Source organism: Acomys minous (genome assembly GCF_964271855.1).
Source record: "Acomys minous genome assembly, chromosome: 16".
Classification (NCBI taxonomy): domain Eukaryota; kingdom Metazoa; phylum Chordata; class Mammalia; order Rodentia; family Muridae; genus Acomys; species Acomys minous.
The window spans coordinates 53513710-53657888 of NC_140498.1; positions in this window are offsets into that span (position 1 = coordinate 53513710).

A 144179-nucleotide genomic window follows, 5' to 3' on the forward strand; every position below is an offset into this window, starting at 1 on the left:
GTATTTGCTGGGAGAAAAGTGCATTACTGTGCGCTTTCACCGTTCAGCAAATACATGTGTAGAAGCACAGCGCTAGCAGAAACGACCGTTTCTCGACGTTTTCTAACTCGGGGAACAAGTTGCACACTTCTGAGATGCATTTGGGCAACTTTGTCAGAAATGAGTTTTTTGCCTAAAGAGAAGTGCTGTAGAATGCAGTAGTCTGGCCTATTTGCGCAGTAGTTCAGATTCTGAGTATGTTACTGTGTTCGATGAAATGAGCATTTTTCTTGCTTCCCTCTCCATAGGGAATCTCAGATTTACTCACTGTACCTCTCACTAGTGTCTCCTCAATGTGTTCACATTTGCTTAGAAACAGTGTATTTGCTGGGAGAAACGTGCATTACTGTGTCCTTTCACTGTTCAGCAAATACATGCACAGCGCTAGCAGAAACGACCGTTTCTCCACAGTTTCTAACTCAGGGAACAAGTTGCACACTTCTGAGATGCATTTGGGCAACGTTGTCAGAAATGAGTTTTTTGCCTAAAAGACGTGCTTTAGAAGGCACTAGTTTTGCCTATTTGCGCAGTAGTACAGATTCTGAGTATGTAACTGGGTTTGATGAAATCAGCATTTCTCTTGCTTCCCTGTGCGTAGGGTAGCTCAGTTTTAGTCACAGTAGCTCCCACAAGTGTCTCCTCAGTGTGTTCCCATTTCCTTAGAAACAGTGTATTTGCTGGGAGAAACGTGCATTACTGTGCCCTTTCACCGTTCAGCAAATACATGTGTAGAAGCACAGCGGTAACAGAAACGACTGTTTCTCGACGTTTTCTAACACAGGGAACAAGTTGCACACTTCTGAGATGCATTTGGGCAACTTTGTCAGAAATGAGTTTTTTGCCTAAAGAGAGAAGTGCTTTAGAACTCACTATTTTTGCCTATGTGCGCAGTAGTACAGATCATGTGTTTCTGTACAGGTCCCTTTTCACCAACCACACCTCACCTTTGGAAAGCACAATTCCTGGGGTGGGGGCAGTGGGTCCTATGTTTTTCTTCATGTGTGGTCTGAGGAGCCTGCAAACTCCCATCCTGCCAAAGGGCCTGCTGAGTGGAACCATCTCACTAAGTCCCAAACAAAAGTTAGGAGAGTGAGAGAATTGCCTGGACAGAGGATACCACACTGCCATTAGGACACATTCCATACAGTTAAGAGCAATATAGACTGGATGAAAAATAATACAGAAAGGATCATTCAAATTACATGTAGTATACCATGGATTATCGCAAAAATCCTTAATGCAATTGGATGAAATTTTGTGATGTCCTTTCTTCTGGAAGGCACTCTTAGTGATTTTAATATCATAATGCTTTAATAGTTGGCTTCTTAATGAACTGATGTTTAAAATACTTTCTAAGTTTCACTATTGATTAACATAGCACCCAACGTTCATTTCAAGAGTTTACATATTTTAAAAAAGGCCCCCTGGACTTACTTTTATGTTTTAAACTTTACACAGTCTTGACTTGTATGCAAAAATTATTTTCATGTATTTTCTATGGAAATGGATTCTTGATTAAATAATTTGCATACGATATTACAGTTGTCCTTAGCACAGTCCTTGGATTTAGAGTAAACTGAACCAAATCCAGCTACCTTCTAGTTTGTCACAGTAGTAATAACCACAAGAGTGACAGCTTCTGCCCTAAAAATGAAAACTCACTGTCAAGCTAGTTCCTGTTGTAAAGCATTTTTTTCTTAGTTATAAATGCTGTGGCATAAAATGCTAATGGAATTTTGCACTGGCACACTTTTAAAAATTTGAGACTTGTGAGATGTTTGACACTTCTGGGATTTTTATCTAAATAAAGACAATGAAGGAATTTACCAGTATCACACCATTCTTTCTATGAAGCAAAATCTACTAAGTAGCCAGAATTATCGCTATGAAATGAATTCTGGGACAGAAAGCCCTAAATGGATGCGTACAAATACACTCAACTGAACTCTGACAAACGAATGAACGAAACTGAATGGAAAGGGAAAACTTTCCTATGAGAACAATTGGCTGCCCAAGAAAATAACAGTCTAGAAAGACCCTGTACCATTCATAAAAGTAACTAAGGAAGACTTGTCAATTAAAACAACACAGACCAACAACAGTAACAACAACAACAACAACAACAACAACAACAACAAACAACAAAACCGAACCTACAACTCCTTGTAGGCATAAGGTAACTCAAATGCTGATTTCTGTACCCCACCCCCATACCTGGTTGCAGGCCTTGTTCTGAGAATTTCATGTCTCGATGGTGTGTAAACACGGCTCCCCAATTGGCCCTCTGATATGTCAATAAAACATCTTACAGTCAGTTGCAGGGCAGGCGAGAGAATAGAGCTGGACTTCCTGCCAGCCAAGGAAGGAGGAGTTAGAAGAGGAAGTAGAGGATTCAGGCATAGGCAGAGGTGCAGGAGAGATAAAAAAATTTAACTGGAGCAAAGAAAGAACTAAAAATCAAGTAACTTGGGAATTTTGGCAAAGATGGAGTCAGAATAACACAGAGGGAAAAGAATAGACTTAAGCTGCTCAAGATTGTGCAGTAAAGCTTTATAAACAAGCATAGCACAGTCGAAATTGCTTTTTGTGATAAGAAATAAGGCTAAGAAATAAACTAAGAGAAACAAACAGTTATATAAAAATAAATGAAACAACTGCTAGAAGAAAACTTTAAAAATCTAGGTAACCTTGGTGTGCTGGTTGGCTTTTGTCAATTTGAGACAAACCCAGACATATCTGGGAAGAGGATATCTTAGCTGAGAAAAAAGGCCTCCATCAGATTGGCCTGTAGACAAGTCTTTGGGGGGTCCAGCCTACTGTGGTGGTGCCACCCTTGGGCAGGTAGTATAATTTATGTGTTTGACATAGGACTGGTATTCAAAAATGTATGATGGATGCTTAAAACGTAGCCACAAGAATGAGATCATTAAAATGGCCCAAAAACTCTGAGCAGATACATTTTCAAGGAAGATATAATTTGGGCACTAAGTTAATAGAGTAATGTCCTCTTTCACTATGGAATTGCAAATTGAAACAAAGAGACACTGTTGCTTGCCTGTCAGAATGGCCAAGGTTCAGTTCACAACCCCAAGTGCTGGGAAGAACATGGAACAAGTAGTGGTAGTTGAAGTATGAAATTCCACAGCCATGCAGGATCCTCCTCAGGATTAACGACTTGAAAACGCTAATCGCACATTAATAAAGAAGGAAAAGCAAATGGAAACCCGCTATGGGACTCTCACCTAATGTCCAAGAGGACAGCTGTTAGCCAAGTGAAAGGAAACCAAGCACATGGATGTTAATAAATATGTAAAGGCCCTGGAACTTCGTGCTCTGCTTGTGGGGATGTAAAACAGGGTGGTTCCATGGGAACCCATCAGGGTAGTGGGTCTCAGAAAAGCAAGAACCTGAATCGTCACTTGTTCTAATGCTCAGTTCCAGGGTTGTGGACTTAGGAACTGATGTGAGAGACAGGAGTCCCAGCAGGGAGTGTGTACCCAGGTTCACAGAAGCTTTATTTATACCAGCTAAAAGACGAACGCAACTAATTTCCACTGACAGATGAATGGACAAATGACATAAAAATCCTTAAAATGGACTTATTTATTCAGCCTTAGGAAGGAAAGAAATTCTGTCATGTTATAGCATAAAAGAATCATTAAGGCATTGTGTTAAGTAAGGTAAGCTGTATAAATACATCTTAAAAACAAAACAAAACAAACCCCCACAAAGTGGGGAGCTGGGGAGGCAGCTCGGAAGTTAAAAGCACTGGCTGCCCTTGCAGAGGACCCTTTCGCACTAGCATGGTAGTCCACAGACATCTGTAACTCCAGCTCCAGGGGACCTGGTGCCCTCTTCTGGCACCTATGGAAACTGCATACAGGTGGTGTGTAGACACACATTCAGGCAAAACACATGTAGAGGAATGTTAATTCAGAACATGGCTGCTCTGGCAGAAGATCACATCCAAAGATCTTCTAGGTCTGTGTGCTCTGGCAGGAATACAAACACTCCTTTAATCCAGGAGACACAGGCAAACAGATCTGAGTTCAAGGCCAGCCTGGTCCAGAGCAAGCATCAGGTCTAGGCTTTAATCCCAAACAAAGGTAAAGTTACTTTGTAGAAGAAAGCACTCATGTTTGAAAGTGATGCCTAGTTGAGTGGCAGAAAAGGATACATCCACCCTTATGAGAAGAGAGAGGAAAGGGAGCCACTTAAAAGGCAGTTTTCCAGAGAGAGAAGAGGCAGTTTTACCAGGACAGAGCAGTCGGTTGCAGAGAGAGAGAACACAAGTGAAGGTGGAATGTTCCAGAAAATGAGAAGAAACTAGAAGATTGGAGCAGATTGCTGAGTTACTTTGAGGCCAAGCAGAGCAATTCTGGGCTGAGAGAGAAGCCAGATTAAATCAGTCAGCTGGGAGAGGAGTTTGAGCCAGAGCAGCTGAGCTGAACCAGCCAGCCGAGAGCTCAGAAAGAACAAGTAAGGGTGAGCTTACTACACAGTAAGTCTTTGAGGCTGAAAAAATTCTAGGCCTAGGTTAGATTGTATGGAGGCTAGAAGCTTCCAGGACTAGGCCTAGGTTAGCAGACAGAGGCAGTCAGCCTACTAGACAACAATTGAGCCAGCAGAGTGAAAGTTACTTTTACATTCACATGCATAAAATAAAAATAATTATTTAAATATTAGCCAAGCATAAAAGTAAAATTCTTCATTATGATGTTTTAATTATGTGAAGTACCTAGAGACATTAAATTCATAAGGCAAAGTAGAGTAGCAGTTGACAGGGCCACAGACAACAAACAGTAATGAAGTTTTAGCTTGGGAAGAGGAAAGGTTCGGGGGATGCCAGTAGTGATGGAGACACAACACTGTGAATGTGTTTAGTGCTACAGAACTGTACATTTACAAACGGATAAACACAACATTTTATATTTTAGTCGAGTGAATAATAAAATAAAATAATAAAAACACAACTGGAAATTCCCAGGCAGATTTATATGTTAAAATAAAGCTCCATGTTTCGTAGATGCAGAAACAGTCAGTGCACAGCATTAAGCCTCTGTGTTAAGAAAATAACAACTTGATAAGATGGAACAATACAAACCCAGGGTTTTCTATTACTACACAATCACCTCTTCAGAGCAGCTGTAGACTCGTGGCTTTCTTTAAAAGCTGCAGATGCCCCTGAACCCATGCATCTGTGTAGCCACAGCCCTTCCCTGCACCCATGCATCTGTGCAACCACAGCCCTTCTCTGCACCCATGCATCGTACAGCCACAGCCCTTCCCTGCACTCATGCATCTGTGCAGCCACAGCCCTTCCTTGCACCCATGCATCCGTGCAGCCACAGTCCTCTGCACCCCTGAATCTGTGCAGCCACAGCCCTTCTCTGCACCCATGTGTCTGTGCAGCCACAGCCCCTCCCTGCACCCCTGCATCCGTGCAGCCACAGCCCTTCCCTGCACCCATGCGTCTGTGCAGCCACAGCCCTTCCCTGCACCCATGCAACTATGCAGCCACAGCCCTTCTCTGCTTTCTCCTTTATTCGGCACTCACACTCTCTTTTTGTAATACGTTTCTGCATATGCACTTGCCAGTCCTGCTTAGACCAGGGTCCTCACTTGGTGAGGCAGGTGATGTGCCAAGTTTTACCTTTGACATAATTCCTATTAGTAATGCCTTTAAAAAATATGGAAACAGGTGGTATAACCATGATTTTATGAAAAATATGAGGGAAGACTGACCTGTAACATATGAACTAAGTTTAAAAGATTTCATTCTAAAGCAAGAGTTTTTACCTGAAATGCAAACCTTTTCATTATAAATACCTTTGTTCCTGAATTATCACTCCTGAGCTCAAGGCAGAAATTCTGCCTGCATGGAACAGGGCGTGGGAGTAGGGGGTGAAGCAGAGGGTACAGAGATGGGAATTTTTTTCATCCTTGGGTCACTAATTTTTAAATCCTTGCCAAGAAGGGCTTAAGCTCACATTAAATGATCAATGTTCTTTTTTTTTAATCTGCATTTTTTTTAATCCCTTGAACCAACTGGGGAAATATTCCTGGTTTACCACCATCCAAGTAACTTTCTGCAAATGATATTTATAAAGAAGGATTTCAGCTGCTAGAATGTCAATAAAAACATTTCAAAGTCTCTTGCAACTGTCCTTAGAAGTATTTTCATCCTTAGCTTACATTTTTAGGAGTTTTTTTTTTCAAGCATTTTGACCCAAATGAAGGTTATCTACTTTCTCTAGCAGCTTTGAAAATCAGTAATGAGGACCTATCACACCCCACCATTAAGCCCCTTTCCTTCCTCTGTGAGCTCCCTCCCTACTCACTACACACAAAGCATAGGAACCACCAGGTCCTCTCCCAAGAACTCTCTCTGCCCAGACCAAAGCAAATGATTCTAAGATGCACGCAGGTATGCACGCACACACGCACACAAAACTTTTATTCTTTGCTTCTTTTACTGACATATCTCTAATTTTTGGTTCTACTTGGTACTATGTTCTAATTAATAACTAAAAACTTAATTCCCTGGAGATTAGCTGAGGAAAACTGGCTCTTCCTTTCTTTTGAAACTTTGGTAGGCACCAAACAACTGTGCCCTGCCAAGCACACACACGTTTCACTAGCAGGCCATTTGCACTGGCAACGCACTTGTCTAGCATGTTGGAGAACCAGGCTGGGGTTTGATCTGCAGATCCTCAAGAACTTAAAGCAAAGCAGCAGTCAATTAACAACAGCACTGATTGTTATTCAATGCTTTAACAGGCATGGGTCACTAGTCTTTTTACAAGTTTGACTTGGGCTCAGTGGACATGTTCGATGGAAGTGGGAGACCCGAATACAAATTCCCAGAACCCTTGTAAAGCTGCAGATGATGGCACGGGAGTGTGTAATCCTAGCAGTCCATGGCATGATGGCAAGCTGAGGCAGGAGTCCTCAGAAGCCTGACACATACAGAAGGAAACGCAGTCCCTGTGTCAAACACAGTGGAAGCTCAGATCCAAGGCTCTGCTACACATGTCATAGCATGTGTGTGCTGCATACACACACAACACACACACACACACACACACATGAGATAAATTTAAAAAACAAAAAAGAAAAGGAAAGGTCTGATTTTCCTGCATTGACTCTACCATTTAATACTATTTGGCTTTAGTCACTTAACTTCTGAATACATTTTTCTAATCTACAGGTGGGTAATGTTCATTAAAAATGGATATGGAAAACGAAGCTGTTCTAAGCTTGAATCCTGGAACTATACAGAGCTTGACTCTAAACACTTCCTGTGTCCTGTAGGATAAAAGCGGGGAGTGCCTACATGACCACCTCTGTTGTACTTTTCCTGTCTCAAGAAAAATTTTGTTTGAGAACGGACAATGTTGCTAGCTCCTTTCATTTTTTAGCCAATTTGGAATGTATTGCTCTTGTTTTTGAGTGAATGATCAACCTGTGCAATTCAAATGACAGGGGTGGGGGCGGGGACTGGGGGCGGAGGGGGGCAGGCTGCGAGGTGGAGAGACATGGAAAAATTCTTCCCCGTCTATGGTCACTTCTTTTGTTCCACCAGACTGGAGGATGGCTATTAAATTCAATTAACCACTTTTTCTTTTCTTCATGTTCCAAAGACTTTCTTTTTCCTGCTGTGCTAGGAGACCTTGATTCTGTTGCTAGGAGACCTAGAAGGCACTTTTGGTCTTCATGGAAACGGTGTGGTGTTTAATGCAATCATTTTCACTGATAGTTTACTGGCTGTTTGGCTTCACAACTCAAAAGCCGCTCACTTCCAGTCCATACAAGGCAAACCTAAAAGTGGGGAAAGTACTGGCCTCTAGGGCGCCCCGCAGAGGTGCAGCATGGGTTTCAGGGGGGTGGGAGAAGGGAAAAGTGGAGGGTAAGATCCTTCCCCAGTCCCACATCGCTTTGACCTGCTTTACCACTGGGATCCCTTTGAAGAAAGTGTTCCGTGGAGTCAGGAGGCAGCTGAGTGGGTTGAAAAAAAGCTTGAAAAGCCGTGTCCTAACCTAGCATGAAAGAAAGTTGAGTCTCTTGAGAAATCACTTGCCAAGAAGCAGGCAACTCATAAATTCTCAGCCTGGAGATTCAACAGGATCTTCTTCTGACTGGACGTCTATTCGCATCATCCAAGACGCCCAGTTGTTCCTTGGCAGCCTCCGAGGCACCCTGCTGCTCCTCAGCACACTTTAGCAGGTCCTTCCTCTGAGTGTTCTGGGACTCCCCGGTCTGATTCTGCCCAAGAATCTTGAAGTTCAGCAACTCTGGACAGAAAAGGTCATGGTTAGTGGCACCACCAGGCTTCTTCTAAAGATGTTGAGATTTAACACTTGGCAGTCATTTCCACAAACTCTGTCCAGAGGGTATGAATTTCTGGAGGGGGTGTGGAGGAATATTTAGTTTCTTCCCGCAGCCATGATCTTGGGAAGAACTTTTTGCAGAGAAAGGGAAGATTTGACTTAGGAATACTATGGCTGGATGAAGTGAGCATCCACCTAGAAGAATATAAAACGTCTTTTGAGTGCCTGGCACGGCTCAGAAGATTGAAAGAGAAAGCTTGCAAGAAAGGAAAATCAGAGCGTTTAGATATGACCTGATGTCGTTACTTAGGCAGATGGGGCTAACCAGTAGTTTGGAGTTAGTATCAATTTCAGAAGTTGAGACCTGGGGTTGTTCAAGATGGAGGGGTGCAACTGAAGCCTCTAATAATCTCATAATTCTTGGACTTTTAAGGGTCTGTAAAGAGGTGTAAAGGACAAACCAGGGACTATAGCCACTGAAGATGGTGGTGACAAGGAAACTTCTCTCTTTGTGTTGAGTCTTTACGTACAGGCATGCAGTTTCAATTTTGAACATTTGCTTCATGGGTCGAGGCTGTAGATGCTCCCCAAATAGCAAGAGCCCATTGATATAATCTATTAATTAATCTATTAATTAAACACCAGTTTGGTGACACATCTGAAAAAGTGCTTTGCAAAGGGACTAATGCACATCTTAAACTTCTAAAAATTTACTGTATTCCAACAGGTAACTCAACGAAGTTCTGCTCTTCTCTGCCCAGACCTGTATGTTCTGTTTGATTTCACAACCCAGATTTACAAAGTTCGGAAGAAAGTTACCATTAGAAAGAGTTAGAACACAAAGCGATGGTGTATCTGGAGTTGGTGGATCTCTAGGTAGCCTGACTGTGATCCATAAAAACACAAAAACTTTTAAAAGGACTAAAGATCTTAAAATTAGATGGGTTAAAATAGGTCGATTAAAAATGTCAAGTCCAATTTTGAGGAAAAATAAAACTGAATTAAAAACTAAGTTGGGAGCAAGGGAGATACCTTGGCAGCTGAGTACTTGGCACTAAAGAATGAGGACCAGAATTCAGGTTCCTAGAAACCATGCAAATATTGGGAGTGTGTGTTGGGCCTCCCTATAAGCTCTATGCTTTGTTGGCAGAGACAGGATACCCCAGGCTACCAAGATTACCAGTTCTGAGTTTATCAAGAGACCCTGTCTCAACATATAATGTGGAGATTGATAGAGGTGGGACATGAGGAGTGAAGGATGCATGCACATCAGATGTCAATCTCTGGCTTCTACATGCATATGCACACACACGCAAGTGCCCTTATGCACATACACCCACATACATGCACCACATACATCTATGCAAGCAAAATAAAGATACATATACGTTATATTGCATTCAGGCTGAAAAGAGGATTCCCAACTAGAAGAACATATCTGCAGACATTGTATTATACAGAGGGACTACTGGGAGCCAGAGCTAAGACACATAGGGGCTGTAACAGAATCAGTGTGATGTGTCTACCAGAATTCTAGAAAGCAATCATTGTGGCCCTGACAGGAGTGAAGCATTCTAAGTTTTGAAAATATAGGATACCTACTTAATTGTTTTGTAGGTCTTTTCTCTTTTTAAAAAAATTTATTTAATTAATTTATTCAGATTATAACTCAATTGTTATCCCCTCACCTGTATCCTCGCATTCCTCCCTCCCTCCCTCTTTCACCCTATTCCCCTCCCTTAGGTCTGTGACAGAAGGGGACCTCCTCCCCCACCGTATGGTCACAATCTATCAAGTCTCATCTTGGTAGCCTGCTTATGCTTTCTCTAAGTGCCACCAGGCCTCCCCACCAAGGAGAAGTGGTTACCAGAGTTCATGTCAGGGTCAGTCCCTGCTCTCCACACAACTGTAGAGAATGTTCTGTCTATTGGCTAGATATGAGTAGGGGTTCAATGTTTACTGCATGTATTGTCCTTGGTTGGTGCAGTAGTTTGAGCAGACCCCTGGGTCCAGATCCACCCATCATGATGTTCTTCTTGTAGGTTTCTAGGACCCTCTGGATCCTTCTATTTCCCCATTCTCCCATACTTCTCTTACCTAGAGTCCCAGTGGGAAGTCCTCACATTTATCCCAATCTCTTGCTAAGTGAAGACTTTCATGGGATATCCCTTTTGGGCTAATGTCCAATTATAAGTGAGTATATACCATGTGAGTCTTTCTGCTTCTGGGTTAACTCACTCAGTATAATCGTTTATATGTCCATCCATTTGCCCTCAAATTTCAAGATTTCCTTATTTTTAATGGCTGAGTAGTATTCCATAGAGTAAATGTACCATAGTTTCTTTATCCATTCTTTGACTGAGGGACATTTAGGTTGTTTCCAGGTTCTGGCTATTATGAATAAGGCTGCTGTGAACATGGTTGAGCAAATTTCCTTGTTGTATGATGGAGCATTTTTTGGGTATATTCCAAGGAGCAGAATAGCTGGGTCTTGAGGTAGCTCTATTTCCAGTTTCCTGAGAAAGTGCCAGATTCATTTCCAAAGTAGTTGTACAAGTCTGCATTTCTACCAACAATGAAGGAGTGTTTCCCTTTCTCCACATCCTTACCAGCATGTGCTGTGACTTGAGTTTTTTATCTTAGCCATTCTGATGGGTGTAAGGTAGAATCTCAGAGTCATTTTGATTTGCGTTTCTCTGATGACTAAGGATATTGAACGTTTCTTTAAGTGTTTCTCAGCCATTCGATATTTCTCTGTTGAGAATTCTCTGTTTAATTCTGAGCCCCATTTCTTAATTGGGTTATTGGTTTGGTGGTGTTTAATTTCTTGAGCTCTTTATATATTTTGGATATTAGACCTTTGTCAGATGTAGGGTTGATGAAGATCTTTTCCCAGTCTGTAGGCTGTCGCTTTGTTCTGTTGACAGTGTCTTCTGTAGAGTCCTTTTCTCACTCAAAGTTTCTCTGTCCAGGTGAGCTTGGCTTGTGTCAAGTTGCCAACATAAAAGCGAACTAAAACCTAACCAACACATGGGCCACGGCTATTGTTCCTCAGGAACTTTTCCAACGTGCCTTCGAGGCATAGTCTGACACTGCGCTCTGGGGTCACTCGTTAGGTGGGGCTGGCCAGCCAGGGAGCTCGAGGGACCCATTTGTCTCTGGCTCCTGAGGCAGGGCCACCAAGAGCGTGCCCCTGTGCCTGGATCTTTTTGTGAGCTCTGCAGATCAACTTTGGTTCCTCATGTCTGAACAGCAAACGTGTTACTACTGAGCTACCTCTTCCAGGCTCATAAATTCTCCCATAATGCAATGCCTGCCAACTGTGAGGAAAGATATCTAGATGTGTGATGGTGAAGTTAAAGAAAAACCAAAGTCAAGGACTTTTATGCAAATCCAGAAAGGAAAACAGCGAACACATTCAATAACAGAGAACAAGAGAGAGAGAGAGAGAGAGAGAGAGAGAGAGAGAGAAACACTGAAACCAAAACCAAAACCAAAATCAAAACAAAGAAACCAACAACAACCTAAATTGAGAATATAGAAGACTAATGAAAAATAGCAAGGAAAGGTTAATAATCAAAGTGTTAAGGAAGGCTTGGGTCACTTGAACACTAGCATAAGCAGATGGCACTTTCGTTTTTTCGAGACAGGGTTTCTCTGTGTAGCTTTGCCTGTCCTGGACTCACTTTGTAAACCAGACCAGCCTTGAAAGATCTGCCTGCTTCTGCCTTCTGAGGTCTAGGATTAAAGGTGTGGCAGCCCAGCTCAGATGGCACTGTTAGTAATGACTGCGTGCTATAAAACTAAAAGACGTGAGCATGAAAATCTCACTGCAGTAATACAACGATGTGTGGAAACAAAGTTGAGGATAAAAACATCCAATGTTAGCCAGGCATGGTGACATACACCATAATCCCAACACTCTGGGAGGCAGAGGCAGGGGGATCACTTTAAGTTCAAGGCCAGCCTGGTCTACAAAGACAGTCAAGGCTACACAGAGAAACCTTGTCTTCAAAAAAAAAACCAAAACAGAACAAAACACCAAAAACAAAATCACCAAAACACCTAAACAACAACAACAACAACACAAAGACAAAACAAAAAAGAAAGGCATCCAAGATTCTTCCTTGGTGTATTGGTAGATGCACATAAGAGCCCAGTTCTAGGAAGACTGAACCAGGAGGATTGAAAGTTGAAGGTGATCTTGGCCTATGTCATGACACTCTTCCTCAAAACAAATAGTAATAGCAACAACAACAACAACAACAACAACAGAATTGAGCAAGATAAAAGTTCTGTCAACCACAAGTTATTTTTACATGAAAAAGATGTTATTAGATGTATACAGCATTAGTAAATTAGTAAATGAGGTAATTCAGGAGAAGCCTACAGTAATTTACAAATTCTAAGACCCTATGTAAAACTTCCTAATACAGAGAACAGAAATGGACAGTTAGAGGGAGGAATTGAAGGTACATAATCATAATGAAATGCACATAATTTATACAGATCAAGGAGATGAAAAGATTCAGAGATATAAAATAGTATGATGAACTCATACTATGTTCAAATATGAACAGTTCACTGGTAAAAATAGTCCATGTAGTGAGCTATAAAAAATTCAGTACCTACAAAAGTGACAATTGAAAACTTAAAAACTTATCTCAAATTTTATGAATACTTGGACATTTAAAGAGTCCATGAAACTGGAGAGGTGCCTCAGCAGTTAAGATAACTGGCTGCTCTTCCTTAGGACCCGAGTTCAATTCCCAACACCACATTGTGGCTCACAGCCACCTCTAACTCCAGTTCCAGGGACCCAATGATCTCTAGTGACCTCCATGAGAACTGTACACACAAGGCGCACATACACACATGTAGGCAAAACACCCTTGCATATAAAATAAAAATAAATGGATCCTAAAAGCTAAAAGGAAAAGTGATTCTGTCACCTGTTCTGTACTGCAATTTGTGATTTCTCTGAACTGCTACCCACCCTGAGCCTGTGCTGACTGCTTATGTGCTGCCAGGGCGCTTAGCCAGGCTTAAAAGTGACAGTCCCTAGGACCTGTGTCCTCGGGAAGAGCTAACAAGAGTACAGTCACATAAGAGTTTTGATGGCTGCTGGTAAAATCCATCTAGTATTTTATTTTTAACTTTTTATTGATTCTTTGTGAATTTCACATCATGCACTCCAACCCTCTCATCTCCCCATTCCTTTGTACTCACCCTCTTCCGTTCCAATCTCCCCCCCAAGAAAGTTAAAAAAAAAAAGCAAAAATTAAAATAAACAAACCAAAATATAAAAAAAAAATCTCGCTGTGGAAGCCATAGTGTTTCCCATAGTGTAGCTTTCTTCACACATCTTCACTTGCAAATGTTCAAGTTTTCTTGCTTCTGCTATATTATCAATACTGTATTCTCACCAGGACTCCTGTTGTTGCCCTGTGTCATGGAGATCCTGTAGCTTTGGATCTTCAGAACCAGTCCTTTCAGGCTCCCCAACAGCTCATAGATGGGGCAGATGTTGGGGTGGGCCAACTCAAAGCTTTGGATCTGGGCCCGGTGGTAGCTAAGTTGTTGGTCAGCCCACCAGCTCTTCTGTTTCTATACCACTAGGATAGGCTCTCTAGCATTGTCCTGGCTAGCTCATCCAACGCTGCAGGCAGCAAGGGGCTGGGCCAGGGCCAGCTCTCCCACTCTCATGCCTCGGCAGGCTCACGTGCACCCACGCTACCAGAGTCAGCTCTACTGTGCTGACCAGTCCAGCTGTGGGACCTGCTATCCCAACTGCTGCAGCCGGCAAGGGATGGGACTGTTCTCCCCATCTCAGGACCTCTAGGCCAGCAGTCCCACCAGCAGCAGGTGGTGAGTGTGGGGGTGGGAGTGGGAGTTGGGCATCCCAGGAGCCCTTGCCTGTACCTCTGACACCAGGGCCAGCTCTACTGTGCTGCCCAGGCAAGGTGTGGAGCCCGCTCTCTCAAGTGCAGCTGCTATTTTTTGTTTGTTTACTTTTTACATTTTGTTCTTCCCTGCCCCCCCAACCCCCCACCTCCCACCCCTCACCCCCGTGCAGATCAAGACACAAGCTGGGTCAAAGGCAGTCAGTTTGTCCATCCTGGGCTGTTACATAAGAGTTCCAGGCAGAGGGCTGCCAGCTAGACCCTTTGTTGGCTCAGCAGCCATGGGTGGGAGTGATTTAGGCTAGTGTCGCTGAAAGGACACCATGGTAGCTAAGTAAGACTTGTCTAGTTCCAGAGACAGGCAGGCAGGAAGCTCTAAGAAAATGCATGCAGTTTCCAGTTCACCCACTGCCCTTCTGTGGGTGAGGTTCGGGTGAAACCACAAAGTCGCTAGAGCGCTAGTGGGAGGGATGGCATTGTGACCGGGGGGAGAGTCTCTGGTTCCGAGGCTTTCCTGCCGTGCTCCGTGCTCCGGGGATCCACTTTCCCTCACATAATCTTCCATTGTACTCCCTGGTTCCTGTTTGATTTGGCAGGGCTGGCTCCTCGTTCCACTAGGCTGGCCTCAGATGAAATCCCTGCCTCCCCCCACAGGAGCCGAAGGCATCAGGAACATTTTTGCTCACCAGGGAAACATAAAGAAATCCCAACAAAAGAAGAAAGCAGACAAAATTCTTTCAAGCACTTGAACAAAAGGGTGTTTTTTGCATCTTAGTTTTATGGAAGTTAATTCTGTAACTCCCTGCATGACTTTCAAACCTCCTTTTCTCTGTCCTGCATGATTTAAACACACTATAAATGCCCTTAGTTCCTCTGAGGGTGGGTCCATGTTTGCAAGGCAACCGCGGTGGTCTGAGGCTATCGCTGAATTTGAAAGGCGGCACTTCCTTGTCAGTGAAGATTATGACTGTGCCAGGGAGGGCCACATTCGACAGCTAAACAAACAGGCCATTTATTCCAAAGACTTTGAGTCCATGCCCTGAGTCAAATGTAGTCTTTTATAAAACCCAGCAGGCTTGAAATAAAAAGTTAGCCGACTCACAGTGGCCTGCTTGTTAGGAGTAGGAATGCTTGGGAGTGGAGAGAAAGCTGAGGTGTTTGAGCAGGAGGATGACTTCCTTGTGGGGCTTGCCTGTGATATTTTCCAACTTGTGTAAAGCTTTATATTGTTTGTTGAAAGCTGAAAATACTACCTCTTTATGAAAATCCCCAATCCCAGGAAGAAAGTAGAAAGGAGAATGAAAAAATAAAATGGGACATCCTAAGGAAGCCCCTAGGATAGGATTTTTTGAACCCATGTGGGTCACTGAATCAATGAAAAAGCTAACAAGTGAGTTTTACTGCCAGCAAGCAGTTTCTTCCATGCTTTCTACCCCAGGTTCCTCCTTGGGTTTCCCTTAATGATAGACTGTAATTTGTAAGTTGAAGCAAAACCTTGATCCCAAGTTGTGGTGGTGTTTATAACAGGAACAGAAAGCAAACTGGTGCATGACAGATAAAACACTTGTGCTAGTATCTATAGGATAGCGCTGTTCTTGCCCTGCAGCAGGGTGGCTTATTGCAATAGGCAGTAGTTAGTGCAGAGACTCACACCTGGTCAAAGTGTCCAGCCTAGGGAACAGTGAAGGGCTCCTCATCCCTAAGTAGGCTGGCTGTATTGCCCATCCTTCAAGGCTCAGCCGACAACATTACAGAAGAGCAGCAAGAAGAACCTAATAGGCAGTGTTTAAAAAGATGTCTTCTGGACTCGTGGAAGATGGAGGGGTGACAGTTAATGACCGCTGTGGGTAGCGTCTCTGTTCTTAAGTAGTGTAGCCACTAATGCATTGCTCTTGTTCTGGTAAATACCCTGCCAGCGTGCTTGTGTAAATTCAATGGGTCACGTAAAAAAGATATGACATAGGAGGAGACTTACTGAGAAGAGCAGTTCCAGCAGGAGGAGGAGAGGGACCAAGAGGACCACAGGGAGTGGAAGGACCACACTTTGTTGTACATGTATATGAAACTGTTCAAGAATTAAAAAATGAGTTTTGCCAGTTGCAAAGGCCCATGCCTGTTATCTTAGCACTCTGGGAGGCAGAGGCAGGCCGATCACTGTGAGTTAGAGGCCAGCCTGGTCTACAAAGTGAGACCAGGACAGCCAAGGCTATACAGGAAAACCCTGTCTTGAAAAACCAAACCAAACAAACAAAAACAAAAAAACAATCCTTCACCTCCACCATCACCACCAGCAAAAAAAATTTTTTAATAATATATCAGCAACACCTTTGAACATTTTCTACTGCTTGGTTCAAAAGGTAGAAACAGATTTTGTTATCAGAAAAATGTCTCTGTCCTGAATACTGATTGCCAGAATAGTGCAGAATATTGAGGCCAGGCTGTGTTTCCAGGCTGGATAGTGAGGGAAACATCCAGAAGAACCTTACTATGGGAGCCGTCTGACATCCTCGGAGGAGGAGCCAACCTTTGGCACAAACATGCCTTTAAGACGGCAACACCCTTGAGCTTCTGTGAGGCATGGCACTGTGTGAGTCCGTAGCATCCTCACATCCCTGCGCTCTTGCAGTAGGGTCACCCTGTGCTCACACAAAAAAGGTCTTCTGGTGTGGTCTGTATTTAACCTTCTCTGGAAATAGCTATCTGGGAAAGTGAATTACTTATTATAAGTTTTAAGTACCACTTAAACCAAGTCATACTATATATCTCTATATCATCTTCAGGTCTTTGGTTTCTCTCAGACAAGTATTAATGCCGTCAGCCATGGTTATTTGTATATTTGTATTACTTATGATGTGTTGTGTAGCTTAACATTTGCTAGCTCCGTAGAAGAAGCCACATCAAGAAGCTTATTAAACACACATTTCTTGCCTGGATTAGATTTGATTTTAAAAGGCAGTAGAAGGAAGGAAGAAAGGGAGGGAAGGAAGGAAGGAAGGAAGGAAGGAAGGAAGGAAGGAAGAAGGAAAGGAGGGAAGGATGGAGGGAGGAAAGAGGGGAGCCAACAGGGGAGGATGGAAGACCTTCCTTATCAGATAGGTGAAGGCTGGTGTATAACTGCTTTTTCTTTCTTTTCTTTTTCTTTTCCTTTTATGCAGCTTAGGCTCAAACCCATACAGAGGAACGGGGAAATAATGAACCAAAGGCTTAGGAATTGAAGGCTAGTCTCACACCCGGAACTATGCAGATCTCACCTATCTTCAGCCGTGGGTTCCTGTCAAGCACTCTGTTCGCTACAGCTGACATTCGGCTACACAGGAACCTTTTTATAGAGGGGACAATAAGCACAGATGATCAATGAATGAAGTTCATCTTCTGGTACTTGAGAACAACTGCCTGGGCATCGAGCTGCAGAAATGTTCCTCATGCCATAAGGAAGAGCTGCAATCGTAAGGTGCACTACCAATCTAGGGCAAGTAGTTTTCGATCAGAAAGACCATGCAGTCAGAGCCACCTCAAGAAACATGTCGCCAGCTCCCCACCCTGTCTCCTCAGGTATTGCTAAACTCCATTAGACTGTCACCACTACTCAAGAAAGACTGTGGGTTACTCATCATGTTCGTGTGTGTGTCTGTCATCATCCATGTCGCCCCTGCCCCAGCCCCCACTGGCTGCACACACATCTTTCTCCTGCGCTTTGTTCTAGAAATCGAACTAGCTTCTATTGTTCTGTACTCTGTGCATGGTAATTAATTTATTCAGTAAGAACCTGCCGAGCCGCTTTTCTCCTAAGTCATTTTTCTTTCTAGATCAGAGCAGATGCAGCTGAGCACTTTCAGACTTCTGGATGAGTTCTCAGGCATGAGTTCGGGTGGGTCCCTTCTCACTCCCTCAGGACTGTGTTGCAGTGAACCGTCCCAACCAGCATTATGACGATCGACTTGCCTTCATTCAGGGTATTCAGCTTCATGAATCTCAGGATCACATCTGATTTTTGACAAACACAGTCTAGTCTATAATTAAGCTTCATTGTAAAACTAAGCTACCTCGTCTTCACCTCCATCAGAGACTTGAGAAGGAGTAAACTTGATTATTTGAGTATGCCGGGAGAGTAGGTTAGCAGTTTTCCAAATGAAAAGTTGAAAGAGACAGTTTTCTATCTGAATTGTCACTCAAAACTGTCTATAACATTGGAGCATCTTCTTCAGCCTTCTGGCCCAATATATCTGTCAGACATATTTGTGAGGCAGGAACTATTTAGGACTTGCTTACCCTGTCTTGGCAGAGTTTCGCTGTCAACTCTGGCTGCATCCAAGTTTTACCCCCCCCACCCCCTGTTTTTAGGCAGAATTGTGTTTGTGGTAGAAACGAGGACCTTTTGCCTAGTGGCTTGTTTGCCATATTTGAAGCATAAGGAGGTTCTTTGATGCTCGTCATCTTCTTTGAGGTAGGCTGTGTGTTGCCAGGAATTAGCCTGTCTCATTGTTGATGAATCTTTAAAGTAATATAAAAATTTTAAATGCCATATTCTGCATGTCTCTGAGGTTTTTGAAGACCTTGTCTTTCTATAGAGTCATATCTATCTGCTGTACCTAAGATGTATATTCTTGTGACAAAAGTAGACTAGTAATTGATATGACCATGATTTAGTCTACTAACATTTAATTTGTATAACTTGTTTCTCCTAAACAGCTTGATAGCACTTTCAAAGCATTGAAAGTGATATATATATATGTATGATATATATATATATGTATATATGTATATATATATATATCATGAAGAGTAGTCTTACATGATATATATATATATGTATGATATATATATATATATGTATATATGTATGTATATATATATATATATATATATATATATATATATATATATATATATATCATGAAGAGTAGTCTTACATTTTAATTCTATACCACTGTATCTGGAACTTATTTTGCATCTATATACAAAATTCTATATCAGTGAATTAAAAATATCTTGTGAGTGACAGTTGAAGCATTAAGTTGAAGAGTAGATTCACTAGTCTATTTTTTGTTCTATCTTCCATGTCCATTTCTATATCCCCCCCCCTTTTCTTTTCAACCACTTTCTCCAAACAGGATGCCAATGTCCAGTATGCTGTGAGGAATGCATCTTGTCAGATCTGAGCCAATGTCAGTGTCTGGTTCTTTTGTTCTGAAAGCATATAATTTCTCACAAGCATAATACAGTCCTAAAATTATGAGTGTATAAAAGGTGTGATGCATAGAACAATTAAGGCTGGATTTCTGCTTTTTGTATGAGCAGGAAAAGAAGACATCTGTAAATCTTCATTCATGCCATATGAAGAATGGCATCTAATAGTAATTCATAGGGCATTCTTTAAGTAAACAGGAATCATTGTCCAAGCCTAGACATTCAACATTTCATCCATTCTCAGAGCTAGTCCCATATGGTAGAATTAGCAATATAAGTTACCTGCTTGTTCTGTAATTTAAATTCTTCACATCCCAATTGTAGCCCCCTCCATCATTCCATCCTGATCCTTGCTCCTTCCCAGCATGCGATGTCACCTGAGTTTTTGATCCTAGCCATTAGGATAGGTGTAAGATGGAATCTCAGAGTTGTTTTGAGTTGCATTTCCCTGATAATTAGAGATGTTGAGTATTTCTTTAAGTGTTTCTTGGCCATTTGATATTCCTCTATAGAGAATTCTCTGTTTAGTTCTGTACCCCATTTTTTAATTGGATTATTTTGTTTGGTGGTGTTTAATTTCTTCTGTTCTTTATATATTTTGGATATTAGTTCTTTGTCTGATGCTGAGTTGGTGAAGATCTCTTCCCAGTCTGTAGGCTGTCATTTTGTTCTGTTGACAGTGTCCTTTGCCTTACAGAAGGTTTTCAGTTTCATAAGGTCCCATTAATTGATGGTTGATCTTAGGACCTGAGCTGTTAGTTCAGGAAGTTGTATCCTGTGCCAATGAGTCCCAAGTTTCTCCCTACCTTTTCTTCTAACAGATTTGGTGTCTCTGTTTTTATGTTGAGGTCTTTAATCCTTTTGGACTTCAGGGTAATAGATATGGATCTATTTTAATGTTTTTACATGTAGCCATTCAGTTAGACCAGCACCATTTGTTGAAGATACTATCATTTTTCCATTATATGGATTTTGCTTCTTTGTCAAAAATCAAGTGTCCATAGGTATGTGGATTTATTTCTGGGTCTTTGATTCAATTCCATTGATCAACCAGCCTATTTTTATGGCAGTATCATGCTGTTTTTTAAAAATTACTATTGCTCTATAGTATAGCTTGAGATTCGGCATGGAGATTCCTCCAGAAGATCTTTTATTGTACAGGACCATTTTGAGCTATTCTGGGTTTTCTGTTTTTCCATATGAAGTTGAAAACTGATCTTTCAGGATCGGTAAAGAATTGTGTGGGTATTTTGATGAGAATTGCATTGAATCTGTAGGTTGCTTTTGGTAAGATGTCCATTTTTACCATGTTGATTCTCCTGATCCATGAGCATGGAATATCTTTCCATCTTCTGAAATCTTCAAATTCTTTCTTCAGAGATTTGAAGTTTTTTTAAAAAATAAAAATCTTTCACTTTCTTGTTTAGAGTTATACCAAGATACATTATATTATTTGTGGCTATTGTGAAGGGTGTTGTTTCCCTAACTTCTTTCTCAGCCTCTTTGTCACTTGTATACAGGATGGCTATTGATTTTTTAAAATTGATTTTGTATCTAGCCACTTTGCTGAAGATGTTTATCAGCTGTAGGAGTTCCTTGGTAGAATTTTTGGGGTCACTTATGTAAACTATCATATCATCTGCAAATAGTGATAATTTAACTCCTTCTTTTTTGATTTATGTCCTCTTTATCTCCTTTACTTGTCTTATTGCTCTAGCTAGGACTTCAAGTATTATATTGAAGAGATACAAGGAGAGAGTGGACAGCCATGTCTTGTCCATGATTTCAGTGGAATTGTTTTAAGTTTCTCTCCGTTTAGCTTGATGTTGGCTATTGACTTGTTGTATGTTGCCTTTATTATGTTTAGGTATGTACCTTGTATCCCTGCTCTCTCCAGGACTTTTAACATGAATGGGTGTTGGATTTTGTCCAATGCTTTTTCAGCATCTAAGGAGATGATCATGTGGTTTTTTCCTTTCATTTTGTTGATATGATGAGTTCCATTGATGGATTTCCATATATTAAACCACCCTTGCATGTCTGGGAAGAAGCCTACTTGGTCATGGTGAATGATAGTTTTGATGTGTTCTTGAATTTGGTTTGCGAGTATTTTATTGAGGATTTTTGCATCAATGTCCATAAGAGAAATTGGTCTGAAATTCTCTTTCTTTGTTGAGTCCTTCTGTGGTTTAGGTATCAAGTTGACTGTGGCTTCATAAAATGAATTTGGTAATGTCCCTTCTGTTTCTATTTTACCGAATAGTTTGAAGAGAATTGATGTTAGCTCTTCTCTGAAGGTTTGGTAAAATTCAGTGCTGAATCCATCTAGTCCTGGGCATTTTTGTGTTGGGAGACTTTTGATGACTGCCTCTATTTCCTCAGGTGTGATAGGACTATCCAATTTGTTTATTTGATCTTGATTAAATTTTTGTAGTTGGTAGCTATCAAGAAAAATTTCCATTTGTTTTAGGTTTTTGAATTTTGTGGCATATAGGCTTTTGAAGTAAGACTTGATGATTCTTTGGATTTCTTAAGTGTCTGTTGTTATCTCACCCTTTTCATTTCTGATTTTTTTATTTGAATACCCTCCCTCTGCCTTTTAGTTAGTTTGGCTAAAGGTTTGTCAATCTTGTTGATTTTCTTAAAGAACCAGTTCTTGGTTTCATTGATTCTTTGAAGTGTTTTCTTTGTTTCCAATTTATTGATTTTTAACCCTGAGTTTGATGATTTTCAGCCATCTACTCCTCTTGGGTGTATCTGCTTTCCTTTGTTCTAGAAATTTCAGGTGTGCTGTTAAGTTGCTAGTATGGGATCTCTCCAGTTTCTTTATAAAGGCACTTAGTGCTATGAACTTTCCTCTTATCACTGCTTTCATTGTATCTCATAGGTTTGGGTATGTTATGCCTTCTGTTTTATTGAGTTCTAGCAAGTTTTTAATTTTTCTTTTTATTTAGTCCCTTACCCAGATGTCATAGAGTAGGGAGTTGTTCAGTTTCCATGAGTTTGTAGGCTTTTGGTTGTTTCTTTGGTTGTTGAGCTCCATTTTAATCCATGGTGGTCTGAAAAGATGCAAGAGATTATTTTGATTTTCTTGTATTTGTTGAGGTTTGCTTTGTGGCCAAGTATGTGGTCAATTTTGGAGAAGGTACTATGAGGTGCTAAAAAGAAGGTGTAATCTTTTGTGTTTGTGTGAAATGTTCTGAAGATATCAATTAAGTTCATTTGTTTCATGATGTCTATTAGTTTCCTTGTCTCTCCATTTAGTTTCTGTCTTGATGACCTGTCTATTGGTGAGAGTGGGGTATTGAAGTTTCCCACTATTAATGTGTAGTGTTCAATGTGTGGCTTAAGTTTTAGTAATGTTTCTTTTACAAATGTGAGTGCTCCTGCATTTGGGGTATAGATACTCAGAATTTAGAAATCATCTTGGTGTGTTTTTCCTTTGATGAGGATGTAGTGACCTTCTCCATCTCTTTTGATTAGTTTTGGTTGAAAGTCTATTTTGTCAGATACTAGAATGTCTACTCCAGCTTGTTTCTTAGGTCTGTTTACTTGGAATACAGTTTTCCAACCTTTTACTCTGAGGTAATGTTTATCTTTATTGTCGAAGTGTGTTTCTTGTATGCAGCAGAATGATGGAGCCTGTTTTCGCATCCATTATGTCAGCCTGTGTCTTTTTACTGGGAAGTTGAGGCCATTGATGTTAAGAGATATTAATCACCAGTGTTTGTTAGTTCCTTTTGTTTTGATGTTGGTGGTGGTAGACTGTGTGTGTTTCTGTGTTTTGGATTTGTGGATGTGGAATTATTTACCTTCTTTTGTCTTCCTGGGTGCAGTTAGCCTTCTTTGATTGGTGTTTTCCTTCTAGTACCTTCTGTAAGGCTAGATTTGTGGTTATGTACTGATTAAACTTGGATTTGTCATGGAATATCTTATTTTCTCCAATCTATGGTGATTGAAAGTTTTGTTGGGTATAGTAGTCTGGGTCCAGGCCAGCTTTCATAGTTTCTGCTGAGAAGTCACGTGTAATTCTGATGAGTTTCCCTTTATATGTGACTTGACCTTTTTCTCTTGCAGCTTTTAATATTATTTCTTTGTTCTGTACATTTAATGTTTTGATTATTATATGGCAGGAGGATTTTCTTTTCTAGTCGAATCTATTTAGAGTTCTGTAGGCTTCTTGTATGCTAATGGGCATTTCTTTCTTTAGGTTGGGAAAGTTTTCTTCTATGATTTTGTTGAAAAATTTTTCTGGGCCCTGGAGCTTGGAGTCTTCACCTTCTTCTACTCCTATTATTCTTAGATTTGGCCTTTTTATAGTGTCCCAGATTTCTTGGGTGTTTTGTGTCAGGAACTTTTTAGTTTTAACATTTTCTTTAACTGATGTATTGATAACTTCAACCGTATCATCCACACTTGAGATTCTCACTTCCATTTCTTGTATTCAGTTGGTGTGGCTTGTGTCCATAGCTCCTGTTCTCTTCCCTATGTTTTCCAACTCTAAGACTGCCTCAGCTTGTGCTTTCTTTGTTGCTTCTAATTCCCTCTTTTGGTCTTGAATAGTCTTCTTTCTTTCTTTCTCCCATTTGATTGAATTTTTCTGTAATTCTTTATAGGATTTATTCAATTCCTTCATCTCTTTGATCTCTTTGGATGTATTTTCCTGTAGTTTTTTTATAGGACTTATTCAGTTCCTGCATCTGATTGAGTGTATTTTCCTGTGTTTCTTTGAGTGATTTATTTTCCTATTTCAAAGCTTCTATCACTTTCATCACCTCAGATTTAAAGTCTTCTTTTTGCATTTTGTGGGTGTTCATATCTCCAGGGCTTGCTGTGTTAGGATCATTAGTTTCTTGTGTTGTTATATGGTTTTCAGTTTTGTTGCTTGTCTTCTTGCACTGTCCTCTAGTCATCTGGTTGTCTCTGGTATTATCAGGCATGAGGTTCCTCCAATGAGGTCGCTATCTGTGTCCCAGGTTGGCCAGGAAGTTTGAGAGCAAGTAAAGAGAACTCCAAGCCAAAGGTTGTTTGCTAGGGCTCCCCAGAGGCCTCCTTAGGATGTTGGACAGTGGGTATTAGAGCCTGTACCCAGCTCAGCTCAGCTCAGCTCAGCTGGGTTTCCTGACTGTATTCCAGTTGGGTTGGGCAGGGGAGGATTGAGCTGATATACTTCTAAGCCCAAAGTTACTGAGGAACCCTATAGTCCTTTTCAAGATGGCAGAGCTCTGTCTATCTGCTATGTTACAGATGGTTCTCTGTGCCCTGTTTGAGTAAGGCCAACAGAGAGAGATTAGAGCTCCAAGCTTCTCAGGAAACAGCAGAGAATGTGGGCTGCAGCCTGCACAAATCTCTGGTCTGTGAACCAGGTGGATCTGGCCAATAGGCTGTAGATGGCGGGGTGAGATCAGGGCCCAGACACTGCTAGCAGGATTGCAGTTATTGAATACTGTGGCCCAAGCTGGTTTCTGTTCAGTGGGCTTGCCTTGTGTCTTAGCTATATCTCAGTGGCATGCTTCAGGTGGGTCTGCATATACAGACTGAGACTTGAAGTTGCTCATATGATGGCGGTTAATGCGGACTGTGGCTGGAGCCTGGATTCAGCTCTGCCAGCCACAAGGTTTGTTCCCAGCTAGTAGGCAGTTGGGAGTGTTGCAAGAGATCAGATCTCCAAGCTGCTCATAAGTTCCACAGGCCCTCTTGGGATGGCAGGGGTGTATTTGTCTGTTCTGAGACCTAGCTAGTCTAGGCTAGCAAGCAGCTGGGAGTCTGAGATAGCTCAGGGCTCAGAGGTATTTGGGTGCCCCGTCCTCTTTCCTAGGAGGCAGCTAATGTGGAGCTAATGTGGATTGTGTCCTGTGCCAGGACTAAGCTCTGCCTGTTCGCTCCCTATCCTGAATCCAGAAACAGAGGACGGGAGCTGGATGGGGGGGCGGTGGAGGAGGACTGGGGTTGGGGGCCTGGGGACCTGGGGGGTGGGAGTGAGAGTCTGGAGCTGCAACTATATCCCACGGTTTTCCTGTCCGGGGCCCCACAAACAGTAGCTTGTGCTGCAGGGATTTCCCACAGTTCTTCCTAAGATGGCTGCTAATGTGGGCTGTCCCCAGGGATTTTTCCGTGGGTTAGCTGAGTGGCCAGGGGTCAGACCCACCCGTGCCCCACACAATTTGGATCCCTCTCACCTGAGAATCAGAAGCACTGGTGTTTTGTAGTTCTCAGTTTGGTCTTTAGGTTACTGTGCAGTCCTGTATTTCCTGCTAATCAGTGTGCAATCGGTGCCACCATCTTGGAAAATCATAAAATCATGTTTTAAAAAGTCCTTTAATAATCCAACCCTGTGGGGCTGGAGAGATGGCTCAGCAGTTAAGAGCACTGGCTGTTCTTCCAGAGGAGCTGGATTCAATTCCCAGCACCCACGTGGCAGCTCACATCTGTCTGTAGCTCCAATTCTAGGGGATATGGCATCGTCAGACATACATGCAGGCAAAACACAGAACTAAAATAAAAAAAAAATAATCCAACTCTGTTTCATACTAAATGATCCTGAACTTCCTGTCTGAAGCAAAGTAGAAAATCTTTGCTTTACTGAGTCTTAGAATAAAGCTCCTTAGACTGCTGCAGGAAACAGCATGGGTCTCAGTCCTCGGGCTACAGCTCATTGCTCCTGACAATATGGGTGCCTTCAGACATGTAGACCCAGATACCAAAGGAAAATGAGTTTATGGGCAATCAAGCAGAAGTACAATAGGAGGAAAAGGATATAATCTAACGATAGCCAACAGGGTGCAGCGGTGGTGTTTGACAATGCCTGTTTGTTTAGGTTCCCCTCGGTCTGTCTGAGTGGCATTTAAGGAAGGGAAATTGTCACAGGAAGACAGTCAAAGGAAGAAGCAAGAGCTGGGATAAGCCTCTGAGATTTTATGGTTTGCTTCAAGGATAGACAGATGTAGTTCCTGCCTCCAGTTCCTGCCCTGTCTTCCCATGATGATGAATTGTGATGTGGAGGTGTGAGCCAGATAAGCACTTTCTTTCTCAAGTTGATTTTGGCCAGTGTTTATCACAGCAAAAGAAAGAAAATAACTAGAACAGTATCAGTATGACATTCTCAAAGGTAGAATAGCAACACTATTACAAATGGATTATTTCATATTTTGTTACCCTTAAATTAAATAGGTAAACAAACAAAAACAAACAAACAAACAAAGAACTGCGTACTAAATATTGAATTCCCACAAAACTCCAGAACAAATGCTTGGAATACTCCACTTAGTGCTTTAGATTTCAAAAGAATGTTTGAAACAAAAATCCTTCCACTGTGCAGTGTGTGCCCAGCTATTCACTGTCTATGTTGGCAAGGCTGTCAACTAAAAACCCTGAATTTATGTTTGTTGTTTGGATTCTCTATATATTCTGATTTGCAAAAAAGGACATTCAGAACTTTTGCCCCTGTTCCAAGTGAGTGTCTTGGGACTTAGCAGCTGTGTAAACACACACAGTCCAAGGAACTGACACCAGGGATTAATGACAATTAATACTGAACACACATTTCTAATCTTATTAAAAGAAAGGCATGTGAGCCCACAGAGAGAGTTAGGATGACAGAATACCTGCTGGGAACACTGGGACTCTACTTGACAAAACGAGGAGCATGAGCTCCACTGCATAAGCACACATCTTCAGGCAGTATGTGGTTGGGAAAAAGCCCACATTACCAGTCCACAGGAAGGAAAGAAAAATTATGGCTCCATTGTTGCCTTATGTAGAAACGAACAATTCATAGCCCATTTAGCCAGTCCCACTGCCAGATGTCTTTCAGTATTGCCAAGAAATACTGAAGAGCTACAGTAGCCAAGGGCATTCATTTGAATACATTCAATCTAGCTGCTGTCCTGGGAAAACTTTCTCACCACACATTTTACACTCTTTGAAACAGCTTGTGAAGATGTTTGGACAGAGGAGTATACTGTGAGACACACTACAGCTTTCATGACGATATATTTTCTATATGTTGTTCTGTTTTGTTAATTTTTTTGTTTACATATATATATATATTTTGTTTTTGGCGGGGAGGGAGGTTGCAAGGGTGGAGGGCAGATACAAGGAAACTGAGCGATGAGTGGGACTGGTGTACATGATGTGAAGCTCACAAAAAAAATCAATAAAAAGTAACAAGTAAACAAATCACCACCACCCCACTCCCCCTACCCCCCACCAACACCAACAACACCAACAAAACACTTTTGCTTAAGCCCCCACTTTACCCTTAGAAGCTTATTGCTTTTAGCTGTCATCTCTTAGTGTAAATGTCTTGATGCAGAGCTGTATCCTACCCTCCTTTCTGTGCAATCTGTAAAAACCTTGCAACAATCTTGTTGTACTATTGGTGCTTCTTCTGACAAATGACCACCCTCTACATGCTCCATTTAACAGGAGGACCTGTCATATAATAATACTCTCTGCCGAGATCATCAATCAGCAAATTGCCAAGAACTGAACAAAATGATAATGAGCCACATTGGCATGATGGGAAGAAGTGATAAACCTGTTTTGGAGAAAGATAGTTATATAGGAAATTCAGAATTTCATGGCGCTGGAATTTTACTTAGCATTGCCTGTCTGTAAGATAGGCAGAAATGATGGTAAATTAGGCTTGGGAGATAGCTCAGTGCTTAAGAGCAGTTACCATTGTGTACAGGGCCCAGGTTTGGTTCCTAGCACTGACATAGCCTCTGAAAGAACAGTCAGTATTCTTGACTGCTCAATCATTTAGTGTGTGTCTTCTACCTGCGCCCCTACCCCTCACCCCTACCCCCATGATGGGATATGCCTGTTAATCCTGAAATTTGCTGGAAAAAACCCTTTCCAGCATTTGTGGCTAAATTTAAAGCAAGCTTTATTAAATACTAAATACCGACCAGGAATTTCCCAGCTAAGAATGGCCTTAAGCCACATGCTACAGGGGTTTATAAGGACAAACCTATAGGCCACTGTATCTTCCATGAGGTGTTGCTTTTTTCCAAGAACTACAATTCCTAGCATTCCAGGAAGTTACCTGATCCCCTGTCAGGTGGGGGCTTACAGGTTAATTTTGGGCATTACAAAGCCAATTACTAAATTCTCTTTGATCACAACCATGGCATCAATCTCAGTGCTAGTGAGCCTGACAGGGAAGAATTCATACTACGGCACAGGCAGTGTGCAAGCAATCAAAGTTTTATTAGCAAGTGAGGAGAGAAAGCAGAAAGTATGCCTTCCAGAGTAGACAGAGGACCCACATGCCTACCTCTATCACCTGGTCATACAAGGCTTGATCTATCATTTTTTCTGTCTCTTCCCAACCCAATGTAGATCCACGAGCAGGCCAGAACCTGCTGACAACAGTGATTTTCGTTGTCTTCCTTCTTTTCTTCTGAGTTTTTTCCCCACACTCAAGCTGCAAGCTCTCTGTTTTGTTTTCCTCAGTGTTCCTGGCCTTGTGCAACACTGGTTGGAGGGTTCTCAAATCTTCTTACTTTTGGATTTCACTCTTCATTTGTGCCATCTCCATTCTTACAGTATTAAGCATTATGATACAGGTAACTGGCCATTGTCCAATTATTTCATAGATATTTCAGTCCACTACAGGGGAGAAGATGTCTCCTCTTCTCTACAATTTCTTACACATGAGAAGTGCATTTTATTTGGCCATGTGGTTGGTTTTTGGAGGACTTGCATGGATAGTACACAGCTACTTAGCGTCTAGACGCTAGCACTGGTTCAGACAAACATTTATGTGTCCAAAGCTGTCCAGGTAGAGGCTATCTTCTCCCACTCTTCACATGTCACAGCAGCAAGAGTCCCTAAACCTATGTTTCAAATCACTAAACATGAGAAAACAACAACAACAACAACAACAAAAACAAAACAGGTCCTCGAACACAACTGATACCAGAACCTAAGCAAGGTCAGGCCTGGTTAGCACTTGAATGGGAGAAAACAGATGGTTTAGGAAGACTGGAACTCATTGCATCAAGTTCCCACAGTAGTGTACTTAAGTGGAAGTCTATTTATATCAAGGTTTGTTTTTGTAGTTTACAACAACTATACAACAATTGCATTGGAGTGTGCCTTTGTGTTTGTCTGCAGGGAGATTATCTCACTCAAGCCTTTCGAAGTTACTAAACAGCCCAAGAGGCTGGAGCCATTTTACAAAGTTAAAAAAGCCTTCTTTTTCATACCTGAAGGTGCCAACTGGACTGATGATACTCTAAGGAGACACTGTGCCCTCCCTTTACCTATTAGGCTATCGAGGCAATGGTCCCCAACATGATGGGATTTCTCCAGGAACATTGTGCTGGGAGAGGGAAAAGCCTGAAGCCTAGAGCTGGCTACAGGGGGAACCTGGTTCTCAGGAAGCAGTTTCACACGTTTGTTAGATCATTCTGTGGGATAGACTGGAGCCAAGACAGAGATGGGTCAATGATGAGCCAGACCACAGCTCAGCCAGAACTACTGATTGACACTACCTCTCTCTATGTAGACCTAAACCTCACGTGTACAAGCTGACTTAGGAGGAGGAGGAGTCACTAATCTCTTGTTCCTCTTTGCAATTGTGGCCACACAGACATAAACTTTTCTCTGATTTTTCACTATTATTTTTCTCTTTGATTGGCCTATTGAGAACAAATGCCTGGGCTCTAGCTTATTAGAACTTCCAAAGCCTGACTTCTAACCCCAACAACTCTGATTACAGTTTTGACTACTTCATGATCCAGGAGCAAATTCGAGATCAGAGGAGGTGAGAACTACAAATCTATTCTGCTTTCAGGCTCTCCATTATATTATATTAATCTCTAGTTGTACTTGGTGGCACAACTGCTGCAAAATACTCAGGCATAAGTTACTAACACACATTAAGATAGATGTAATATAGATAGAAAATGATATAAATGTGTATTTATATAAAAATGGAGAGTACAGAAAGCCAATATTCCCTGTTAATGGATAGCTTGTGTTGTATACAGAAATACAGCATGAAGGATATTTTTTATTCAAGTAACTATTGTAATTATAACATATTTGTGAGCATTACTTTTTTTCAGCTCCAAGAGTAGTATAAAATCTCATAATAGGAATGAAAAAAATACATATGGCTTACTGTGCATTTCTTGTTGAATCATAAGGAAGTCAATGATAGAATGTGAGATTTTAAAATAGGTCATAAATATTTCAGATGAAGCCAAGATGAAATTGAAATCTTTTTAACTGCTTCTTTTACTGGACCCCTTTCCTGGTTCTTTTAGTGAAAACTGATATTTTTTGGGCAAAGTATTGAATCATTTTACTCCCTGTATATCTAAAAGCAACTTGCATTTTACTTTTTTGGTTTTGCCCCAAGTTTCATTATAAGCAAAAAGTTTAACATACAACTGCTTTGTTGAGTTGCCATTGTTGTCAATTTTAGTTTTTTCAGTCTTAAGTTTTTTTCAGGCTAAAAATTAGACACTAAAGAAAGTGAAGTATATTCACTTATGCAGTCTAGCTGGTGTTGGTATTAAAACACTGGGAAGGGTGGACTGGAGAGATGACCTGGGTCAATACTTAGAGAGTACTTGCTGCTCTCACAGAAGAAAGGGTGCCATTTCCAGCACTTAGACGTAATCTTTCATAGTTGCCTTTAACTCCTGCTCCATAGGTTCCAATGCTCTCCCACACCCTCTGTAGGTACTGTATGCACACACACACACACACACACACACACACACACACACACACACACACACACACTATATATATATATATATATATACACTCATACATATAAGCAAACTAAAAAGAAACAAACAAAACCATATGGAAGGACATCACTTTAAGTCTAAAGTTCTATAATCCAGTCTTGACTTTACCAAGGGCTGGGACTGTGATTCTCACCAAGGCTCATAGCTTTCTGATTCCCTAGGTGCTTATCTATGAAATGAGAAGATAGTGAGAAAAGATTTTGTGTAATTCAAATGCTGGTTTCTGGACATCCTCTCCCCAATTGTCTCCTGATATGCCAACAAGGCAGCTTACAGCCAATTGGTGAGCAGGGGAGAGAATGGGACTGGACTTTCAGCCATGTATTGTTGGGGGAGTTAGAAGAGGAAGTAGGGGACTGAGGAAGGGCAGATGCCCAGGGTGGACCAGGAGAGGTAGAGGGAGACAGACAGACAGAGAGAGAGAGAGAGAGAGAGAGAGAGAGAGAGAGAGAGAGAGAGAGAGACATGGAGTGCTCAGCAAGAAAAACCATGAAGTATAAGTATCTCTGCGATGCATGCCTGGAGGAAACCAAATTAGCTTAGAGGGTTAAAAATAGAGTGATAACTGAATAGCTATTGTGTTGTGAAGCTTAGTATTAAACAAATATAATAGAGTATCAATTATTTGTGTGATATCCAGGTTAAGAGAAACTGAGAAAGAAAAACAATATAAAAATAACCTTAACAATGAAGTCTAACACTCTTTTCAGCTTTAAAAGCCTTTGAAGTAAAACTAGATAAAGTGCTGTTGATAATAACTAAACATCATTTTGCAAAGATATGGTATGGATTAAGGCAAATCACTTGCAGTGACACACTTGCCCCCTCTGCACTTCTGAGATATAGAATTAGGATCTATACAGTTTCCCTTCAGCTTCTGTGGTGACACAAGTGGTTAAATGCACCAGGCAAAGAAAAACCCATAAAGCAAAACATGATCCTGCAGTGGGCATATCCCACAAATCACAATCTATCAACCTTCCTCTGTGGAGTGGTGGGTTTTCTCCCAACAGTCATTCCCCACTGCCTCCTTTCAGCCTGTTCTAAATTCCCAAGGTCCTCACTGATTCAGGAGAAAACAGACATTCTCTTCCAACAGCTCAGATCCATGATGCAATTCTCAGGTGAAAAATTCACAGAAATTACCCAGTAAATCTGGGCTTGACAAACATTTTTTACTTTTCTTTGATCATGCATTAGACATTCTCTACAACATTTGGTTTTTCAAGATGGTAGTGAAGAGGTCACTTTGAACTCAGGTAGCTTGGATGATGATAGTGAAGAGGTATAGAAGATTGTTGATTCAGAACTTGGCTGTTCTGGCAAGATATCACATCCAAATATTTTTCTAGGTATGTGTGATCTGGTTGGAATACAGACATGCTTTTAATGCAGGAGACAGAGGCAAACAGATCTGAGTTCAAGGCTAGCCTGGTATAGAGCAAGTATCAAGTAAAGAAAAGCTTAGGTTAAGGCACGGTGGTACACGCCTTTAATTCTAAACAAAGGTAAAGTTAGTTTGTAGAAGGAAGCACCATGTTTGAAAGTGATGTCTAGTTGAGTGGCAGAAATGGTGATGAATCAGAGAAGATCTGACAGAATAGGACATGCCCAACTCTCAGGAGAAGAGAGAGGAAAGGGAAGCAACTTAAGAGGCAGTTTTACAGAGAGGGGAGGCGGTTTTACCAGGAAAGTAATAGAGAGATGGGTTGCAGAGAGAGAGAACTCAGGTGAAGATGGAATGACCCTGAAAATGATAAGAAACCAGAAGATTAGAGTATATTGCTGAGTTAGTTTGAGGCCAAGCAGAGTAATTCTGGGCCAAGAGGGAAGCCAGATTAAATTAGTCAGTTGTGAGAAGAGTTTGAGCCAGAACAGTTGAGTTGAACCAGCCGCCTTGAGTTCAGAAAGAACAAGTGAGGGTGAGTTCATTAAGCAGTAAGTCTCAGAGGCTGAAAAGATTCTAGGCCTATGTTAGATTATACAGAAGCTAGAAACTTCAAGGACTAGCCTTGGTTAGCAGAAGGAGGCAGTAAGCTTCCCAGAGAACAACTGAGCCAGAAGAATTCATTACCTTTACAAAGAGGTCACTTTGAATTCATGTAGGTTGGATTTGTTGCCTTTATGTGGTGTGATGGTTTGCATGAGAAATGTCCTCCATTGGCTCAGGAATTTGAACACTTGGTAACTGGTTGGTAGCACTTTTTGGGCAAGTGGTGCAGGCTTGTTGGAGAAAGGATGTCACTGGGGATGAGCGCTGAGAGTTCATGGCCTAGTCCCACTTCCAGTTTGCTCTCAGACTCATGTTTGTGCTTAAGGATATGATGTTTCAGTTTCTATGCCTGCTGATTGTCGCTATGTGTCTCTACTATGGTGGACTCTGATTATTTTGGAATTACAAGTCAAAATAATCCCTTTTCCCATAAGTTGCTTTGATTATAGTGTTTCTTTATAGCAACACAAAGGGGATTGATACACATGTATGAGGATGATATGAAGCCAGTGCTTATAGAGTATGGGCATAAATAAGTATGTTTGGGAAAATTCCATTCTCCTTAAATCTCTCTCTCTCTGTGTGTCTCTGTCTCTGTCTCTGTCTTTCTCTCTCTCTCTCTCTCTCTCTCTCTCTCTCTCTCTCTCTCTCTCTCTCTCTCTGTCTCTCTGTCTCTCTCTCTGTCTCTTTCTCTCATCTATCTATCTATCTGTCATATGAGTGTTTTCCTGAATGTATAGATGTGTGCCAAACATATGTCTGCATGTATGTATATGTACAGGGTGTGAAATACCCCAGGAGGACAGAAGAGGACATATAAGTACTTGGAACTGGAGTTAGATAGTTGTAAGCTACCATGTATGTTTTGGGAACCCATCCAGATCTTCTGTAAGAGAAGCAAGCCAACCTGGGCTCTTTTTATCCACAATCTCCTGCCTTCCCTACACACATTTCAGTAGTTGCCAAATGTAATAAACATGTCAGGGCTTGTTTCAAAGCCCAGTGTAGGAAGCAGCTACATGTCAGGGCTTGTTTCAAAGCCCAGCGTAGAAAATAGCTGACAGCCAAAAAAGCTGACGTCTGACCAGATGTGTGAGTGATAGATAAAACCTTAGTAGTAAATTCTGACCTAGGAGCAGCCACGACTGCAAGTTAGTGATAAGAGTGACACAGAAAGCTAGATGTGTGAACTAGAGAGGAGAAAGGTTAAGTTAGTATAAAAACCCTGAGAAGAAGCAGCCAGCTCTCTCGCTGTCACCATGACTACCTGAAATGCTGCCAGCCGACGGGGCGCTCTCCCCAGACAGAGCAGACAGACATGCTGTCAGATAACAACCCGAGAATTGAATCAAGTCGCAGCAGCGAACCAGTTCGGCATAACATCGCGATATCAGGTCGTATACCCTAATGGCATAAGCTCCTAGAACATTGATATTATAAGATGCTAAATGCTACTCCTATTGGAATTAAGATAGTTTTAAGAGTATAATGGAATGGTATTGGTGGCTTGGCCTTGGAGCCTTAGCTGCTACCTTTTGCTGTAGTTGCCTTTGTATTGCTAATAAACCTCTCTTGCTAAAACGTACTACTTGCTCTTGGCCTGCCTCCTTTGTTCTGGATCCTGAGTGTAAACTCTCTGCTCGTGACAGAGAGTCAATTAGAAAAACAATAGTCCAGGTGGAGCCCCAGGTCTGCTTTCTGAATTTCAGGCTCAGGATGGCTCCACTCAGTCTGTCACAAGGTATTCATGGGGTGCCTAAGGGTAAGCCTGCCAAGACTGCTTCCACCTGTGACAAAGCTTACAGTCTTTCCCACAGTTCACAATCTCCAAGATCACACTGAGAACAGGTATCCAGCAACAGGCATTTGATTATTACATCTCAGCTTTAAACAATACATTAATAAGCCAATCGCAATGAATGTGACAGTTCTCAGTCTAATGGCTGAGATTTCAGCATTTGTGACCAATTATCAGAACCATAGTAAAATAAAAGCTAATAAAAAGGAATTCCATTATAAACACTTCACTCAGTGGTTTTTAAAATGCAAATCAGCCCCAAACCCTCATGCTTTCGTGGATAATGGATTCCTTGTGGCTGCTAAAGAAATGACTGAAGACAGGGTACATCATGTTATATATTTTCAGTGGATGAGGAATGTCTTTCTTACTATGTTTATGGATTACATTGTCTTACACAAATTTAGATAACATATGGTTTTTAAAGAATATGCCCATGCTTGTTGTAAGCAAGAGAAAACTCAGTCATCAGGAAATACTAAATAAGTTAAATTTAAGCTGGAGTGGTAGTGTGCTCAGAAGGCACAGGTGGGCATCTAGACCCATACAATCATCTTGACACCTCCAAAAAGAGCTCAAATTTAACTAGTACCATCTATACAGTGTAAGAAAACAGTTATGATTTTACTCTTCGGTACTAACTTCCCTTTCCCTTCATTACCATGGTTCATCTTACTTTTAGAGACAGGACTTTGTTTTACCACTACCACTACCACTTCCAATTTCATACTGGTGCGGTCAGATCTTGAAACCCCCAAAAGACCACCAAGACTTGAAACTGCTGTAATTGCAAGAGGAATCTTTAATGTTTCAACTCAAGCTGGAATGTACATGGCACCAATTTAATAGTATTGAGAAGTGACCCCTGGGCGTTGATCTGAGAACCTTTTATAAGTCCCTTTCCTTCCAACACACCTAAAGCAGCGGGGTCTTAGCTTGGCAATTATTTATTGGTTGAGTAACATAAGGGGATCTAATGTCCAAAGGTGAGAGACTACTGAAAAAGGCTCTAACACTGCCCATGGCTTAGCTTTCTCTGTTCTCTTTGTTCACCACTTTGCCCAGGGAAGTGTCTGGTCTCTTATTAACTCTATCTCTCGTGGACAGGAAGGAATGTGGCCATAAAACTGGGTCTCTTAGCAACTCTATCTCTGGTGGGCCCTTCAGGTCAGTTGCTAGGTAATACTATCTCTGGTGGGGCTGCTCTTTGCAGCTGTGAGCTCAAATCTCCTTGCAGCTGTTTTCCTACCTTTTAAGTCTGTTTCTTCAAAGAACTTTATGACCCTAAGATAGGCACCAAGGTCATATGTGGTTCTGGTGGCCCATCTGGTTATGTGGCTTTTGGCCGTAGTTTCAGTGGCCATTGGGTGGGTTGCTTGGGAACTGTATCATGATAGCTCAGGAGGGAATGCAGCCCCAGTCATTCCCTGCTTGTCTCTTATATTGGGGGTTTAGCCAAATTTTAACATCTTTTAAGTCTTTCAAAGCCTTCTTTTTCAGTGCTGAACATTACACGCGCGCGCGCACGTGCACACACACACACACACACACACACACACACACACACACACAGTTACTTTTCTGTTGTGATAAACACTCCAAACACAAGCAGAATAAGTTTTATTTTGACTTATACTACTAGACATTAGGAACCATAATGGTAGGGGAGGCATGGCTGCAAGTTACTGGAAGAAAAAGTTGGTTGTCCACTGTAAGAGAAATCTAGAAGTGGATAAGGCCACAAATTCTCAATGTTCTCACTAGATACATGTTACCTCCAGCAAATCTTCACCTCCTAAAAGTTCCAGGGCCTCTTAGATATGACCACCAGCTAGGGACCAAGTGTTTAAAACATATGAAGTTAAGCATTTAGGGGAATTTCTTATTCCAACCACCATATCCTATTTCTTAGGAATGCCTAGAGCCCTTTAGGGCCAGACCCCTATGCTAGGTTCCCAGTCTCACCATGGGAGGTGGAAAACGAGTTTTCCATTGAGTTTTACAATTAGCTCTTTCAGAATGAGATTCCTGGTATCAGATGGCAGTGGAGACTCAGGAGCTCCACGAGCCCATGATGATTACAAAGTGTTAGAGCCCTTTGTGTCACGCTAAGCATGGCAGAGGAAGGAGATTGAATCTTGAGACAAGTCAGAAAGCAGGTCTGGTGGGATATAGGCCTGACATGCTATGTACATTGGTCAGTACTAAACTAGTGGTGGCAATGGAGAGGGCTTCAGTAGCTGCCAAGGCAGCCATCACTGCCTGATCACTGGCATCTAGCCCTGGGCATCCAGATTTTCCCCCCAAATAAATGATAAGGCTCATACAGTCATGGTGGAGGAATGGCATGAGCATGAGAGAGCAAGCCAGCTAACCTTTATTTATAAACCTTAGGCAGTGGGGAGTGGTTTGTGGGTTTAATGCTTCTAATTTGAAGGGGCTAGAGGTGCCAGGATACTTAATCTACAGGCAGTGATACAGTACCTCATATAAATGAAGTAGCAGAGGGTCCTATCACAAGAAAGAAATATAGAATTTAACTATCCTATGGGTGGGGGAAGAACTAAGTATGATTAAAGGTCATTTGCTGAAGGCTTGGATCTCTTTATCATAGGGTGAGATACTCCCAAAAATCCCCAGGTGTTTGTTGAACAGGTTCACTCAGGAAACGGCTGGGCCTGTAATCTTGCCTGAGGGCTATGTGACACTCCATACAAGATCTTGTGTTCCTCAGATCAGGTAAAGTGAGAACCCTGCTGAGAAAAGGACTCCACCATAATAGATTGAGCTCAGTTGGCTATTCAGATACCCCAGAATTTGACCTTTCCAGAAGAGGCCCAGATAGAACATTCCAAGTAGAAAAAATTATGAGTGTGTGTGTGTGTGTGTGTGTGTGTGTGTGTGTGTGTGTGTGTGTGTGTGTGTTTGTACATATGCAAACCATGTAACCAAAGGGACTGGCCTGGAGCAAGAGTGAGGTCCAGATGTGTTCAAATGCTGAACTATCTCAAATGAGAGCAGCAGTGTTAAGAATTGCTCACTCTCTGTTCTGGGCCTGCATGTCCTGGTGCATGTAGTCTTGTGACCCCACCTGCATTCCCCTGGAGGTCACATAGTTTGGTGACCAGGTTTTAGATTTTCTCATAAGGACATGTACAGCTAGCACTTGGAAATTCTTTTCCATTCAAATAAAGCATTCCCAGCACAGAAGCCACAGACAATAACATACACTCACTCTGAAAACCCCTACCTACTTCCCCAAGGTTTATGTAGCCCTTATTCCCATCCCCCCCAAAAGAGAGCTGTATCACTGGAAGAGCTGTGACATTGAAAAGGCTTTATCACTGAAAGAGCTATATCAAAGAAGGCTTTTACCCCACTCTAGGCATTCACTGCCAGACAGAGATCCTGCTCCCAGCCTGCTCTGTTAAGCTTCATTGCTTTGAGCCAAGCATCTGCATGAATTGATGCCTGGACACCCCTGTTACAGGATATTTAATCCCATTTTGACCCCTGAGATTGTGAACTATAAGACATGTCTTTTGTTTGGTGCAGTTGAGCCCTAGTACAAACTTTTAGTCCAAGAGCTCTCTGTACACAGGATTTAATAAAGTTAACCCTAAGTCAAGAGGCAAAGCAAGAAACCATTTGACAGGTATTAAAGAGTAGGAGGGGCTTTCAGTTGAGTGGTATTTAAGATAATGTGGAGAAGTAAAAGGGATTTTTAGCTCTTTAGCTCTTGAGCTCCTCAACTTGCTAGCCTTTGGCTTTTTGGTCTTTGAGCTAGCAAGCCTTTAGCCTTGGGTTAGGTGTTTTGGCCATTTTCTCTTGGGATGTCAGTTGAACTAGTGAGCCTTTTGGGCCTTTTCCATCAGGATGTGAGCTGAGTAAGAAGGTCAGCTGGGTGCTTTTTCTGCTTCTCTGAGCTAGTCGGTTTTTACTCCAGCATCTGACTCCAAAGTCTTTATTGGTAAAACAGAACATTTGGGATTTTTTTTTTTTGAGACAGGGTTTCTCTGTGTAGCCTTGGCTGTCCTGGACTCCCTTTGTAGACCAGGCTGGCTTCGAACTCACAGCGATCCGCCTACCTCTGCCCTCCGAGTGCTGGGATTAAAGGTGTGTGCCACCATGCCCGGCTGAACATTTGGGATTTTAAAAAATAAAACAACACACCCCAAAGAGAAGAAGCAGGACCTGGGCTATGGAATGATGTGTGTGTGTGTGTGTGTGTGTGTGTGTGTGTGTGTGTGTGTGTGTGTGTATGTGTGTGTGCATGTGTGTAGTATATATTCTTTTCACATGGTTTTCTTGGCACTCTTATAAAAGTGGATTAAATTAGCTCCTTTAATCAAAAGCTCTGAAAATAAGATATAATTTCATTGCCATTGTTCTAAAGTAACAATAGCAAGTAGGACATGGTATTCTTATAGATAAACTACAAAGTACTTTTCCTAGTTTTATATTACAGATATTTGGTGACTAGTATAGGCTCACTATTATTGACTGTGAATCTAAAGTACCCAAGTATTTATAATCTGTAATATATAATTTTGATGACAAGAAGAATTTAGATTTTAGACACCTCACTCTTCTCTATGTGTTTTCTATCTGTTTTCTATGCTCTGTTCTTTTTTTTTTTTGTCTTCAGTATTCCCATTCCTTAGTCCATTGATGTCAGGTGCTGATCTGAAAGTTGTTTGCTTTGAGAGAATTAGCATCTTAGTGTTGAATTTATAAAATAATACTCAAAGGATGCTTTGGTGGGAAAGCAGACATGTCACTGAGCACATTGTCTTACAAAATTTATCTTTCTGTTTGATTAAACTATAAAAATCAAGCATTTGTCTTCACATTTTCCAATCTTGCTTCATATAGTTACATGGAAAGACATTGTCTTCTTGTCTGAAAACCAAACAAGACTTTTACTGCAATTCAAATTTACATGTGTGATGGATTTTAAGGAGAGCAGCCAAGTGAGGAACAAAACTATAGTATGAAGTAACGAAATATTCTTATTCATTCTCTAAAGCTTCTCTGTTGACCAATTCACCATCATAGAACTCAAAATGAATTAATTATTTTAATCTCACTTAACGTTTATGCTGGAGGAAAACAAGCCCCAAACAGAGTTTGGTTTTAGAGAAAAAAAAACAGTAAGATACAAGATTGGTCTTTAGATTAAATGAATTTTAGCCTTTTTCAGGCACCATAGTCCCAGCTTGTCTTCCTCAGGAGATCTTTATGTGACAGTCTCCTTCAACCAACATCCAGATAAATGATAGATTTAGCTCTGACACCATGAATTACTAATGCTGAACAATTTTCCATTTCTCCACTTATTTAGCTGCTGCCTTGTGTATCTGACCTGTTTAAGAGTGGGCACATGCAGATGATCCAAGGTGGCAGTGTTGAACACAGCACTGTAGGGTGGAGACTAGGGACCTGGCTGGGAGCTACAGACCAAAAGACGGGGAGAGCCTTAGGTGAGAGGGGTCAGCACAGTGGGTCTGGCCTCAGGCCATCCAACTGGCCCATGGAGGATGGGTGCTGAGTCCCCAGTCTGGACCCACACCTGCCTATGAACTGCAGCCGTGCTCTATATCACAGATTCAGTATCTGAGACTGAACTGTGGGTAGTGAAGCATGGGAGTCCACATCTGCTGGCCTAGGGAGAACCCAGGAGAACGGGTGGATCTGACCTCAGATCACCGCCAGTCCACAGAAAGCCCAGGGGCCGTTGACCACATGGGCATGATATCCAAAGCCCAGTGCAGCCTATTGTGCCATACCTGTTCTTGTTGGACCCTAGAGTCTACTCGGGTGGGGGGTCGTCATGAGAGACCACTGGAGGACCACAGTGTTGATGCAAAAGCACAAGGTTTATTGCTGACGCGCGTCAGGGGACCTCAGCACTCACTTGGGAGGGAAGCACCATGAGTCACTGTTACAGGCTAAAACTGCAAAGGTTAGGAGGGGCTGTGTGCCCTATGTTAAGATTGGCTCTGGTGGTCGCTACGGGTGCTTGTCTAAATGTTACTGGCTATTGCAGGGGTCATTGATCTTGGAGGCCATTCTTGGCAGGGAGGGGTGTTGGGGAGTTTCCAGAGAATTTCCAGATGGTATTTTTCTGAGAATTGTTTATCTTAGTTGAAATTGTTTATCTTGGTTGGCCACCTTGATCTCAAAAACTGAAACTGGCCTTCAATTCTTTCTGGGTCACTTTCCCAAGCTTGTCTGGGTCACGTTCCCAGGCTGTAAGACCCCCAGCACGGTGGTCTTAATGTGGAGACCCCCACCAAGAACCAGCGAGACCAAGGTTTCGGTTGCAACACGCAAGAGGCTTTATTGCAGGGGGTCGGGTACCCGGGCGTCTCAGTCTCTGGAGAGGCTGGCGCGCCAAGCGAGTCTTTTGGGGGCTTTTTATAGGGATTTTAGCGGGAAGCGCGGGTACAGAAGCGAGAAGCATAGTTACAGGGCTCTGATTGGTAAATTTAAATGAGGCGAGGTTATGGCCCGGTCATCAGATGGGCTCTAGGAACAGGGGAGTTTACCCGTTCTCTGGGCCAGGTGGCCGACCATAAATATCTTGTTTGACAAGGACAACTGTTTCTGTTATCTCAGCATGCTTTTATCTTTCTCCTCTGGGCCCCAGGCCTCATCTTATCCCGGGAACCTATTATTCTAGTCTTGCCTTGCAAGATAGCATTACTGCTGCTATGCTTGCTATGGCGGGTGCACAGGGGAGGGGGGTCTTACATTCCCCCCTCTTGTTGTAAATTGAATGAAATCTTTCATTCAATGACCTCTGGTTCTACAGAACCAAGGCCTGTACAACCGATAGGCAGTCTCGGATGAATTGTATCAGTCTGTTAAGGATGCAGGGCCCAAAAAGTAGGAGCAGGATAATAATTAATAAAGGGCCCGTTATGGTAGATATTAAAGTGGTGAACCAAGGAGCCTTATTAAACCAGTTTTCATACCAAGTTCGTCCTGGTTCAAATTGCAACAGTCGCTGCTTGAGCCTTTCTCGCAGCTTAGACATACTATTTCTGACTACTCCTGTATGGTCAGCATAAAAACAACATTTTTCCTTGAGGGCTGCACAGAGCCCACCCTCTTTCAGGAACAAGATATCTAACCCTCTATGATTTTGGAGCACTACCTCAGAAAGGGAGGTCAGGGACTGTTTTAATGCACTAATGGATTCTTCTAATGCTTGAAGGTCTGCGTTCATGGCCTGCTGTAACTGCTGAAAATGAGCAACCTGAGTGAGAGCAGTAGTCCCGGTTCCGATCCCTGCCACAACCCCCCACCCCCGACTGTTAATCTTTTTAATAGCAGTGTCAGAGTGATGGATATTGGCCCTTGGCCGCCTTGACGTGAGCAGCGTGGATCTAGGTGGCAATTCCGTCAACCTTGAGAGCCGTTGGGGTGGTCAGGAGTACGGTGTAGGGTCCCTTCCAGCGGGGTTCAAGGTTCTTGGTCCGGTGACGTCGGACCCAGACGTAGTCTCCAACCTGGAATGGGTGAGGGGCCAGGGGCTTGTCAAGCTGGTCTTTATAAGCGCGGGCTAGGGGTTTTCATACCTCATTTTGCACCTCTTGGAGGGCTCTTAGGTGTGCCTGGAGGGAAGGCCTGGTGGCGAAGGAGCCGATATCTGGGTCAAGGAAGTGAACAATAGGAACATGTGAACCGTAGACAATCTCAAAAGGAGTAAGCCCATGTGGGCCGGGGGTGTTCCTAACCCTGTATAGGGCCAGGGGTAGCAGGGCCACCCAGTCCTTAGTGCCAGCTGCAAGCGTCAATTTGGTTAAAGTCTCCTTAATAGACCTGTTCATGCATTTTACCTGTCCTGAACTCTGGGGTCTGTATGAACAATGTAATTTTCAATTAATCCCCAATAGTTTGGCCACCTGCTGGCTTACCTGGGAGACGAAGGCTGGTCCGTTGTCAGACCCGATTACCTGTGGCATCCCGTAGCGAGGGAAAATATCATCTAAAAGCTTCTTGGAAACCACCTTGGCCGTCTCATGTTTGGTGGGGAAGGCTTCAGTCCATCCTGAAAAAGTATCTACGAAGACCAGCAGGTACCGGTACCCGTATATACCTGGTTTGATCTCCGTGAAGTCAATTTCCCAATGGGTCCCTGGCCAGTGTCCTCGGACCCTAGTTCCTGACAGGTTCAAGGACCTGTTATTATTGACCAACGCGCAGGGCCGGCAATTGTCAGCGGCTCTCTGGAGGGCCTCCTTTTTTTCTAAGAGGTAAAAGTCCGTCTCTTCTCTCTCGAGGAGGGTCTTCATTTTTTGAGCACTTAAATGAGTGAGCTTATGGAAGTAGTCAATCAAATAGTTAGTCTCTTTTGAGGGGATGACTACCTTGTCTTGATACCGCCAATGGTTGGGGCCTTCAGGGAGAGCGCCCATCTTGTGAAGTCTCTGTATGTCGTCGTTGGTGAATTCTCAACTCCGGTCCTGCTGTCCTGGCGCTCCGGTGTCCTCTTGTAAGGAGAGTGCCTCGAGAGTGTCGAGGGGTCTTGTAGCGGCTTGGCGGGCTGTCTCGTCAGCCAGCCGATTACCTCGAGCCTCAGGGGAGTCCCCTTTCTGGTGGCCCGGGCAATGGATGATGCTGAGCTGCTGGGGTAAAAAGAGGGCCTTCAGGAGGGCCAGGATTTCAGTCTTATTCTTAATTTCTTTACCTTTTGAGGTGAGGAGTCCTCGGCGCCGATAGATTTTTCCATGTACGTGGGCTGTGGCGAAGGCATACCGGCTGTCTGTATATACTGTTAGCTTTTTTTTTTTTTTTTGCCAGTTCCAGGGCCTTGGTCAGGGCGATCAGTTCAGCACGCTGGGTGGAGGTCCCGGTTGCAAGATGTACTTTTCTCTCGGTGGTCCAGCGGTAAGGCTTCCCGCCAGTCGCTCCTTGCACCCAGGCAGTCTTTGTTGTCAGGGGCCCCGGTGCGGTGGTGAGGACAGAGTGCTGAGCTCCCGTATCCACCAAGAAGGTGACGGGTTGCCCCCCCACATTTAGAGTTAGCCGGGGTTCAGGGGGAGGCTCCTGACCCTGACTTTTTCAGTCTTCTAGGTTGAGGAGAGCCGCGGAGGGGGGGGCCCTACGGGGCCCTTTGGGACGTCTGGGACAGTCGCGTACCCAGTGGCCTCTTTCTTTACAATAGGCACATTGGTCCTTATCCACAGGGGCCTTTCTCCGTTCTCCCTGGCCCTGACTATCCTGGCACCCTGAAACTACGGTGGCCAACAGTCTATTCATTTCCCTATGTCTCTTTTTATCTCTAGCATTCTCCCTTTCTTTCGCTTCTTTTCTCAATCTTTCTTCCTTTTTTTCAGACTCTTTCCTAAGCCTTTTTTCTTTTTCTTCCGGCGTCTCTCTCTTATTATAAACTTTCTCTGCCTCCTTTAAAAGATCCTGAACTGTACTTTCCTTGAGTTCTTCCAATCTCTCTAATTTGCATCTGATATCTGGGGCAGATTGCCAGACAAAGGACATGGCCAGAGTGGTGGCCTAGAGAGGGTCCTCAGGGTCATATGGAGTGTAAACCCTGTAAGCTTTTTTTAGACGCTCAAGAAAAGCTGACGGCATCTCATCTGCTTTCTGAGTAACCATCTTAACCTGGGCCAAATTGGTGGGCCACCTGGCAGCTTTTTGGAGACCCGCTATGAGCAGCTGGCGATAAAGACGTAGGTGGGCCCTACCTTCCTCAGTGTTGAAGTCCCAGTCCGGTCGTTCCAAGGGGAAAGCACTGTTGATTTCATTTGGCAGCTGGGTAGGCCACCCATTAGCTCCTGGGACGCTCTTGCGTGCTTCCAGAAGGACGCACTGCTTTTCTTCGGAGGTGAGGAGAGTCTGTAGGAGCTGTTGGCAGTCGTCCCAGGTGGGTTGATGAGTGACTAAAATAGACTCAATAAGGGAAGTTAACCGGGAGGGATCCTTAGAGAAAGGAGGGTTATTATTTTTTCAGTTATAAAGATCTGAGGCAGAAAACGGCCAATATTGGATCTGGCCGCCCATGCCAGCCCGAAGGGGGAAGGCCTGAGAGGTCTGGGGTGGAACTTCGCGCCAGCTACGGAGTCTGCCGGCCATTGGTGAGGCCTCGGGTGTTGCGGCGGGAGCAATATCCTCAGGTGGCCCCGGCAAGGGAGGAGCCGAGGGAGTCGGGGGTCCGGCCGGTGAGGCTGGGCCTGGGGCCGCTGGGGCCTGATAAGGGGGTGGTTCCTCGGTTAGGAGGTCAAGGAGGGGCCCCTCATCCGGAGGCAAGACCTTAGGGGGGGGCGGACAACGGCGGGATAGAGACCGGCCCCAGAGGGGGCCACCGGAGTGGGGGCCAGGGGAGGGGCTAAGGCGGGCGTGGTAAGAGAGGTGGGGATAAGAGGGGGCTGAGTGAGGAAAGGTTTGACCCATGGAGAGGGGTCACGAACGAGAGATTCCCAAGTTATTATGTAGGGGACCTGGTCCGGATGACCGTGTGGTCCAGGGTTCATAATTTTGGACTTGACCTGTAAAATGAGAGAAAGGTTAAAGGTGCCATCTTGTGGCCACCCGGTGTTAAACGTGGGCCATTCGGCGGAACAGAGTCTCCCATTTGCCCTTGCGGACTTCCACTGACAGATTGTGTGCAATGACACGGACCTCTTTGAAATGCTGTATGGTAAGGATTAATGGGGTGGCAAGAGTCTGACCCATGGTACCAAAAAATATAAAATGAAAGACAACAGAGGAAAACTAGACACAAAAGACCAAAAACAGCCTGCGCGGGACGCTTGCGCCAAAGCGAAAGTAAAACAGAGGTTGGAGACCGCGGCTCGGGCGCCGCAGGGGATCCGGATTCCTCGTCTCCCAGATGAGGCGAATAGCCTCTCAGATGGGCTGGGGCCCCAAATAACCCTGGGGTAGACAGGGTTCTGGTGGGACGGAGAGTCCCTACGGAATCCCGCCGGGACGTCTCCCGGGGTCACAAGGAAGAAGTCCGAGTCCGTCAACTCCTTCTAGTCCTTGCCAGATTCAGAGAGTCTGCGCAGACACCAAGACACGTAACGATTAACAGAGAGATGAAATGACAACAACGACTAAGCCGGCCGGCACAAAGGCTTACCTCCCGAATTTGGGTCGGTGGTCCCTGGGAGGGGGTCTCAAATCTCGGTGGGACCTCCAAATGTAAGACCCCCAGCACGGTGGTCTTAACGTGGAGACCCCCACCAAGAACCAGCGAGACCAAGGTTTCGGTTGCAACACGCAAGAGGCTTTATTGCAGGGGGTCGGGTACCCGGGCGTCTCAGTCTCTGGAGAGGCTGGCGCGCCGAGCGAGTCTTTTGGGGGCTTTTTATAGGGATTTTAGCGGGAAGCGCGGGTACAGAAGCGAGAAGCATAGTTACAGGGCTCTGATTGGTAAATTTAAATGAGGCGAGGTTATGGCCCGGTCATCAGATGGGCTCTAGGAACAGGGGAGTTTACCCGTTCTCTGGGCCAGGTGGCCGACCATAAATATCTTGTTTGACAAGGACAACTGTTTCTGTTATCTCAGCATGCTTTTATCTTTCTCCTCTGGGCCCCAGGCCTCATCTTATCCTGGGAACCTATTATTCTAGTCTTGCCTTGCAAGATAGCGTTACTGCTGCTATGCTTGCTATGGCGGGTGCACAGGGGAGGGGGTCTTACAGGCTTAGACTGAGAGAGAGAGCCTTACAATCCCCCCTTGAGTTTTTTAACTGGCCTTAATCTTAAGGCGTGTCCCCATTTCTGAGGGCTTGGTACTGTTGAGTTAGGATCAGGGCCTGAGTTATATTGAGAAGATCTCGAATAAAGGCAAGAAGCCGGTTAAGGATACAGGGCCCAAAAGTTAAAAGTAAGAAAAGGATCAGACATTGTCCTTTTTGTTTTATTTAACTTTTCCGGTGTTTAATCCTTGGATCCAGCTGTGGTGGGTATTAGCACGTCAAAGCGGATGCTGGTCACTAGGGTCCGGCTGCATCGTTTCTGACGGGGAGACCAATCTGCATCTTGGAATGTAGGTGGAGCATGGCGGCGGAGGCAGCTGGGGGGCAGGTCGGTCTGCCTGAGTGCAGCAGCAGCAGCAGCAACAGCTCAGCACGCCAGCTCAAAACTAGCTCAGCAAATGAATAGGCCCCCTAAAGGACATCTTTCTGAGCCCCCCACCCCCCCCCGCCACAAGACTGGCTGCAGGGAGCAGGGAGGAACAGAGCTGGAATTTAACCAGAAGGAAGGTCACAGGGGGCCTCGTTAAATCGAGCGGAGGGTTAGGAAAGTTAGAGGGTGCAAAACCCAGAGAAGAGCTGGGTTTCTGTGGCTAATGAGCCTGGGACCAAGGGGCCGGTGGCGGGGAGCATCAGTGGGGCCTTTACGGGGTAGCTCTGAGTCACTCCATTTCCCTATTCCCTGGCACCTTGTATTTAAAGCGAGCTGCTCAAATTTACCCATGGGGCAGCTTTGAGAGCCAGAAAATGAAAACAAACTTATACAAATATGTAAAATTATATTTTAAAAATTATATAAATGAGAGACGATGTCAAGGACCGTTGGATATCCTGTGCAAGCCTTATCAGAGTTAGTAACAGGCTTTAATTTGCCTCTGGCACGCATTTTTATCTTTGTTAGACCCATAGACCTAATAATAGCAGGCTTGAATTACATATCTAAAAGATACTGCAAACCTTCTGAGGTTGTTGGCACATTAGAAGGAAATTAGAGATTTACAAGTCCTGATCGTGTTTCTGATACAGCGAAGCCAAGGAAAGAGGCACTGAGGCTGTATTGATTGTTGTGCCCAGCAGGGCTTTGGTTCTTGAGAGTCTAAAAAAAATGGCACTTACACTCATTACTGCTTCTTTTCTGTTTGATCCATATTCTTACCCATCTAAGCTATCAACTTAGAGAATACACGTTTATGCCAAAGAATGCCATACTATGCTACCCACAAACCTCACTAATATGACTTACTTTAAAAGTTGGCTGCCTGAAAACTATGGCGTCTTGTTACAAATACATATGTACTAATTTCTTGACTTTAAAAAAGAAAAGTTCCACTAAAAAAATAATCATGAGCCATTATTTTATATACCTTTTAAAAATTATTTATTTATTTAATATATATGAGTGCTTCTGCTTTCATGCACAACAGAAGAGGGAATCAGATCCCATTACAGATAGTTTGAGCCACCATGTGGTTGTTAGGACTTGAACTCAGGACCTGGGGAAGAGCAACCAGTGCTCTTAACCACTGAGCCTCTTTTTAGTCACCATTTATTTCATATCTACTATGTATTTATTCATTACATGTGTGTGTGGTACACCTGTGTGTGGTGTGGAGTGTGTGTGTGTGTGTGGCATATGTATGTGATGTATGTGTGTGTGATATGTGCCTATAGTGTGGTATGGTACTGTGTGTGTGTGTGTGTGTGTGTGTGTGTGTGTGTGTGTGTGTATTATATGTGGTATGCATGTGTGTGGTATGGTGTGGTGCCTTATGTATGTGGTATATATAAGTGAGTGCGGTGTGTTTGTATGGTATGCATGTTTGTTTGTGTATCTGTGCTGTGTGTGGTGTGGTATGGGTAGTGTTTTGTGTGGTGTGTGTGTGTGTGTGTGTGTGTGTGTGTTGTATGTGTTTATGTCCATGCACATGCATGCAGAGGCCAGGGACTACAATTAGCTATTATTCTCAGTCCTTTTGTGAGACCAGGTCTCTCTCTGAGCCTCCATGGTCAACACGCCCCCAGGATTGTCCCATTTCTATTTTACCAGTCCTAGGATTATAGGTCTGTGCCACCTAGACTGGCCTATTATGTGGAGGCTGGGGATATAAACTCAAATCCTCATGCCTGTGCATTTTACCCACTGAGCCATATCACCAGCCCTACGAACCTCTTTTTTAATGCAAATATGTTTAGAACTAATGAACAAATTTGATGCCATCTCTAAAAGACAAGCTGGAACATCCTTAAAAATTCTGTCTGATTCTCTTGTTTTCATTTCTAAAAAAGACAATATGTAACACGCACTCTTGCTTTTAGTCTCTATGGCTATCCACCATGTCTTCCAGAACGTTTGAAAGAGTAGTTGCTGGTAATTTCCACTAAAAATAGATTCTACCATATAACAGGCGTATTGCAGTTAACTGTCGGCAAATATTTCATGTCATCCTTACCGGCACTGCAGCTACGCTACCGTGTCTTTAGAGATAGGAGAGGGGTTGCAATTAGATGGGGAGCATCACAGGCTTTCATACCCAGTCTTGTGGACTGTGTACAGCTTACCTTTGTTCATTCAAATATTGATTTCTTTACTCTACTCTCTGGATCAATCTGGACATTGCATTGTGTTGTTTATTCTAAGTATTTCTTTTGGGATGAAGGAGCCTCAGTTGAGAAAATGCTTCCACCAGATTGGCCTGTGGGGGTGTCTGTCAATCAACTAATCATTAATCTTGGTTATTGGTTCATGTGGGAGGGTACAGCCTATTGTAGGTGGTTTCACCCATGGGTAGGTGGCTCTGGAGTGTGTAAGAAAGCAGGCTGAATAAGCCACAGGGGAGTAAGCCAGTAGGCAGGGTTCCTCTATGGCCTCTGCTTCAGCTCTTGTCCTGAGTCTCCTTAGTGGTGGACTGCAGCTGTAAGATGAAATAGAATCTCTCCTCAACAAGTTGCTTTTGGTCATTTTAATCACAGCAACAGTGAGCAAACTAGGACTGTGTTGTCTATGATTGAGCTATATAGAAAGTTAACATTCATGTTGTTGCTAAGGTTGGAACTTCTCATTAGCTGTTGGGGAAGGTAGTTGTACACTAGTAAGAACTAGCTTGGGCCCTGCTTTGTGGTAGTTACTACATCAGCACTCACACTGGACGTTCTGTCCAGAGCTGATCATCTGATAGGAAGACAGACAGTAGTGCAGGATGGAGCTGGTGTGGTACACATGGAGAACAGAAGATGCTAATCTTCATGCAAGACATATGGCCTGTCACTCATCACCTACTGAGGGGAAAGTGTGGCTAGAAGGTAGGTGTTGAGAAAGGTAGCAATTTCTGTGCTTATCCACTTTATAGTTCAGTAGACTGAGTAACAACATGCACATGGTTTATAAAAGAACTACCAACTTTATTTTCAACATGTTTTCCTCACTTAGTATCTGAGCAATATTCCACCTGACAGAAGTGAGAAGCAGCCATGGGAAATATGTGGAGAGAAGTGCCCAAGGAAATTTCCCAACTGTTAAAATCTTTGTTTAGCTGCAGCAGGCATCTGACTGGCCCTGATTTATTCCAGGTTTCCAGCATTCATTTGCATTGCTGTCTTACCTCACTTTCCTGAACTAAAATAACTCCAGTGATTTTTGTTACAGAACAGCAGGGAATATGCTCCATTTGTGTAACTATTGCCAGCCGCAGGACAGTGACATGGTGCTAAAAAGTCTCTGTAAATAGTTTATTTAGTAGAATTGAGCAAGGAAAGGAAAACAGCTGGAATAGAATGTGGGCTTTGTGACAGACCATGCTGGATGCGATCCTTTTATGTCTTCTCAGAGACCTCTCATCTCATTCCCACACACTGAAGGGCCAATTTACATAATGTTTTGTGTTGCTTCTTTCTTCCTTCCTTCCTTCCTTCCTTCCTTTCTTTCTTTCTTTCTTTCCTTCTTTCTTTTTTAAGGCATGGCTCACTCACTATGTAGCCCAGCTGGACTCATATTTGTGAACCTCCTATCTGCCTCAGCCTCCCAAATGCTGGGATTGTAGATGTTCACACCAACATCTTAGTGACGCCTTGTGTTGGCAGCCCACAACACAAGGAAGCCAAACATAAGGCATGGGACCTAGTGGGAGGAAGTCCGTACTCTTGAAAGAGATATTTGGACCTTGTCCCCATCTTTTTGCTTCCTGTCTGCCCCATGAAGTGAGAAGTTTCTTTAACTATATTCTCCTTCTTCTTCCAAGACTTTCATTCAGAAGAGATGAGGCCAACCAACCCTGAGCTGTGTCCTCCAAAGCTAGGTGTCAAAACAAACCCCATTTCTTTGTATGTTGTTTAATCCAGGTACTTGTTACAGTGATGGAAAGGTGACTAAAACAATGGCATTGCTTAATGCCCTTAGAGGTCCCAGAACTAAGGCAATCCTGTGATGATTCACCTGAGATCCAAATTCCTGAAGCATGAAATAGAACAGATCAGTCCCACCATATCTTACATTCTTACATTCAAGCATCTCTCCTTTCTCATACTCTCACTTTGCCTGTATTATGTGATGTCTTTGCCTAGATCAAAATTATACTTCTTATTGTCCTTCTCTTCTCTTTCCTTCTATTTCCCTCTTTTCAGTTCCCTGTTAAGCCTTCCCATTGTGTCTTGGAACAGCTGATGTAGGAAGCCAAACCTTTGGCATCCTTACCTAATGTAACACTATTTTTCTGGCTTCTGATCCTTCCAACACAGCTTAAGACATCATTATACAATTTAGAGCATTAAGCTTCTTTCTCAACTCATCCTACAGATTTATGCTTGTCTTGGTGTGGAGCTATGGGGTACTCAAATCTTCCTGAAAGTGTACCAGCCTGTAGGACAAATCAAACAGGGCTCCCTGGAAGAGGGAGTGAGAATTGAAAGTGGAGGACAGAGACACAAGAAAAATTGAGTCAAGTCTGGAGATTTCTGATCCAGACTCACTTTAATGCAGATGAGTAGACTTTATATAGCAAGGTCACCAGAAGCTCTATTGTAATCTGTGTAAGAACTTCCTTAATCCTCTGGGTAGTTTCCTGTAAGAACTTCACTATTTCTTTCAAAGGTAAACAATCCAAAGATAGCCTAAAACAAAAGACCTCCTTCAGTAAAGGTCAACAACTTGAAGGTCATAGCATTTAATCTAAGCACAGGATTTCTAACATATCTGAATTTAGCATGGCTCCCCACAAGAAAAAAAAAAGCCTTGATGCTATAGCTCCTGGGAGTATAGACATGGGAGTGTCTAGCTCAGCTGTAGAGATGGATCTCATTTAAGTTTATACTTATCCAAGGGCAATTATATCTAATGTCAACCGATCACGACAGGGCATCATGATCTGGTCATTTGAGTCAAATATGAAACAGCTTTGAAAATAACTCCATTACATGGGTCCCACTTAGAGTACCTCTTAGTATTTTTCAGGAAGGCATAACAAAATAGTTTAGACTGACTGGGCAATGTATAAACAACAACAATTTGTTCCTAACTACTCTGGAGGCTAAGAAATGCAAGATCACAGAGTCAAGAGATTTGCTCTTTAGTGAAGGTTCATTCCTCTTAGTAGATAATGCAGTCTGTGTATCATTGCAAGGCAAGGGCACAACTAAGGTTCTCTAGAGTATGACTGTAAAAGCACTAATCCATTCAGAAGGCATAGAATCCTCATGGCATCACTGATTGGGTTAAATTTCAACACCATGCACATGAGCATCACTTCCTGCTCTCATGTTGCAGTTTGTCCTGGTTTTGTCCATTTTTTCAGATTCATTCCTACTCTGACAAGTGAATTAAGACTGCCAAGTGACAGTGAATCTTGACTCTCCCTTGGCCCAGCCTAACTTGCCTTCTTTTAAGTCTACCTCTGATTAGGGGTCCTGATGTTAGAGAGTTAACATCTGGTGACACTGTGTTAGAGGCTGCTTTCTGGGAAACACCAACTCCAACAAGGAGCATGTTCTCTGTTCTCATGCTGCAGAAAGGCGCATATGCCTCACTTCCTGTCCTCACACTGCAGTTTCTTTTGTTTTCCTTTTTCATTTTAGCAACACTGACTACTTTTGGCATAGGGATCTCTATCTCCTGTCTAACCTCCCAAAGCCCCACTCTGAAGAGACACCATGACCATGGCAACTCTTAGAAAGGAAAACATTTACTTGGGGCTGGCTCACAGTCTCAGAGGTTTAGTCCATTACTGTCATTTATTTATTTTTATTGTTACTTATTCAAGCCACTACACTTATATTGACAGTATAGATTTTGGACTCAAGGAAAACAGATGACTTACTTTAAGTCACTAAAAATGCCTAACCCAAAGCCAGCTGCTGTCTGTCTTTGGCTATATTAATATTCTAAGAAGCTTATTTATAAATCCTTGCCAATCAGATTGTAGGGAACTGTTTGAGCTTTAGGGACCATTTTTTTTAGTACCAAGAAATTCTGCTTTCTAGTTATGTTTTCCTCTTATAATGGTCACAAAGTACCAGGCAATATTTATTTTGCCCTGCATGAAAAGAAATAGATTTTTTTCAGTCTGCTATTTTTTTCATATGAAATTGGGGAGCTACTAATTATCATCTATATGTTAATGAAATACCTGCTGTGTATTAATACAAATAATTTTCCAGAAGCAAACAAAAAGAATAAGACATGGACTTTGTATAAAATGGGTTTTAATAGGAAGAGCCATTTCTCTTCTTTGCATTTTCATGCTATTTTCTTGGTTGGAGGGGGGTCTGCCTTCTGGGACATAAATTATTCCATATACTGGGTGCAACTGTTTGTTTGTTTTCATGTTCAGATGTCTTGGATATGCTTGGATGTCCTTGAGTAGTAGAGTCTTAGTGCATGCTTGATGATTATGTAATTTCTTCATTACAAGCACATATTGACTAAACATTGTGGGATGGATATTTGATCATTGGAGTTTGGTATACTATGTCATTATCCTAATGTTTTCATGAATGTCATGCCTTTGCTGTCCAAAGATTTATATTCCAGGATGGGTCTCCAGAACAGGACACAGGGGCTTTTTTGGGTCTTGGTATTTGGCTATTCATTGCTCCACTTCAAGAAGTTCATAGAGACTGCTCCAGCATTTTGGGGCTCTGGGTTCTGGCTGCAGTTCCAGATTCTGGCAGCAACTTTGGTGGAATTGCTTGCTGGTCTACTGAAATCCTGCCAACTATACCAGGGGAATCATTTCCAGGAACTGAATCCAGCAAGGTCTACTTCTCATGTTCCCATAAACCTCCTTTCTCTCCTATCTAGGGTAGGTGGGTTGGAAGGGAGGTATAAACATTAAAGAACCCCAAATAAAGTAGGCTTGGAAAAGTTGGATCCTACGCCATCTCCAGTTAAATGTTTCATGGTGTCTCTTCACAGCAATAAAACCCTAACTAAGATTGCCAACATGTGGGTGCTGGAACCAAATCCAGGTCCCCTGCTACAGCAGCCAGTGAAGGTTGAGATCATTTGATTGTCATCAATACAAAAATTTTCTTCCTTTTATGTACCATAGGATTATAGCAGCAGATGAGCAACTGAAAGGCTATAGCTATAGCTTAATGTGGTAACAGAGTTTTTCTGATTTTTAGGTGTGTGTGTGTGTTGTATAAGAAAATGCATTTATCTGTATTTCTACATTTGAAGATTAATCCATTTTAAAATTAATAACAGATGTTCAAAATGATACTCAAAGATAAAACAGAGAGCATCAGGCCAGTTATTCATTTACCTGCTGCCTGGACATCAGTCCTCAAGTGGAAAGAAAGTTCTGGAAATAACAGATCCAGGAATATACTCAACTTGATATATTTTAATAATGAGCAATATTAAAGCTAATAGCTACCATACTATGGAGCATAATCAATTTTATTATACATAATGTGATATATAAGAGTTAGAGAAGGAACCTAATAGGATGTATTGATTTCTCTTCTGTTCCATGTGTCACTTCTTTTATGTTTCTGATCATTTTCTTTCAAGATATTCAACTAAGCTCCTTATCCCTCTATATTCCTATTTTAGAATGACTAGAAATCATTGACCCACAGAAGAAAATTTGAATTGCCATATCTTTTACTATTAAGGTTTTGAATTTATCATCAACAATTTATTTTGAAAGTGAAGTTATGTTAATTTACAAGTTTGAAGATACTTCTATTCTTAAACATTTTATTAACATCAATTAGCATCTCAAATTTTGTTAGTTATCATAAAAAATATTCTCATAACTAGGAAATAGTTTTGATGGTATATTATTAGTCTGCTCCCATGTCTTTTAAATAGATGTATAAGATAAAGAAAGATTACCTACTGGTAACTTGTGTTTCTATTTTGAGCAGGGCTTATTATCACATTATTATCCAAGTACTCAGAGATGGTTAGCTCAAGGCCAACCATCAGCTAATACTAAAGCATGTCTCAAACCAAAACTGAACACAAGCTCAAAATTGAAATAAACAGTTTATTAAAGGAGCATTGAAAACAATAGCCAGCTAAAAGCAATGCTGGCCTGGTACTGATGTCATTACATCTGTCTCTCAAATCCTAGCCATCTTTAAGTAGGATAGGCAATCTGATAGAAAATTGACCCCAAGGTATATAGCATGGTTGGAAAGCACAGGCCTTTTTCTCTTTTATAGTCAAGCTGAGGGACTCTGGCTCACACAAATGGCTTTTCTATACAGATGTGAGTCAGTCATGGGCTCCTTTCCTTCTTTTCAACAGAAGGCTTTCATGGTCACAGTGCTTGTCTCTGATGGGGCTCATTACATGACACTCCCTCTCCCTCCAACATAGCAACCTGAACACATAAGCTGACCTTCATGTGAAGCATATTACAAACCCTCATTGGGGAGATGCCCCTCCCACACCCAAAGGAAGGGAGTATCCTGGCTTCTGAGAGTTTGAACACCAGCTATGGCAATCTTCCTTCAGGCAATGATTCTCACTTCATCCTCTATTATCAAACTATAAAAACGAGCATTAAAATATCTAACCTTAATTTTTTCTTTAGGATTTTATTTCTTTGGGAAACCTCCTGTGACACATAAATTTCTCTCTCTCTCTCTCTCTCTCTCTCTCTCTCTCTCTCTCTCTCTCTCTCTCTCTCTCTCTCTCTGTTTTCCTCTGCCAAGCTGTCTTTCCTGATGTAGTTTATAGGGCTGTAGTTAATGTTCCTATGATGAGCAGAAGTAAAGATTTAATTCCCCCTCTCTTCTTCATCTAATGGAGAAAGAAAACTTACAGAGTATGGCCTATGGCAAGTTTGTATGAGCCTGGATTTGTTGGGGGATGGTCTAATGTATTTTGATGGTAATTACTTCTTGCTGTCTCTGTGATCCACCTTTTGATTAATAAAAGGCCATCCTACTTGGCAGAGAAGAGGAGATAGAGGTGTGGCTAAGGTTCCAGAGGGAGAGAGAGGAATCCTGGGAAAAAAAGAGAAGGAAGCCGAGGAGAGAGACACAGAGAGAGGAAAAAGGAAGCCATGTGTTAGATGGAGGAGAAGCACATGGCTGGCGTGGATAGAGAATCTGGCCCAGATGAAGAACATGAACAAGTATTTGGGATTACGGATGGGAGGTAGCTTGATAGAAATTATTGGAAGCAGATGGCATGGGATTGAGGCAGGGATCCCATGCCAGCCCCCTTATGGGAAGTAGTTTAGAGGGTTAATGTCTGCCCTGCCCCAGGTTAAAGGCTATTTTAAATATTTAAATATTTTAAAATATAACCAGTGTCAGTGTCTTAATTGATTGATAGCCAGGCCTACTGATAATACAGATCATTTAAGAATAATATGGATTGACAGGGGTTTGCTTCATGTCTGGTTGGCTAGACTTAGTGACAGAGTCTTGTCTAAAAATGGAAACTGGTAAAAAACTAACATAGTTTTAGATGTTAGAACAAAAGGAAGTAGGCTTGGAGAACAGAGAGATAGCTTGTGCCACACCTGATATCTGTATAAACTTTGTGATCTTTGCAAAGATGTTAAATGATTTAGTAGTGGTAAGGCACAGATATCAGGTTTATCATCAGAAAATGTAAGTTGGTGTTCATTGTACTTAGTTACTTTAAAAAAAATCCCTTAATGGTCCATGTACAGATGTTCAGTCTGCAGGTGTGGCTGCACATCACATGTGTGCAGTGCCCACAGAGGCCTGAAGAGGGCATCAGATACCCTGGAACTGAAACTGGTCATAAGCTGCCATGTGGGTTCTGAGAATGAACCCAGGTCCTTTGAAAGAGGAGCTGGTCTCTTACCCTCCATTCTTTTATGTATTTATGTATTTATTTATTTAACCAATTTACAGCTGGATCCCAGCCCTCTCCCTCCTCTCCTCCCAGTTCCACGCTCACACTCCCTTCTCCTCCCCCTTTCCTTTCTTCTCAGAGAAGGGGAGGCCCCCAGGGGTATCAACTCACCCTGGCAGCCAGTGCTCTGGACCACAGAGCCATCTTTCCAGTTTCAGATGATGCTTGTTTTAATATACGAAAACTAGAATCCAAGAATAAGAACATAAGAAAAACCTTAGTAGGCCATTAATACACAACACTTACTACTGTAGGGAAGTAAATCTGTCTTCTTCCAAATTCATCATCCACCCGTATCCATCCTAGAGTTGTGTATTTGTTCTTAAACAAATCACATATTTTAACACAACCATCCCAGTGTACCACAAACAGCCCTTTGTTATGAAACCCACCTAATTCTTCATCATTCTGTGTCTCTCTCACCCCTTACTGTGTGCCTATTTGGACAGATGTTAACAGCTGCCTGTTGGATATCTAAGCTCTCATTTTTTTTCTTATTCTTAGAACTCTATTTTTTTTGGTACAACCACCTGCTGAGCCATCTATCTCTCCAGCCCTCATTAAATAGTGTTAAATGAATGGAGGCATTGGGAACTGTTGAATCATCATGACTTCTCATTTTTATTTCCTAAAACAAATACAAAAGCACCCTCAAAATATTGCCCATGTTCCTTGCATATCTCTTATTACCAGGTCTCATAAATTAGAGGATTCTGAGGATGATTGTAAGATAAAACCACAGGACACCCAATTAAAATTTAATTTCATATAAAACAAATTTCAACTGAAAAATATTTTGCCTGGGACGCACTAAAATATTATCTGAAATTAAAATGAATGGGGCACTGTGTTTTGGACTTACGAAATCGAGTAAACCTTGATGAGCTCCCCCGCCTTCGTTCTCTCCATATTCTTTCAACCTTTTAGAACACAGCACTAAAGCACAGACGCTAGGATAGACCACGACCTATCTGTTCTTACTGAAGCTGTCTGTCATGCTACTGGCCACCACTGACAAAGCATAGCTCATTGTGGCATCTATCTCACTCTCCTCATTTCCAAAAGTCTTTCCATGATCACAACCCCAGTGTCTATAAACGTGGCCCTTCAATGCCTTTGTTTCTTTTGCTTTCTCACTTCAGAAGTTGTTTCCTCATTGCAGTCCAACAATAGAGTATGAGGAAGGTTTTCTTGGGCAGCTAGAAACGTGTCCCTGAATACAGGACAGGGCTGTGGGAAGGAGCTGCTTAGAAAGTACATTAGTTTCTCACCATTGTAAATGCAGATGTCCCCAGATTTGTTTCAGAAGTTTCTTGAACTCAGGAACTAGATCTTATAGTTCTGGTGTTATTGATTTCTCTCAGTGATATTTTATCTACCCAATAGCTCGCTGAACATGATGGTTCACAGGTGAAGACAATCAATTCTTGTTTAGCACATTGATAGAAGGCTATTAAATGTATCTGGAAATCAATTCCACTTATGAGAGGATTTCTAATCTTAAGACAGGAGTCTGAGTAAGGACGCAAAACAAAAGCCCACGTTGAATAAGAAATCAGGGGGGCAGGAAAGATGGCTCAGTGGTTAAGAGCCTTTGCTGCTATTAAAGACAGCCTGCATCCACTCCCTAGCAATTCTTAACCAACTGTAATCCCTATTCTAGGGCATCCACTGTCCTCTTCTATCTTCCATGGACCATGCTCGAACATTTATATCTTAAAGCAAATGCAACCAGCATTACAACTAGAAAAGCACATTTTGAGAGGTGCAGCTGAGGGGCATTGTGATGGTGTGGCCTTGAGATGCAGAATATTTTCTCAAGTGTTTCACACGTTTCCTTTTGAGCAAAAGGCTTTCAGATGTTCTCTATAGAAAACAGCATGCTAATCCTGTGTCTTCTCCCCTACTGCTCTTCTGTAGTCTTTCTTGCTTCCTTTTATTTATTTTGTTTTCAATCCATTACGAACTTTGTGTAGTGGAGATAAAAAGTAAAATAAAATGAAGTTTAAAACTGTTCTTCCTTCCACTATTTTTTTCTATAAATTCTACTGAGTGCCTGCAATCGATTTACAGTGAGAAGAACACAGGTCTAGAGGTAGTGGCTCAGTGGTTAAAAGTTTTCGCAGCTCCTCTAGAGGAGTTCAGTTCTCAGCACTGACATGGCAGCTCCCACATGTCTGTAACCCTCATTGCATGGGAATCTGGTATCTTCTGACCTCTGAGGGCACCAAGAACTGACACAAATAATCATTGACATTTATTTATTTACTTATGTACATATTCATTCATTGATTCATTTATTAAAAAAAACAGCTCTACAGCTGGGCGCGGTGGCGCACGCCTTTAATTCCAGTACTCGGGAAGCAGAGGCAGGCGGATCACTGTGAGTTCAAGTTCCTGGTCTACAAAGCGAGTTGCCTAAAGAGACGTGCTTTAGAACGCACTAGTTTTGCCTATTTGCGCAGTAGTACAGATTGTGAGTATGTAACTGGGTTTGATGAAATCAGCATTTCTCTTGCTTCCCTGTGCGTAGAGAAGCTCAGTTTTAGTCACAGTAGCTCCCACAAGTGTCTCCTCAGTGTGTTCTCATTTCCTTAGAAACAGTATATTTGCTGGGAGATAAGTGCATTACTGTGCCCTTACACCGTGCAACAAAGACATGTGTAGAAGCACAGCTCTAGAAGAAACGACCGTTACTCGACGTTTTCTAACTCAGGGAACAAGTTGCACACTTCGGAGATGCATTTGGTCAACTTCGTAAGAAACGGGTTTTTTGCCTAAAGAGACGTGCTTTTCAACGCACTAGTTTTGCCTATTTGCGCAGTAGTACAGATTCTGAGTATGTAACTGGGTTTGATGAAATCAGCATTTCTCTTGCTTCCCTCTGCGTAAGGAAGCTCAGTTTTAGTCACAGTAGCTCCCACAAGTGTCTCCTCAGCGTGTTCCCATTTCCTTAGAAACAGTGTATTTGCGGGGAGAAAAGTGCATTACTGTGCCCTTTCACCGTTCAGAAAAGACATGTGTAGAGGAACAGCGCTAATAGAAACGACTGTTTCTCTATGTTTTCTAACTCAGGGAACAAGTTGCACACTTCGGAGATGCATTTAGGCAACTTCGAAAGAAACGGGGTTTTTTTTTGCCTAAAGAGAGGTGCTTTAGAACGCACTAGTTTTGCCTAGTTGCGCAGTAGTACAGATTCTGAGTATGTAACTTGGTTTGATGAAATCAGCATTTCTCTTGCTTCCCTGTGCGTAGGGGAGCTCAGTTTTAGTCACAGTAGCTGCCACAAGTGTCTCCTCAGTGTGTTCCCATTTCCCTAGAAACAGTGTATTTGCTGGGAGAAAAGTGCATTACTGTGCCCTTTCACCGTTCAGCAAAGACATGTGTAGAAGCACAGCGCTAGCAGAAACGACCGTTTCTCGACGTTTTCTAACTCAGGGAACAAGTTGCACACTTCGGAGATGCATTTGGGCAACTTCGTAGGAAACGGGTTTTTTGCCAAAAGAGACGTGCTTTAGAACGAACTAGTTTTGCCTATTTGCGCAGTAGTACAGATTGTGAGTATGTAACTGGGTTTGATGAAATCAGCATTTCTCTTGCTTCCCTGTGCGTAGGGAAGCTCAGATTTAGTCACAGTAGCTCCCACAAGTGTCTCCTCAGCGTGTTCCCATTTCCTTAGAAACAGTGTATATGCTGGGAGAGAAGTGCAATACTCTGCCCTTTCACCGTTCAGCAAAGACATGTGAAGAAGCACAGCGCTAGCAGAAACGACCGTTTCTCGACTTTTTCTAACTCAGGGAACAAGTTGCACACTTCGGAGATGTCTTAGGGCAACTTCGTAGGAAACGGGTTTTTTGCCTAAAGAGATGCTTTAGAACGCACTAGTTTTGCCTATTTGCGCAGTAGTACAGATTCTGAGTATGTAACTTGGTTTGATGAAATCAGCATTTCTCTTGCTTCCCTGTGTGTAGGGGAGCTCAGTTTTAGTCACAGTAGCTGCCACAAGTGTCTCCTCAGTGTGTTCCCATTTCCCTAGAAACAGTGTATTTGCTGGGAGATACGTGCATTATTCTAAGCTTTCATGGTTCGCTAAATGCATGTGTAGAAGCACAGCGCTAGCAGAAACGACAGTTTCTCGAATTTTCCTATGTTAGGGAACAAGTTGCACTCTTCTGAGATACATTTGGGCAACTTTGTCAGAAATGAGTATTTTGCCTAAAGAGACGTGCTTTAGAACGCATTAGTTTTGCCGTTTAGTTCACTAGTACAGATCCTTAGTATGTAACTGTGTTTGATAAAATCAGCATTTCTCTTGCTTCCCTGTGCATAAGGAAGCTCAGTTTTCGTCGCAGTATCTTCCACATCTGTCTCCTCAGTGTGTTCACATTTCCTTAGAAACAGTGTATTTCCTGGGAGAAACGTGCATTACTCTGCCCTTTCACCGTTCATCAAATACATGTGTAGAAGCACAGCGCTAGCTGAAACCACAGTTTCTCGATGTTTTCTAACTCAGGGAACAAGTTGCACACTTCTGAGATGCATTTGGCCAACTTTGTCAGAAATGAGTGTTTTGCCTAAATAGACATGCTTTAGAATGCACTAATTTTCCCTATTTGCGCAGTAGTACAGATTCTGAGTATGTTACTGTGATTGATGAAATCAGCATTTCCCTTGCTTCCCTGTGCATAGGGAAGCTCGGTTTTAGTCACAGTAGCTCACACAAGTGTCTCTTCAGTGTTTTCACATTTCCTTAGAAACAGTGTATATGCTGGGAGAAACGTGCATTACTGTGCCCTTTCACCGTTCACCAAATACATGTGTAGACGCTCAGCTCTAGCAGCAACAACAGTTTCTCGAAGTTTTCTAACTCAAGGAACAAGTTATACACTTCTGAGATGCATTTGGGCAACTTTTCAGAAATGAGATTTTCGCCTAAAGAGACCTGCTTTAGAATGCACTAGTTTGCCTATTTGCGCAGTGGTACAGATTCTGAGTTTGTAACCGGTTTGATGAAATCAGCATTTCTCTTGCTTCACTGTGCGTAGGGAAGCTCAGTTTTAGTCACAGTGGCTCCCACAAGTGTCTACTCAGTGTGTTCACATTTGCTTAGGAACAGTGTATTTAATGGGAGAAACGTGCATTAATGTGCCATTTCACCGTTCACCAAATATATGTGTAGAAGCACAGCGCTAGCTGAAACGACAGTTTCTCGATGTTTTCTAACTCAGGAAACAAGTTGCACACTTCTGAGATGCATTTGGGCAACTTTGTCAGAATTTAGTTTTCGCCTAAAGAGACGTACTTTAGAACGTACGAGTTTTGACTATTTGCACAGTCGTACAGATTCTGAGTATGTTACTGTGTTTGATGAAATTAGCATTTATCCTGCTTCCCTGTGCGTAGGAAAGCTCAATTTTAGTCACAGTAGCTCCCACAAGTGTCTCCTCAGTGTTTTCCCATTTGCTTAGAAACAGTGTATATGCTGGGATGTACGGGAATTACTGTGCCCTTTCACCATTCCGCAAATACATGCACAGCGCTAACAAAAATGAAAGTTTCTGGATGTTTTCTAACTCAGAGAACAAGTTGCACACTTCTCAGATGCATTTGGGCAACTTTGTCAGAAATGAGTTTTAAAGAGACATGCTTTAGAAAGCACTAGTTTCCCTATTTGAGCAGTAGCACAGATTCTGAGTATGTTTATGTGTTTGATGAAATCAGCATTTCTCTTCCTTCCCTGTGCATAGGGAAGCTCAGTTTTTGTCACAGTAGCTCCCACAAGTGTATCCTCAGTGTGTTCATATTTGCATAGAAACAGTGTATTTGCTGGGAGAAACATGCATTACTGTGCCCTTTCACCGTTCAGCAAATAATTGTATAGAAGCACAGCGCTAGCAAAAATGACAGTTTCTCGAGGTGTTCTAACTCAGGGAAAAAGTTGCACACTTCTGAGATGCATTTGGGCAACTTTGTCAGAAATGAGTTTTTGCCTAAAGAGACGTGCTTTAGAACGCACAAGGTTTGCCTATTTGCGCAGTAGTACAGATTCTGAGTATGTAACTGGGTTTGATGAAATAAAAATTTCTCTTGCTTCCCTGTGCGTGGGGAACCTCAGTTTTAGTCACAGTAGTTCCCACAAGTGTCTCCTCAGTGTGTTCCCTTTTCCTTAGATACCGTATATTTGCTAGGAGAAACGTGCATTACGGAGCTCTTTCACCGTTCAGCAAATACACGTGTAGAAGCACAGCGAAAGCAGAAACCACAGTTTCTCGATATTTTCAAAATCGGGGAACCATTTGCACACTTCTGAGATGCATATGGACAACTTTGTCAGAAATGAGTTTTTTTCCTAAGGAGACGTACTTCAGAACGCACTAGTTTGCCTATTTGCGCAGTAGTACAGATTCTGAGTATGGTACTGTGTTTGATGAAATCAGCATTTCTCTTGCTTCACTGTGCATAGGGAAGCTCAGTTTTAGTCACAGTAGCTCCCACAAGTGTCTCCTCAGTTTGTTCACATTTGCTTAGAAAAAGTGTATTTGCTGGGAGAAACGTGCATTACTGTGTCCTTTCACCGTTCAGCAAATACATGGGTAGAAGCACAGTACTAGTAGAAACGACAGTTTCTCGACGTTTTCTAACTCAGGGAACAAGTTGCACACTTCGGTGATGGATTTGGGCAACTTTGTCAGAAACGAGTTTTTTGCCTAAAGAGACGTGCTTTAGAACGCAGTAGTTTTGCCTATTTGTGCAGTAGTACACATTCTGAGTATGTTACTGTGTTTGATGAAATCACCATTTCTCTTGCTTCCCTTTGTGTAGGGAAGCTGAGTTTTAGTCACAGTTGCTCCCAGAAGTGTCTCCTCAGTTTTTTCCCATTTCCTTAGAAACTGTATTTGCTGGGATAAATGTGCATTAGTTTTCCCTTTCACCGTTAGCTGAAACAACAGTTTAACGTCGTTTTTTAACTAAGGGAACAAGTTGCACACTTCTGAGATGCATTTGGGCAACTTTGTCAGAAATGAGTTTTTTGCCTAAAGAGACGTGCTTTAGAACGCTCGTGATTTGGCTATTTGCGCAGTAGTGCAGAATCTGAGGATGTAACTGTGTTTGATGAAATCAGAATTTCTCTTCCTTCACTGTGCATAGGGGAGCTAAGTTTTAGTCACAGTTGCTCCCAAAAGTGTCTCCTCAGTGTGTTCACATCTCCTTAGAAAGAGTGTATTTGATGGAGGAAACGTGCATTACTGTGCTCTTTCACTGTTCAGCAAACACACGTGTACAAGCACATCGCCAGCAGAAACGACAGTTTCTCGACGTGTTCTATCTCAGGGAACAAGTTGCACACTTCTCAGATGCATTTGGGCAACTTTGTCAGAAATGTGTTTTTTCCCTAAAGAGATGTGCTTCAGAACGTACTAGTTTTCCCTATTTGCACAGTAGTACAGAATTTGAGTATGTTACTGTGTTTGATGAACTCAGCATTTCTCTTGCTTCCCTGTGCGTAGGGAAGCTCAGTTGTAGTGACAGTAGCTCCCACAAGTGTCTCCTCAATGTGTTCACATTTCCTTAGAAACAGTGTATATGTTTGGAGAAACAGGCATTACTGTGCCCTTTCACTGTTGATCAAATACATGTGTAGAAGCACAGCGCTAGCAGAAATGACAGTTTCACGACGTTTTCTAACTCAGGGAAAAAGTTACACACTTCTGAGATGCATTTGGGCAACTTTGTCAGAAACGAGTTTTTTGCCTAAAGAGACGTACTTCAGAACGCACTAGTTTGCCTATTTGCGCTGTAGTACAGATTCTAAGTATGGTATTGTGTTTGATGAAATCAGCATTTCTCTTGCTTCACTGTGCTTAGGGAAGCTCAGTTTTAGTCACAGTAGGTCCGACAAGTGTCTCCTCAGTGTGTTCACATTTGCTTAGAAAAAGTGTATTTGCTGGGAGAAACGTGCATTACTGTGTCCTTTCACAGTTCAGCAAATACATGTGTAGAAACACAGCGCTAGCAGAAACTACAGTTTCTCGACGTTTTCTAACTCAAGGAACAAGTTGGACTCTTCTGAGACGCATTTGGGCAACTTTGTCAGAAAAGTGTTTTTTGCCTAAAGAGAAGTGCTTTAGTATGCACTAGTTTTGCCTATTTGCGCCGTAGTACAGATTCTGAGTATGTAACTGTGTTTGATGAAATCAGCATTCTTCTTGCTTCCCTGTGCGTAGGAAAGCTCAGTTTTAGTCACAGTAGCTCCCACAAGTGTCTCCTCGGTGTGTGTTCACATTTCCTTAGAAACAGTGTATTATCTATGAGAAATGTACATTACTGTGCCCTTTCACCGTTCAGCATACACATGTGTAGAAGCACAGCGCTAGCAGAAACGACACTTTCTCTACGTTTTCTAACTCTGGGAAGAAGTTGTACTCTTCTGAGATGAATTTGGGCAAATTTGTCATAAATGGGTTTTTTGCCTAAAAACACATGCTTTAGAACACACTAGTTTTGCCTATTTGCGCAGTAGTACAGATTCTGAGTATGTAACTGTGTTTGATGAAATCAGCATTCCTCTTGCTTCCCTGTGCGTAGGGAAGCTCAATTTTAGTCACAGTAGCTCCCACAAGTGTCTCCTCGGTGTGTGTTCACATTTCCTTAGAAACAGTGTATTATCTATGAGAAATGTACATTACTGTGCCCTTTCACCGTTTAGCATACACATGTGTAGACGCACAGCGCTAGCAGAAACGACACTTTTTCTACGTTTTCTAACTCAGGGAGGAAGTTGTATACTTCTGAGATGCATTTGGGCAACTTTGTCATAAATGCGTTTTTTGCCTAAAAACACATGCTTTAGAACACACTAGTTTTGCCTATTTGCTCAGTAGTACAGATTCTGAGTATGTAATTGTGTTTGATGAAATCAGCATTTCTCTTGCTTCCCTGTACGTAGGGAAGCTCAGTTTTAGTCACAGTTGCTCCCACAAGTGTTTCCTCAGTGTGTTCACATTTCCTTAGAGACAGTGTATTTGCTGGGAGAAACGTGCATTACTGTGCCCTTTCACCGTTCAGCAAATACATGTGTAGAAGCACAGCGCTAGCAGAAACGACAGTTTCTCGACGTTTTCTATATCATTGAACAAGTTCCACACTTCTCAGAATAATTTGGGGAACTTTGTCAGAAATGTGTTTTTTGCCTAAAGAGACTTGCTTTAGAACACACAAGTTTTGCCTATTTGCGCAGTAGTACAGATTCTGAGTATTTAACTGTGTTTAATGAAATCACCATTTCTCTTGCTTCCCTATGCATAGGGAAACTCAGTTTTAGTCACAGTAGCTCCCACAAGTGTCTCCTCAGTGTGTTCACATTTCCTTAGAAACAGTGTATTTGCTGAGAGAAAAGTGCAATACAGTGCCAATTCACCGTTCAGCAAATAGTTGTGTAGAAGCACAGCGTTAGCAGAAACGACCGTTTCTCGACGTTTTCTAACTCAGGGAACAAGTTGCACACTTCTGAGATGCATTTGGGCAACTTTGTCAGAAATGAGTTTTTTGCCTAAAGAGACGTGCTTTAGAACGTACTTGTTTTGCATATTTGCGCTGTAGTACATATTCTGAGTATTTAACTGGGTTTGATGAAATCAGCATTCCTCTTGCTTCTCTGTGCGTAGGGAAGCTCAATTTTAGTCACAGTAGCTCCCACAAGTGTCTCCTCGGTGTGTGTTCACATTTCCTTAGAAACAGTGTATTATCTATGAGAAATGTACATTACTGTGCCCTTTCACCGTTCAGCATACACATGTGTAGACACACAGCGCTAGCAGAAACGACAGTTTTTCTACGTTTTCTAACTCAGGGAGGAAGTTGTATTCTTCTGAGATGCATTTGGGCAACTTTGTCATAAATGCGTTTTTTGCCTAAAAACACATGCTTTAGAACACACTAGTTTTGCCTATTTGCTCAGTAGTACAGATTCTGAGTATGTAACTGTGTTTGATGAAATCAGCATTTCTCTTGCTTCCCTGTACGTAGGGAAGCTCAGTTTTAGTCACAGTTGCTCCCACAAGTGTTTCCTCAGTGTGTTCACATTTCCTTAGAGACAGTGTATTTGCTGGGAGAAACGTGCATTACTGTGCCCATTCACCGTTCAGCAAAGACATGTGTAGAAGCACAGCGCTAGCAGAAATGACAGTTTTTCGACGTGTTCTATATCATTGAACAAGTTCCACACTTCTCAGAATAATTTGGGCAACTTTGTCAGAAATGTGTTTTTCGCCTAAAGAGACTTGTTTAGAACACACAAGTTTTGCCTATTTGCGCAGTAGTACAGATTCTGAGTATTTAACTGTGTTTAATGAAATCACCATTTCTCTTGCTTCCCTATGCATAGGGAAGCTCAGTTTTAGTCACAGTAGCTCCCACAAGTGCCTCTTCAGTGTGTTCACATTTCCTTAGAAACAGTGTATTTGCTGGGAGAAAAGTGCATTACTGTGCCCTTTCACCGTTCAGCAAATACATGTGTAGAAGCACAGCACTAGAGTAAACGTCAGTTTCTCGACATTTTCTAACTCAGGGAACTGTGGGAAAGATTAAGCTTTGTCGCAGGTGGAAGCAGTCTTGGCGGGCTTTACCCTTGGGGCACACCATGAATACCTTGTGAGAGACTGTTTGGAGCCTTCCTGGGCTTTGAATTCAGGAAGCCTACCTAGGAACCCCACCGTGGCTATTGTTTTCCTAATTGACCCTCAAAGGGAGAAGGGACCGCCCTTTGCATATGACTGGGAAGGTGGGGGAGAGAAAAACAAGAGGTAGAAGGAGAGAAGGGGAAGGCGCGGAGAGAGAGAAAAGGACCGGACCAGCTCGTGGGACTGAAACACCTAAGGACCCATCCTGCCGAATGGATTCCAGGAGGTTTTAATCTTCTGTCCCTTTAACCTTTTTTTCCTTCTTGTATATGCTAGTTGGGTTGTATAATAAAGTTTAATTGTTAATAAACTGAGCCAACATCTGGCACCCAACGTGGGGCCCGATGGGTTCCACAATCCCTAATGATATGAGGGAAGATTCAGTATTCCATGGGATAAAAATGTTGTTTCAGGGTATTGGCAAAATTGCAACTGCTGTTGCAAAACTCTTTCCTACATTATACTTAGAGGGAATTCTTTGTTTTCTCATTGTCCTTTTATTACAATATTTCGTGCTTAAAAGGATTAAAAGACAGGCTAATGGCATAGAAAAGCCGAAAGGGTCAGTAAGTTCTATCCTTTTAAAAAAGATTACAGATTTGACTGGACAGATAGAAAGGCTGAGGTATGAAAATGAAGGGATGGGAAAACGGATAAAATTTTTGACATTTGGTAGTGATGAAGAACAGAAAATAGAGAGACCGGAAAGCCAAAAAAATCAGGAAGAGTCAATAAGCTCTATCCTTTTAGAAAGAATTACTGACTTGACTGAACAAATAGGCAAAATACAGAGAAAAGTGGAAGGGCTGGAAAAGCAGAAGGCACCTTTGGTTAAAAAGGGTGGAGAAGGTCAGAAACCAGAGACATAGGAAGCCAGACCGACCAAAAGGTCTTTGGAAGTAAATGTACCAGTGGAGGATACTTCCACAGTCACCCAGGCACCTTCAGCTTTTCCAGTCACTGTAAGACATGTAATCGAGCCAAATGGTGCTGAGGGTCATGACGAAATAGCCTGGTGTCCTGTAGACATGATGGATTTAAAACATTTTAAGGAATCCGTCGTCAGATATGGTATGCATTCTAACTTCGTTAAACAAATGTTAAACAGCTGGGCCTATCAAAATAGACTTGTTCCCCAAGATTGGAAAAATTTAGTTTCAGCGGTATTGGAAGCAGCACAACAGTTACAGTGGTTATCATGGTGACGAACAGAGGCTATAAAAATAGAACAAAAAAATATCGCACAGGGAATAAATATTAATAGAGATCAGTTACTTGGTGATGGACCATATACTAACATGAGAAAGCAAATTCAAGCTGAGGATAGAGTGATTGAACAATGTCGTAAGACAGCCTTGAGAGCTTGGGAGCTGGTAGAAGAACCTGGGAAAACAACTATTCCTTTTACTAAGGTGTTCCAAGGACCTCTGGAGCCCTTTACAAAATTTTTACAGAGATTAGGATCTGCTATGGATAAGGCGATGCCAGATTCTGATAACAAAAAGGCATTAAAACTTATCATGGCTTATAAAAATACAAATGCTGAATGTAAAAAGGTGCTTAGACCGTTAAAGGAAAGAGGCGCTCCATTAGATGACTGGGTAAAGGAGACAGTTAATATCAATTCTCAGGAATATCAGAATAATATTGTGGGACAAGCTTTAGTCAGAGAGCCCAGATATCATAATACTCAGTGCTTTAATTGTGGTCAAATCGGTCATGTACAAAGAAACTGTAGAAATAGAAGGCGCACTAACCCAGGAAAAAACGTAACTCATAAAAGAGAACAGGGGGGTTCTGGTTATGATGGTAATGAGGTACCAAGACTCCCAGGGTACTGTAATCGCTGTGGAAAAGGGAAACATTGGGTTCGGGATTGTCAATCTAAGCGAGATGTGCAAGACAATATCTTGCCGACGGGAAACGGCAGGAGGGGGCCATCGACTCGGGCCCCCGTAAACAATGCCAGCCAAATTCCTTTGGCCAGTCAGGAAGTGACAAACCCACAGGAAAACGGAAACTGAGTGTTAGCGATCTAATACATGCTACTGAAGGCAGTGCAGCCTTGGATCTGGCTTCAAATATGTCTCTTACCCTAACTCCTCAGGTTGAATGTTACAAATTAAATACTGCTGTTTTTGGACCTTTGCCTTCAGGCACAGTAGGATTGGTTCTAAAAAGAAGCGGGCTAACTTCTCAAGGTTTTATTGTGCATCCTGGTATTATAGATGGAGATTCTAAAGGGGAAATAAAAATCTTGGTATGTGTGAAAAAGGAGATGAAAATTGATGCTGGGGATAGGATTGCTCAACTCCTACTGTTTCCTTACATTAAGGGCAAAGCCGCTCCAGTGGAAAGGACTGGTGCGTTCGGGAGCACAGGGACCCGTGTGTTCTGGCAAACAGTAATTAATGATCAAAGACCTAAGTTAATTATACAATTAAATGGTATTAAAATAGAAGGCTTGGTAGACAGTGGAGCTGACATCTCCATCATTTGCCAAAAGTCTTGGAACCAAACTTGGCCACTTAAGAAGGTTTATACAAAAATTGTAGAAATTGACAAGTTATCTCAAGTAAAACAAAGTGTACAGTGGCTTGAGTGTGTGGGACCAGATGGACAGATAGGGAGGCTGAAACCCTATGTGGCTGACATTCCTATAAATCTATGGGGAAGAGACCTTTTACAACAATGGGGTACTCAGATTACTATTCCTGCAAATACTGAGATAAAGAAGGTTAAAACAATGGGTGAATTGGTATGTGCTTCTAGGAAAGAGATTAATGTAAGTGATCAGAGGCGACCACCAGCTATGCCCATTGTCCAACCTCAGAATTCTTCAAATTTAGAGTGTCAAAATTTATAAGAGGGGCCACTGCTGAGATACCAACCGCCTTGCCCCTAAAATGGATTTCAAACAGACCTGTATGGCAGGAGCAGTGGCCCTTAACAAAAGAAAAGTTACAGGCGCTTCACGGTTTAGTACAAGAACAGCTGGAGGCTCAACACATCGAAGAATCTTCCAGTCCCTGGAATTCCCCTGTGTTTGTGGTAAGAAAGAAATCAGGTGGATGGAGAATGATAACAGATTTGAGGGCCATAAACAAGGTGATTCAACCCATGGGTTCGCTTCAACCCGGAATTCCTTTGCCTTCCTTATTACCTCGGTCTTGGCATATAATTACAATTGATTTAAAAGACTGTTTTTTTACCATACCTCTACACGAAAAGGACAGGGAAAGGTTTGCTTTCTCAGTACCTACTCTGAACAGTAATTCTCCAATGAAGAGATATCATTGGAAGGTACTTCCACAGGAAATGTTAAATAGCCCAACTTTATGCCAGTATTTTATACAACAACCTTTAGAAATACTTCGTAAGCTGTTTCCTCAATCTATCATATACCATTACATGGATGATATTCTGCTAGCTGATTCTGATCCTAGTATTGTAAAAAAAATGTTTCAGGAAGCACAAAAAATTCTGCCATGCTGGGGATTACAGATTGCGGTGAAAAAAATACAAAGAGGAGATTCAATTACCTACTTAGGCTATAAAATAACTGAACAAAAAATTCGACCACAAAAGGTACAGATCCGTAGAGATCAATTACAAACTCTTAATGACTTTCAGAGATTATTGGGCAATATTACCTGGTTAAGGCCTACAATCGGGTTAGCTACCTATGAGTTAAGTAACTTGTTTCAGATTTTACAAGGGGATTCAGATTTAAACAGTCCTAGGTGTTTAACTGCTGAAGCAGAAAAGGAGTTAATTCTGGTGGAACAAAAACTTCAAAAGGCATATGTGGATAAAATTGATCCTGAACTTGGTTGCATTTTGGTTATTTTGCCTTCAAAACATTCTTCTACTGGGCTTCTCATACAAAGGGAAGACCGGATTATAAAATAGATATTCCTGCCAAATAAACAAAGCAAAAAATTAAAAACATATATAGAGAAAATTTCTGAATTAATTACAAAGGAAAAAATAAGGTTGCGTCAACTGTCAGGGATGGACCCGGTGAAAATTGTAGTGCCTCTTACTGATTCTGAGATTATGTCACTATGGATAATTAATGAAGATTGACAAAAAGCTTGTAGTAATTATTTGGAAGACATTAACAATAGATACCCAAAAAAACAAACGTATACAGTTTATAAAAAGAACTAATTGGATCCTTCCAAGTATTGTAAAGAGGTCACCAATCTCAGGGGCACCCACCTTTTTCACTGATGCAAATAAATCAGGTATGGCTGGTTATAAGTCTGAAAAAATGACCAAGGTGATTAAAAGCCCATTTACATCAGTTCAAAAATCAGAATTATATGCTATCCTTATGGTTTTGTTAGATTTTCCTGAACCTCTTAATATAATTACTGACTCTCAATATGCTAAAAAGGTTGTTTTGCATATAAAAACTGCTGAATTTACTCCTGATAACACAGAATTGACTACTTTATTTATAGAGCTGCAACAGGTCATCAGAAACAGAAATTATCCCTTGTATATTACTCATATTCGATCCCATACAGGTTTACCAGGTCCATTGGCACAAGAAAATGAAGAGATCGACAAATTATTGATAGGTAATGTATTCGAAGCCTCCAAATTTCACAAAAAACATCATGTCAATGGTAAGGGGTTAAAGAAAAGATTTTCTATCACTTGACAACAAACTAGAGAAATAATTAATAAATGTCCTACATGTTCCTTATATAGTCAACTACCATTACCTGCTGAAATTAACCCTAGAGGTAACAAAAGGAATGAAATTTGACAGATGGATGTGTTTCATTTTACAGAATTTGAAAAAATGAGATATGTGCATCATACCATTGATACATATTCAGGTTTTCAATGGGCAACTGCCTTAAGTTCTAAAAGTGCTGACTGTGTGATTACTCATTTACTAGAAATAATGGCATTTATGGGAATACCTGCACAAATTAAGACTGACAATGCTCCTGCATATGTGTCCCTTAAGATGAAAAACTTCTTTATGTATTATAATATAAAACATGTTACTGATATACCTCACAATCCCACAGGACAAGCAGTTGTGGAAAGAGCTAATCGTACCTTAAAAGAAATGCTTATTAAACAAAAGGGAAGGGTAAAGACACCCAGGGATCGATTAAATAATGCTTTGTTGACTCTAAATTTTCTTAATGTGAATGATGAAGGGACGTCAGCTGCGGAGAAACATTAGATAATAAAAAAAACTGAGAAATTGGGGCAACCAATATTCTTCAAGGACTTGGAAAGTATGAAATGAAAACCTACAGTAGTTTTGAGATGGGGTCGTGGGTATACATATGTTTCCACAGAGAGTAAAAATATATGGCTACCAACTAAACTTATAAAGATTAGATCTGACCATATAACAAGCAAATCTTAAGAGCTACCTGGTTCTTAACAGCTTGACATTGTTCCTTACAGCTTGGAGAACTAATGCCCTCTTCTGTCCTATTGGTGTATATACAGGTAGAGCCCTGTATTTGCAAAAAGCAGGACAATGCTGAAGACAGCAGACAACATGGGTAATTTAACCCCAAAAACATGCCTCCGACACCTCGAACAAAATGCCTCAAATGATGTTCCCTTAAAAATTATATATGTACTAACATACCTGTACTAATGATTTCTAAAGTCTGCTTACTTTCAGAACAAAAAACAGGACAATTATAAAGATCGAACTTCTGCCTCTGGCACTACTACTTCTTCCAAAAATTACATACATATTAACAATAAATCGGCTAGCCGAAAGGATCGATCCCAAAAGGACTAGACAAAAAACAGCTAGCTTTTCCAGCGCTTGGCCAATATATTATTTTTCTTGGGTACCCGAAAAATATTTTTCTCTTAAACAGCATCAAGTAATTTTAAGAACACGACGCCCCCATTCCCAGTAGGTGGGATGTGTGTTTTTGGTGGGTTACCAATACTCATCTTTGCCTAACGGGGTTATTTACAATTAATAAAAGTTCATTTGGGGATTTCTTTCTTCTATCTTTCTTTCTCTCTTACTTTCTATCCCTTTTAATATTAAAAAAAGGGGGAAAGGAAGAGAAGATACAGAATTGTAAAATAAAAGGTAGATTGTTGAATCTACTAACTTAAAAAATTCTACATTGGTATTGTAGATTGATGAAAATTTAAAACTTTTGATTGACGAAAATTTAAGACTTCAACTTTTGCTTCACATTGATATGAACTTAAATTGTATATTCCATTCATTTTTGCCTTATGTATTGTATGTTATATGTTGACAAAATATTGTATATTGTATGTTAGAAATTTACGTTCTTTTTGTTCAATGTTTATTTGATGTATTATTTGTACCACTAATGTCTTATAAAAAACTGTTTAAAATCATCGGGGATAAAAGTTGGTATTTAGTTACGTAGAAATCCTATTAGATACTCACTTTGTTATAGAACAGGTTTGTTTAATAGCTTGTCTATGTCTTCAAAGGAATAGATTGATAACTGTAAAAATAGATAGATTTGCTCTTCAAACTCTTCAGAGATCCACAGAATATGACATTTAATGATGAGGGCTTTCCTGACAGAGAGAGACATCCGCTCCTGGCCGCCTCTCCATTTGCATCATTGAAGATGGGGGCTTCAAGAGACGCTGGTGACAGAATGGTCACTAGACGAAAAAACTGCTCTGCTACTGCTCTTATCTCTACGGCTGATGACAGGCTGACTGTCTACAACGATCAACAATGATGCTGGAAAGATGACTGTCCAGCTTTAAAGAGAATAGATGGACCAGACCGTCGGATTTCCTGCTTCAAAAAACAGTTCGTTGGATGTTTTGGGCCGATAAGGCTGAAGACTGATTGCCCTAATAAAGGAGAGAATTCAGTGACTATCCAGGCAGTCGGCTCTCTCTGTACCCTACAACTTGGAAGTTGCCTGCCAGCACTTCCTTTATTAGATAGATTTTCCTTCTTGGGTCTCTGATGGGATTAAAGACTAGATAGCCACAGTGTTACTAGAAGCTTTAGTAGATTAATAATTACAATTTCTCATTTAAAAAAAAAAGGACTCTCTTTGATAGGATAGTGGTATACTTTCCCTTAGGTTAACAAGTATAAAAGGACTTTGTTATGTTCTTGATTCCTGATGAGTATGTATATATGTATATATGTATATATGTATATATGTGTATATAGTTCTTAATTTTTTAGAGAGAAGGGTGAGGTGTGGGAAAGATTAAGCTTTGTCACAGGTGGAAGCAGTCTTGGCGGGCTTTACCCTTGGGGCACACCATAAATACCTTGTGAGAGACTGTTTGGAGCCTTCCTGGGCTTGGAATTCAGGAAGCCTACCTAGGAACCCCACCGTGGCTATTGTTTTCCTAATTGACCCTCGAAGGGAGAAGGGACCGCCCTTTGCATATGACTGGGAAGGTGGGGGAGAGAAAAACAAGAGGTAGAAGGAGAGAAGGAGAGGGCGCGGAGAGAGAAAAAAGGACCAGACCAGCTCGTGGGACTGAAACACCTAAGGACCTGTCCTGCCGAACGGATTCCAGGAGATTTTAATCTTCTGTCCCTTTAACCTTTTTTTCCTTCTTGTATACGCTAGTTGGGTTGTATAATAAAGTTTAATTGTTAATAAACTGAGCCAACAGGGAACAAGTTGCAGACTTCTGAGATGCATTTGGGCAACATTGTCAGAAATGAGTTTTTTACCTAAAGAGGCGTGCTTTACAACGCACTAATTTTGCCTATTTGTGCAGTAGTACAGATTCTGAGTATGTAACTGTGTTTGATTAAATCAGCATTTCTCTTGCTTGCTGTGCGTAGGGATACTCAGTTTTAGTAACCGTATCTCCCACAAGTGTCTCCTCAGTGTGTTCCCATTTCCTTAGAAACCGTGTATTTGCTGGGAGAAACGTGCATTACTGGGCCCTTTCACCGTTCAGCAAATACATGTGTAGAATCACAGCGCTAGCAGAAACGACAGTTTCCGACGTTTTCTAACTCAGGGACCAAGTTGCAGACTTCTGAGATGCATTTAAGCAACTTTGTCAGAAATGAGTGTTTTGCCTAAAGAGACGTGCTTTAGAAGGCACTGTTTTTGCCTATTTGCGCAGTAGTACAGGTTCTTTGTATGTAACTCTGTTTGATGTAATCAGCATTTCTCCTGCTTCCCTGTTAGTAGGGAAGCTTAGTTTTAGTCACAGCAGCTCCCACAAGTGTCCTCTCAGTTTGTTCCCATTTCCTTCGAAACCGTGTATTTGCTGGGAGAAACGTGCATTACTGTGCCCATTCACCATTCAGCAAATATATGTTTAGAAGGACAGCGCTAGCAGAAACGACCATTTCTCGACGTTTTCAAACTCAGGGAACAAGATGCACACTTCTGAGATGCATTTGGGCAACTTTGTCAGAAATGAGTTGTTTGCCTAAAGAGACGTGCTTTAGAACGCACTAGTTTTGCCCATTTGCACAGTAGTACAGATTCTGAGTATGTAACTGTGTTTGATGAAATCAGCATTTTTCTTGCTTCCCTGTGCATAGGGCAGCTCTGTGTTAGTCACAATAGCTCCCAAAATGTATCCTCAGTGTGTTCCCATTTCCTTAGGAACAGTGTATTCGCTGGGAGAAATGTGAATTACTGTGCCCATTCACTGTTCAGCAAATACATGTGTAGAAGCACAGCACTAGCAGAAACGACAATTTCTCAACGTTTTCTAACTCAGGGAACAAGGTGTACTCTTCAGAGATGCATTTGGGCAACTTTGTCATAAATGCGTTTTTTGCCTAAAGACTTGCTTTAGAACGTACTAGTTTTGCTTATTTGTGCAGTAGTACAGATTCTGAGTATGTGTGTTTGATGAAATCAGCATTTCTCTTGCTTCCCTGTGCGTAGGGAAGCTCTGTTTTAGTCACTGTTGCTCTCACAAGTGTCTCCTCAGTGTGCTCCCATTTCCTTAGAAACAGTGTATTTCCTGGGAGAAATGTGCATTACTCTGCCATTTCACTGTTCAGCAAATACATGTGTAGAAGTACAGCGCTAGCAGAAACGACACTTTCTCGACGTTTTCAATCTCAGGGAACAAGTTGCACACTTCTGAGATGCAAATGGGCAACTTTGTAAGAAATGAGTTTTCTGCCTATAGAGATGTGCCGTAGAACATACTAGTTTTGCCTATTTGTGCAGTAGTACAGAATCTGAGTATATAACTGTGTTTGATGAATTCATTATTTCTCTTGCTTCTCTGTGCGTAGGGAAGCTCAGTTTTAGTCACACTTGCTCCCACAAGTGTCTCCTCAGTGTGTTCACATTTCCTTAGAAACATTGTATTTGCTGGGAGAAACGTGCATTACTGTGCCCTTTAACCGTTCAGGAAACACATGTGTAGAAGCACGTCGCTAGCAGAAACGACAGTTCCTCGATGTTTTCTAACTCAGGGAACAAGTTGCACACTTCTGAGATGCATTTGGGCAACTTTGTCAGAAATGAGTTTTTTGCCTAAAGAGAGGTGCTTTAGAACGTACTAGTTTTCTCTATTTTTGCAGTAGTACAGATTCTGAGTATGTAACTGTGTTTGATGAAATCAGCATTTCTCTTGCTTCCCAGTGAATAGGGAAGCTCAGTTTTTGTCACAGTGTCACCCACAAGTGTCTCCTCAGTGTGTTCACATTTTATTAGAAACTGTATTTACTGGGAGAAATGTGCACTACTGTGCCCTTTCACCGTTCAGCAAAGACATGTGTAGAAGCACAGCGCTAGCACAAACGACAGTTTCTTGAAATTTTCTAACTCAGGGAACAAGTTGCACTCTTCTGAGATGCATTTGGGCAACTTTGTCAGAAATGAGTTTTTTGCCTAAAGAGACGTGCTTTTGCCTATTTGCGCAGTAGTACAGATTCTGAGTATGTAACTGTGTTTGATGAAATCAACATTTCTCTTGCTTCCTTGTGTGTAGGGAAGCTCAGTTTAAGTCACAGTAGCTCCCACAAGTTTCTTCTCAGTGTGTTCACATTTCCTTAGAAACAGTGTATTTGCTGGGAGAAACGTGCATTACTGTGCCCTTTCACCATTCAGCAAACACATGTGTAGAAGCACAGCTCTAGTAGAAACGACAATTTCTCTACGTTTTCTAACTCAGGGAACAAGTTGCACACTTCTGAGATGCACTTGGGCAACGTTGTCAGAAATGAGTTTTTTGCCTAAAGAGACGTGCTTTAGAACGCACTAGTTTTGCCTATTTGCGCAGTAGTACAGATTTTGAGCATGTAACTGGGTTTGATGAACTCAGCATTTCTCTTGCTTCCCTGTGCGTAGGGAAGCTCAGTTTTAGTCACAGTTGCTCCCACAAGTGTCTCCTCAGTGTGTTCACATTTCCTTAGAAACCGTGTATTTGCTGGGAGAAACGTGCATTACAGTACCCTTTCACCGTTCAGCAAACACATGTGTAGAAGCACAACGTTAGCAGAAATGACCGTTTCTCGAGTTTTCGACCTCAGCGAACAAGTTGCACACTTCTGAGATGCATTTGGGCAACTTTGTCAGAAATGAGTTGTTTGCCTAAAGAGAAATGCTTTAGTATGCACAAGTTTTGCCTATTTGCGCAGTAATACAGATTCTGAGTATGTAACTGTGTTTGATGAAATCAGCATTTCTCTTGCTTCCCTGTGTGTAGGGAATCTCAGTTTTAGTCACAGTTTCTCCCACAAGTGTCTCCTCAGTGTGTTCACATTTCCTTAGAAACAGCGTAATTGCTGGGAGAAACGTGCATTATTGTGCCCTTTCACCGTTCAGCAAATACATGTATTGAAGCACATCGCTAGCAGAAACCACAGTTTCGCGACATTTTCTAACTCAGGGACCAAGTTGCACACTTCTGAGATGCATTCGAGCAACTTTGTCAGAAATGAGTTTTTTGCCTAAAGAGAAGTGCTATCGAACGCACTAGTTTTGCCTATTTGCGCAGTAGTACAGCTTCTGTGTATGTAACTGTGTTTGATGAAATCAACATTTCTCTTGCTTCCCTGTGCGTAGAGAAGCTCAGTTTTAGTCACAGTAGCTCCCACAAGTGTCTCCTCAGTGTGTTCCCATTTCCTTAGAAACAGTGTATTTGCTGGGAGAAAAGTGCATTACTGTGCCCTTTCACCGTTCAGCAAATACATGTGTAGAAGCACAGCGCTAGCAGAAACCACAGTTTCTCGACGTTTTCTAACTCAGGGAACAAGTTGCACACTTCTGAGATGCATTTGGGCAACTTGGTCAGAAATGAGTTTTTTGCCTAAAGAGACGTGCTTTGCAGGGCAGAATTCTGAACATGTGCAGAGAAGCACAGGATGCTGTGCATGGGCAGTGGAAGGCAGCATGCTGAGCATATGCACTTAAGGGCAGGATGCTGAACAAGTGTAGTGCACGACAGGATGCTGAGCATGTGCCATGCAAGGCACCATATGGAACATGTTCATTGCAAGGAAGGATGCTAAGAAAAGGCAGTGAAGGGAATGATGCTGAGCATGTTCTGTATGGCAGAATGCTGAGCCTGTGCATTGCAGGGCAGGATGTTGAGCATTGCAGTGCAGGACAGGAAGCTGAGAATATGCAGTAAAGGGAAGGATGCTGAACATAGGCACATGTTCAGCATCATGCCCTGCAATGCACATGATCAGCATCCTGCTCTGTACTGCATATCCTCAGCATCCTGCCCTACTCTGCATATGCCCTGCAACCTGCCGTAAACTACACATGCTCAGCATCATGCCCTGCCCTGCCTATTCTTAGCATCCTGTCTTGCAATGCACATGTTCAGCATCCTCAATGTTACTGTTTCCGCTCAGCACCCTGTCCTGAATTGAACATTCTCCGAATCTTGTCATGCTCTGCAAATATTCAGAATCCTGCACTACACTGCACTTGCTCAGCATCATGCTGTGTACTGCCAATGCTCATCATCATGTCTTGCACTGCCCATGCTCAGCATTGTGCCATGCACTGCCCATGCTCAGCATCCTGTCCTACACTGCACATTTTCAGCATCCATCTCTGCACTGTACATGCTCAAAATCCTGCCCTATACTGCACATGCCCAGCATTTTCCCCTGCACTGTCCATGCTCAACATCCGTCCCTTCTCAACATCATGTCCTGCACAGCACATGTTCAGCATCCTGTTCTGTACTGCACATGCTCATCATACTGCCCTGACTGCACATGCTCAGCATCATGCGCTGCATAGCCTATGCTTAGTATCCTGTCCTGCACTGCATATATTCACTTTCCTGTCCTGTACTGTATATGTTCAGCATTCTTCCCTGCACTGCATATGCTCAGCATTCTGCCCTGTACTGCCCATGCTCAGGATCCTGTCCTGCACTGCACATGTTCAGCATCCTGTCCTGCACAGCCCATGCACAATATCCTGTCCTTCACTGCACATAGGCAGTATCCTTCTCTGAACTGCACTTGTTCAGCATCTTGCCCTGCACCACCTAAGATCATTTTCCTGCCCTGCACAGCCCTTGCTCAGCATCCTGACCTAAACTGCACATGCTCAGCATCATGCCCTGTATTGCCCATGCTCAGCATCATGCCCTGCAGTGCCTTGCTCAGCATCCTGTCCTTTACTCTATATTCAGCATCCTATCCTGCACTGCACATGTTCAGCATCATTCCATTCACTGTACATGCTCAGCATACTGAACCACACTGAAAATGGTCATCATCCTACCTCGTACTGCCAATGCTCAACATCCTGCCATGCACTGTAGATGATCAGAACCCTGCCCCACACTGCCCATGCTCAGCATCCTGTCCTGCAGTGCACATGCTCATCATCTGCCCTTTACTGCCCATGCTCAGAATCCTGCCATGCCTTGCTTATGCTCAGCATTGTTTTCTGCACTACACATATTTATCATCCTGTCCCGCACTACACATGCTCATCATCCTGCCCTTCACTGCCCATGCTCAGCGTGCTGTATTTCACTGTCCATGCTCAGGATCCTGACCTTCACCACACATATTCATCATCCTGTCCTGCACTGCACATGTTCAGCATCCTTATGTGCACTGCACATACTCAGCATCCTGCCCCACACTGACTATGATCATCACCCTGACTAGTACTGCTCATGCTCAATATCCTGCCAAACACTGCACATGCTCAGCATCCTCCCCTGCCCAGTACTGCCCATGCTCAACACCCTCCCCTGCCCTGCACATGCTCAACACCCTGGTTCCTACTGAACATGGTCAGCATCATGCCCTGCACTGCACATGCTCAGCATCCTGCCTTGCAAGCCTAGGCTCAGCATCCTGTTCTGCATTGCACATGCTCATCATCTTGCCCTTTACAGCCCATGCTCAGCATCCTGCTGTGCGCTGCTTATGCTCAGCTTTGTGTTCTGCACTTCACACATTCATCATCCTGGCCTGGCAATGCACATGCTCAACATCCTGCTCAGCACTTCCTATGCTCAGCATCCTGCCCTGCACTTCCCATGCTCAGCATCATATCCTGCACTGAACATGTTCAGCATCCTGCCCTCCACTCCCAGTGCTCAGCATCCTGTTCTGCACAGCACATGTTCAGCATCCTGTCCTGCACTGCATATGTGTATCTTCCTGTCCTGAGCTGGTTTTGTTTGCATGCTTCCCTACACTGCACATGCTCAGCATTCTGTCCTGCACTGCCCATGCTCAGGACCCCATCCTATACAGCATATGTTCAGTGTCCTGCCCTGCCCTGCCCATGCACAATATCCTGTCCTGAACTGCACAAGTTCAGCATCCTGCCCTGAACTGCCTATGATCAGCATCCTGCCCTGCACTGCCCTTGCTAAGCATCCTGCCCTGCACTGCCCTTGCTAAGCATCCTGCCCTTCACTGCCCATGATCAGCCTCCTACCGTGTGCTGTTTATAATGAGCACTGTGTTCTGCAATGCACATATACATCATCCTGTTCTGCACTGCACATGCTCAACATCCTGCCCAGCACTGCTCATGCTCAGCATCCTGCCATGTCATGCCCCTGCACAGAATCCTGCACTTGATCAGCATCATGTCTTGCACTGCCCATGCTCAGAATCCTGCTCTGCACTGTCCTTTCTCAGCATCATGCCCTCCACTGCCCATGCTCAGCATCCTACCCTGCACTTCCTATGCTCAGCATCATGTCCTGTATGGCACATCTTTAGCATCCAGTACTGCACATGCTCAGCATCTTTTCCTGCACTGCACATGTTCAGCATCCTGCCTCCACTCCCAATGCTCAGCATCCTGTTCTGCACAGCACATGTACCGCTCTTCCCTGCACTGCACAATTTCAGCATCATGCAATGTACATCCTATGCTCAGCATCCTGTCCTGCACTGCATATATTCATCTTCCTGTTCTGTGCTGTATATGTTCAGCATGCTTCCCTGCACTGCACCTGCTCAGCATCTTGCCCTGCACTGCACATTTTCATCATCCTGCCCTGCACTGCACATGCTCAGCATCTTGTCCTGCACTGCACATGTTCAGCAACCTGCCCTCCACTCCCAATACTTAGCATCCTGTTCTGCACAGCAAATGTTCAGCATCATGCCCTCCACTCCCAATACTCAGCATCCTGTTCTGCACTGCACATGTTCAGCATCATGCACTGCACAGCCTAGGATCCACATCCTGTCCTGTGATGCATATATTCATCTTCCTGTCCTGCACTGTATAGGCTCAGCATGCTTCCCTGCACTGCACATGCTCAGCATTCTACCCTGCTCTGCCCATGCTTAGGATCATGTCCTACATTGCACATTTTCAGTGTCCTGCCCTGCACTACCCATGCTCATTTTCCTGTCCTGCACTTCATATGTTCGCATCCAGACCTGAACTTCACTTGTTCAACATCTCGCCCTGCACTGCATATGATCGGCATCCTTCCCTTCATTGCACATGGTTAGCATCTTGCCATGCCCTGTCCATGCTCAGGATCCTGTCCTGCACTGCACATGTTCAGCATCCAGACCTGAACTTCTCCTGCTTAACATCTTGCCCTGCACTGCATATGATCAGCATCCTGCATGCACTGCACATGATCTGCATCATGCCCTGTACTGCACATGCTCAGCATCCTGTCCTGTACTGCACATGCTCAGCATTGTGCCCTTCACTGCCCATGCTCAGCATCCTGCCCTATCCTGCCTATGCTCAGCACCCTGCCCTATCCTGCCCATGCTCAGAATCCTGCCCTGAACTGCTTATACTCAGCATCCTTGCCTGCACTAAACATAATCATCATCCTGTCCTGCACTGAACATGTTCAACATCCTTCCGTGCACTGCACATGCTCAGCATCCTACCCCGCATTGACTATGGTCATCATCCTGCCTTGCACTGCACATCCACAACATCTTGCCCTGCCATGCACATGCTCCACATCCTGTCCTGCACTACACATGTTCAGCATCATGCCCTACACTGCACATGCTCAGCATCCTGCCTTGCAATGCCTAGACTCAGGATCCTGTCCTGCACTGAACATGCTCTTCATCTTGCCCTTTACTGCCCATGCTCAGCATCTTGCCATGCGCTGATCATGCTCAGCATTGTGTACTGCACTGCACATATTCATCATCCTGCCCTGCACAGCACTTGCTCAGCACCCTAGCCTGCACTGCATATGCGCAGCATCCTAGCCTGCACTGCACACCATCAGCATCATGCACTGCACAGCCTATGCCCAGCATCCTGTTCTGCACTGCATATATTCATCTTCCTGTCCTGTGCCACACATGTTCAACATCTTGACCTGCAAAATATATGCATACTTTCCTGCACCCCCCATGACCAGCATCCTGTCCTGCACTGCACATGTTTAACATCATGCCCTGCACTGCTGATGCTCAGCATTCTGCCTTGCAATGCCTAGACTCAGTATCCTGTCCTGCACTGCACATGCTCTTCATCTTGCCCTTCACTGCCCATGCTCAGCATCCTGCTATGCACTGCTTATGCTCTGCATTGTGTTCTGCACTGCACATATTCATCATCCTGCCCTGCACAGTATATGCTCAGCATCCTAGCCTGCTCTGCACACACTCAGCATCATGCACTGCACAGCCTATGCCCAGTATCCTGTTCTGTACTGGATATATTCATCTTCCTGCCCTCTGCTGTATATATTCAGCGTGCTTCCCTGCACTGCCCATGATCAGCATCATGTCCTGCAGTGCCCATGATCATCATTCTGTCTTCCTATACACATGTTCAACATTCTGCCCTGGACTCCCAATGATCAGCATCAGGACACCACATGTTCAGCATCCTGTTCTGCACTGCACATGCTCAGCATCCTACCTTGCACTGCACAGCCTATGCTCAGCATACTGTCTTGTGCTGCATATATTCATCTTCATGTCCTGTGCTGTATATATTCACCATGCTTCCCTGCACTGCACATGCTCAGCATTCTGCCCTGCATTGCCCATGCTCAGGATCCTTTCCTGCACTGCCCATGTTCAGCATCCTGCCCTGCAGAGCCCATGCTCAGTATCCTGTCCTTCAATGCACATGTTCAGCTTCCTGCCCTGCATTGCACTTGCTCAGTATGTTGCCCTGTACTGCCTATGATCAGCATCCTGCCCTGCACAGCAAATGATCAGCATCATGAACTGCACTGCCGATGCTCAGTCAGCATCCTTCCTGCACTGCATATATTCAGATTCCTTTCCTGCATTATGCATGTTCAGCATCCTGTCCTTCATTGCACATGTTCAGCATCCTGCCCTGCTCTACCCATGTTCAGGATCCTGTTCTGCACTGCATAAGTTCATTACACAGACCTGAATTTCCCTTATTGAACATCTTGCCATGCTCTGCATATGATCAGCATCCTGCCCTGCATATGCTCAATGTCCAGCACTGCACTGCCCATTCTCAGTATCCTGCCATGCACTGCACATGCTCAGCATCCTGCCCCACACTGACTATGGTCATCCTGCCTCAGACTGCCCATGCTCAACATCCTGCCCTGCCTTGCACATGCTCAGCATCTTGCCCACACTGCCCATGCTCAATATCCTGCTCTGCCCTGCCCTGCACATGCTCAACACCCTTCCCTGCACAGCAAATGCTCAGCACCATGCACTGCACAGCAAATGCTTAGCATTATGCCCTGCACTTCCCATGCTCAGCATCATGTCTTGCACTACACATGTTCAGCATCCTTTCCTCGACTCCCAATTCTCAGCATCCTGTTCTGCACTGCTCATGCTCAGCATCCCATCCTTCAATGCACATGATCAGCATCCTGTCCAGCACTGCACATATTCAGCATCTTTCCCTACATTGCCTGTGATCAGCATCCAGTACTGCACTACACATATCCAGCATCTTTCTGTACACTACCCATGATCAGCATCAAGTCCTGCACTGCACATGTTCAATATCCTGTTCTGCATTGCACTTGCTCAGCATCATGCCCAGCACTGCCCTTGCTTAGCAGTATTTCCTGAACTGCCAATGCTCAGCACCATACTCTGCACTGCTCATGCTCAACATCATGTCTTGTAATGCCTATCCTCAGCATACTGTCCTGCACTGCAAATGTTCATCATACTGCCATACAGTGCAAATGCTCAGCATATGTCCCTACAATGAACAAGCTCAACATCAATCTCTAAACTGTCTATTATGTCTTGGAATGCACATATTCAGGCCCCTGCCCTGCACCACACATGCTCTGCATCCTGCCCTGCACTTCCCATACTCAGCATTCTACCGTGCCCTGCACTTGTTCAGTATATTTCCCTGCACTACATATGCTCAGTATCCTGCCATGCATTACCCATGATCAGCAACCAGTCATGCACTGCACATGTTCAGCATCCTGCCCTGCACTGCCCATACTCAGCATCCTGCCCTGCACTGCTTATTCTCAACATGCTCTCCTCACTTCACATATTCGGCATCCTGTGCTGCACTGCACATTGTCAGCATCCTGTCTTGCATTGCACATGTCCAGTACCCTGCCCTGCACAGCACATACACAGTATCCTCTTCAGCACTCCACATGCTCAGTATCCTTCCTTTCACTGCACACTCTTAGCATCATGCACTGCACTGCTTATTCTCAGCATCTTGTCTTGCACTGCACTTATGCAGCTTCCTGAGCTGAACTATATATGTTCAGCATCCTGCACTGCAGTGCACATGTTCATCATACTGCTCTACACTACCCATGCACAAGATCCTGCCCTGCACTGCACATGCTCTGCATCTTGCCCTGAACTGACCATGCTCAGCATCCTGCCCTACACTGCAAGTTCTCATCATCATGCCCTGCACTGCACATGATCAGCAACCTGCCATGATACCACATGCTCAGCATCATACCCTGCACTGCCCTTGCTCAGCATACTGTGCTGCAATTCCCATGTTCAGCATCTTGCTGTGCTCTGCCCATACTCAGCATCCTGTCCTGCACTGCAGATGTTCATCATACTTCCATGCACTGCACATGCTCCGCATCCTGTCCTGCACTGCACATGTTCATCATGCTGCCCTGAACTGCACATGCTTAGCATCCTGTACTACAGTGAACCAATTCAGCATCATGCCCTGCACTACCTATGACCAGCATCTTTCCCTTCACTGCACATGATCAGCATCATGCCCTGTACTGCCCATGCTCAGCATCCTGTCCTGTATTACACTTGTAGAACATCTTGCTCTGCACTGCCCATGCACATTATCCTTCCCTGCACTGCACATATTCAGCATCCTGTCCTGTACTGCACATGTTTAGCATCCTTCTGTGGACTCCACATGCTCAGCACTGTGTCCTGCACTCCATATGTTCAGCATACTGCACTACACACCCCATGCATGGCACCCTGTCCTGCAGTGCACATGCTCAGCATTGTACCCTGCACTTCCCATTCTCAAGATCAAGGGCAGTACAGGAAAGGATCCTGAGCATTGACAGTGCAGGGCATGGTGGTGAGCACATACAATGCAGGAAAATATGCCGAACATGTGCCATGCAGGAGAGGATACTAAGCATATGCATTGCAGGACAGGATGCTCAATGTGTGCAGTACATGACAGGATGCTGAGCATGAGCAGTGCATGGCAGGGTGGTGAGTATATGCAGTAAATGGCAGGAAGTTGAACGTGTGCAGTGCAGGACAGGATACTGAGCATGGGCACTACTGGGCACACTGCTGAGCATGGGCAGTGCAGGTAAGAATGATGAGCATGGGCAGTTCTGGGCAGGATGCTAACAATATGTAGTGCAGGGCAGGATGCTGAACATGTTCAGTGCAGGACAGGAAGCTGAGTATATACAATGCATCACAGGATGCAGAGAATTGGAAGTGTAGGTCAAGATTCTGAACGTGTGCAGTGCAGGACAGGATGCCTACCATGGGCAGGGCAGGGCACAATCCTGAGCATGGGCAGTGCAGGGCAGGATGCTGGATATGTCCAGTGAAAGACAGGATTATGAGCATAGGCAGTGCAGGGCAGGATGCTGAGCATGGGCTGTACAGGGCAGGATGCTGAGCATATTCAGTGCAGGACAGGATGCTGATCTTGTGCAGTGATAAAGAATGCAGACCATGGGCTTTGCACAGCATGGTGCAGAGCATATGCAGTGCAGGTAAATATGCTGAACATGTGCCATGCAGGACAGGATTCTGAGCATGTGAATTGCAGGACTGGATGCTGAGCATGCGCTGTTAAGGGCAGGAGGCTGAACATGAGGAGTGAAGGACAGGATGCTGAATATGTGCAGTGCAGAAAAGGATTCTGAGCATGGGCAGTGCAAGCCAGAATGCTGAATATGTGAAGTGCAGGACAGGAGGCTGAATATGTGAAGTGCAGGACAGGTGTTATGCATGGGCAGTGCAGGGAATCATGCTGAGCATAGGCAATGCAGGGCAGGATGATGAGCATGGGCAGTGCAGAGTATGATGACGAACATGTGCACTGCAGGACAGGATGCTGAGCCTGGGCTGTGCAGGGCAGGATGCCAGCCATATGCAGTGCAGGGAAGGATGCTGATCATGGGCAGTGCAGGACAGGATGTTAACCATATGAAGTGAAGGACAGGATGCTGAGCATGAGCAATGCCATATAGGATGCAAAGACTGGCCAGTGCAGGGCAAGATGCTGAGCATGTGCCATGCAGGAAAGGATGCTGAGTATGGACAATGCAGGTCAGGATGCTGAGAATGTGCATACAGGCAGAGTGCTGAGCATGGGATTTGCAGAGCCAGATGCTGGAAATGTGCAGTGCAGTGTAGGAAGAAGAGCATGGGAAGTGCCTGGCAGGCTGTTGAGTATGTGCAATGTAGGGCAGGATGCTGAGCATGTGCAGTGCAGGGCAGGATGCTCAACTTGTGCAGCACAGGACAGGATGCTGAGCATAGGCAGTGCAGGACAGGATTCTGAGGATGTGCAGTGCAGGACAAGTTATTGAAGCTGGGCAGTGCAGGGAAGAATGCTGGACATGTGCAGTGCATGACAGGATACTGTGCATAGGCAATGCAGATCAAGATGCTGGGCAAGTACAGTGCAGGGCAAGATTCTGAACATGTGCAGTATAGGATTGGATGCTGACAATGGGCAGTGAAGGGCAAGATGCTGAGCAAGGGTAATGCAGGGCAGGATGCTGAGCATGGCCAGAGCAGGGTAGGATGCTGAACATGTGCAGTGCAGGACAGGATGGTGAGCATTGTCATTGCAAGGTAGGATGCTTAGCATGTGCAGTGTAGGGAAAGATGCTGAATATGTGCAGTGTAGGGTAAGATGGAGAGCATAAGCAGTACAGGGCAGCATGCTGAGTATGTGCTCTGCAAGGCAGTGTGCTAATGTGTGCATTGCAAGACAGGATATTAAAATTGGCAATTCAGGGCAGGATGCTGAGCACGTGCAGTGCAGGGCAGGATGATGGGCATAGGCAGTGTGGGTCAAGATGCTGAGTAAGTGCAGTGCATGACAGGATTCTGAACATGTGCAGTGCAGGACAGGATGCAGAGCATGGGCAGTGCAGAGCACGATGCTGAACATGAGCATTGCAGGGTATTATGCAAAAATTGGGCAGTGCAAGGCAAGATGCTGAACATGAGCACTGCAGGTTAGGATGCAAATAGTTTGAAGTCATTGCAGTATGCTGAACATGGGCAGTTGAGGGCAGGATGCTTGATATGTGCAGTGCAGCACAGGATGCTGAGAATGGGCAGTGCGTTGCAAGATAGTAAGAATAGGCAGTGCAAAGCACATGCCAAGCATGAGCACTGCCTAGTAGGATGCAAAGCCTGGGCAGTGCAGGGCAGGATGCAGAGGATGGGCAATGCAGGCCAAAGTGCTGAACATGAGCAGTGAATGAAAGGATGCTGAGCATAGTCAGTGCAGTGTAGGAAGCTCATAATGTGCAGTACAGGGAAAGATGCTGAATAGGTACAGTGTAGAGTAGGATCCTGAGCAAGGGCAGTGCAGGGCAGGATGCTGAGCGTGTGCAGTTCATGGCACGGTTCTGATCATGTGCATTTCAGGACAGCATACTGATATGTGCAGTGCCGGACATGATGCTGAGCATGAACTGTGCAGCACAGGATGTTGAACATATGAAGTGCAGGAAAAGGATGCTGAATACATGCAGTGCAAGTCAGGATGCTGAGCAGGAGCAGTACAGGGCAGAATGCTGAGCATATGCAGTAATGAGGATGCTGAATATATGCAGTGCATGACGGGATGCTGAGCATGTGCTGTGCATGGTAAGATGCTGTTCATGGGCAGCACAGAGCAGGATGCTGAGCATGTGCATTAAAGGGCAGGATGTTGAACATGTGCAGTGCAGGGCTGTGTGCTGAACATGTGCATTGCAAGGCAGGATGGTAAGAATATACAGTGCAAAAAAAAAGAATATACAGTGCAGGACATGATGCTGAGCATGTGGGGTGTGAACAGGTTACTGAGCATGTGCATTATAGGAAAGGATGTTGAGCATGGGCAGTGCAGGGCATGATGCTGAGAACATGCAGTGTAAGGCAGGATTCTGAGCACGAGCAATGCAGGGAATGATATTGAGCATATGCAGTGCAGGTCAGGATGCCAAACATGGGCAGTGATGGACAGGATGCTGAGCATATTCAGTGCAGGGCAAAGTGCTGAGCATGTGTTGTGCAGGTAAATATGCTGAACATGTGCCATGCAGGACAGGATGCTGACCATGAGATGTGCAGGGCAGGTTGCTTAACATGTGAAGTGCAGGGCAGGATGCTGAATATGTGAAGTGTAGGAAAGGATGCTGAGCATGGGCAATGCAGTGTAGGATGATTAGTATATGCACTGCAGGGAAAGATGCTGAATATCTGCAGAGCAGGACAAGATGATGAGCATAGACATTGCAGGACAGGATGCTAAGCATGTGCAGTACATGACAGAGTGCTGATCATGTGCATTGTAGAACAGGATGATGAATATGTGAGTATAGGACAGGATGCTGAACATGAGCTGTGTAGGGCAGGAAGCTGAACATGTGAAGTGCAGGACAGGATGCTGAATATATGCAGTGCAGGACAGGTGGTGAGCATGGGCAGTGCAGGTCAGGATGCTGAGCATGGGCAGTGCAGGGTAAGATGCTGAACATGTGCAATGCAGGGCATGGTGCTGAACATGTGCATTGCAACACAGGATGCTAAGAATAGGCAGTGTATGGCATGATGATGAACATGTGCATTGCAAAGTACAATGCTGAGCATGGGCAGTACAGGGCAGGGTGCTGAGTAGGTGCAGTGCATGGCATGGTGCTGATCATTTGCGGTGCAGTACAGCATGCTGAACATGTGCAGTTAAGGACCGGATGCTGAGCATGGGAGGTGCTGGGCAGGATGATGAACGTGTGCAGAAAAGGGCATGATGCTGAGCATGGGCAGTGCAGGATAAGATGCTGAGAATGAGCACTGCAAGGCAGGATGATGAGCATGTGCAGTGCAGGGCAGGATGCTGATCATAGGCAGTGCATGGCAAGATGCTGAGTAAGTTCCATGCAGGGCTGGCTGCTGAACATGTGCAGTGCAGACAGGATGTTGAACATGTGCAGTGCAGGACAGGATGCTGAGCATGGGAAGTGAGGAGCAGAATGCTGAGGATGGGCAATGCAGGGCAGAGTGCTGAACATATACAATGCAGAACAGGATGATGAGCATGAAGATTGTAGAGCAGGATGCTGAATATGTGCAGTGCAGCACAGGATGATGAGCATAGGAAGGGCAGGGCAGGAGGCTGAGCATATGCAGTACAGGACAGGTTGCTGAGTATGTGCAGTGTATAGCAGGTTGCTGAATATCTGCAGTGCAAGACAGGATTCTGAGCATAGGCCATGCAAGGCAGAACGCTGAGCATTTGCAGTGCATGGAAAGATCCTGAATATGTGCATTGCATGGTAGGATCTTGAGCATGGCCAGTACAGGTCAGGATGCTGAGTATGTGCAGTGCAAGGCATTGTGCTGAACATGTGCGTTGCAAGGCAGTATATTAAGAATAGGCAGTGCAGGGCATGATGCAGAGCATGTGCATTGCAGGAAAGGTTGATGAGCATGAGAACTGCAGAGCAGGATGCAAAGACTGGGCAGTGCAAGGCAAGATGCTGAGCATGTGAAGTTCAGGGCAGGATGCTGAACATGTGCAGTGCAGGAAGGGATGCTGAGCATGGGCAGTGCAAGGTATGATGCTTAGCATGTGCAGTGCAGGGAAAGATGCTGAATATGTGCAGTGAAGGGTAAGATCCTGAGTAAAGGCAGTGCAGGACAGGATGCTGAGTATGTGCAGTCTAAGACAGGGTGCTGAACTTGTGCATTGCAAGACAGGATACTAAGAATTGGTAGTCCAGTGCATGATTATGAGCATATGCAGTGTAGAGCAGGATGCTGAGAATGTGCAGTGCAGTACAGGATGCTTAACATGTGCAGTGTAGTACAGGATGCTGATTATGTGCAGTGCAGGGCAGGATGCTGAGCATGGGAAGTGCAGCGCAGGATGCTGAACAAGTGCCTAGCAGGACAGGATGATAGGCATATGCAGTACAGAAGAGGATGTTGATCATGTGCAGTACAGGACAGAATGCTGAGCATTGGGATTGTAGGGTGGAATACTGAACATGTGCACTGCAGGGCATGATGCTGAGCATGGGCAGTCCGGGGGGATGCTAACCCTATGCATTGCAGGTAAGGATGCTGAACATGTTCATTGCTGGACAGGATGCTGAGCATATGCATTGCAGCACAGGATGCTAAGCATAAGCACTACTGAGTAGAATGCAAAGACTGGGCAATGCAGAGCAAGATGCTGAGCATGTTCAGTGAAGGACAGGATGCTGATAAAGTGCAGGACAAAATGCTGAGCATGGGCAGTGCAGGGTATGATGTTGAGCATGGGCAGTGCATGTCAGGATGCTGAGTATGGGCAGTGCAGGGCAGGATGCTGAACATGTGCCAAGCAGGACAGGTGCTGTGCATGTGCAGGGAAGAAGAGGATGTTGAACATGGGGAGTGTCAGGCAGAATGTTGAACATGTGCAGTGCAAGGCAGGGTGCTGAACATGTGCATTGCTAGACAGAATACTAAGAATAGGTAGTGCAGTGCATGTTGAAGAGCATGTGCAGGGTAGAGCGGATGCTGAGAATGTGCAGGGCAGTGCAGGATGCTCAACATGTGCAGTGCAGGAGGGGATGCTGAGCATGTGCAGTGCAGAAAACAATGCTGAACATGTGCAGTATAGGAAAGGATGCTGAGCATGTGGACTGTAGGGCAGAATGCTGAACATGTGCAGTTTAGGACATGATATTGATCATATGCAGTGCAACGCAGGTTGCAGAGCATGGGCAATGCAGTACAGGATGCTGAGCATGTCCAGTGCAGGGCAAGGTGATGATCTTGTGATTTGAAGGACAGGATGCTGAATATGTGCAGGGCAGGACTGAATGCTGGGCATGGGCACTGCAGGGAAGAATGCTTGAAATGTGATTGCAGGTCAGGATGATGACTATGGGCAGTGCAGGTCAGGATGTTGAGCATGTGCAGTGCATGGCAGGATGCTGGTGATAGACAGGGCAGGGCAATATGCTGAGCATAGGCTGTGTTGATCAGGATGCTGAGCATGGGCAGTACAGGGCAGGATTCTGAGCATGTTAAGTGCAGGACAGGATGCTGAGCATGTGCAGTGCAGGGCAGGATGTTTATCATGGGCAGTGCAGGCAGGATCCTAACAATATGATATGCAGGGCAGGATGATGAACATGTTCAGTGCAGGACAGCATGCTGAGCATATTCAGTGCAGTGCAGGATGCTGAGAATGGGTAGTACATGGCATGATGCTGAGCATGTGCGTTGTAGGACAGGATGCTAAGCAGGTGCAGTGAAGGATAGGATGCTGTGCATGGGCAGTGCAGGGCAGGATGCTGAGAATATGAAGTAAAGGGCAGGATATTGAACATATGCAGTGAAAGACAGGATGCTGAGCATAAGCAGTGCAGGGCAAAATGCTGGATAAGTGCTGCACAGGATAGGATGTTGAGCATAGGCAGTGCAGGGCAGAATGCTGAGCATGGACACTGCAGGGCAGGATACTGAGCATGAGCAGTGAAGGGCAGGATGCTGAGCAAGTGCAGTGTACAACAGGATGCTTAACATGTGCAATACAGAGCATGATGGTGACAATGTGCAGTGCAGGAAAGGTTGCTGAGCATGTGCAGTGTAAGGCATGATGCTGAGAATGTGCAGTTCAGGAGAAGATGATGTGTGTCGGCGGTTTATGCAGGGGGTGGAACATGTACATTTCAGGACATGATGTTGAATATGTGCAGTGATTTACAGGATGCTGAGCATGAGCAGTGCAAGGCATGGTGCTGAGCATGTGAACTTCAGGTAAATACGCTAAACATGTGCCATGCAAAACAGGATGCTGAGCATGTTCTTTGCAGGACAGGATGCTCAATATGTGCAGTGCAGGATAGGATGCTGAGCATGGGCTGTGCAGGGTAGGATCCTGAATATGTGAAGTGCAGGACAGGATGCTGAATAAGTGCAGTGCAAGGCAGGATGTTGACCATGGGCAGTGTAGGGGTGGATGCTGAGCAAGTGCAGTGCAGGTCAAGATGCTAAGCATGTGCAGTGCAGGGCAGGATGTGGAACATGTGCAGAGCATGGGAAAATGTTTAACATGTGCATTTAGGGTAGGATGCTTAGCATGGGCAGTGAAGGGCACGGTGCTGAATAGGGCATTGCAACACAGGATGCTAAGAATAGGCAGTGCATGTCATGATCCTGGGCATGTGCAGTACAGGGTAGGATGCTGAATATGGGCAGTGCAGGACAGGATGCCGAATATGTGCAGTGAAGAAGAGGATGTTGAGCATAGGCAGATCAGGACAGGATGCTGAGCATGAATACTGCAGGCTAGAATGCAAAGACTGGCACTGCAGGGCAATATGCTGAGGAAGTGCAGTGCAGTGCAGGGCAGGATGCTGAACATGCGCAGTGAAGAATAGGATGCTGAGCATGGGCAATGCAGGGCACAATGCTGAGTATGAGCACTTCAGGGTAGAATGCAAAGACTGGGCATGGCAGCAAAAGAGGCTGAGCATGTGCAGCACAGTCCAGGATGCTTAAAATGTGAAGTGCAGGACAGGATGCTGAGCATGGGCTGTGCAGGGAAGGATGCTGGACATGTGCATTGCAGGACTGGATGATGAGCGTGCAGTGTAGGGCAGGATGCTTAACATGTGCAGTGCAGAACAAGATGCTGAGCATGTGCAGTACAGGGCAGGATGCTGATCGTGTGCACAGCAGGGAGAGATGCTGAATATGTGCAATGCAGGTTAGGATGCTACACACAGGCAGTGCAGGACAGGAGGCCGAGCATGTGTATTGCAGGACATTATGCTAAGAATAGGCAGTACAGGACATTATGCTCAGCATGTGCTGTGCTTGTCTGGATGCTGTGCATGGGCAGTAAAAGACAGGATGCTGAGCATATGCAGTAAAGGGAATGATGCTGAACATGTGCATTGCAGGACAGGATGATGAGCATGGGCAGTGCAGAACAGGATGCTGATCATGTGCACTGCATGGCAGTATGATGAACATGAGCAGTTCAGGGCAGGATGCTGAACAAGTGCAGTGCAGTGCAGAATGCTGAAAATGTAAAGTGAAGGACAGGATGCTCAGCATGGCAGTGCAGGACATGATGCTGAGCATAATCACTTCAGGGTAGGATGCAAAGACTTGCCAGTGCAGGACAAAATGCTGATGATGTGCAGTGCATGGCAAGATGCTGTGCATGTGCAATGCAGACAGAGTGCTGAACATTTGCAGTGCATCACTGGATGCTAAGCATGGGGATTATAGGGCAGGATGCAGAGCATGTGCAGTGCTGGGCAGGATGCTGAGCATGGGAAGTGTAAGGCAGTATGCTAGAAATGTGCAGTGAAGGGAAAGATGAATATGTGCAGTGCAGGACAGGATGATGAGCATAGGCAGTGAAGGTCAGGAAGCTGAGCATGAGCAGTGCAGGTCAGGATGCTGAGCATGTGCAGTACAGAACAGGATGCTGAAGCTGGGCAGTACAGGGAAGGATGCAGTGCAAAGGATGCTGTACATGTGCAGTGCACACAGGATGATGAGCATAGGCAATTCAGGTCAAGACGCTGAGCAAGTACAGTGCAGAGCAGGATTCTGAACATGTGCAGTACAGGACAAATGCTGACCATGGGGAGTGAAAGGCATGGTGCTGAGCAAGTGCAGTGCAGGGCAGGATGCTTAACATGTGCAGTGCAGGACAGAATGCTGACCATTTGCAGTGTGGGGAAGGATGCAAAACATGTGCAGTGCATGAACGGATGCTGAGCATAGTCAGTGTATGGCAGGTTGCTGTGCATGGGCAGTTCAGGGCAGGATGCTGAGCACATGCAGTAAATGGCAGCAGGACAGGATGCTGAATATGTTCAGTACAGGACAGGAAAATGAGCATAGACAGTGCAGCACAATATGCTGATCATGTGCAGTGCAGGACAGGATGGATGTGTAGCATGGGCAGTGTAGAGCAAGATGTTGAGCATACTTATCATGGGCAGCTCTGGGCAAAATACTGAGCATGGGCAGTGCAGGTAAAGGTGCTGAGCATGGGCAGTGCTGGGCAGAATGCTAACCATATGCACTGTAGGGCAGGATGCTAAACAAATTCAGTACAGGACAGGATGCTGAGCATATGCAGTGCAGGACTGGTTGCTGAGGATGGGCAGTGCAGGACATGATGCTGAGCATGTTCAGTGCAGAGAAATATGCTGAACATGTGCCATGCAGGATAGGATGCTGAGCCTGTTCATTGCACGACAGGATGGTGAGCATGTTAGTGCATGGCAGGGTGCAGATCATGTGCATTGCAGGAATGGATGCTGAATATGTGCAGTGCAGGTCAGGATGCTGAATATGTGCAGTGAAGGACAGGATGTTGAGCATGTGTATTGCAGGGAAGGATGCTGAGCATGTTCAGGTCACGACAAGATGTTGAGCATATGCAGTACATGGCAGGATACTGTGCATGGACAGTGCAGGACAGAATGTTGAACATGTACAATGCAGAACAGTATGTTGAGCATGTGCAGAGCAGTGCAGGATGCTGATCATGGGCAAGGCAGGGCAGAATGTTGAACATGTGCAGTGCAGAAAAGGATGTTGAGCATGTGCAGTGCAGAACAGGATGCTGAATATGTGCAGTGCAGGACAGGATGCTGAATATGTGCAGTGTAGTACAGGAGAATGAGCATAAGCAATGCAGTGCAAGATGCAATTCATATGCAGTGCAGGACAGGATGCGTAGCATGGGCAGTGCAGAGCAAGATGTTGAGCCTGTGCAGTCCAGATCAGGATGCTACGCATGGGCAGGTCTGGGCATGATTCTGAGCATGGGAAGTGCAGGTAAGGATGCTGAGCATGGGCAGTGCTGGGCAGGATGCTAATCATATGCAGTGTAGGGCATGATGCTGAACATGTTCAGTACAGGACAGGATGCTAAGCATGGGCAGTGCAGGACAGGATGCAGAGCATGGGAAGTGAAGGGCACGATGCTGAGCAAAGGCAGAGCAGGGCAGGATGCTAGATATGCCCAGTGCAGGACAGGATGTTTAGCATAGACAGGACAGGGCAGGATGTTGAGCATGGACAGTGTAGGACAAGATGCTGAGCATGCGCCATACAGGACAGGATGCTGAACATGGGCAGTGCAGGGCATGATTCTGCAAAAGTGCAGTGCAAGACTGGATGCCAAGCATGGGCAGTGCAGGACAGGATGCTGAGCATATGCAGTTTAGGTCAGTATCTGGACATGGGCAGTGATGGACAGGATGCTGAGCATATGCAGTTTAGGTCAGTATTTGGACATGGGCAGTGATGGACAGGATGCTGAGCATATGCAGTTTAGGTCAGTATCTGGACATGGGCAGTGATGGACAGGATGCTGAGCATAGCCTGTGCAGCTCATAGTGCTGAGCCTGAGCAGTGCAGGGAAATATGCTGAACATGTGCCATGCAGGACAGGATACTGAGCATGTTCATTGCACAACAGGATGATGAGCATGTACAGTGCATGGCAGGGTGCTGATCATGTGCATTGCAGGAGAGGATGCTGAATATGTGCAGTGCAGGACAAGATGCTGAGCAGGAGCTCTTCAGGACAAGATGCTGAACATTTGAAGTGCAGGACAGGATGCTAAATATGTGCAGTGGGGGAAAGGATTCTGAGCATGGGCAGTGCAAGGCAGTATGCTGACAATGGCAAATGCAGGGCAGGATGCTGAACATGGGCAGTGTAGGGTGGTATGCTGGATATGGGCACTGCAGGGAAATATGTGCAGTGCCACAGAGGAGGATGAGCAGAGGCAGTGCAGGTCAGGAAGCTGAGCATGTGCAGTGCAGGACAGGATGCTGAGCATGTGCAGTGCAGAACAGGATGCTGAGCATGTGCACTTCAGGGCAGCATGATGAACATGAGAAGTTCAGGGCAGGATCCTGTTCATAGGCAGTTCAGGGCAAGATGATGAACAAGTGCAGTGCAGTGCAGAATGCTGAAAATGTAAAGTGAAGGACAGGATGCTCAGCATGGCAGTGCAGGGCATGATGATGAGCATGATCATTTCAGGGTAGGATGCAAAGACTTGCCAGTGCAGGGCAAAATGCTGAAGATGTGCAGTGCATGGCAAGATGCTGTGCATGTGCAATGCAGACAGAGTCCTGAACCTATGCAATGTATCACTGGATGCTGAGCATGGGGATTGTAAGGCATGATGCTGAGCATGTGTAGTGTAGGGCAGGATGCTGTATATATGCAGTGCAGGACAGGATGCTGAGCATTTGCAGTGAACAGAAAGATGCTGGATATGTGCAATGCATGTTAGGATCCTAAGCATGTGCAATGCAAGGCAGGATGCTTAGTAAGTGCAGTGCAAGGAAAGGTGCTGAACATGTGCATTGCAAGAAAAGATACTAATAATAGGCGGTGCAGAGCATGATGCAGAGAATGTGCTGTGCAGGGAATGATGCTGAGCCTGTACAGTGCAGGGCAGGATGTGGAACATGTACTATGCAGGAAAGGATTCTGAATATGTGCAGTTCAGGACAGGATGCTGAGCATAGGCAGTGCAGTGCTGGATGCTGTGCATGTGCACTGCAGGGAAAGATGCTGAGCATGGGCAGTGCAGGGCAATATGCTGTCCCTGTGCAGTTCAAGGCAGGATGCTGAACATGTGCAGTGCAGGACAGGATGCTGAGCATAGGCAGTGCAGGGCATGATGCTGAGCATGTGCAGTGCAAGGAAAGATGCTGAACATGTGCAGTGCATCGCAGGATGCTGAGCATGTGCAGAGCAGGAAAGGATGCTGAGCATGGGCCGTGCTGGGCAGGATGCTGAACATATGCAGTGCAGGACATGATGCTGAGCATGTACTGTGAGATGCAAGATGCTGAGCACGTGAAGTGCATGGAAGTATGCTAAGCATGTGCTTTGCAAGACAGGATGCTGTGCATAGGCTGGGCAGGGCAAGATGCTGTACCTCAGCATAGCTGGATATGATGCTGAGCATGGGCAGTGCAGGTTAGGATGCTAACCATACACAGTGCAGGGCAGGATGCTAAAAATTCTCAGTGCAGGCCAGGATGCTGAGAGGGGTCAGTGCAGGGCAGAATGTTGAGCATGTGCAGTGCAGGGCAGGATGCTAATCATAGGCAATACATGGCAATATGCTAGGGAATTGCAGTTTAGGGCAGGATGCTGAACATGTGCAGTGCAGGGCATGACACTGAGCATGAGCACTTCAGGGTAGGATGCACAGACTGCGTAGTGCAGGGCAAGATATTGAGCATGTGCAGTACATGGTAGGATGCTGAACATGTGCAATGCAGAACAGGATGCTGAAATGGGCAGTGCAGTGCAGGATGCTGAGCATGGGGAGTGCAGGGCAGGATGCTGTAGATGTGTATAGCAGTCCAAGATACTGAGAATGTGCAGTGCAGAAAAGGATGCTGAACATGTGCAGTGCAAGACAAGATGCTGAGCATGGGAAGTATATGGCAGGATGCTGAACATATGCAGTGCAGGGCAGGATGCTGAGTGTGTGCAGTGCAAAGCAGGGTGCTGAACATGTACATTGCATGTCAAGATACTAATAATAGACAGTGCAGGGCATGACGCAGGGCATGTGCAGTTCAAATCAGAATGCTGAGCATGGGCAGTTTACGGCAGGATGATGATCAAAAGTAGTGCAGGGAAAATTCTGAGCATGTGCAGTGCTTTGCAGGATGCTGAACATGGGCAGTGCAGAACAAGATGCTAAACATGTGCAGTGCAGGAAAGGAGGCTGAGCATGAAGCGTGCAGGGCAGGATGATGAACATGTTCAGTGCAAGACAGGATGCTGAGCATAGGCAGTACAGGGCAAGATGCTGATCATGAGCAGTGCAGGGCAGAATGCTGAACATGGGCAGTGCATCATAGAAAGCTGTGCATGTGCAATGCAGGCAGGATGCTGAACATGTGCAGTGCAGGAAAGGATGCTGAACATGTGCATTGTAGGGCAGGAAGCTAAGCATGTGCAGTGCAGGGCAGGATGCTGAACATGTGCAGTGCAGGACAGGATGCTGAGCATGGGCAATGTAGGGCAGGATACTGAACGTTCATGTGCAGTGCAGGACAAGATGTTGAGAATGTGCAGTGTGGGGCAGGGTGCTAAGCATGTGCAGTACAAAGCAGGATGCTGAACATGTGCAGAGCAGAGAAAGATGTAGAACATGTGCAGTGGAGGGTAGGATGCTAGGCCCATGCAGTGCATGGCAGGAGGCTGATCATTTTCATTACAAGACAGGAGGCTAAGAATAGACAATACAGGACATTATGCTGAGAATGTGTTGTGCTTGGCAGGATGCTGTGCATGAACAGTGCAGGGAGGGATGCTGAACATATGCTCCACTCTCAACAGCTCAGGCTGGCATAGCTTGCCCTACTCTCAGACAATGAGGTCACCCAAAGTGCATGTGCTGTCAAAGAAGGACATACATCACAGGAGCTGCCACATCAGAAATCTGATCTCAGTACATAAGCACAGACTAAAACAAGTCTGTGTGCTGTGCATACAGAGGTTTTATTTTTAGTACACAATGGTTTTTCTCCAGTGGGAATATAAACAAGAGACCTGGTGGGTGAAAACTGCTGAACAAAAAAAAGAAAGGAAAGGAGTGAGTCCCGAAGGAAACTGGCTCCAGAGGGGCCTGACAATGAAGGATAGACAGGTGGGAGACTTGGAATTGGGCCTGGATGAGAGTATAGAGTAACTGGACCTGGAAGGTGGTTTGAATGAATAAATTAGGGATATCTGTCGCAACAGAGTCCCAAGACAACTTCCAGGCGGTTGGATCAGAATACACAAGGGAAATCTAGGCCCAGAGTGTGAATCTGCAGACTCAACCTCTAAGCTAGGAAGAGATGTAAGTAAGTATGCAGTATGCGTTCTCCACAGGGTCCTCTCAGTGGAACTAGAAAGGTGGATTCAATGCTTTGGCTGTACCTACCACTACACACCAGGAAGTTCTGTCACAGGCCTGCTCCCCACATGAGCTCACTTTTGCCTTGTTCCATGTAAAAGTGCTGAGGGGCAGTGTCACAGGCATTTGAGAAGAATAAAGATTTTCCTGGATGGGGAAGCACTGTAGCTGTATTATCAGAGAGAGAGGATAAAGTAAAAGTTAAGCCTCTGAGCTGGTGAAGTACACCCCTCTCATGCCCTTTTGTCAGAGATCAAGTGCCTAGGACCTTTCATCTTCAACTTTATTATATGAATAACTATGAATAAATACTGTTTAAATTTTCAAAGAAAAAGTAATGATATCAATATATATACATATAAATGCATATATGCATATATGAGTATGTATAGTATGTCAATTAAATCAATTGCTAGAGAAGCAAATAGTTTCCCACAGCTTGTGCATGGGTATGGTGGCAGACAGACTTTCGACTCTGATGCTAAGCAACTGGGGTCAGTAATATGAATGTATTCCAGAGATTCCTGGCTCTGCACATTTTTTTCAATAAACAAAGTACAATCTCAATGTGCAGTTCAACTGAGTATTTGAGTCTACATATAAAATTAGTAGCTACCTTGGTTTGTTTGATTGGTAAGTCATTCACTCAGAGAAGAACAAGAGAACAGAGAGGGGTTTCTATTTTGTTTTTGTTTTTGATTGGTTGGTTGGTTGGTTGGTTGGTTGGTTGGTTTTTGTTTGTCAGTTGTTGGTGGTGCTGGTGCTGCTGCTGCTGCTGTTGGAATAATATCATGCATGTAGTCCTGACTGGCCCAGAACTCACTATGCAAATCAGGCTGGTCTCTACCACACCCATCAAAAAAAAACATTAAAATTTAAAAAGATGAGGGAGGGAGCTACAATCTGGAAGTAAAGAATTCAAACTGCAGAACAAACAGGTAACTTAATATTGTTAATCCCACTACATGGGAATAGCTCTGAGACTGGCTGAGACATGAATGTACATGTATAGAAAAGACTTCTTTTTCTTTTTTATTTTAATTTTATTAATTTATTCAGATTACAACTCAATTGTTAGGCCTTCGCTTGTATCCTCCAATTCCCCCCTCCCTCCCACTTTCACCCTATTCCTCTCTCCTAGATCTAAGACAGATGGGGACCTCCTCCCCCACTATATGGTCATAGGCTATCAAGTCTCATCTTGGTAGCCTGCTTATTCTTTCCTTGCATGCCATCAGGCCTCCCCTCCAGGGGAGATGGTCCAATATGGAGCATTAGAGTTCATGTCTGAGTCAGTCACCACTCTCCACATAACTGTGGAGACTGTCTGTCTGCTGGGTATATCAGAGTAGGGGTTCGATGTTTACTACTTGGATAGTGCAATAGTCTTTGGAGACCCCCCTAGGATGCAATCCACATTGTTCTTCTTGGAGGTTTCTAGGACTCTCTGGGTCCTTCTATTTCCCCATCTCCTATATTTCTCTTACCTAGAGTATCAGTAGGATATCCTCACATCTATCCCAATCTCCTGATAAGTGAAGACTTTCATGGGACATGTTGTTTTGGGCTAGTATCCAATCATTAGTGAGTATATACATTGTGAGTCTCCTGCTTTTGGGTTAATTCACTCATTATGATCATTTCTAGTCCCATCCATTTGTCCACAAATTTTGGGATTTCCTAAAATTTTTAGTAGCTGAGTAGTATTCCATAGTGTAATATACCACAGTTTCTTTATCCATTCTTCAACTGAGAGGCATTTAGGCTGTTTCCAGGTTCTGGCTAATATGAAAAAGGCTGCTATGGACATCATTGAGCATATGTCCTTGTTGTGTGGTGGAGCATTTTCTTGGTATATTCCATGGAGTGGAATAGCTTGGTCTTGAGGAATCCTTAATCCCAGTTTTCTGATATAGCATCAGACAGATTTCCAAAGTTGCTGTGCAAATTTTCATTCCCACCAGCAATGAAGGAGTGTTCTTCTTTCTCCACATCCTCACCAGCATGGGGTGTCACTTGAATTTTTGATCTTAGCCATTCTGATTGGTGTAAGATGGAATATCAGAGTCATTTTGATTTGCAGTTCTCTCTTTTTCTTTATCTTTCTTTCTTATGTTTTGAGATAGTAGTTGAAAAGAAAGAAGAGGGAATATAGAAATATATAGGGACGATAGGGAAAAAAGTAGTTCGTTGAATCTACTCCTCAACCTAATGCCTTAATTGTAACTCACAAAGTTATTTTTAATTCACTGGTATAGAATTTTGCATATTGATGCAAAATGAGTTTAATTTTGATACATTTGGTATAGAATTCAATTTTAAGATTACTCTTCTACCCATACAACTCAACTATAACACAAGGTTTACTTCCAGTACTTTGTAAGTGCTATTGCAGGCTGCTTAGGGTAATTCACTAATGCAAGTTAATTGTTACTTGATTAAATCATGGTTATGATGATTACGCTTCTATTTTTATCACAAGAATATACATACTAGGTCTAACAGACAGATAGGATTATATAGATACATAAGGTAAAAATAGATAATGTCTTCAAAAACCTCAAAAACCTATAAAAATGTTCTTATTATTTTAAAGATTCTTTGACAATAAGACAGGTTAGCTCCTGGCAACACCCAGCCTTCCACAAAGGAGATGATGAGTATCTGTGAAACTCCTTATGGAGATGTCTACAAATGTGGCAAACAAGCCACTGGTTAAAATGTCCTAGTTTATGCCACAGACAAAATTCTGCCTAAATGGGCAATCTTGGATGCAGGCTTAGTTGATGGGCAATTTCTGCCAAGACAGGGTAAGCAAGTCCTCAATAGTTTCTGCCTCACAAATCATGTCTGTCAAACATATTGTCCCAGAATGCCAAAAATTATGCTCCAATGTTATAGAAAGCTTTGGGTGAGTGTTCAAGCAGCAAACTATCTGCCTTTTCTGACTTTGTAAGCCACTAACCTTAACTTCATGTCTACTCAGATAATTGATCTTATTCCTTCTCAGTCCTCTGATGGTGTTGAAGATCAAATAGCTTTGTTTTACACTTAAGCTTACTTGTTTAGGGCTTAATATGTTTTAGGTCTAGATAGATGTTTTAAGTTGATAGAGATGAGATAGGATAGATACTGAATATTTTTGTTTTTTTGAGACAGGGTTTCTCTGTGTAACCGTGGCCATCCTGGACTCACTTTGTAGACCAGGCTGGTCTTGAACTCACAGTGATCTGCCTGCCTCTGCCTCCCGAGTGCTGGGATTAAAGGCACGCACCACCATGCCCGGCTAGATATTGATTTTTATTCAGAATTTTAGATGCACCAAGATAGGAAAGGTGTTTTCTATACGGATGCCCAATCCAAATAGTCAAAACAAGATGAATGTAATATTTGTATAATTCATGATTGTTTCATGTTTCTTCTTGCTTTAGGTAGTTTGTTGTATATATGTGTAATAATGTAAATGTATATGTAAAAAAGAAATATAACAAAAAAGAAAATTTAATATCTTACAAAAAATAAAATATATTTTTACATCAAATGTTTGACTTTTACAAACAGAAACATTAAGTCTGAATTACCTGTGTAAGTTTACAAAAACATTCAAGGCTTCATTGTTTGGGGTTTTTTGTTTTTTTTTTTACTTTTACACTAATGAGTGTATTGTATACATGTCTGCATGCGCTTGACATGGATGTATTGCCCATTAAGGCCAGAAGAGGGAGTCAAAGCTCTTGGAAGTGGAGTTATTGATGACTGTGAGCTCTACAGATGAGTGTACGGGTGCGGGGAGGCATGACTGTGACCTCCACAAAAGCAGTGAGAGCTCCTAGCCCCTAGGCCCTCTCTGCAGTCTTCACCTGTCCCTTACCAAAAACCATCTGAATGCTGAATCATGAATTTGCCGTTCCCTATGTTGAACATCAGACTTTAGTGACATCTGTCACTTTTACTTTCCTATCTTCTCATGCATTGCAAGTGCTGGGAACCCAGGATGGACTCTTTAACTCAGATCTAGTTTGTACTCTCTTTCCCTTCCTGTCATCAGTAGTAAGAAACATAAAAAGAACAGCTCTATCTTGTTCTCTTTCTTATCCAATTTACTGGTCTGACAAGATAACATGGAAGACACTGCCACAAATCTCTTTAATTCCTTCCTTACACAAGCAAGGTGCTACTGGGCAGCCACCTCAGGTTCTGTTGCATGTCTTACTGTACATAGCAGCAGCCACGGTCACTCAGACATGTCTTCCCAGCAGTGTGTGCCATACAAGCTACACTTAATGACAGCAATTCATGCTCTAGTCAATGAACCCTATTCATCAAGAATGCACAACATTTATTTCACATAGAAAACCACAGCTACCCTGGAAATGAACACACACCTACCACCTCCAGTTGGCTCAGCCTGTGTTGTATGTTGCCCTACCCATACCAAAGCCTGTGCAGCTGCAACTGTAACAAGGCACACTACCACACAGCACATGGGTCAGTGTGACCACATAAGGATTTCTATTGGATATGTTCATCCTTCAGACAGTTCACCCTCAGTTGAATACCTTATCTAGTGCAAAGGCCATGAAATCATGCCTCTGAAACTCATCCTTTCATTTTTATTACATTTATTTATGTGTATGTGTACACGTGCATACACACATATATGAACATGCCATAATGCACATTTGGAAGTCAGATGATAACTTCTAAAAGTCTATACTCTCCTTCTAACTCCATGTGGGTCCCTGGAATTCAACAGAAGTCATGGGACTTGACAGCAAGCACCTGTACCCACTGAGTCATCTTATTGTCTTCCCCAAACTCATCTGAGCCATTTTGTTAACTTCACCAAATTCTTTTGTTCTCTGCTACACAGGAAACCAGTTCATTGGGTCAACTTTTCTTGGGGAAGAATAGGGCACCTATTACAGACCAAAGTAATCGTTACTTTTATCACACTGTATCATGGTGAGCCAATTAATTTATTTATAAATAAGAGCATAGGTGGGCACAAAATAGCTTAATCACTTCAATGTCTCAGTCACTCCATCATGAATAGAGGCCTCCTGGAAACTATATCATGTAGTTCTAATTTCAGTAAACCTTCCATTTCTATGTAATCCAGCATCTCCAAAGAGCACTGGTAGTTAGAGTAGGAGGTCAGAGGAGAGTAATGACTCTAATTCCATGTGAAAGTCCCATGATCCTCTCTCCCTTCTACTATACAGTGTTACCAATTCCATTACCTTTACCATATTATGTTGGTCTGTTCCAATAGTTACAATGGCTACCAGAAAAAAGTAAGCTGTTCTCAAAATGGCAATAACATAATCATGTTAAGCCATACTATAGACTGATGGGCCAGACACTGAATTGACACTGGGCATTAAATAAAGGAGGAATCATTTTGGAGAAGGGAGAATGGAATGAGAATATAGAATCTCACTTGCTGTTTGTTTGTTGCAGCCTAGATTTCCTTCTCAAACTTCCAGCTACCATTTACACTCCTGAGTAGCCCTTTGTGAGGCCAAATAATATGTGTTGCTCCAGTCAGTTGGTCCTTGAGTGGCTGCATTGAAAACGCCTTTCCTGCTTATAGTAGCTCTGTGTGGGTTTCAGATCACATCCTAAACACTTGTCCCATTGTTGAACAGTCCTCCATGTGTTAGGTCACAGATACTAATATCATCAACAGGTGGTGCTTCAGGATTCTGGTTGTGAAGGGAGGCCCTACCTCTCAGAAGTACTTTCCAAGTTACTGAGAACCCAAGTCTATGTTTCCTTGAAGACTCTGTTACTGACCAGGTTTATAACACACTGAACACCCCAGGGTTATGAGGCAGAGCTTCTTTCTTCTTTCCTGTGTTCTGTTGACCAGGTCCCAAACCACAATCACAATATTTATTGCTCTGATTTAGCCAAGATAATAGTTCATGCAGAGGGTGGAGCTGGGAAGCCTCTAACTCAGTGGGAGATTTTTCTAAATTGTGAGTCTTGAGATGTAAGGGAGATGCCCCTGTGATTAAGAATATTTGCTTTTAGACCTAAAAACATCTTAGCCCCTAAACAACAAAGTTTAATAGGTTGTTTTGTGGTTCTCCTTGCTGTATGTAGTTTATTTTATACATGGGTAATAATATAAATGTATATGTAAAAATAATAATTAAAAACTATAAATTTTTAAAAAAAAGAATGCACTGTTCACTATCATGAGGACCAAATATCTGACAAAGACAGTTGTATCCTTATTCAAAAACCAAATGGCATTATATAGTATTCCCTGGCATCACACCAGATAAAAACTACCTGAGCATAGGCCAGTTGATCGATCATTGATGCCTGAACCCTGTCTTCTCTTGCCACAGCATTGTAAGCCCTGACATCCTACTCCACCCCAGGCATTAGTGAAGTCTCACAAGTCTCTATAGTGATAAAGACAAGGAAATTTAAATACCAGCATAGATTACACAAACAATTATCGTTATACACACATTAAGTGATAAATAGATAAATATTATGAATTGGTAACAATTTCCATAAGTGACTTCCACTTCCTCTATCTATTTCTACCTGTTACAGGTAAATGTTCTGTTCAAATTGAAACTGACTTGGTAGCCATTTTCACAATATTAGTTCTTATCATCATGGACATGGCATATTTTTTTCTTTTTAATATTTTTATTTTATTACACACACATAAAACAGCAGGGAGAACCATATGACAATCATGAGAATAATGAGTTCTATACATGTTACATTCATGGTGAATTGGCCATCTGCATTCGTCCAGTTTGAAGTAAGTGTCCTTTCCTGACTTGTTGGTTCTAAATTTCTGAATGAGATTCAATATCTATCCTATCTCAACTCTAATAGCTTAACTTCTTTATCTTGATCTAAAATAATCTTGTCCCCTAACCAACTAAACTTGATTGTAAAACTATATTATCTTGTCTTTAGTGGCCCTCAGAGACTTGAGAAGTAATAAAACTTAAATTCCTGAGTGAGCCAGCCGTGTGGGTTAGCAGCTTCCAAAATGTACAAATTGACTTAAGACAGTTTACTGCCTGACCAGTCACCCAATACACTTTATAATGTTGGAACCTCTTCTTGAACTTTCTGGCCTAATATCTCTGCCAGACTTGATCGCAGGGCAGGAACTATTGAGGACTTGCTTATCCTGACTTTGCAGAGTGTGGCCGTCAACTTTGCCTGCATCTAGGTTGCCCGTTTTTTAGTGAGATTCTGTGTGTGGCAGGAGCTACGACATTTTCCCAGTGGCTGGTTTGCAACCTTTGAAGCCATATCCATAAGGAGGTTCTGTGATGCTTATCATCTTCTTTGAGGTTGGCTGGGTGTTGTCAGGAGTTAACTTGTCTTGTTGAAGAAATTTAGGATTGTAAGAACAACTTCAAATGCCATATTCTGTGTGTCTCTGAGACTTTTGAAGACATTATTTAACTAATTTAACACAAATATCAATAAAGTCATATCTATCTGTTAGACTTAGGATATATATTCTTGTATTAAAATCTGCCAAGTATTTGACATGCTCATGTTTTATATCATTATACTAAATTTTAGAACAATGACTTAGACATAACCTTCATTATAAGTAACCCTTAAGGCCTTGAGTTAAGGAGTAGGTTCAATCATCTAGCTTCTGTTCTATCCTCCCTCTATGTTCCTAAATCTCCCTTTCTTTCTTTTCAGATACCATCTCCTTGCCTACATATGCAAGATAAAAGAAAAGAGAGACATTCCTGTGTTTCCCCTATTTTTCTCTGTATAAGACCAATAATGACTTATGACCACCTCCCAATGAAAATAAGCATTTGGAGATCAAGCAAGCAAACAGCAACCTATACAACCTCACCCCTTTCCCCTGTTTGAGGGAATGAGACATCATTCTCTTAAAGTTTCTTCAGGTTCAATTGGGGCAAATAATACCTTTGAATGGTCCCCCCCAAATTAGAGAGAATGGTTAAGCAATCTAGTGATTCCATTTGTGGTTCAGTTTCTAAATGGTGAGAGATTCCAGGCTTAGTGAGAGATTAAAATGGTGGTCCAAATTGGATCAAAAGTTTTCTACAATGTTGTCCAGGATGCTATCCAAATCTGATGGGTAAAAGCAACAGAAGAATGTGGGGCTGGAACTAGGAAGATGCAGGCTGTTAGTGCCATCGTGCTGGGTGGAAAGATTCCTGTCAGGTCTGATCCAGCTGGTTATTTTGTTCTAAAAACATAATTTCTCACAAGCATTATACAGTTCTAACATTATAATTGTATGAGGTGTGCAGGAGGCACGGAAAAATTAAAGCAAGTTTCTGGTCATTTTATGGGTCAATATAAGGCATTTGCAATTCTTCCTTCATGCCTTACTAGTAGTGGCCTCTAATACTAAGTCTCAGAGAATCTGTGGTCAACAGGAGACTTCTTTGTTCCTTTACATTTATATCTCTGCCAGCCTCAGACCTATTACCATGCAGTGGGATTAGGAATATAAATTACTTGCTCGTTCTGTAGTTTGAGTTCTTTACATCTCAATTGTAGCTCCCTCTCTCATCCCCTCCCAATCCCACACCCTCCCTCATCTACCCTTGATTCTATCCCCTCTTTCATCCCCTTTCCCTCCCTCCTCTAGTCCTTAGATAGGGGAGCTCTCCTCCCCTAACATCTGACCTTAGTTTATCTAGTATCCCTTGTACTACATATGACCTTTTCCTCTGTGGCCTGACAGGGCCACCCTACACCCTCAGGACTCTGTCCAGTGTTCAGCATTAAGTCTCTGTAACTATCCCTATACCCTGCTGTGTGGAGTCTCTCCTAGGATGTCTATTTGGGTTTAAAATCCACATATGAGTGAGTATATGCCTTGCTTGTCTTTTGGAGTCTGGGTTATCTCGCATAGGATGATCATTTATAATTCCATCCATTTGCCAGCAAAACTCAAGATTTCCTTGTTCTTAGTAACTGAACAGGGGGAGATCCGAGATGGTGGCAAGCAGCATGGACCATGTTTAGAAGCTCCAGTAAACAATTCAGGGAACTGCATGGAATTCTGAACCAGGAACACCAAGCACTACACCCTACTAAAGCGGGAGTACTCCACAGTTCGAAAGGATCAAAATACAGAAAACCTGCACATGGGAGGAGTGCATATTTTCTTGGACCAGAGTGGCAGCGGCAGCGGCAGTGGCAGCAGCTGAGGTTTGCAGCTGGGAACCCTCTGGCAGAGGTGATTGGCATGGTAATCAGTGGGAATTGCTGCAGGAGAGGGGACTTGGTGTAAGATTTCGGCCCCATGACCCTAGCTGAAGTTGGCGTGTGGTTTGGGCCCTGTGACATAAGCTCAACGTGGTGCACCATTCCTCCCCTGAGACCTAAACTGGACTCAGAGTGTGGTTCGGCCCCTGAGACTCTAGCTGATGTGCGGTTTAGGCCCAGAGTGCCTATCTGAGCTCTGCTCATGGTTTGGTCCCAGAGTCCCTAGCAGGACTTGGTGGGCAGTTTGGGCCCAGGGACTCTAACTGAGCTTGGTGCACAGTCCTGGCCCTGAGACATTGGCTGGTCTCAGCGTGCACTCCAGGGCCCAGAATCCCTGTCTGAATTTGGCACGCAGTTTGTGTTCAGAATTCCTAGCTGTATTCAATGCACAGTTTAGGTCTAGAGTCCCTAGCTGAGCTTAGCACAAGGTTTGGGCCAAGAGAGGCTAGTTGGGCTTGGCAGGCAGTTTGGCCCCAGAGACTCTAGCTGAGCTTGACACACAGTCCAGTCCCTGAGACTTTGGCTGGACTTGGTACACAGATTGGTCCCAGAGTCCCTAGCTGAGCTTCGTGGGCAGTTTGGGCCCAGAGGCTCTAGCTGAGTTCAGCCTTTGGTCTGGGACCTGAGACTCCAGCAGAACTGGGTGATCTCAGTGTGCTTTGGGCCTGAGATCCTGGATGGACTCAGCGCTAACTGAACTAAGTGCATGGATTAGGCCAAAAGACCCGTTTGGATCCAGAGACTGGTTTAGGTCCAGAGATGGGAACCAGACTCAGTGTGTGTGCAGTTTGGGCCCCGTGACACTAACCTGGACTCTGTGAGCAGCCTGGATCTCAAAACACTACAGGGAACCACAGGCCAGCAGAGCACCAAAGCTTCAGAACTAAGGAAATCTCGGGGTGACAGGGAGTAGAGTGGCCATTAGACCCCCTCCACCTGACCTGATTCAATCCATGGAGATTTCAAGTACTATAAGGGAACTCAGAAGGCTGTGGACAGTTTGGCCTGACCCAATGCAAATCTAGAGACCCAGGATAACTACAGGACCCACTGTACAGGGGAGCTGGGGATCACTGACTGTGAGAGACCCAAACTACAGAGCTAGCCTCCTGCCATCCAGACAAGTAAAGCACTAGAGATTCTGGCCTAGGGAAATCATGAGAAAATATGTGAATCTATCCTCAGACTCCCTCCACCCAACTCCAGAAGCTACTTGCCCAAAACAGAGATGGCAAGATGTCTACACACACACACAAAAAAAAACCAATATGGCATCTCCAGATCCCAGGTACCCCAAAGAAAACAACCCAGAGAACTCAAACACAATGGAAATAAAAGAAAATAACCTTGAATCCCTAGTAATGAGGATGATAATGAAGGAAACAAATAAAATTCATAATCAAATGCAGGAAGATGCAGCCAAACAGGTGGAAGACATAAAAGAGGTCTATAGAGAGGCACTGAAAAAAATGAGGAAAATACAAACAACCAGATGAAGGAAATAATAAAACTGTTCAAGCTCTGAAGGCCTATAAAGAGCCAATGGAAGAAACTCAAGAATATACGATCAGATGAAAGAAATAAATAAAACAGTGCAAGATCTGAAGATGAAACTGGATTCAACGATAAACATGCAGACAGAAGAAAAAAGGGAACGTGAGAGCTCAGAAAGGAAGGCAAATAACACAGAGATGAGCCTTTATAACAAAATTCAAGAGATAGAGGAACAAATCTCAGGTTTAGAAAATACAATGGTACATCTTGAAGCAATTATTAAAGAAAATGTTAAATCTGGAAAAATCCTGACACAAAACATCCAAGAAATCAAGGACAACATGAAAAGAAGAAATCTGAGGATAATAGGCATTGAGGAAAGAGAAGATGCCAGATTCCAAGGCCCAGAAAATATTCTCAACAAAATCATAGAAAAAACCTCCCCAATCTAAAGAAAGAGATGCCTATAAACATGCAAGTGGCCTACAGAACACCAAATAGAATAGACCAGAAAAGAAAAACTTCCTGTCACATAATAATCAAAAGACAAAATAGACAGAATAAAGAAAAATATTAAAAACTGCAAGGGAAAAGGGCCAAATAACATTTAATGGCAAACCTATCAGAATTACACCCGACTTCTCAGAAGAGACCATAAAAGCCAGAAGGGCCTGGACAGATATCCTGCAAACCCTAACAGACCACAGATTCCAGACCAGACTACTTTACCCAGAAAACTATCAACAACTGTTGATGGAGAAAACAAAATATTTCATGACAAAAACAAATTCAAACAGTACTATCCACAAATCCAGCTTTACAGAAGGTACTAGGAGGAAAACTCCATCCCAAAGGGACAAGCTACAACCAAAACTATACAGGAAATAGATAACAACACTGTAGCAAAAACACAACTACACGAATGCTCTACTGGAACCAACATCAAAATAAAGACTCTTAACATTGACTGGTCTTTAATATCTCTCAACATCAATGGTCTCAATTATCCAATAAAAAGACACAGACTAACTGAATGGATGCATAAACAAGATCCAACATTCTTCTGCATTCAAGAAATACATCTCACCCATAAAGACAGACATTACCTCCGGGTAAAAAGCTGGGAAAATATTCCAAGCAAATGCTCACAAGAAGCAAGCAGGCATACCGTTTCTAATATCGAACAAAATAGACTTTCAACCAAAATTAATCAAAAGGAATGAGGAAGGACACTTCATTCTCATCAAAGGTAAAGTCAACCAAGATGACATCACAATTCTGAACATTTTTGCTCCCAATACAAGGGCACCCACATTTGTAAAAGATCTATTAATGAAACTTAAACCACACATCAATCCCCACATAATAATAGTGGGAGACTTCAACACCCCACTCTCATTGAAGGATAGGTCAGTGAAACAGAAACTAAGTCAAGAAATAACATAGTTAACCAATGCCATGAATCAAATGGCCCTAACAGATATCTACAGAACTTTTCACCCAAATGAAAAGGAATGTTCCTTCTTCTCTGCACAACATGGAACCTTCTCCAAAATTGATCACATAGTAGGTCACAAAGCAAGCCTCAACTTATAATAGAAGATTGAAATAATACCTTGTATCATATCAGATAACCATGGTCTTAGGCTGCACTTCAACAACAACAGAAATAACTAAAAGCCTACACATACATGGAAATTAAACAACTCTCTACTTAATGACACCTGAGTCATGGAAGAAATAAAAAAGAAATTATGAACTTCCAGAAATTAAATTAAAATGAAGGAACAACATGCCCAATTTGTGGGATACATTGAAATCAGTGCTAAGAGGAAAATTCATAGCACTGAGTGCCTTTAAAAAGAAATTGGAAACATCCCACATAAGAAACATAACAACACCACTGGAATCCCTAGAAAAAAAAAGAAGCAAAAACACCCAAGAGGAGTAGATGTCTGGAAATAAACAAACTCAGGGCTGAAATTAATAAATTAGAAATTAAGAAAACAGTCCAAAGAATCAACAAAGCCAAGAGCTGATTCTTTGAGGAAATCAACAAGATAGACAAACCATTAGCCAATCTAACTAAAAAGAAGAGAGACAGTGTCCAAATCAACAAAATCAGAAATGAAAAGGGAGGCATAACAACAGACACTGAAGAAATACAAAGAATCATAAGATCCTACTTCGAAGGCATGTATGCCACAAAATTTGAAAATCTAAGGGAAATGGACGATTTTCTTGATCAATTTCACTTGCCAAAATTGAGTGAAGAATGGATAAACAAGCTAAATAGTTCCATTTCCCCTACAGAAATTGAAGTAATCATGGTTAGTCTCCCAACCAAGAGAAGCCCAGGGCCAGATGGTTTCAGTGAAGAATTCTACCAGATCTTCAAGGGCGAGCTAATACTGATACTCTTTAAGCTACTCCAAAAGATAGAAATGGATGGAACATTACCAAATTCATTCCATGAGGCCATAGTCTCATTGATACCTAAACCTCACAAAGACTCAACAAAGAAAGAGAATTTCAGACCAATTTCTCTTATGAACATCGATGCAAAAATACTAAATAAAATATTTGCAAAATGAATACAAAAACATATCAAAGATATCATTCATCATGACCAAGTAGGCTTCATTCCAGGCATGCAGGGATGGTTTAATATATGAAAATCCATCAATGTAATCCACCATATAAACAAACTGAAAATAAAAATCCACATGATCATCTCTTTAGATGCAGAGAAAACATTTGATAAAATCCAACACCCATTCATGTTTAAAGTTTTAGAGAGATCGGGGATACAAGGCACTTTCCTCGACATAATAAAGGCTGTATACAGCAAGCCAATAGCCAAAATCAAAGTAAATGGTGAAATATGCAAGGAAATTCATCTAAAATCGGGAACAAGGCAAGGCTGCCCACTCTCTCCATATCTCTTCAATATAGTACTCAAAGTTCTAGCCAGAGCAATAAGGCAACAAAAGGAGATCAAGGGGAGCAAATTTTCTTGTTGTGTGCTGGAGCATCTTCTGGGTATATTCCAAGGAGTGGAATAGCTGGGTCTTGAGGAAGCCCTATTCCCAGTTTTCTGAGAAAGCGTCAGATAGATTTCCGAAGTGGTTGTACTAGTTTGCATTCCTACCAGCAATGAAGGAGTGTTCCTCTTTCTCCACATCCTCACCAGCATGTGGTGTCAGTTGAGTTACTGATCTTAGCCATTCTGATGGGTGTAAGATGGAATCTCAGTGTCGTTTTGATTTGCATTTCTCTGATGACTAAGGAGGTCGAGCATTTCTTTAAGTGTTTCTCAGCCATTTGATATTCCTCTGTTGAGAATTCTCTGCTTAGTTCTGAGCCCCATTTCTCTATTGGGTTATTTGGTTTGGTGGTGTTTAATTTCTTGAGTTCTTTATATATTTTGGATATTAGACCTTTGTCAGATGAAGGGTTGGTGAAGATCTTTTCCCAGTCTGTAGGCTGTCACTTTGTTCTCTTGACAGTGTCACCTGCATTACAGAAGCTTCTCAGCCTCATGAGGTCCCATTTATTAATTGTTGACGTTAAGGTCTGGGCTGTTGGTGTTCTGTTCAGGAAGTTGTCTCCTGTGCCTATGTGTTCCAGACTCTTCCCCACTTTTTCCTCTAACTGGGTTAATGTCTCTGTTTTTATGTTGAGGTCTTTAATCCACTTGGACTTGAGTTTTGTGCATGGTGACAAATCGGGTCTAATTGCATTTTTCTACATGTAGACATCCAGTTAGACCAGCACCATTTTTTGAAGATGCTGTCGTGTTTCCATTGAGTGGATTTGGATTCTTTGTCAAAAATCAAGTGACCAAATGTGTGTGGATTCATCTCTGGGTCTTCAGTTCGATTCCATTGATCCACTAGTCTATGGCTGTGCCAGTATCATGCTGTTTTAATTACTGTTGCTCTATAGTACAACTTGAGATCAGGTATGGAGATTCCTCCAGAGGATCTTTTATTGTATAGAATTGTTTTTGCTATTCTGGGCTTTTTGTTTCTCCATTTGAAGTTGAGAATTGTTCTTTCAATATCTTCAAAATATTTTGTGGGTATTCTGATAGGGATTGCATTGAATTTGTAAATTATTTTTGGTAAGATGGCCATTTTTACTTTGTTGATTCTCCCGATTCACGAACAAGGTAGATCCTGCCATCTTCTGAAGTCATTTTCAATCTCTTTCTTCAGAGATTTAAAGTTTTTTTCAAATAACTGAAAAGTTTTTTTCACTTGCTTAGTTAGGGTTATTCCCAGATATTTTATATTGCTTGTGGCTATCGTGAAGGGAGTAATTTTCCTAATTTCTTCTTCTGCCTGCTTGTCATTTGTATATAGGAAAGCTACTGACTTTTTTGAGTTTATTTTGTATCCTTCCAATTTGCTGAAGGTGTTTATCAGCTGCTGGAGTTCTCTGGTGGAATTTTGGGGGTCACTTATATACACTATCATATCATCTGCAAATAGGGATAACTTGACTTCCTCCTTTCCCATTTGGATTTTTGACAAAGAAGCCAAATCCATTCAATGGAAAAAGGATATCATCTTCAACAAATGGTGCTGGTCTAACTGGATGTCTATGTGTCACCTGGCACAAAACTCAAATTCAAGTGGATTAAAGACCTCAACATAAAACCAGAGACACTAAGTCACTTAAAAGAAAAAGTGGGGAAGAGCCTGGAACATATTGGCACAGGAGACAACTTCCTGAACAGAACACCAACAGCCCAGACATTAATGTCAACAATTAATAAATGGGACCTCATGAGGCTGAGAAGCTTCTGTAAGGCAGGAGACACTGTCAAGAGAACAAAGTGACAGCCTACAGGCTGGGAAAAGATCTTCACCAACCCTACATCTGACAAAGGTCTAATATCCAAAATATATAAAGAACTCAAGAAATTAAACACCACCAAACCAAATAACCCAATTGAGAAATGGGGCTTGGAACTAAACAGAGAATTCTCAACAGAGGAATATCAAATGGCTGAGAAACACTTAAAGAAATGCTCAACCTCCTTAATCATCAGGGAAATGAAAATCAAAATAACTCTGAGAGTACATCTTACACCCATCAGAATGGCTAAGATCAAAAATTCAAGTGACACCACATGCTGGCGAGGATGTGGGGAGAGAGAAACACTCCTTCATTGCTGGTGGGAATGTAAACTAGTACAGCCACTTTGGAAATCTATCTGGTGCTATCTCAGAAAAATTGGAATAGGGCTTCCTCAAGACCCAGCTATTCCACTCCTTGGAATATACCCAGAAGATGCTCCAGCACACAACAAGAAAATTTGCTCCACCATATTCATAGCAGCCTTATTCGTAATCGCCAGAACATGGAAACAGCCTAAGTGTCCATCAGTAGAAGAATGCATAAAGAAACTGTGGTACATATACACTATGGAATACTACTCAGCTATTAAAAACAAGGAATTCCCGAAATTTGTGGATAAATGGATTGAGCTAGAAATGATCATAATGAGGGAGTTAACCCAGAAGCAGAAAGACTCAAATGGTATATACTCACTTATATCTGCATATTAGCCCAAGGGGCATGTCCCACGAAAGCCTTCACTTACCAGGAAACTGAGACAGAGGGGAGGACATTCTAGTGGGACTCTAGATGAGAGAAGCATGGGAGAATGGCAAAGTAGAAGGATCCAGAGGGTCCTAGAAGCCTACAAGTAGAACATTATGATAGGCAGATTGGGGCACAGAGGTCCTGCTCAAATTAAGGCACCAGCCAAGGACAATACAGGCGGTAAACCTTAAACCCCTACCCAGATCTAGCCAATGGACAGAACACTCTCCACAGTAGAGTGGAGAGTGGGATATTACTTTCTCACATACTCTGGTGCCTCACCTTTGACCATGTCCCCTGGAGGGGGAGACCTGATGGCATTCAGAAAAAGGACAGCAGGTTACCAAGAAGAGACTTGATACCCTATGAACATATACAGGGGGAGGTAATCCTCCTCAGGAACAGTCATAGGGGAGGGGAATAAGGGGAAAATGGGAGGGAGGGATGAACGGGAGGATACAAGGAATGGGATAACCATTGAGATGTAACAAGAATAAATTAATAAAGGAGAAAAAAAGTTTTAAAAAAAGACATTGAACAAATGCTTCTCATAAGTTGGCAACTTGTTTCTGTGGTTAGAAAATATCATAAAACTGTTGTTTTTTCAAAGGACTCCTCTACACATCTGTTTGTTGAAGGAAGAAATTGCAGAGTAACACGTTTCTGAAAGAAAGGTCACTGTTTCTATGAAAAACTGAACACATTGAACAAACTCTTGTGTGAGCTACAGTAACTAAAACTAAGCTTCCCTGGTCACATAAAAGTGAGAGAAACGCTGATTTTACTAAACACAGTCACATACTCAGAACCTGTACAACTGCGTTGATAGGTAAATGTACTGCCCTATAAGGCATGCCTGGTTAGGCAAAACACCTGCCTCTTTAAAAATTGAACAAATGCATCTTAGAAGTTTGCAACTTGTTTCCTTGGTTAGAAAACATGATAAAACTGTCATTTTTGAAAGCACTCTACTTCTACATATGTATTGCTGCAGGAACAAACAGCATGGTAACCCATGTTTCTGAGAGAAAACTCACTGTTTCTAAGGAAGACTGAAAACACTGAATAAGCACTTGTGTGAGCTACTGTAACTAAAACTGAGGTTCCCTCATCACCAAAAAGTGAAGGAAATGCTGATTTCACTAAACACAGTTACATACTCAGAATCTGTACAACTGCATTCCTAGGCAAAAATAGTGCAATGTAAGGCATGAATCTTTAAGCAAAAAAACCCACTTCTAATGAAATTGAACAAATACATCACAGAAGTTTGCAAATTTTTTCCTTGGTTAGAAAAACTCACAAAACTGTCATTTTTGAAAGCACTCTAACTCTACACATGTGTTTGTTGCAGGAGGAAACAGTGTGGTAACGCTTGTTTCTGAATTAAAAACCAAAGTTTCTAAGGAAAACTGAACACACTGAACAAACACTTGAGTGAGCTACTATGACTAAAACTGTATTTCCCTGCTCACAGAAAAGTGAAAGAAAGGCTGTTTTCACTAAACACAGTCACATACTCAGAACTTGTACAACTGCATTGATAGGCAAAAATAGTGCACTCTAATACATGACCCTAGAAGCAAAAACCCGGTTCTAATGAAATTGAACAAATGCATTTCAGAAGTTTGCAATATGTTTCTTTGGCTAGAAAATGTCATAAAACTATCAGTTTTGAAAGCACTCTACTTCTACTCATGTGTTTGTAGCATGAAGAAAGCACGGTATTGCTTGTTTCTGAAAAAAAGTCACTGTTTCCATGGAAAACTGAACACACTAAGCAAACACTTATGTAAGCTACTATGACTAAAACTAAGGTTCCCTGCTCACAGAAAAGTGAGAGAAACACTGATTTCACTAAACACCACCACACATGCCCCCAATCATCTACCCCTGTAGTCCTCCAGCCCTCCAGACCTACATCGCTCCACTCCTCCAGTCTTCCAATTCTCCAGTCCCCAGCACTCCAGTTGCACAGCCTTGCCGTCTGCCAGTCCTCCTCTACTCCATGCCTGCATTCCACCACCCCTCCAATCCTCTAGTCCTTCAGTCTTCTAGGCCTCCATCCCTCTTGCCATTTAATCTTACAGTCCTCCAGCCCTCCATCCCAGCAGTCCTTGACTCTTCCAGTCCTTTAGTCCTCCAGGGCTACAGTCCTCCAGTACCCCTGTTCTCCAGCCCTCCAATCCTCCAGCTCTCCAGACCTCTAGTTCTCCAGTCCTCAAGTCCTGCAATCCTCCAGTATGCAGTCCTCCATTTCTCCAGTAATCCAGCCCTGCAGTCCTCCAGTCCTCCAGTCCTCCAGCCATGTAGGCATCCAGCCCTTCAGCCCACCAGTCCTACACCCCTACATACCTCCAGTCTGCAAACCACCCCCAGCCCTGCATTCCTCCAGTCCTCCAGGCCTCTAGACATCTAGTCCTCCACCCCAGCAGTCCTCCAGCCATCCTGTCCTCCAGCCTTACAGTCTTCAGTCCTCCAGCTCTCAAGCCCACCATTCCTTCAGCATTCCAATCCACCAGTGCCACAGTCCTACAGTCCTACAGTCCTCCAGTGCTCCCATCCCCTGTCCTGCCATCCTCAGTCCTCCAGCCCCTCAGGTCGCCAGTCCTCCAGCCCCCCAGACACCTAACCCTACACTACACCAGTCCTTCAGTACTCCAATTGTCCAGCTGTCAAGTCCCAAGCCCTGCAGTCCTCCAGTCCTCCAGTCCTCCAGTCCCTCACGTCGCTGGTCCTTCAGCCCTGCAGACACCCAGCCTGCACTACTCCAGTACTCCAATTGTCCAGCCATCCAGTCCCGAGCCCTGCAGTCCTTCAGTCTTCCAGTCCTCCAGCCCTGCAGCCCTGCAGTCCTCTAGTTCTCCACCTTTCCAGTCCAACGGCACTACAGCTGTAAAGCCATGAAGCACTACAGCCCTATAATCCTACAGTAGCTCAGCACCCAAGTCCTCCATTCCTCAAGTCCTCCAGACCGCCATCCCTCCATGCCCCCAATTCTCCAGCCCTGTAGTCCTACAGCCCTCCAGTCCCACAGCCCTCCATTCCTCCAGTCTTCCAATTCTTCAGTCTCACTGTCCTGCAGTCCATCAATCCTTCTCTCCTCCACCCCTGCACTCCTCTAGTCCTCTAGTCTTCCAGACATCCAGCCCTCCAGCCCTGTCCTCCAGCCCTCCAGCCCAGCAGTCCTCCACTCCTACAGTCCTACAGTCCTCCAGGTCTCCAGTCCTCCAGTCCTCCTCTTCTCCAGCCCCCCAGTACTCCAGTCCTGTAGTCCTCAAGTCCTGCAGTCCTCCATTCCTCTAGTAATCCAGCTTTGCAGTCCTCCAGTCCTCCATCCCTACACATCGGCAGTCAACTAATCCTCCAGCCCTGCATTCCTCTAGTCCTCCAGGTTTCTAGTCATCTAGTCCTCCAACCCACCAGTCCTGCAACCCACCAGTCGTCCAGCCCACCAGTCCTCTAGCCCTGCAGTTCTCAGTTCTCCAGCACTCCAGCGCTCCAGTCCTCCAGCCCTCCAATACCAGTGCTGCAGTCCTCCAGTCCTCCAGTCCTCCAGGCCACCAGTCCTCAGTCCTCCAGTCCTCCAGTCCTCCAGCCCACCAGCCCTGCTGTTCTCCAGCCCTGCAGTTCCCAGCCTTGCACTACTCCGTTCCTCCAGTTGTCCAGCCATCCAGTCCCGACTCCTGCAGTCCTACAGTCCTCCAGCCCTGCAGTCCTCCACTCCTCCAGTCCTCCACTCCTCCAGTCTTCCAGCCCTGCAGTCCTCCAGTCCTCCAGTCCTCCAGTACTCCTGTCCTCCAGTCCTCTAATCCTCCAACCCCCCAGACATCCAGCCCTGCAGTCGTCCCATCCTATAGCCCTGCGGTCCTCCCATCCTCTGGTCCTCCAGCCCTCCTGTCTTCCTGTCATGCAGTCCTCCAGTCCTCTAGTCCTCCAGCCCTCCAGCCCTCCTGTCTTCCTGTCATGCAGTCCTCCAGTCCCCCAGTCCCCCAGTCCTCAAGTCCTCCAGTCCTCCATCCCTCCAGTCCTCTAGCCCTCCTGTCCTCCCATCCTCCAGCCTTCCATCCCTCCAACACTCCAGCTCTCCAGTTCCAGCCCTCCAGCCCTCCTGTCCTCTAGACTTCCTGTCCTCCAGTCTTCCTGTCCTCCTGCCTCCAGCCCTCCAGCCCTCCTCTCTCTCTCACCCTTTCCTCACTTCAGTCCTCAGGTCCTCCAGCCCTCCCTCCTACCTAAGGGGAACCTCAGCTCCAGTAAACAAGGACATGACATTAGGGCTAATGGGCCTGAGTCTCCCATAATGAATATGTATGCATTTGCCATCTGTGGTGGTTTAAATAGGTATGACCTCCACAGATTCTATGTTTGAATGCTTGCCCATAGTGAGCGGCACTGTTAGGAGGTGTTGCCTTGCTTGTGTAAGTGTAGCATTGTTGGAGGAAGTGAATTACTGTTGAGGCAGGCTTTGAAGTCTTACATATGCTCAGGCAATGCCCTGTTTGCCACACAGTCTCCTGCTGCCTGAGGATCAAGATGTAGAACTCTCTGCTCCTCCAGCACCATGTCTGTCTGCATGCCACCATTTTCCGTACCATGACGACAATGGACTAAACCTCCAAAACTGCTAGCTAGTCCCAACGAAATGTTTTCCTTTATAAGAGTTGCTATGGTCATGGTCTCTCTTCACAGCAACAAAAGCCAGGCACAATCTTTGTTCACAAAGCCTAGGATCACAGCATGGCTACCAGTGACAGTTGCCCATGGGAAAGGTAAGGAGAGGAAGGCAGTGGTGGGACACATGTCTGGGGAAGATTCATGAGACCCCTTGGTCTAGCCTAAGCTGTGGCAATGAGGTGATACCATGGGAACGCAGTCAAGTTCTAGCAGTAAATATTATCATTTTGTGTCAAGTAGGAGAAACCATCTCTGTGGATGATAAAGCAATAAAATACAGCTGGACATGGTGGCGCACACCTTTAGTCCCAACACTCTGGAGGCAGAGGCAGGCAGATCGCTGTGAGTTTGAGGCCAGCCTGGTCTACAAAGCGGGTCCAGGACAGCCAAGGCTACATAGAGAAAGGTTTCTCTGTCTCAAAAAACCAAACCAAACAACAACAACAAAAAAAACCCCAGTCAAACACAGTGTCCTTTTGCACTCAACATTCCTCTTCAAAAATAGAGAAGAGGGGTTAGAGAGATGCCTTAGGGGTCAAGAGAGCTTTATGATCTTGTAGAGGACATAAGTTCACTTATCCACACGCACATCAGACAGTTACAGCCTCCTGTGAAGCCAGCTCCAGGAGGTGAAGCCAATACCCTGTCCTGGCTCTGTGGGCACTCATTCTTGTGCACACTCACTCTTGTACACAATCCCACACTCACACACACACATATATGCACATAATTTAAAGTTTGTTAGTTGGAATCTATTTTTAAAATATGTAAAGACAGGAAGAACTTAAAAAGTATTTCATTAGCTGAGTGTAGTGGTGCCTGCCTTTAATCCCAGCACTTAGGAGGCAGAGGCAAGAGGATCTCTGTGAGTTCAAAGCCAGCCTGTTCTATATAGTTCCAGGCCATTCAGGACTCCATGTGAGACTCAGTCTCAAAAATAAATAAATAAATAAATAAATAAAAAATAAAAAATTTAAAAGTAGCTCATTAACATAATAAAATGTGTGTATTTAATAGTGACCTTCCTTTAAAATGTCACACCAAGCAAGCCTGACTCATTACTGCCAACTAATTAATTGCCAATGTGACTAAAACAAAAACAATATTTTTAAATGTTTTTAAAAGAATCTAAATGATCATTTCTTGTATAAAGCCAGTCTGAGATACAACATGTGCAGAAAACCAATAAAATGGACTCAGAAAAATAATAGAACAGATAAAGAGCCTATAAGGCAGCCAGCTAAAAAGTAAATATGCCAAAATCAGTAGCCTTTCTATATATCAGCAATAATCAATTTGGTTTCTTATGTTAACATTCACAATGGCAACATGAATAATAGAATACTTGGAATAAGTACAATGAAAGTCCCTGCACATATTTTATGATAAAAATAAAAATGTTACTGAAGATATAAAAGACACAAAAGGAAAAATGTGGTGGTGGTGGTGATGTGTGTGTGTGTGTGTGTGTGCGTGTGTGTGTGTGTGTGTGTGTGTATGATAGTGTGTGTGTGTGGCGCATGTCTGTATAATGGTGTGTGGTGTGTGTGTGGTGTGTGTGTGTGTGTGTGTGTGTTTACATGCACTTGACTATACCTAGCTTTTTATATTGGCACTGGGATCTGAACTCAGGTCATCAAGATTGCATAGTAAGTGTTCTTATTCACCAAGACATTTCCCCAGCCACCCAGAATTAATTTTTTTCCATCTTACTTTTCATGTGTGTGGGTGATTGGAATCCATGTATGCCTGTGCATGGTATGTGCAGTGCCTGTAGAGGCCAGAAGAAGGGGTCAGATCCTACCTGAACCAGCAATTACAAGAGGTTATGAGCTACCATTATAGGGGCTGGGAGCTAAAACTGGGTCCTCTGAAAGAGCAGCAAGTGCTTTTAACCACTAAGCCATCTCTCCAGCACCAAGACCTGTATTCCCCACGTTCCCTCATCACTAGGTACCCATATTCAACAATATGTCAGGAAAAATAAGACTAAATATACTTTGAATAAATGAAAACAGTTCATTGAAAATGAATTGCTGATATCCAACAGAAGGAGTCTGACTCATACTTAATTATACTACATGCTTTATCCTGGTGTATTTAAGACTCTTAGGCAACCTCATTTTAGGAAATGGTATCACTTTTACATAATATTATTACTTAAGATTTTTAACTCTTTGGTTCTTTTTTTTTTAATCCATTTAGAAATGTCGTTTGTTTGTTTTTGTTTTTCAAGACAGGATTTCTCTGTGCAGCCCTGGCTGTCCTGGAACTCACTCTGTAGACCATGATGATCTTGAATTCAGAGTGATCCACCTGCCTCTGCCTCCCTGAGTGCTGAGATTAAAGGCATGTTCCATTACCTCCCACCCCATTTAGTAAGCTTTTTTTTTTTTAAGTAAAAGTAGTGTTGTCTTTTTTAAAAGTACAGGTAATATTGTCTTAGATACACAAATAACACAGAACTCCTGCAGTTTGGTTTAATGGCCAGCAGGGGGAGACAGAGAAAAAGTAATTTAGGGTGCGAGTGGGGAGGGGGCTGGGTATCAGGTTGCTCTCATTAGAAACAATGGCTGGGGCCCAGCTTTGCATTGAAATCACCTGGGACTTTAAACTGATTCTGAACTGAGTGGTCTGAGGTATACATGCCATTGCTTTGAGATTTTTTCCCCCCTTCGAAACAGGGTTTCTCTGTGTAAAAGCCCTGGCTGTCCTGGACTCACTATGTAGACCAGGCTAGCCTCGAATTCACAGAGATCTATCTGCCTGCCTCTGCCTCCTAGAGTGCTGGGATTAAAGGTGTGCACCACCATACCTGGCACCTTGAGAAGTTTTATATTGGTTGTATTATTGTCTCTAGTTCCAACAACATCTAAGACTTCAGAATATGCTACAAGGGCGGGTTGATGTGTTGCAGAATCTTCTGAAGAATTTATGGACCCCTAGCTGCTGTATAGTCTTTGTTCTCGAAAATCAGCATATTCTATGATGATAACACAGTAAGCCTGAGTTAATAAAATAAAATCAGGCTGGGTGTGGGCCATTAACCCTACCACTCAGAGCAGAGGTAGACAGAGCTCTGAATTCAAAGCCAATCTGTGCTACAAAACAAGTTCCAGGCTAGCCAAGGTTACATAGTGAGACTCCTTGGATGGATGGATAGAAAGATAGATAGATAGATAGATAGATAGATAGATAGATAGGAATTTCATTAACAAAAATAATTAAAGAGAAAAAACAATATAGTTAGTACTAATCTCATTCTCACTTCATGTGAGATTCCTTCTCACACCCAGGCATTTTCCTCCCCAGAGCCAGGAGAGTTCCTCTGCACTGCCCAGGAGTGCACAAACTCTTGTGATAGAGTCTTGGGAGAAAGCCAGACAGTTCAGCCCAGTGTATCCCCAGTCTTTGTGGGTTCTGCTCCCCACGGCTTGCCTTCATTTTCTTATGTGAAACTGTATGTTATTTTTATATTGCAAGCTGTTATAAACTAATTTCTAAATGAAATCTGTCTGTTGCCTTCTACATTTCAAAAGTAATGAATCTTTGTTGTGGAAAAGACAAAAGCAGAAGGCTGTGGGTAAAAAATGTCACCATGCCAAGGCCATCACTACCACCATCTGGATGCATGTCATTACAGGCTTTTTAAGGACATGAAGACATGTGTATGTATGTGAGTCTACATTATATATGTGAACTCACAGTCCAAACCCGTGTGCGTGTGCATGTGATCCTGGATATACTGTGGGTCATTAAGCTCCAGAACTGGGGTTTCACTAAAGATTATTTACAGTAGGGCATTTGGCTTGGCAGGTGGTGAACACTGGTGATTTGGCTAAAGTGTGACTTTGCTGACTAGGCTGCAGCCCATTGCTCGGACACACAGTAGTTTAAGAAGCTTCCTACTGTGGCATTGTGTTTTCTAACCTCAGGATGACTCACACATGACTCTGGTTTGCTGGGGTTTTATGAGGAGAGCTTTTGGAAGTGTTTGGTTTGTTGTTGTTGTTGTTGTTTTTTAATCATGTAAAAACATTTATTGGGCCTGAAGAGATGGCTCAGTGGTTAAGAGCACTGACTGCTTTTTGAGAGGACCTAGGGTTCAATTCCCAGCACCCACATGGCAGCTCACAACTGTCTATAACTCCAAGATCTGACACCCTCACATAGACACACATGCAGGCAAAACACCAATGCACATCAAATAAAAATAAATAAAATATTTTTAAAAACATTTATTTGCATGTTTATTTTATTTATGTATGTATTTGCCTGCTTGTATGTACACCTGTGTACAGCTACCTGAGGAGGCCCAAAGAAGGTGTTGGATCCCCTAAAACTGAAATTATAGGCATTGGGAGCTATTTGATAAGTGTGCTGGGAACCAAACCCAGGTCCTCTGCAAGAACAGCAAGTACTCTTTACTACTGAGCCCCCTCTCTGGCCCCCTGCTTTATTGTTTTGTTTGTTTGTTTGTTTGTTTGTTTGTTTGTTTTGAGAAGGTCTGTCACCATATCCACAGGATGGAGTTACATTCACAGCCTTCCTACTTTAGCCTTTCCAGCCAGTACTGGGATCATGGGCTCCACACCCAGCGACTTTACCCTTCAGTAGGCATTTGGCATGATCTGAGATAGAAGAGGGACAGGGTTTCTAAGCACATCACTGCCTGTCCCTGGACCACTGTTCTAGTATTCAACCCATCCTCCAGCCTCTGAATGCCCCCCATTGCCTGGTTCCATCCTCACTTTCCTGGAGCCTTTTCTGCTTGGGACCCTCTGCTGAGACAGTTGTCACTGAACTTTGAATATTGGCTTGGAAAGTTGATTGTCCCAACCGAGGGGCAAATTTACTCTCCTCTCTAGCCCCAGTTCCCATCTTTAAGAGCACACAGAGAAAGAGTGGTGGCGCTTGCCTTTAATCCCAGCACTTGGGAGGCAGAGGCAGGTGGATCACTGTGAATTTGAGGCCAGTCTGGTCTACAAAGTGAGCCCAGGACAGCCAAGGCTACACAGAGAAACCTTGTCTTTAAAAAAACCAGAGCATCCTTTACTGCCCTGGTGGGGTTATTTGCCTGCTCGTCTGTTGTCTCCCAGCTGGACTTAAGTCACTTGGTGTCTTCTTGCCCTTCTCACCTGGCCACACTGAATAGGCTGTGGCAAGAGTCTGCTGGGTGGATTGGAAAGGTATCAAACATCCCCTTGTACAGATGAGCACCGAGGCCTCAGCAGGGACATGGCAGCCCATGACCAGCCTCACCAAGGGGACAGTGGGAATGGATGTTCAGATCTGGGAGATTTCTTTTTTTCATACTGTCTCCCACACAACTCTGCTACCATGTTTATGTGAAACCCAAAGATGGGGGGAATTCAACATATAAAAACTATTATTTCTCAGCCTGGGGTTCTATTTTTGTTTTCACCAAATTTTGATTTCCCAAACATGGCTTTTCCTATCATTCAGGACCTTAGATACAACTATCATAAAGGGTAGTGCTGAGATAAGGCCAGTAAAGCTGACTCAGCCTTCTGAGTCATCCCAGCCCCAGCCCCCACCTTCCTCCACCACCACCCCACCCCACCCCACCTCCCTTCACCACAAAGCAAACCTTGAGAAGGGGAGTGTCATATACACACCACACACATCACACACACCACAGACATTTTATTTTATGTGTATGGGTATCTTGCCTGCTTGTATGGCTGTACCACATGCACACACACTCACACACACACACACACACACACACACACACAGAGATGCCAGTAAAGGGCATTGGATCTCCTGGACCTTGAGTTAGAGATGGTTGTAAGCAGTCATGTGGATGCTAAGAGTTGAATCCAGGCCCTCTGGGAGTACAGCCAGTGTTCTTAACTGCTGAGCCATCTCTCCTTTGGCAAGAGGAGGGCATCACCTTTCCAGCCTAGACACTAAAGGTGAAAGAAGGGATGGGGAACCTTCTACTGAACGCTGGCCCTCAGAATGTAGATCTGTGGCCTGTATCTTCTGGTTGAACTTCAAGAACTGTCCTACCCTGACCATGAAATACTTGCTTGGCACTTGTGCTCATGGCTAGAGAAGGGACAGACACATGCCTGAGCCTGGGGAAAATGCAGGGAGGTGGCATGAAAATAAGTGGGACTCACAGTCAAGGGAGTACCTGCCCCACCCTTGGCAAGATTGCCTCGATGGGCCCTCCCCTACCTAAGCGGTAAGCACTCAGCCTCCTTCATCCCTTCATTTGTCACCTCCCCCTAGCAAGGTCAACCTACTAAAATCCAGGCACGTGCAGGTTTTGCAGATTCAAAGGTGAATTTCTGAACCAGTTCAAGCCAGGAGGCATGCCCAGATGAGGGCGATGGGGGCTGGAGAGAGGCCTGCACCAGACCAAAGAGGAAAGCCAGTCAGGCAGTAGGAAGAGGAGGGAGTGGCCTACCACAAGGCATGGAGACTGGCTCTGAGAGGTTAGTGTATGGGCCCCAGCTTGATGAGTGGGTAGAAGTCACGGACAGTGTTGGGGAGGCTTACCAGACCTGTGGGTACCTTGGAAAGATTTGCTTTAGGAAGCACTCAGGTAGCCAGCGGAGCACGGACAGGAGGTGAGGGCTCTCATGGGCGGCTGCACTGTAGTCATAGCAAAGCTTTGCCTGAGGAAGCTGCAGAACCTAGCCACACCTGAGGGAAGTTGCTGTTATCTGTTGCACGTGTATCCTGGGCCCTGGGATATTGAAACTCCCTCCCTTGTGACTGAGGTGTTAGCGCTACAGGGATCCCCTCAGGAGATGCTCAGAACTGGCAAACCTCACAATCAGAAACAGATCAAGTGGTTGTCTGAGCTTAGGAAGAAACAGGGGTCGGGGATAATAAGGGAAAGGACCTGAGTTCGGTTCCCACTACCCATGTCCAGCGGCTCACAGCCACCTGTCACTCCAGCTCCAGGGCATCCAGTGCCGTCTTCTGGACGCTGAAGGCAGCTACACTCACATGACCCAGGTATCAGACAAGCATGACGTCATAAAGCAATGACACGGGTCAGAGCAGCAGCTTTAGAACAGTATGATTTTCATTCACTCATTCACTCACTCATTCATGCATTCATTCATTCACTGGAGAAGATACCAGAAGAATTTAGCAAATACATTGTGAGAACCCAGCTGGAGAAAATCAAGGAACAAGACCAAAAAACAAAACAACAACAAAAAAAACCTTTCCTGCAGAGCTCACACTTCAGCAGGACAGTAATCTAACATAATTGGTGAACTGGGGTCCTGAGTGTCAGAGCCATAATCAAGGGAGGGTAGAAAGTTCTGGGCAAATTGTAGCTTGGCAAATTGTAGGTGTTACATGAGTTCTCCCCTGGGAAGGCCACCTTTGAGCAGAGACGGGCAGGAGGTGAACTTAGGGGTGACCACAGAAGAGCTGTACAGGCAGGTGGTATTTAGGGCACATGAAGCATGCTAGAGGGATAGCAGGTGGCAAAGCAGAACAGCTGGTGGGAACAGGAAGAGGGTGGGCATGGCAACTAGAGTGTGAGACGCGAATGGCCTTGTCTCCAACCATAAAAAGGAAGAACAGGGGAACCATGGATGGCTGTAAGCAGAGCTTTGCCATGACCAGACTCCTCCTAATGTAAGGTCACCTCTAAGTCAAGGTTTTCAGCCATGACACTATTGATACCTGGGGTAGGTTGGCTCCTCAGGATGCATTGTGGGATGTTTGTCAACATCTCAGACCTCTTAATTACCAGATGCCAGTAAGAATCCCTCCTCATAGCTGTGACACCCACAGTATCTCATGCCTTGCCAAATGTCCCCCGGAAGGCTAAGACTCCTACAGTGGAGAGCCATCACTTTAGGTTGTAGCAGGCGTGGGCCCCAGGAGCTCTGGTTCAGACAAGCTGGGCATGAGGTGGCCAGGAGACCTGTAAGACAAGCTGTCTCTCTTGAGCAGCTGGACAAGTGAGTTCAGCAACTTCCACACCCTGGGATGAGGAGCAACGCCAGAAGGCTTGGTTGCACTTAATTCCTTGAACAAGGATGTGTGTAAGGTGCTGGAGAAGGTACCAGAAGAATTACTTGAGCTTTCTGTCCCCACTCCCCCACCACCACCAAGCATAGAAAATGAGAGTCAAGGGGAGGGACTGGTAGGAGGCTGGAGAAAAAGGAGAGGCAGTCAAAGTTGTCTGGGAGGGAAGCTCATCGATTATTGGTACACTTTGTGACTATCTTCTATATGTGAGGCAAATGTTATCCTTCCTGTTTCATGACGCACAGTCTAGGAATCTTGAATAACATTCTTAGATCACCTCCAGGACACGTGCTCCTTAATGCCAATGCTCAATGCTGGTTCCCTGAAGCTTGTAAGTGTGGCTTATGCCAGCATTGAAAGCAGCACAGGTTGTAGTGTGGTTGGAAAATGAAACAGCTTGGATGGAGCTTAGATGGGGAGTAAATTACAAATATTCAGGGCAGGGCTATTTATTAAAGCATAGAGCTTGTTAATATCAACTTTACTTCAGGGTGGGGCACTCCAAAGCTGCAGTATGCCTGTGCAGGCCAGAGGACAATGTAGAGTAGATGGCTCTCTCCTAGTTGTGTGGATCCTAGTGGTCAAACTCAGGTCATCAGGCTTTGCATAGCTTATCCACAATCATTTCCAAGGCCAACTGTGTGTGTGTGTATGTGTGTGTATGTGTGTGTGTGTGTGTGTGTCCATCCGTCCGTCTCTGTCTCTGTCTCTTTCTCTGTGTGTGTGTCTCTCTATCTCTCTGTGTGTCTCTGTCTCTCTACCATCCCTCAAATGTCTAACTCATGTAATAGTGTAATAGTGCTTTCTGTAACACAGTGCAGAGAAGCTACTTGGGGACTAATAGGCCACTAAGTAGAGTGAGGTGGCATAGCCCCTGACACATATACAGTGGGCAGTGTTTGTGGAGAGGATGAGACCTATTAGTAAGGATGTAAGAGTCATTAAAAATGCTTCATCCCAGCAACAGATGCCTAAGGGCTCCAGAAAGACTGGGCATGAGCACCTCACTGGAGATTTCAGATTTCTGGGGGGTTTTTTGGGGTTGTTGTTGGTTTTTTTTTCCCAACTGCCACCCCCAACACCAGAGTTCTGGCATCCTGGAAAGTAGCATGCATTATTCCTAGCACCTGTAGGCTTCACTGCCACAGTGTCTCTTGCCCATCTGGTTTTGAACTCAGGTGTTTCTAACATCAGTACCTTTCCATTCTTCTCACGGTACCAAAGGGAGAGCTTGGTATTTGCCTGCAATCATGTTCAGTGTCTTCACCATTTATTTACATTTCAGGATCTGTAGACCCATAAGATTGTCACCACTGTGCCAGTCCTGAATCTGAAACAGGCCTTGCAAGTAATGGGGGGGAAAAGCGAGCCACCAGTGCAGGAAAAATAGTGGAAGCCAGCTCAAAGTGGAGGGCCAGCAAGATGGCTCAGCAGATAAAGATGCTTGTGGAAGCTTTCTCTCACAACAGATGGAAACAAGTAGAGAGACCCACAAGAGAGAGCTGGGGTAGCTAAGTAAATTCCTCTGTTCAGAGCTCAGGGAATCTGACAGCAATGATGACAATGACAATGATGACAACAAAGAAGAGGGAGAAAATGAAGAACAAGAACAGAAAAGTATAAGAGAGGATGGAGGACAAAAGGAGAACAAATCCCTCTAAGCCATTGAACAAAGTAATCACTGAAGCAGCAAAAGAGAGCCTACAAAGGTCTGTACCAGGCCCTCCACAAACATATTATACCTTTCTTCTTGGTATTTTATGGAACACAAGGTTGGTGTGCCTTGTCTGACTTCATTGTGATGGTTGTGTTTTGCAGCCTGAATTTGACTCCCAAATTCTATATAAACATTGAAGGAGAGAACCCACTCCACCAAATTATCCTCTGGCCCCCACACCTCATATCTTTACTGAATCATAAAAATTAAAAACAAACAAGAACCCTTTAAGCAGACTCCATAAAGGCTGGAGAGAGTATTCAGCAACTAAGAACATGTATTGCTCTCACAGGAGACCTGAGCTCAATTTCCAGCACCATATCAGTTGGCTCACAGCTATGAGAACAGTACCTGAAAAGCAACATCCAAGTTTGTATTCTGACCTCCACACTCCATACCCGCATGTTGTGCACATATGAACCTATGTCCAAAATAATGTGCACCTCCAAAATGACACGAGGTATGGCTTTTTGGACACAAAGGAGAATGATCTGAGAAGTAGACACTGCAGCTCACAGCCTCATTCTAAGGAAATCCACAAAAGCATCTCTCTCTTAAAGAGCATGGGCCTTTCCATCTCCCAAGTACATCCCAGCCTGCACACTCCTCTCTTGGGCACTGACTCCAGTGAAGCTGTGGTAAGAGTCCCAGGGAAGCAGTAGAGCTGGTGACGACTGGCTCTTAGTAGGACTCTACAGAAAGGTCGCTCTAGGTGTGTGATGCAGGCAGAGAGGCAGAGAAGGACAGTCCTGGGACTGAATGTCAGGAATGGCTAGAGAATGCAGCAGAGAATTAGAATATGGAGAATGATGGGGAGACTGGTCAAGGGACAGAATACTGGACACTTTCTTCTAATCTGCTAGCTGTTGTCCAAATGGCTATAATACCAGTCTAGGGTCAGGAATCTGGTAAGTATGAAGAGACCCTTGCTGTGCAAGCATGAAGATCTGAGGTCAATTCCTGAACTCATGTAAATCAGGATGAAGAGAACTCCAAAAGGTCCTCTGACCTGAAGACAGGCACATGTAAATTTATAAATATGGATGCATATGTACACACACAGACACACATGATCCCATGCCCATAGACATTCATACATAAAGGACACACCAATGTTAACACATAGGCATGCATACCCAAGCACATGTGTAAGAATGCTCACACAAATATATAATCACACGCATGAAGACTTTTACCTTTATATAGAAGGTATAAATGCAGAAACCTCTTATGGGTGTGAATTTACATGTATACACACATTTAAACAGGTTTTTTGGTAATGTTATGACCAATTCCCTTGGTACTCTTTATTTTTCTGTAGAAACCACCCCTTGTCCCCAAGACCAGGCCTTGTTTCCACTTCATGATAACTAGGATCTATGGTTTATTCCTTTTCTTTGGCTCTAATTAAATTATAATGTGTGGGACCCAACAATTCTCCAAACATGTTCTCACTTTCAGAAACCTCTGGATGAGAAGACTGAGGGCCCTGGAATGACAACTTCATAACCAATGTGGTGACCTGGGTTACAGCCTACTAATGCTACCAAGCTACCCATGTCACAGATGGCAGTAGATACATGGTGTTCCCACATGACAGACAGGGGACAGGCACCCAAGAGTGAGTGGAAAGCATGTCATTTTCCCCAGTCATCTTAGAACCTTTTTCATTTTAGATGATTCCAATCACTCTGTGGGGAACATCATCCCTATGCTCCCTCTAAATAGGTCAGTCATTGAAGGAATTGGCCAGAAGGCCAGAGCACTGACCCTGCATTGTGAGCAAGAAGGAGTCCTTTATGGTCACCTGCACCTTCAGCCACATACTCAGTGTCTTAAAGTTTCTAACACCTACAGTGATGATTTGTGACTTCTTGCTACATCAGAACTTGAGCATCCTAATTTGACAGCTCTGGCCTAAACAAAACATCCATATCAATGCCATTCAAAGCTCAGGGGAGCTGATGCAGGATAATCACTAAAAATATGTATGGAGAGCTCACCTGTTACAAATATCCTGTGTCAAAAAGAAAAAGGTATGACTAAGTGCTCATTCAGAATTGTCAATAGACCTCACCTCTCAGTGACTACTAATGCCACTTGCTATGATAACAGGAAAATGCCAGCAGCAGCAGGGAGAAGAAACAGCCCCATGGACACCAGTGTTATGGAAATCACCTGAGAGGGTTTTTAACTTGGTGGAGAAGCAACAGCATCCCAGGAGATGTCTCCCCTCCTTGCTAGCATTGGCTTTGTTTCACACAGGGTCTCACAATGTATTCCAAATGGGATAAAAATCGTGTTATATTACTGCCTCACTTCATGAAGCTCAGGTTATGTCCATAGATAGTGCTGCTTTCCCTATTGTCAGAGAAGCTTCTTTTGTATGAGGAGCTACTAATGCATAGACTCATCAAAAGGTTGAGAATAAGTGTTGAGTGTCTGGCCACAATGAGTCATCTGTATCACACAGTCACACACCAGACCTCACCACTCAGGTAGCATGGTCAGGTAGCATGACACAGAAACAATACAAGAGGTAGAGGCTGGGAAGGAGTGTTGTGAAAACCTCCTCTCTGGACTTGACAAGGCATTACACACTTAAAACTCTGAAGCTGTGGTTACTTCCACTAAAATTTCACAAGGTGGCACCCTTTCAGTATTCCAGCATGCTTGAGATAGAGGTTCTGCTCCACCCCTCCAGAGGAGCTATTGATAGTTAACTTTTACAAGGGAAGGAAGAGCCATTTTATGGAGGGATGCAGAGAATGAAAAGTTGCCCAGGAACGCCACAGGCAAGGGCATGCAAATAACTCTGATTAAGCACAGCAGGATGTTAAAACAGAGAAAATGGGGCAGACCACTTGACCTTACAGGATAAGGCCCTTGCAACCAATCCTGACAGAGCTTAATCACTCCGCATAGTGGAATAAGAGAACTGATTCCTGTAATTTATCCTGATTCCAAAGAGCATCTAGCACACATTCTTTCTCTCTCTCTCTCTCTCTCTCTCTCTCTCTCTCTCTCTCTCTCTCTCTCACACACACACACACACACACACACACACACACACACACACACACACAAAACATGCACAGAGAGAGGCCAATAATTCTCAGCCTATAGGTGATATTGTGATGTGATTTTTTAAGGCATATATATTTTTTATGATTTTACATTACTTTTACCTTTGTATTCACACTACTGAATGAAACTTAGGAACTGATATTGAAGAACAAAGTAGCAGGTAATAAGCATTGAATAAGCTACTGGATTTCATCCTTTGTTTCTCTCTACCCTGCCCCCCACCCCCACCGACACCTCCACTACTAGGAATGGAATCCAAGGCCTCAAGCTGAGCTCAAGCTCTGACCCTGAGGTATACCACATTGCTACTTACCTTATTCTCTTTTTAAAATTAAATTTTTATTTTTAAAAATAATTTATTCAGATTACATCCCAATTGTTATCCCCTCACTTGTATCTGACCACCCCCCCTCCTTTCACTCTATTCCCCACATCTAGACCTCTGACAAAAGGGGACCTCCTTCCCCACCATATGACCACAGCCTATCAGGTCTCATCCAGATAGCCTGCTTCCCCTTCCTCTGAGTGCCACCAGGCCTCCCCCCAAGAGGAAATGGTCAGATGCGGGGCACCAGAGTTCATGTCAGAGGCAGTCCCTGCTCTTCTCACAGCTATTTTTTAATGATACCTAAAAAACACATACAAGGAGAAAAGAGGTAGCAGAATCTCTCTCTTCTCTTCACTTTCTCTCTCTCTCTCTCTCTCTCTCTCTCTCTCTCTCTCTCTCTCTCTCTCTCTCTCTCTCTCTCTCCCCCTCCCTTTCTCTTGGAATTAGCATATGATCCCAGGATCTTGAACTTTCTTGGATCTCGGTGGCTGCATCTCTGGCTCTTATATACTTTATGCGACAAGTTCTTGTCCTTTCACAATGTTGCTGCATTTCCTCTGAGTGCAAAATCAGTGGAAGAGACCAGGATGATGTGAAGTGACAAAATATCATTGCTCTGTGGATGATCTGATATACCAAGATCTATCTAATCATACTAAGGGTGTTTTTAGTGAACACAACCTGGGAGAAGAAACCATATCCCTAGGCAGGTGAAAACCCTACTTTTTGGCTGAATTCCAGAATAAAAGTTGCTTAATTAACCTAACTTACATGGCTTTTCCCTTTGCATTCAGATGATTGATTGAAGCTTGGTAATTGGTATTGATAAAGAGCAAAATAACACATAATAAGCACTGAATAAGCTTCTGGTTCCATCCTTGTCTGTTACTTTTTTTCCCCATGTTACTAGGGATGGAATCCAGAGCCTCTAGCATGCTGAGCTCACCCTCAGACCCTAAGTTACACCCCAGTCCTAATTCCATTATTCTCTCAAGATCCCTGAAAATTACATAATATTAGTATATCCAGATATCAGGTAAAGGGCACAGAAAGGATTAGCACCTTCAAATACAGTACATTATGGGTTTCAAAATATGAGGAAGCTTATGTCCTCTGCCCTCTTGCTTCCTAGATATGTGGTTATTATGGATTTTTGGGAAGGTGCATGATAAGGCTGAACTTCCACATGGGTCTGAAAAGATGAGAAACCTTATCAGCTCTATATCCTGCCTGAGATCATGGCCTTGGTCTCTTGTACTATGGTACACATGTAGAATAGGTTCCTGTTTATAGGAATGGAATCCCCTCCTGGGGCAGAAGAAAATCTCTTTTAATCCAGTAGGTGTCCATGTGCAAATTCTAATTCTGAAATGAGAAAAGGCAGACCTCAAAGTCAAGTAGATATTCCATCAAGTCACCTCCCTCTCACTTCTCCACCTTTCTCTCCTTTTTCCCCTTCTTTCATTTTCCATTCTTCCTGTCTCCTTTCCTTTCTTAGATGCCTCCAATTTTTATCTCTTACTCTATATCTTCACCTCCCTCTTCTCCTCCCATCTCTTTTTTTCTCCTGCAGTAGGAAAATCATTTGTTAGATACAAAGGTCTCATACAAACATTATACGGAAACTTATAATTTCATCTGTCTTGTGGCTCCCGAGAATGCCTGAGACACCCTGTTGTGGCTGTGGCCAAAGCTGCTGGCTCTCAAATTATCACAGGCTTCAGAAACTACCAGAAGTAATATTTATGACGTAGGAGCAGGGAAGGAACACATGAAGAGACGGGACCCTAACTGGATGCAATCTCCACACACTTTTTCCCTCTTCTAGCACCTGTGGACCTTCTCCTCCTATTCCTGTCATCACTGTCATCTTTGTCCTCCTCTTAGACCTTGTCCATCTTGTCCTATTCCTAATTGTCCCCCTCTTTTTTCTCTTTTGCTCTTTACTTTTTCTTCTCTCTCTCTCTCTCCCTCTCTGTCTCTCTCTCCCACCCCCCTCCTTCTCTCCTTGTTACTCCTTCTCATCTTTTTTTCCTCTTTCCCCCATATTTCTAGTCATCTGTCTGTCTCTCTCTTTCTCTCTGTCTCTCTCTCTCTGTGTCTCTCTTTCTTCCACAATGACCTATGTGGACAGAAGACCCCAACAATAGTAATGAGTAGGAAGATGAACCAAGCAAAAAATTAGGTCTGATTAGATCAATCATGATGAGGAACAAGGAAAAAAATGCTAAAACCTGGGACCTCTCATTCATGTGAGACAACATCCATGGTACACACATTTATTACAAAAGAAATCAGAATGATTCATTGCTTTCCCAACACTAGCTGTGCTGAAGAATTCAGAATGATACGGCTTGGGAATGAAAAGAGATGGCACTCATATACCATGCTTGATATGGAATTTCTTCAACCTCTGGAACTTGAGATTAGTTCTTGAGGGTTTTTCTTCGAAACCCACCAATGATATCATGATATATTTTATGAGCAGCTGATATTAATTAGAATGTGTAAGACACTCTGTAATAGCTAGTTTTTAGTTTTGAACTACCGAGCATTTTGCTCTTGTACCTTCCAGACCTGAAACTCACATATTCACTGTTTGTATTTCAGGATACACACCAGGGCAATGGAACATGACAGCATCTTCTGGTACCAAAACTGTGTGTATAGGTCCACACTTGACAAGAATGCTCTCAGGAATAGATGGGTCTGAGAAGAAATAAGAAGCCAGGAATTTCAAATGAGCACAGCCAGCCATACCTGATCCACCAAGGAATGCAGGCCCAAGGAGCTTCAACAAATGGCCCCTAGAATGAATCCCAAATCATTCCAGGCATACACTCATCTTATGGGGGCAAAGAAGAACTGACAAACTGCTTTGTCCTCCTAACACATAAAGGTCATAATAACCTGAGTTTTCTCAATTATGTTTAGCTGTCTGTGACTAAGAACAAGACTCCGTTATTCATTCATGCTCAGTTTTACCTGTAACCATTTAAAGTTTTGTCCTTCAGAGGAATATCAAATGGCTGAGAAACACTTAAAGAAATGCTCAACCTCCTTAGTCATCAGGGAAATGCAAATCAAAACAACTCTGAGATTCCATCTTACACCCATCAGAATGGCTAAGATCAAAAATTCAAGCAACACCACATGCTGGCGAGGATGTGACGATAGAGGAACACTCCTTCATTGCTGGTGGGAATGCAAACTAGTACAGCCACTTTGGAAATCTATCTGGTGCTATCTCAGAAAACTGGGAATAGGGCTTCCTCAAGACCCAGCTATTCCACTCCTTGGAATATACCCAGAAGATGCTCCAGCACACAACAAGAAAATTTGCTCAACCATGTTCATAGCAGCCTTATTCATAATAGCCAGAACATGGAAACAGCCTAAGTGTCCATCAGTAGAAGAATGGATGAAGAAACTGTGGTACATATATACTATGGAATACTACTCAGCTATTAAAAACAAGGAATTCCCAAAATTTGTGGATAAATGGATTGAGCTAGAAATGATCATAATGAGTGAGTTAACTCAGAAGCAGAAAGACTCAAATGGTATATATTCACTTATATCTGCATACTAGCCCAAGGGGCATGTCCTACAAAAGCCTTCACTTATCAGGAAACTGGGACAGAGAGGAGGACATCCTATTGGGACTCTAGATGAGAGAAGCATGGGAGAATAGCAAAGTAGAAGGATCCAGAGGGTTCTAGAAACCTACAAGTAGGACATTATGATAGGCAGATTTGGGCCCAGGGGTCCCGTTCAAACTAAGACACCAGCCAAGGACAATACAGGCAGTAAACTTTAAACCTCTACCCAGATCTAGCCAATGGTCAGAATGTTCTCCACAGTTGAGTGGAGAGGGGGATATGACTTTCCCATGTACTCTGGTGCCTCACATTTGACCATGTCTCCTGGAGGGGGAGACCTGGTGGCACTCAGAGGAAGAACAGCAGGTTACCAAGAAGAGACTTGATACCCTATGAGCACATACAGGGGGAGGTAATCCCCCTCAGGAACAGTCATAGGGGAGGGGAGTAAGGGGTAAATGGGAGGGAAGGAAGAATGGGAGGATACAAGGGATGGGATAACCATTGAAATGTAACAAGAATAAAATAATTTTTAAAAAATTTAAAAAAATAAAAAATAAATAAAGTTTTGTCCTTCAAATTCTAATCCACCTCTGCTTCCCTCCTGCCAAGAGCAGACTGATTCTGTCTTCACCAAGATTTCTCAGGACTTCTCTAAACATCAGTCCAACAATTTCTCTAGATTTTCAGCTGTCTATGTTCACTCTTGCCTCTGAGACCTCTGTGTGTGTGTGTGTGTGTGTGTGTGTGTGTGTGTCTGTCTGTCTGTCTGTCTGTCTGTCTGTCTGTCTGTGTATCTGTTTGTGTCAGGGGGCAGTTTGTATGGGTACAAGTGCATTTATGTTCAAGTGACTTGGGGGGGCTTATTCATGGAAGCACAGACTCCACTAAGACAGCACACTACAGTCCAAGTAACAAGCTGAGTGGCTAGCATATATTGCCTTGTCTCCGTGTTCTTCACACTGACCTTCTCTGCCAGGTTCTGCTCATATTTAATGGTGTATTTCCTTAGGAGTTCCCTCTTCAGTGGCTCAGCCCTCTTGAACACTGTATTGATAGTCTGCAACACAAAACCAGAGTGGAGAATTAGAACAGTTCTAATGTCAGAAATGAGAAAGAAAACAAGTTGGGAGAGGCAGCAGTAGCTCCTGCACACCCCCATCCCTGCCATCCCATTCCTCTGCCCTGCTCTGCTGAGGCAGGAGCAGCACAGCTTCCACTCAGTGTCAGGATGTGTGGCTTTTCTTGGAACAGTCTGCTCTGCTCTGGAGATATTTGGTCAGACACATAGACAACAAAGACTGAACTTTTCCATATTTGGGGCTTTGATGAGTTTTTCCACATAAAGTTTAAAGGAATAGAACAGAATGACAAAGATGTACAGAGAGATTCCACATGTCTTAAGGAGGCCTGAGGAAATTAGGACACTGCATGCAGGACTTTAGAAGTTCCTAGAGTTTCATGAGCTACACTCTGAAATCCTACACCCTTTTCCATTCCAGTGCCTGGAGAGAGAAGTGTCCTCATTGTTCTATTAAACTGGTTCATTCAACAAACATCAGCTGCCAAGAAACATAGCTAAAATGATAGGGTGTTTGCTTGTCATCCCAGCACTCAGGATGCAGCAGATAGAATTAGTAGACCCACAGAGCTGTGAGGAAACAAGTCATACTACTGAACTTCAAAACAGAAAACAAAGATAGTGGTCCCTATCTTCCATCCCAAAACACAGTGTGTATCTTTCTTGTACAGCACCTTTGTGTATTGTTTCCCAGCAGGGCACAACCTCACCTCAGAGATCATGAAGCAATGATGGAAGACAGTGAGGATGCTCAGAGCTAGGAGGAGGTGTTCTGTGGGCACCTCTTGGGATGCTGTACTCCTGGATACCTTAATCTGCTTTGACCTTCACCTCAGTCCAAGAATCAAGAATTGTCATGACCTCTCCAGTGGAGTCTGTGTGACAAATGTTACTATAGACCCTGAGGCGATAGCCCTCTATCCAAAGGAGAGCCTCCTGGAATGGGTCTGATGTTTCTGCCAGGAGTAACTCATTGTTTTGGGAACGTTCTGACTATTTTCCTTTTCTGCCTTTGTTTTTATTTTTCTTATTAAAGAACTTTGTGTAGGTAGTTGACCCTTGACTTGAAACTGCAGGTCATTCAGTCAAGTTTACCACTAAGTTCTGTTCCACCTGTTAATAAAAACATGGCTAAGAATTAATCATAGTTCATATTATGACTTACAAATGAGGTGTTTGAATAAGCTCCAGATAGTGGCAGAAGAGCTAAGAAGAAAAACCTGTCCTGACTCACAGATGTTTTGCATAATGAGAGAACATTGACCTTTGATAAAGAGAGCCTATGCACTGATACCAATCTAAAGACTTATGAATGATTTTTCAAGATTGATGACAACATAATTACACTGCATCCTGTATTTTTGAATTGTGTGGAAAAATAATGTAACCACAAGAGAACACCCCTATTTCAGGATATGTGTATAAAAACCTGGCTTGCTTGTCTCCAAAATACCCTCAAATTCAAATACTACCGCTGGTTTGTTTCTGTTTGTCACTCACCTATCTTCTGCCCACCAATGCTTTGAGAACTCCCGACCACAGGACCTATTCCTGACTGAGATGGTCCATGGCAAAGAATGATTCATGGCCTTATCAGAAATTCTGCTGGAGAGCAGAGTGTGATCATAAACTTAGTATGACAGGTGATATCTGGAAGGACACATGAGACCCCGGTAAGAGTGATTTTTCTTCAGATGCTGAAGAAAATGAGAAGGAAATTTACTGTGATCTCAAGAGAATACCTTCAGTTTACAAAATACCAACCTTGGAAACCAAAAGGACCCCTTTTCTCTGTCAATATCGAACAGATCCTACATCAGGTAGTGAGGATTAGGAAATAATGAAAGAACAGAAATAAGAAACTGAGGCAAGAAAAATAAAAAACAAAGGATAGATTTAAGAGGGCTTGCAGCCTTGATATTGAACTCATAGCCTCAAACACGCTAGGCAAGTGCTTTTCCCATCTCTCTATCTATCTCATGTTCTACTTATTTGGGTGCTGGAAAAATCAACTCTCAGCCCAGAGGCCACCGTGTACTCTTTCTGAAAGTCTAAAGACCTTGAGTGTATACTTTGCAGAACATCTCGCTTAATCATGCTTTCAGCAATTCATGTTATTATTTTGCTTGATTAGAGAGCAGGAGAGCAGTGCCTAAAGACAGAGCCTTTACAAATGGCTCCTAACAACCTGACCTCTGAGAAACCAGGAGAGAAAGGAGCCAGGACTGTATGGTCTCAGACTATATCTCAGTAATTCCTGCCTTATTTTTTGTGATTCAAAGTACTTTCATAACTATTTTGCAAATGCAAATTTAGTAGAGATAGGACATTAAAAATTTATATTTATTCTGTGTATGTGCGTGTTCATGTGTGTTGATAAAGCAGATGCTCTTACAAGTATTCGTACATATGTGTACACAGAGCAGTGAAGAACGGAGCTCAATGTATCGTTCTCCACTGTGCATCTTGAATGAAGGACTTCCACTTAAATCTAGAACTTACCTGTAGAGCTATTGTTTTTAACTTTCATTCTCCAGTGTCTCCTAAGTGCTGAAATAAAAGATAAGCTACAAACCTGTGTCAATATGGGTGATGGGGATTGGACCTCAGTTCCTCACAATTACATGGCAAGTGCTTTACCCACTAAGCCATTTCCTCTCCATGCTAACAGAGTGGTTTGCCCCCCTGTCACACCTCTCTCCCCCGCCTTCTTCTTCTCTTCCACTGTGCCCTGATGGCTTCACTCACACTACTACCTGGTTGATCCTGCCAGTAGCATATGCTTGTCTCAAAGATTAAGCCATGCATGTCTAAGTACACACGGCTGGTAGAAACTGTGAATTGCTCATTAAATCAGTTATGGTTCCTTTGGTCACTTGCTCCCCTACCCTTCCTTCTCTCCACCCTCGCCCCTCCCCCACCCCTCCTCTCCACAAACAAGCAAAGAAAACAGCCATCAAGTTGGGACCCACAAAGCAAGCATACATGGCACAAATACTTACAGCAGAGAGAACTGAGTCTAGCAACAGTCAGCTCACAGCCACAATGCTTCCCACATTGTGTTACATTGTGTTTCATCCTGAAAAAAAAAACACATGGGACTAATCACTGTGCTATCAAAAACTGTTTTCAAACTTTTTCTAACCAAAGTAGCAACTTACTACCATGAGAAATGCCTGTGTTCAATTTCGTAGAAGCACATTTTTTGGGAAAGGACTGATGCCTTAGAGCACACAAAGTTTGCCTATCAACACAGTTGCTCAGGGTCTTAATAAGTGACTGTGATTAGTGAAATCACCATCTCTGTCACTTGCCTGAGACCCCGGTGCTTAGTTTTACTGAGAGAGAAGCTCACACATATGTTTGTTAAGTGTATACAATTTTCCATAGAGACAGTGGCTGTGCTTTCAGAAACATGTGTTACAGTTTGTTTCTTCCTGAAACAAACACATGTGAAGAAGCACTGTGCTTTGAAAACCTTACTATTTTCAAACGTTTTCTAACCAAAGAAGTAAATTACTAGTGTGAGTAATGCGTGTGTTCAATTTTGGTAGAAGCAGGATTTTTGCCTATGGAATGAAGCCTTAGAGTACACAGCATTCACCTGTCAATGCAGTTGTACAAGCTCTCATTAAGTGATTGTGGTTAGTGACATCACTGTCTCTCTCACTTGTCAGAGACTCTAGTGCTTAGTTTTAGTGAGAGAAGGTTAAACACGTATTTGTTTAGTGTATGCAGTTTTCCATGGAAACAGTGACTTTGCTTTCAGAAACATGCATTACAGTGGGATTCTTTCTGACACAAACACATGTGAAGAAGCACTGCTATTTCAAATTTGACTGTTTTCACAGGTTTTATAACCAAAGTAGCAACTTACTAATGTAGGCAATGCCTGTGTTCAATTTTGTTAGGACTGGTTTTTTGTTTGTTTGTTTGTTTTTGCTTAAGGCGTGATGCCTTAGAATACACGAGGTTTGCCTATCAATGCAATTGTTCAGGTTATGAATATGTGACAGTGCTTAGTGAAACCACTGTCTCTCTCACTTGTCTGAGACACGGGCATTTAGTTTTAGTGAGAGACCCTCACACATATGTTTGTTGAGTGTATGAGTTTTCCATAGAAACAGTGACTTTGCTTTCAGAAACATGCATTACAGTGTGTTTCTTTCTAAAACAAACACATGTGAAGAATCACTGTGCTTTCAAAAACTGACAGTTTTCTAACATTTTCTAACCAAAGAAGCAACATACTAATGTGAGCAATACCTGTGATAAATTTCATTAGAAGCGGGTTTTTTGCCTAAGGAGAGATGCCTTAGACTGCACATTTGACTATAAATGCAGTTGTACAGGTTCTGTTTAAGTGACTGTACTTAGTAAAATCACCATCTCTCTCACTTGTCTGAGACATGGGTACTTAGATTTAATGAGAGAAGCTCACACATGTATTTGTTTAGTGT